The following is a 139,200-nucleotide window of genomic DNA, read 5'->3' on the forward strand; positions in this document are numbered from 1 at the left end:
TTCCCCGGGGCGGGAATCAGCCTGCACCTGCCACCTCTGTCTCCCCTCACAGCTGCGTGGGAACTCCCAGGTCCCGGCCCTTCAAGGCAGGTGTGCCCACAAGGTCTCCCAAACTCGGGATCCTAGGCAACCCCCGCTGGGTCCCTCCCTCCAGTTTCGATCCATTGGAAGCCCTTCCCCAAGGCAGAGGCGCCCTCGTCCCAAGGACCAAAGCCCCTCTAGAAGGGGCCGTCTTGGGTCTACATGTCCCTCGGAAGTGCTTTTGGGAGGTCATTTGCACATAATGAGAACACAGAGAAACTCTATGATTTCAGACACCACTAATGAGGGGAGTGCAAGCAGCGGTCTGGGCAGCACAAGTTGACATTTGCTTTCTCCATAGACAGTGCAAATGAACAAGCAGATGAGCTCGGGGGACCTTTCAAACGCCGGGAGCAGGTCCTGGCCAGCCAGCGGCATTGCCATGCACATTGGGAGCACCGATTACCAGTTTCTCTTTCCTTGCCAGTAGTAGAGGTCCCCAAGGGGCAGCCAGGGTCACCATGTGCAGCCTCCCACGAGATCTGGAGGCCCCAGAGTGGTCCTGGGAGGAGAGCGTTCACGGAGCAGGCTGAGTGTCCCAGGGGGAGGCTCCCTGGGTCACACAGTGGAGATGTGCAGAGACTGCCAGGCCCCAATACCGCAGGGGCTCCTCCATGATGTGTGCGGAGAAGGGACACGAGCCGGGAATCAGCACCACCAGGCAGGTCCCGGGCTCCCTTCTCTGCTTTGTCAAATCCCACCCTTTCTGGGAGACGAGGAGGACAAAGGGGCCCTTCTCCCTTATAAATTGTGGGGTCCGGGGGTCAACAGGGAGGCGGCGGGAGGGGGAGCACAGTGTTGTTGGAAGGTATCCTCGAGGGCTCACAGTGAGGCCATACAGTGGGAGGAACCATGAAAGGTTACGGAGCAGGAGCCTAAGGAGGAAAGAGGCAGAGTGGGGAGGGATGGAGACAGGGGTGGGCCCTGGGTGGGGACATGGGTCAGGCCTATGTGCAGGGGCCCAGAGCAAAATGAAAATGCAGGGTTCCAGCCCAACGAAGTGGGAAAATGGGCCATTAGAGGGGCCGAAATCCAGAGTTTTGTTTAGTTTCCACACAACGTGTTTTATTTGCTATTTAATGTCATTCTGAGAAAAATCCTAAATGTAAATTACTAGCATGAGTTTTGACCATTCTTCCTTCTTTCTTCTCCGATTGTTATATCCGAGCGTCTTACTCACATGTAAAACCACAGAAATGACCTGATTTATGTTTCTCGGCTTGCTCCTGAGCAATGCCTTCACCTCGTACTTGGGTGGAGACAAGGCAAGCCAGACCCAGGAAGGCTCCAAGGAGGAAGAGGTGTGGCCCCCAGGGGTGCTCCTTCCAACCCTGGGGGGGGGGGCCTGGGCCTGGTAGGGCGTCACAGCTGCTGGGTCCCCCTCCTGCCACTGCCACTGAGGGATGCACCACAACCACACCAGGCAAGTCCAGGGGTGGTGCAGCCTGCACCCCAGGACACACCAGGTGCTCCTCCAGGTGGCCCACCCAACTTGCCTGGGTGGGTGCTATGGCTCAGAGCATGCCACTTGAGACACGGGACACCACGGGACACGGGCGGTAGTGGTCACGGGGCCAGGATGCGTGGGGGAAAGTCAGCATGGGGGGAACCCGGTGGGGTGAGTGAAGAGAGAATCCTGGTCCTGTCAGTGTCCATATAGTGGGCTGGATGCTGGGAGGAGGGAGAAGGGAAGGGGGAGGATGGAGGGAGGGGAGGAGGGACAGAGAACACAGAGAGGAAGGAGGGGTGAACACCCACCTGCTCAGGCCTTCTCACCCAACCTGCCAGAGCTGGGATAGGCAGGAGCATGGGCCAGCAGGGCCGGGGACTGGATGGGCTCTGGCAGGTGCTCCCAGCTCTGGCTCCAGCCAGCGTCTCTGCCTCCCTGCGTCTCTGCTCCCTTTGGAGGCAAGAACATCACAGCGGCCGGCTCCAGTTCCGTGGATGTGCTCAGGGCCACAGGCCACACCCCAGGCAGGACTGGCCCAGACCACAGGGTGTTAGCTTCCCAGCCTGGCCCCACTGCACCCCTGGGAAGGCTGTTCCTCAGGGATGCAGGACACGTGCCTGTCTGGACCTCTGGGTGCCAGGTTCTGGCCCTGGTGTTGCCCCTCTCCTGCCACCCTGCCCCAGGTCTGTGGCCTGTCCTACCCAAGGGTGACCCTGGTGCTTTGTTTGACTCTGGCGGGAGTGTAACCAATCCTGGGTGGGTTCCTGGCCCTGGGCTCCTCCTCATTCCTAGGAACCCCTCAGCCTGCAGACCCCAGCCCATCCCGAGCAGCAGAGACAGACCCTCTTGTGCCTCTTGTAGGGAAGGCCGGGGCTGGCACACTGAGGCAGCCTTTTCACCCACGGGCTCCCTGGCGACAAGGCCTGGCTGACTGAGCTCCGCTGATGCAGGGCCCTGCGGACCTAGACACCCCACGCCCCCCACCCCACCTTCCCCTGAGACATCTGCCCGCACAGACCTGCTTCTGTCTCTACTGCTCCGTATCACCCGTACCGAGCAGCGTATCTCTCTGTATCTTTCTGGCTACAAAACAAATGCCCTGCGAGCAGGACCGCAGCTCTCCCACCCTGGTCTCCCCAGCATCCTGCAGGTGCTGGCGCCCAGGACACATACCCGCTAGTGGCAGGAGGGGGCAGGACGGGGGGACCTGAGTTGGGCAGCTCCTGGAGAAACCCAGGACGGTGAGCAGCATCGCCCACCAGTCAGGCAGGTATCTACCTGGGGCCACCGCATCTCTGCCAGGTGTGGCCGAGCTGACACAGGTCAGCCCTGTCTGACCGCAGAACTGCTTCCCTGGGAGCAGCTGGCCCCCCGCCGTCCCCAGTCCTCTCCTTTCAATAAGTCTTTCAGCCCATGTTGTGTAAATAAAATTATTCTTCCAAAAAAAAAAAAATCATTAGCAAGGCCCGACATTAATTCCCCTGCAATCTGTGTAATTAACTGCATGTAACACCGGGCATTACAGGGTCCGTGTGCTAATCACCACTCCTCAGCTCCTGGCACCTAATTAAATCCTCTTCCTGTTTATCCACTTCCAGGAGCCTCAGCGAAGACACAGGTTGCCAGGAAAGCCGTGATCGTAAATCATCTCCCCCCCGATTTTCAGAGGGCACAGTGCCACTGTGTATCTTTGCATCTGATTCCCATCACAGAGTCCCCGCCCCACGCAGTCCTGTCCTCCTGTGACTGTGACCCCTGGCTGCCACCACCAGTGTCCTTCTAACGGGGGGTGGGGGGAGAGCAGAGGGAGATGTGACACCAGAGAGGAGAAGCCATGAGAGGATGGAGCAGAGAGAGGCCAGGGGGTGCGGGGTTGCAGCCCCCAGCCAAGGGACACCCCAAGCCACCAGCAGCTGCAGGGGACAAGGAGGGACCCTTCCCTGGAGCCTCCAGCAGGGCACAGTCCCAGTGACGCCTTGAGTTCCGACTGGTGGCCTCACAACAGGGAGAATAAATCTCCAATTCCTAGTGTGCCAAGCTTACTGTGGCCCCAGGAAACCAACCCATCCCCTGAATCAGAATCTGAGTGTTAACAAGACCCCGGGTCCCAGGGTGCAGGCGAGGGTTGTCTGGTGCCCGGGCACCTCCAGGCAGAGCAGGATGCGGGCCTCAGTTCTGTGCTGACAGCAATAGCAGCTGACACCAGGACCTTGCACTCACCATGTGTCTCCCCCTTGCCCATATGACCCTCCTCATCCTCACCATTTAATCCCATATAATACCCCAGACTGGGAAACTGAGGCTGGAAGTGACATACCTGGGCCAGGAGCACACAACTGGTGCGTGGATGAGGTGGGACTTGAACCGGGACTCTGGCTTTAGGATCTGTGCACGTGCCAGGCCCTTGTGCACAGGGTATGGGGGTGGGGGAGGTGGGGGGGTCACAAGGCCACCCGTCTCGGCGTCGGCACTGTTGGTTCGGCTTCTGGGAGCTGGGATGGGGAAGCCGAAATCAGGCAGCCGTGCTGGGCTTATGAGGAGTGATGCAAGCTCATTCTGAGCACCAGGTGCCTAAGATGGGGCCCACGGAAACGAGCCACTCGACCTGGCCTGTTGTCAGAGGCTGAGATCAGGTAAGGCGGGCCCCTGCCAGGGTCTCCTGACCCCTACTCCCTCCGGCCATCCCCGAGCCTCTGCCCAGATACCGTTCCCACCGGGGCCCAGGATGGCTCCACTCCCCCGCCACAGGTCAGCTGCCCGGCCACTGTCTGTGAGTCAGAGGTGGGTGTGCAGGAGGGTCGGCAGGGGCGCCCAAGGATGAGCCCCTGGGGGGCAGGAGGCAGGATCGGGCAGAGAATGGAGCTGTGACACAATCTGGACCCAGGCAGCAGCTCACCCTGCAAGGGCTCAGAGCCATCCTAGGCCCGGGCGAGGGGCCCAGACTGTCCGCACCCCACGTCCACCAGGCTGGATGCTGGCTGCCCTCAGAAGAAGGCAGGTACTGGGCCAGGCTGTTCTCTTTAGCCAAGGGCGAGTCTGCAGGGGGACCCCCGAGGGCCGCTGTTGAGTACCGGCACTGCAGCAACAGGGGGACCCCAGGCGGCATGGCCCAGCATCTGCCAGCACCTGCAAGCACCCACCATTGCCCACCAGCGCCCACCTCCCACCTTCATCCAGGTACCCTCCCCGGAGATGCACGGCCTACCACTACGGTGACCCCCATTCCCGGTCAGCACAGAGGTCCTGGGTCCCCAGAATGGGAGCCGGGCAGAGCTCGAGGGACAGAGCTGCCGCTCCGCCCAGCCCAGCCTCGGGGGGGGGGGGGGGTCAGCCGTCCTCAGCGCCACCGGCCTCTCGCCTCCACGCGTACAATGAAACCGGGCGTCCTGCCAGGCCTGTCTCCGGCAATTTCCGCGCGTTAATAATGCTCCCATTAGCCCCATGCAGCAAATCTGTCACAAGCAGCCCCCTTCTGGGCCGTATTTTTTACTTTTAATTATGATCAGATGTGGAATATTGAGTACTTTGATGCATTTTAGGCGCCTTCAGAGAGTTCTTTTTAATAATGCAATTGTAAGGCTCTGAAGCCTCATAACCTGGGTCATTACTGAAATGTGCATCCAGTGGTGTCAAAGTTGGGTGCTCCCCCCACAACAGGGGAGTTGGTGGGTGAAGTCAGAGGCTGGAGATGACCTGGGGAGTCACCCTGGAGGCCTGGAGCATCTCAGGGCCCGGAATACAACCTCCCGCCTGCCAGCGTGGGTGACAGTAGCGAGCTCTCGATGGTCTGCACCAGGACATCAAGTCACCTGCTGCCAGTTCTCCAATTCATGGCACACGGACCTGTGCTTACCTCCATCAGAGCAGGACAGCTGGGGGTTAAGGGAGACTCTGGGTCAGGTAGGTCAGGGAGGGGATTCAGCGCCATAAACCCTGAAATCCACTTGCAGCCACACCTGCTGGCAGCCAGTTAGCTCCCCTCCTCGGAAGCCGGGAGGGGGAGCCTCGCTGTGACTGGGCAGCAGGCACAGTCCACATTAGGGTCAGGATGGTCAGTCTGGGATCTCAGCCTGGGTTTTTCTAGCTCAGGGAAAGATTGGAGGCACCTAGAGGAAGAAGCCGAGGGGGCCTCTAACTCCCCAAGCCTCCTTCCACCAGTCGCTGGTTTAGGAGGCTCTGGAGGACCGGACCACAGCCCACAGCACTGGAGCTGGTCTCAGGGTCTCCCCCTCCCCACCCTCTGTTCATCATCCCCTCACCCTCCACCACCCCTCTGCCAGCGATGTGACCCGGACCTCATCCCCGAGGGGCCATGAGTACCTGCCCACTCTACCTCCTTTGCTGTTAAACGGGCACCGGGTCAGACAGGACATTATGTGGAGTCCTGTGCCCGTGGGCCACCAACTCCAACATCCTCAGACAGCGATGCTGGCAGGGCCTTGTAGGTGGATAAGGCGACCCCAGGCCTGGAACAGGGCTCTGTTGCTATTGAGAAAGGAACTCCATCCCTTCCCTGTGACTCTCCAGGCCTGACCGCAGGTGACCACAGGGGCTGGACCAAGGACCACCACACCAGGTGATAGGCCAGACACCGCGGTTTCAGAGGGGGCTGCGAGCCAGGACTCCGCCGGCCAGCAAGGCCTGTTCCTGCACATTCCTGCCTCTGCCCACCTCCAATCAGGACGCTCCTCAGTGGGCCTCGGGCATGGGTCCTCCCAGGCCCCTGTGCCCAGATCTCCTCTGGGGGCCTGGAGGACACTGCCATCCACTGAGACTTGAGGCCTTCCCACCTCCCAGTTCTCCCCCCAAGGCCCGGCTTGAGCTTCCCTGGGTGCACCTGTCCACTGGGTGCTTTCTCTGGTTCAGCCCCTCCTTATACCCTGGCCAGGAGCCAGTAAGCTCGGGGCCACTTCCCTCCTTCTGGCTCCTCTCTCCGAACTCGTGACCCCGCAGCTCAGCTGAGCTCCCAAGAGTCAACTCGAGCCCTGTGGCTTGTCAGCCTCCCAGGGAGCAGGTGTCACCCCAGGGCTCCTCCCACCTTTATTGCAGGCTGGTTGGACATTCAGGGGTGGTGGCAGCTAAATATTTCCAGGGCCCATGGGTAGCCTCCCTCTCCACCATGGCGGCCACTGGTCCTCGCGCTCCCTGTGCTAATGCTGGAGTGGCTGATGACCAAAGCTGCGTGACATCCCCCAGCTGAGTCACATTGTCTTCCTGGATACTGAGGCTCCTCTGCTGGCTTCAACCTGTGACCGCGGGGCCGCTGCCAAATCTTCTCCCCCACATGCCCGTACCCCAGACTTCCTAGGACCCAGTCGTACTGGACAGGCTTCTCCAGAGAAACAGAACCAATAGGACAGGTGGAGAGATGGATGACAGAGAGACAGATGATTGATAGATTGATAGATAAGGATTGGCCCATAAGGTTATGGAGGCCGAGAAGTCCCACGAGCCTCGGAGAGCCAGTGGCATAAGTTCCAACCTGAGCGCAGGACCAGACCCATGTCCCGGCTCAAACAGTCAGACTGAGAGCAAGTTCTTCCTTACCCCACCTTCTGTTCTAGTCAGGTCTTCAACTGATTGGACGAGGCCCACCTGCACTGGGGAGGGTGATCCACTCAGTCTATATTCGAATTAGTTAATCCCATCCCGAAACCCCTCACAGACCTAGCATGGTGTTTAACCAAATACCTGGGTGCCAGCTGGCCCGCCAGGCTGACACATCACCCCCACCCCCCAGTCTTTTCCCTTAGGCCACAGGTAAACCAGCCAGGCCATTTGCCGCTGTCTGTAAGCCTCTTTGGGCCACTTGTCTTCCTACACAGAGGATGAGCAGATGCAGTGCCCAGTACCGCTCATGGAGGATCTGCCCTCACTCCTGCCTTTCGAAGCCCTCCTCTGGGTGAGCCACAGGGCGGCTAACCTGTGGGTGCCTCTCCCCATGAGACTTAGGGCCTGGCCCAGGCCGCGAGAGCAGGATGCCCCCAGGCCGGGTGGAGTTCGGGGCTTCCGAGAACCTTGCCTCTGAAGTCCCACAACCTGGCCTCCTCTGCCTTCTGGTGGCCAAGCAAGTCAGGGGGACCAACCCAGATTCCCAGGGGTTAGGGATTTGACACCACCTATGAATGGGAAGAGAGCAAAGAACTGGCAGCACAAGTAACTGACCCAAGCTACTTGGCCAGGTCGGGGGCCCCCCAACCCCATCGTGGCCCCCAGTGAGCCAGAAGGACCCCCAGGCCCTGGGCCTGCAGCCTGTGCCCCCTGGTCCTGGCTCCCCTGGGTCTCCACACCAGACTGTGTGCCTCTGCAGGTCTGCAGAGCAGCCAATCTAGGATGGAGGGCATCCCTGGGTGCTCCCCGTGTGGCTGTATATACATACCTGGGTCTGGGATCCCCACGCCCACCCCCCTGCCACGGTCACCCGAGGGCAGCGGCCCTGGTGTTCACCTTCGGCTCCACGTAGGACAGGAGGGTGTGCAGCCTCCACTCCTGCATAGGATCTCCATCTCCTGTTTGGCCCCTCCACCTCCTCCCCACCCGCAGCCGGCCCCCTGAATGGGCACATGTGCCTACCAGGGCAGGATTTAGACCCTAATAGCTCTAAACTACAGCCTCAAATTATGGCTCTTTCCTTGAAAAAAAAAATCTGGTGGGTTCCCTGAAGACCCTTAACTTCCCTTCTGCAGATTCATTTGTCATCCGGCTACTGAGCACAGCACAGAGTGGCCGTCTTCTTCCCCACCCGGGGCTGGCCGGGGAGCCTGCTGGAGCTCAGCCCCAGCCGCCCTGCGGCCCCGGCACACAGACTCTCCTCTGCTCACAAACACCCTGTGTGCCCAACAGCTAGTCCCACTCAGGCAAACAGCGCTAAAGGCAGAGTCTGAGCGGCCAGCGTCCCCAGTTAATCTCCTGACCCCAGGGCTTTTGCAGCCATGCCAGCCCTTTGCTGCTCCTGAAATACTCACCTGTTTCCCTGCGTGGTGACTACAGTGTGACCCTTGCTGTCTCCTGAACACAGCCTCCACTGCGACCCCCAGGAGTCCTACCCACTCTTGAGTGAGGCTCTCTCCAAGGCTGGCTAGTGCCATGACCCCATTCCTGGCTGGATGTGACCTCTCCACATGCACCTGGACATGGGAACCATCGCCTGAGCATTCATCTGAAACCCCTGTGTAACAGTTTCCAAGTGATCCACACATCTTCGAGCCAGGGGCCAACACCTGCCACCCTCCCGCACCTCCGACCCTGTAAGAGGACATCAGGAGCCTGCCAAGGGTTAGGAGAATAGGACGGGCATGTCCCTGCAGGAAACATCACCATGTGCTGTGTCCTGCACCCCCCACCTTAGGCAGGGAGGTAGGTGATCCTCCTGTCACTCTGAGTCAAGCTGGGGGACCCCCGGGCTGGGCATCCACACGCGAGCTATCCCAGGCCAGGGGCTGTGTCTGGAGCACCCCTGTGACAGAGAGCAAAGAGTCCTCACTGCTTGTGGCAGGACCGCATGGCCCTGTTTGGGGGCAAGGACTCAAATGGGCTTCTCCAGGAGGGGAGCTGGGCTTGGGTCATCTTGAAAGAGGCCCTTCCCATGAGGACCACTTGGAGTGGCCAGGTGACCTCAGGAGGAGGCTTCCCCATGTCAAGGAGAGATCCCCCACAGGTGAGAGACCCTCAGAGGTGGTCTCTCTAGCACCCACACGAGGGCCCCCGGCAACAGGTACATCCATCCAGGGCACCTTTCTGCCTCTTGCCTCTCTTGGACTCTGCTGGAGCTGGGTGCCGGGGAGACCAGGAAGGGCTTGGAGAATCAGCTGACAGCCCCCTGGAAGCAACTGCACCCCGCCCAGAGGGACCTCAGCCCAAAAAGTAAGGGCTTGACGTCAGATGAGTGTCTGGAGGTGTGTGACTATGGGGCCAGACAACACGAGAGACGTCAGGGCAGGGAGAGGAGTATCTGAGGAAGTAGGTTGGCCTGGAAAGGGTGGGAAGGCACAAGAGGCCCACCTCCCCTGTCCGGCTCTTCCAATAAGACTATTACAAGCCCAGGCATCCACCCCGGGGACGATGGATAAGCACAATGTGGCAGATCTGTATGGTGGAATGTGACGGAGCCTCTAAAAGGAAGGCCATCCCGGTACAGCATGGATGGACCTGAGGACGTCATGCTCAGTGAAGGAAGCCAGTCTCCAGAGGACAGATCCTGCAGGATTCCATTTATAGGAGTTATCCAAAGGAGTGGGATCCGCAGACGCAGGAGCAGGAGGGTGGGGGTGGGACTGGGGGTGGCGGGGGCCTCATGTCACGGGGACAGGGTTACACAACCATGTGAACGGGCCCAATGCCACAGAACTACACACTTAAAAATAGCTGGAGTGGTGTACTTCGTGTTATCTGCATTCTTCCACAATTTAAAAAATTATATAAACCCATTACACATGTACTTATTTTTGTCAAAACTTCCCTGGAAGCGTGTGTGCCGAATGAGGGCACGCTTATTTCTGGCCCGGTGCTGACAGCCGGCCACTATCACTTCTCCAACTCAATTGCCTGTTTCTTGGTTTTCCACATGAGCACACGTTCTCTAAGCTGGAAACGGACAAAGGCGCATGAGCGCACCCCCACCCCCGTGGAACGGGTGGGGTGCAGATGGACAGATGGTCTGGGGGGCTCAGACATGGACCCTGGGGCACTGAGTGCACCAAGGCCTGCAGGTGGGGGTCTGACCCATCCCGAGGGACCCGTTGTGTGACCAAGCACTGGGAGGAGAAGCAGAAAGGAGGAGCCAAGAGCAGGGTCTCCGACCTCCCCCCACCCCAGCCCTCCACCCACCTGGGGCCTACCCTGAGCCCAGAAGGGCCTTCGAGCAGAGCTGGCCCTCAGTGGAGCCTCCCAGAGGGAGGCAGCACCTGCAAATCGCCCTCCACCTTTGGAGCAAGTGCTTCCTTAGGTCATCAATAAGTGATGAGTGGTTGCCACGGCAACAGCCCGCCCCTACTTCATATCCTGGAGGTTCAGGAGAGCTGGGGCTCTGGCGGTGCCAGAGTGTGGGGCCCAGAGGGAAAGGGCCCAGCATCCTGCCTTTCCCTGGCCAGCCCCAAGGGGCTGTGAGCATGCTGGGGGATGGGGGGGACACTGCCCGAAATGGGGGGGGCCGGGGGACAGAAGGGACCAGACTGATGCAAGAGGAGCAGAGAACAGGGTGGCTGGGGGCCGGATTCATCCCTGGGCCGGTGCCTGTTCTGCTGGGCGTCCAGATCTCCTGACTGCTCCAGCCTGAGTTTCCTTAGCAGCAGGATGGAGACAGGAACTGCAACCTGCCCTGTCAGGGTTTTGTGGAAATTGGAATGTGAGGGGCTGGGCCCCTGGCAGCACTCTGCTGATCTGAACCATGAGGAAGGTATCCATACACACTGTGCGTTTTGTACATGTGGATGCTCACCCTCGCTGTCGCCGTCTCACGGTCCTGGCTCCTTGGGCTGGGCCCGCGGTCCCACCCGGCACCGGCCCTCTTCCTGACAGCCGCCTCAGGGCTCCCTGCGGTTGGCTTCTTGGTGACCAGCCCCCTCTGCACTGTGCTCCCAGATGGGCCTCCTCCCGCCTTCGTCTCTGATGGAGCCTCACTGGGTAGAGACTCCTGGCTATGAGCCTTCTGTCTCGCTTCCACGCCGCTTCTGCTGTCCCTCCTGGTTCCCACGACAGATCCCTTCTCGTCCCCGTACTTCCCGTGGACTACCTGTCAGACGTCCCCTGTGTCCCAGGGCTGAGGAGGGCTCGTGATTTGCCTCGCTGGGGCCCTTTCATGCTCCTGTGCCTGGGGCTCACCGAGCTCCCCGAATCTGTGAGGTCAAACGTGGACATTTGTGGGCCGTGATTTCTCCAAATGTGTCCTGCCCCCTCCCTCCCCTCTCCCCCCAGGACCCCGTGGAGTGTGTATTCTGCTACTTGACAAAAATCCCCTCAGGGGCTGTTCGTATTCAGACGGCTCTTCATTTGTCCGGATCAATGCTACCGATACATCTTCAAGTTCACTAATCTTTTCTCCGTGATGTTTCATTCCATCAGTGTGTTTTTCATCTCAGACACTGTACTTTGCAGGTTTTGTCTCTGGGAGTCTGATTCAGGCCTTTCATAGCTTCCATGACTCTACTTATGATGCTGCTGCTTCTCCTCTGGCTTTTCGGATGGCTGGAAAGCCATCCCGGCAGTGGATTTCACACCCACCCGCCAACTCTAACACTGGATGGGGAGGGGTTTCCATGATTGGGGTTCTCCTCCTTGGAGGTCACGTTTTCCTGCTTCCTGTGTGCCTGGTCATTTCCTGTTGAACCCCCAGCATCGTGTCGTTGACTTTTTTGGGTGCCAAATCCTTTTTATTCATATCCACACTCTCGAGCTTTGTTTCAGGATGCCTTTATTTTGAAACGCTTTGAACCCTTTGGTCGTCCTTTTAAGCTTTCGTATGCAGGACCAGAACGATGCTCCATCAGGTCTAATTATTCCCGGCAACGGAGGCGAGACCCTTCTGAGCGCGTGCCTGGCGACTCAGGAACTGCGAGGCTTTCCGTCTGGCTGGTGGGAAGGCGCGCTCCTTCCCTGCTCCTCTCTGGGTCGGCTCCCAAGGCTGTTTGCTCCCATCCTTCAGGTGGTGGACTTCTCCTCAGCCCCAGGAGCTGCCGTCACTCACACGCAGTGACTGGCACTAAGATGAAGGCCCCGAGACCCCGCAAACCTCCTCTGTGGACGTGCTCTCTCCTCCGGGGCTCTGCTTCATCTGCTCCAGCTACCCTGGTCTCCCTGGGCTTGCAGGGCCCCCTCCTCAGCTCAAGGCTTTGGGCAGGCTCCTCCTGTGTCACGGCCTGAAAACTCCATCCAGGATGCGAGTGGGCACCGTCAGGGGCTCCCCTGTTTGCTTCCACTCCCCAAAAATCACTGTCCTTTGTTGCCCAGCGTCCAGTGTCCTGAAAATTGTGCCTTCACACATGATGTCTGGCCCATCCTCACCTCTTGGTGCTCTTGAGAGGGTGAATGGCACAGGGCGAACCAGGGGACTGCTCCCATGTCTCTGAGGCCGCCCAGAGGAAGGAGCCGACTGCCAGGCAGGCTCAGAGCAAGGAAGTACACGGTCCCACCATGAAGACAGAGCCCCATGGCGGAGCTGAGCATCCATCCTATGCCCAGCACCTGCTAGACAGGGGCCAGGAGAAGGGTCTGAAAGCCCCAAAGAGAAGGGAGGGGGGCATCTGCCCTGGTGCAGGGAGGAACCCCAGGTCCCCACAGTGATATTCTCATCACAGGCATCATCATGAGTAGCTTGCTGCTGCCCCAGCCAGCCCTTCTGTGTGCCATCCACCCAACCTCCACCCCTCCCGGGTCTGCGGGGTGGGGCCCCCGGCGGCTGTCTCTGGACACAGAGCCAGCCACATCCCCCTGGCTCTGCCTTTCCCTGAGTCCCAGGAGAGACACACCGAGCCACTGACCTCCAGCCAATGGGTATCTCTAGTAAAATGTTACCACCAGCCTGTAAAATGTGTAAACCCCATATTTCACTACTAAAATGTGAGGCAGGAGCCAGCACCTTCTGGGAAGATTTTTCTGGGTACACACAGGCATTTTATAGATCAAAGCCTAGAATAAAATAAATATGACCATCGAGCCATGAGGAGCAGGAGGTCCTGTCCGGGGAAGAGCTCCTACGGAGCTGGGACCACAGAGGGAGCAGAGGCCGAGGGAGGGGCGGCCTGGAAGTCAGCCCCCTCCTCGTGCAGACTTGGCTCTGAACCTCTAGGGCTCCAGGGCTCTGACCCGACCTGGCTCCTGGGTCATCCTCAGCGCCTCCCAACACACAGGACCAGACCAGCTTCTGATTCCCTGATGAAAAGCCTGAGGTCCCAAGAGCCCCCATGACTTGCCCAAGGCCCCACTGCTCTCGGTGGCAGAGACAGGCTTGAATGTGTGTGAACTCAAACCCTGCTCCTGCCTCACATGTCTCAGCCCCTGTGTCAGCACAGCAGGGACCCCCAGCCTTGTGGGTGAGGCAGAGGAAATGTTGGCCCCGGCCCCACCCTTCTTCCCACCTGTGGGTCCACTGAGCATCACCCTAATGGCCGTTGGTCCAAACCCTTTGTGTGTGGTTTCAGGAGCAGTGGGGCCCATGCTGACTGCAGGATGGGTCCCATGCTGCCCTTCTACCCCTGGAAGAGGCCCCAGAGGCCGTCCTGGGGAGTGTGGGCAAGGGCCGGGCAGGTCCCAGGAGGCAGGCAGCCACGTGTCCCTGCACCCAGGGCCATGTGCTCTTGCATGCTGAACTCCTTCATAATTGTGAACAAAGGGCCCTGCTTTCCTTCTGCCTTGGACCCCCGTCCCGGCACCCAGCAAGGAAGGATATCCTTCCCAAGCCCCTGCACCACCCAGCAGCAAGCCAGGGCCTCTGGGAAGGTTTCGGCCTTCTTCCCAGCCATGAGGGCAGGCTCAGAAAAGGTGAGAGATGGGAGTGTTGAGAGGCAACCCATGCAGGGTCACAGAGTGGTCAGAGAGCAATGCGTGGTGCTTTAGGCAGGGGCTGGGGAAGGGGAGGCAGACTGCCTAACGCCTGGCGGGCAGCCGTGAAGGTGGAAACGGGGTGGCCGGCCCACAGCTCTGGCAGGGCCACTAGTGGAGGGCAGGGACTGTGGCAGAGCTGAGTTCAAATCCTGCTGAGGCCACTTGCCAGCAGGGGGGCCTTAGCAGGAGACCTGCCCTCTGGCCTGGGGGCTTGGGGGGCACAGTGCCCCACTCAGGGGTTGAATGCACACAGTGCTGGGCCCAGCTTGGGGGGCCCCAATCCTGAGCTCCTTCCAAGTGTAGGGGCCTCCCAAGGGACCCCAGACACCCGCCAGACACCAGCTCCCACCAAGGGAAGCCCTCCCCAGACCAAGCAGAGCGCCCCCTGCAGACGTGGCTCAGGCCGGTGTCTCCCTTCCCAAGCGAGCAGCCCTTCCTGGAGGCGCTGGGCCTGGCGGTGGTTTTCCCTCTGCTGCACACTCGCTGTGAGACCCAGGCAGCCCGTCTCGGCTAGAGTCACGCTCAAAGACTCACAGTCCAACAGCCAAAATTAATTAAGAGAAGAAATTCTGACTTTTATTTATACTTAGAAAAGATTGAACTGACCCAAATCAGTTTTCTGCCACAACTCCAGAGCCCGGTGCCACAAACCCGTCCCCTCTCAGAGGCCAGCCCCACCCCCACACCGACCCCTGGCACCTCGACCGCGCTGCCTCGCTGTCTGGTTGCTACACTGCCCACCTGTCCCTCTGCACGTAAGGACATGGGGCGTCTGAGACAGGCGCCCGACCCGTGTCCTGCCCTCATCTCCTTCCTCCCATGCTCCCCACCCAGGATCCAGGCCATGACCCCAGAGCAGCCCTCCTGTGCAAACCCTGTGTCCTCTCGGGAGGGAAGATGGGAGGCAGAATGAGGCGATCTGGTCCCCACTGCGGTGGATAACCCCAATGCTCGGTGTCCCCCAAAGTCCGCTGGCCCTGCCCTATCTCCACTGGACAGCCCTGAGGGATGGGACGGCAGCTCAGAAGGGCACATCACATCACCAGGACCAGGAGGGGCCCCTGGTCTCCACGACCTGCAGCCCAGCTTCCCCCTGGCTCCTTCTCAACTGGGGCCTGCCTTATACTTCTCTCCGCCCCCTCCACACCCCTCCAGGCTCCTCAGAGAAGCCTGAGGTGTTGAGATGCCCCTGAGGCCTGGTCGACCCCAGCCCAGCAGACCAGCCTGCCTGCTGCCCGCCCACTGTGGCAGTGGCCCTTATCCGGGGACCGGGCCGTGAGGCGGGAGGCTCATCACGCTCCCCAGGGAGGGCCTTTCTGCTGTGTGTCCTTTTTAATGAGGCTCTGGGTCTGAGCCTCTGATCACCACCTTCAGTGATCCCTGGGCAGTCGGCTGCCCCCCTCCACAGCCTCCCACCTGTGCAGACAGGGCAGGGGCATCCCAGAGCAGAGGTGACCTGGCAAGAGAGGGAAAAGGCGAGGCCCTGCACCCTGGACTCAGGAACCTCCACATGCAAGATACCGTGCACGACACCCTGGCACCTCCCCTGGCCTCCCCGGCTCAGCAGAGGCTCTGTTCTCCTCCAGACACCCCGACCCTGTATCCAGAGCTCCCTGCCCCACCACCTGCTAGCCCTCAGGCCCAACCACTGAGGGGCCCCCCTGCAGCTCGAGCTGAGTGTTCCCATATCCCCCATGGCCTGCGAGCTCCAGGAAGGCAGCCGGGGCTCTGTGGTATTCACCGCCATAGACCAGCAGTTTTCAACGGGGACCCTGCTCACCACCAGGGACACTCGGCCATGTCCTGGCATCTAGGGATACTGCCCACCCCCCTACAATACACAGGACCCACGACCAGGAAGGACCAGCCCCCAAGGGCAACAGAGCCGAGGGGGAGAAATCTGCTAGAGCCTGGCCACCCGGGACCAAGTACACAGCAGGAGCTCAAGTGGTGAATGACTGAGCCGACCCTCACTGAGTGCTGAGTGACGTCCTCCTGCTACAGGCAGGGCCCCTGTGACCACACACACACACACACACACACACACACACACACACGTGTGAGAAGCTCACCAGAGGGTAGGGCTCATCGCTCCTACCCCAGGTCACCCTCCCGCCGAAGCTCTGTGCCCCTTGCCCTCCCCCAAGCCCCACCCCCAGCCTGGGCTGCACAGATCACACATCCCATGGAGAAGAAGCCTCCGGCCTGTCCCTGGGGACTCTGTGCTGGCCGCAAGCCGCCAACCACCTAGATCCTCAGTTTCCACTTGCATCAGGCCGCCGTAGTCACTGCCTTGCCCTCTCCCCGGACTGTCACAAAAGCGAACCTCCTAAACTGTAAAGTGCGGTGCCCCCGGGAAGAGCAGCCCACTGGTACCGCTGGGCTCTGCAGGCCCAGCCCCGTCCCAACCGGGAAGAGAGGACCCCCTCCCTGCTCCGTGGGCTGGGATCCAGGGCCCACGTGAGCAGCTGGCGACTGTGCCAGGAGCCAGGCAGCCCACAGGCTCCAGCGCACTCACCCGGGAGAGGAAAGAGGCAGATGGCTTGTGGGCAGGCTGGTGGCGCCACCCGTGTGGGCAGGCGACACAGACGTCTCCTTGCTGCCTCCTCCACACATACTGGGAGACGCCGTGGGGAGAACCGGCGTGGCCCGGGAGACGGGCCTCCAGGATCTCCGTGAAGCTGTCTGTCCTCCGGGAAGCCCTCCAGTTCGTGGGCATGGCTCCTCAGCTCCGCCAGGCCCCTCCCCGACCCCTCCACCGGTGCAGCCAGTTGGCTCGCTGTCCACACCAGCCTCTGTCTCTGTGAGGGCAGGTACCTGGCTGTCCCCCCTGGGGTCCCTCCCTCCCTGCTCACGGCCCTGAAGTGGCATCATGACTGGCCCAAGGGAAACATTTATAGAACAAGGGGACAGAGGGACAGATGGATGGATGGGGGTGACGGAGGAGGGAGCGGTGGGCGGGCGAGTGGGTGGGTGCAGGGCCGGATGAGCACGTGGATGATGGATAGTGGGCAGACCAGCCGACAGACAGAAGTGTGGACAGAAGGATGGATGGATGGGTGGATCAACGGGCGGAAAGGTATATGGCTGCTTCGACTGGTGGCTGGAGACGACGGCACATCAGCCGAGGGATAATCCTAGGCCTGGAGCCAGGGCAAGAGGCCGGGGGCCCGCACACCCCGGGAGGCCAAGTGGGAGCCCGGAGTCATTAAGCCTGCGTGCGCGACCCCCAAGCCCCAGCATCCCTGTCTTCATTAAGGTGTGATGAGGAAAAGGAGGCGAGAGCCACTCCCAGCCCTGGCACCGAAGCCTCCTGACCAAGCACCTCGCACCGGAAGCGACACCACACCCAGGAGACCCGGGGCGAGGCCCTGCTCTGCACCCCGCCCTCCACTCCCCTTAAGTGCACGAGCAGAGGTGAAGCCCTGTCTGAGGCCTCTTCCAGGTCCCGGGGTAACAAGCTCCTGAGCTGCCCTACAGCTCCCCAAAGCCCATCCATTTCTAGAACTCTCTGAGCCCAGGACCAAGTATCCAGAGGGTCAGTCCCACAGGAGCCTTCTTTGTGATAAAAGGCACAAGGGCCATTTCATGGGGAAAAAATTGTGAGTTTGAGCCAGCTAAGGACTTCTTTGCTTGGTGACCCAATTTCTCAAGGTGGGGGTGGGGGTGGAAGTTGTGTCAAGTTGGAACAAATTAAAATGCATTTGTCTTCCATTCGGAAGGAATCCAGCCCAGTGGGGAAGGCAGGCGCTGTCTTATTCTAGCTTGCCCGGTGCCAAGTCAGTTTTTAGGGAGCGACACACTTCTGGCTCAAGCACAGAGCAGGGACACATGGGGCGGGGCCAGGGCCCATCCCAGGCAGGGGCCCTCAGCCCCTCCCAGGAGCTCTGTCCCCACTCTGCCCACAGCCACGACAGCTCACACTGTGGGATGGCCCTCCCCGCCTCCTAGAGGTGCCTCGTCCCCAGGACAGCCCAGCGAGTAGCTGGCGCGTGGTCAGCACTCCTAGCTCGGGCCATGGCGGGAGCCGGTGCTGGCGGTGGGAGAGGTCACGGTGGCAGCGGCACGCTGCTGAGCACTGAGGGTCAGGCGCTGCCATAAGCCTCCACCCAGATCACCATTCGGCCCTCACAACAAATGACATTCTCGTAGCTTCACAGGTGGGGACACTGAGGCTCAGAGAGCCGACCGCGCTGGGAGCTTCTCTGTTCATTCGTTCAACAGATCTTTCTGTGGGCCTACAGACCTCGTCCAGGGTTGGGACTGGGGCTGGGGCTGGGAGCCAGAGACTGGGGGCTGAGGGCTGGGGCTTGGGGCCTGGGGCCTGGGGGCTGGAGGCTGGGAGTCCTGGGGGCTGGGGTTGGGGGCTGGGGCTGGGGGTTGGGGGTTGGAGGCTGGGGCTGGGGGCTGGGGCTAGGGCTGGGTAGAGCAGATGGCCCCACCCCCATCCCGTAGACTGCATCGGGGGCAGGGGGGCAGCCAGCACGGGGAGCGCATGCACAGCTCTGTAATTACATGGAGGCCACAGGGAGAAACGCCAGGTACAGGCAAAGCAGATGGGCCTGGATCTAAGCCCATCCTGAGGCCGAGAAACTGCCCCCAGGAGAGTGACAGAGAGACAGCACGAGCCCCGAAGGCCGGAGAGGCCAGCAGGCACAGGGAGGGCCAAGGCACATGGACATGGTGCAGGGAGACGCTGGGCAGCGACAGCCAGGATGGGGTCTCGGAGTGGCCCGTGGCCAGGGGAGTGCAGCGACTGCTGCACCAGGAAGGGACCAGGAGTGGGGGGACGCAGACACCCTTGACCTAGACTAAGTGGCAGTGTGACCAGGGACAAGAGGACAGATGTGCTAGGGGCGCACCCTGGGGACAGGTTGGTGGTGGAGGACGAGGACCCATCCCTGCCCATCCCCCAGGTGGTGGCCCCTCCCGAGTGCTCAGCTTGACAGTATGCTGAGTGCTTCACCCGCCATCCACCTTGGGCCTTCTGCACCGTGGGGCCCTGAGCTGCCCCAGAGTCTGTGACCCCAGGCCCATCTCCTGGGTGCCCCCACATCCAGTGCCGGCTCCCGACCTGCCCCCGCACCTGCTTTCAGGACGACCCCACTGTCTGTCTCACCCACAGACTCGCTCCGACCCACACCCTGGGCCTCCTCTGCACCCTCATCCTCGGGTTTCCTTTGCTCCTGGAGGACTTTAGACTCAGCTTGGGAATGATGCCCCTGTGCCTCCTAGCCTCCTCCACCCCACCCACCACCAGCACCTCTCAGCGGCCCCTCCCTGGCCTGGACCACCTCCGGATGCCAGTCTCTGTGCCCCAGGTCAACCACCGCTAAACCTCGACCCTGCTCCCACTGCCTCCCCTGCCTGACACCGCATCCCCGGGGATCAGATGGCTGGGGGACCTGGTAGGACGTCCAGGAGTGGCCGCAAGTCTTCCCAGGAGAGCCCCAAACACAGATGCAGGGTCCCCAGGGCCCAGGAACTGGGGTTTCCATGGCAGCAGGGCCATGCCCCTGAGTGCTGGGGCTGAGGGATGCGGGGCAGAGGCAGAGCCCAGGGAGCACAGGCCCACGCACAGAGCACGGAGGCCGGTAGGGTCCCAGACTAAAGCCATGCAGAGGGCAGTGCCGAGGGGGCCGCCTGCCCCGGGCCCACCCCTATCCTGACCTGCGCCCATCATGGACCACCTTGGCTGCCCTGGCCCACCGCCCTCAGACCCCCATATCTGTGTAGACAAGCGCATACCTGCACATCCCGCTCAGGCCCCGAGAACCTGCTCAGGCTCCTCCCGCCCCTTCCCTGCGCCACCCAGCCTCCCAGCCTCCACGGGTGGGCTGTCAGCGCCCTCTCGTGGACAATGGCAAGCTCACCGGTCACCAGCCATCAGGGCAGTGGCCCGAGCAGCACTCCCCAGTGCCCCATACAGGGGCTGGGGGCCCAGCTGCAGATTCTGGAGGCAGGAGGGCAGAGGTCTGAAGGGGATGCCTGGGGCAAGGGCAAGGTGGAGCAGCCTCACGGGTGGTGGAGGTTGGGAGTCCCCCACCCACAGCAGCCATGAATCTGGCATTTTAGGGCCCGGGGGCCCCAGAGTCATCATTCACATACTCATTCAAGCCATTTTACCAAGTACCCAGGGTGCCAGGACTCCACCAGGGACCAGGCTAGGTGGCCTTGCTCACAGAGCACCAGTTTGGGGGAGATAGATGTGTGAACTGAGCTGTGTGGTCACCCTGGCCCACACACTCCTAGAGCCCCATGGGAGCCCCAAGGAGGAATGTATCCCTTCCAGGTCAGGTCTGTGGGGCGGGGGACACACTGGCTGGGTGGGCTGCACGAATCAGGGGCAGGACAAGTGGTCCAGCATCACAGGAGTAAGCAGAGAGCAGTCTGCAAGTCACTCCGGGGGGCTTAAGGGTGGGGAGCCTCGGGGTTCTCAGCAGAAGTGGACAAGGCCAGACTGATGAGCTAAGGAGAGGATTCTGGCTACCAGGGGAGGGGACTGTCACAGCATCCACGGCTAGTGGGGCACAACCTGGGGCCATAGGTGAGCACAGTGGACCTGGTGACTGGGCGAGTGTGGGATGAGGGGAGAGCAGAGGGGACGCCAGGTCAGGGCAGGAGCTGCAGGAGAGCTTTCTAGAGGAAGAAGGGGCCTGTGGGTGGGGCTGGGGCCATCAGGTGACTCTGTGGTCTCAGGTGGCCTGGGGGAGGCACTCAGAGGTGCAGGGTGACTGCGTGGGGCCACCATAGCCTCACAACCCTACCCCTTGCCGTTGTCATTCTCTCTGACTCGATAGAGACCCCAGGGTGAGGGCCCTGCTCCACTGTCCGTGCCGGAGCCCCGGCACCTACCTCCGCACACCCAGCAGGAAAGCAGAGGATGAGTCATGTATAGAAACCATGAAAGAAGCTGTGTTTGGCATGAGCCAGCCCACAGGAAGGTGCCTGGCGGAATGTGGGAGTGGGGTTCTGCTGGGACACCCTTGGGGAGGAGCCTGTGCACTGTTCCTGCGGGTCCACCAGCAGCAGTAGCAGAGACCCCCCCCAGTAGGTGCATCCCACTGGACCCTGCTGCCCAGTTTCCCTGTGTTCCCAGTGGAGGAGTATCAAGGCTCACTCACCTGGGAGGAGGAGATGGGGGCCTTCCTCCAGTCCCTGAGTAGGACCAGGAGTCACGCTGGGAAGCTGTGGGCGAAGCTGGGACCATGAGCAAGAAAGCCTGTGCTCCTGGGCAGCCATGGGGAAGGGGAACAGCCACGGGGAAGGGGAAGAGCCACAGGAAAGAGGAGCAGCCACAGGGAAGGATCCCAGGATTATTACCCAATAGCACCCCATGCCCAGATATGTGCTCACTCTCCCATGGTGGTTCTACGTGCTCTGGCCCCATGTGACCCCCCCCCCCCAGCCCTCTCAGGTACTAGATGGGATGACCCCTGCCATCAGGTCTGTTCAGCCCCAGGACTTGGCCCCAATATTGGGGCTGCCCTGACCTCTGAGCCATTTGCCAGCATCCAGCCATGGGCAAGCACCCCAGGCTGCTTTGGGCTGGATGCGGGGCACTGAGCCTCGGAGGGAGGCAACCTCACCAGAAGCAGGGCGGGCCAGGCACCCAGGGAGATGGCTCATACCACGTGAGAGCCCACCACACAACATGCAAGGCGCAGGACCCCTCACCCAACCCCTCAGCAGGACACTAGCAGGCCCCCAAACTCACAGCCCCACACTGCTGGGAAAGGGCCCTGACCCCAGCTGGGAGGAGTTACCCCAGCCACACTCCAGCCACCTCCAAAGCCACTGCCCAATAGGCAGCTACCCCAGAGACAGCTGAACAGTTTCCAGGGCCAGCTCAGAAGTACAGAGGCCACCAGGCATTGCGAGGATTCATGCAGGTGACAGCCTGCCCTGAGCCCAGGATGGGCCAATGCCCAGGCTGGGGCTTCCTGTTGCCAGAGGAGCCCCATCCAGCTACCAGCACTCCACACAGCCCTCCAGGGAGCGCCTCCATTGGACACACAGTTTTGCTAACTGGATCCTATTGAGTTCTCCTATTTGAGCACTAGATCCTATTCTGTGGGCCCCGGGGACCAGACCACCGAGCTCTGCAAACTGTGGCCTCATCACCAGCATTCAGCCTTGTGGCTCCCCCAGGCCCACAGCCATGTCCCTACACACTGGGAAGCATGTGACCCAAACAAGTCCCACTCTGGGGATCAGACTTGCATCATGTCAAGCTCCTGTTGGACTATAGGGAAAAAGTGTGCAGTTTGGAGCTGGATAGAACTGATCCCCTTCCGAGGCCACTCCCTGTGTGACTTCAACAGACTTCACTTGCCAGGCCTGGCCCCAGCCTAAGGGGACTGTCCCTTCTGAAGATGGGGGCTGTGAGGTTGCCCACCGCAGGGGTCGAGACCGGAGATCACATTCCCAGTGTGCGCTCAAAATCTGGTGGGAGAGGTGACCGAGGGGACAGTCCAGGGCAGGAGTGCTGGGCAGTAGACAGCCAGGACCCCTCTGAGAACACTGGCCGGTACTTAGGGTGGGCTGCCCACCCCCCTCCCCTGGGGGCAAATCCCCTTCCTTCTTCTAGGAGGCGGGTCCCATCCTGATGGGCAACTGTCTTCGAGAGACAGAGGGTGGGCAAGCCCCACCAGAGACGGCATTTTCAGAGTGGGCTCCCTCCCAGGCCTTCCCAGGAAACATCCCTTGGGGCAGACACACCAGAAAGTCCATGCTCGGCCCCCACAGCAACTCCCAAAGTGCAGAAATGTGCTGGCAGCCAGGAAGCACAGGGGACGTCGTGCAGAGTGACCCTCCCCAGATTGATGTGACTGGAGCTCTTTTCTCCAGGGCTTGCAGACTGGCCTCCCTGAGCAGGTGTTCTGAGTAGGACGCTCGGGACTGTCCGACAGAAGAGGGCTCACAGCTGGTCCGTCTGCGCCTGAGCTGTTCTGTGACATCCTCGTCCCCCAACCCCTGGCCACACTGAGCACAAGAAAGAGCCAAGTGTGGACCTGTCCGACTACAGGATCTCCGTTCTGTGCAGCCCACCCAGGGACAGGGAATCTAACGTAATGAAGCTGCTCACACCCATGTCCACGTATGGGTCAGAACCAGACGCTCCCCCAGATGGACTTTCCAGAAACAGAGATGGGCTGGTCGTCTTCCCACAGGTTGGGAGGGGGGACATGGAGCACGGTTGACAGACAGAAGACCCCCAGACCCCCCCAACCCCGACTTCCCTTCTCAGCTGAGGGACTCCCGTGAAGGCATGTCTGTCGTGTAAACGGGCATCTGGAGGGAGAAGGCACTGCCACCAGGTCATCCTGTGGCCTCAGGCCAGCCTCTCCCCTGCAGCCTGGTCCTCAGCCATGGACACCAAGCTAGACTGGGAAAAGCTGGAAAAGACACACAGCATGAGAGAGCAAGTGATGGGGCAGCCGGTGTTAACTTCTGTGCCACATTTTAACCCTAAGCATATATCAGGTTCCTGGCAGGTGACACTTGTGTCCATGTGCCATCTGGACTTGGGCTCAGATGCAATGGAGCACACTCTCCAGGGAGAACTTGGCAGGAGCCCAGAGCCGGAGGGGACAGCAGAGGAACTGTTCCCGGCAGAGGCAGGGGGCAGGGGGGTGCAGCTGAGGACTGACCTAGCCCACCACCAAGACTCGGGTGCCACCAGGCCCCCAGAAGCTGCCCACCTCCAGGACAAGCGCAAGGGCGATGTGGAAGGAGGAACCTTGATGTCTCCTGAGAGGGGCCAGGAAAAGTCCTGAAGGGACACAGTCACCGTGAACCAGCACGATTAAGATTCTCCCACGGGTGGGGATGGCGCCTTCAGAGCCAGTCTGCCCACTGGGCAATGGGGTTCCACCTACCCCCACGGACACGCGCACCTGCTCCTGCTTCGGGGCCCCACGGTCCTCCCCACTGTTATCACTGCTGTTGCTGCCCCTGCCCAGGGAGGAGCTTTGTGAGGACGCCAGGAGGGCTCCACTGGGTTTCAGGGGTCCGGCGTGCTGGGCATGCTGGGCGTCTGGCCTGCCATCCAGACTCTGGGCCCCCGTGGGGGACACACTCCCTCTGGGGCCCAGCTGCCCCCTCTGCAGCAGGAAGGGACCCCCTGAGTGATGCTGAGAGTACTCCCCACATGCAGCAGGGGCCGGGGTGGGGCTGGAGCCGCCAGGCTGGCAGCGGAGGAGCAGGCACACCGAGGCCTGGGCTGATCCTGGCAGGATGGAGGAGCCCGAGGACTCCATCCAACCCGCCACCCAGGGCCGCCCTCCCTAAGACCCACAGCGGCTTGGCTCTGCTGTTGAGACTCAACAGCCTTCTGCCCCACCCAGACTGGCAAAGTGCCACATTGCGGGGCCAGGGTCGGCTTCCAGGACTCGGGGCCAACCAGGAGGAGGGACGAGCTTTGACCAACCAGCCAAGGGACGGCGTCCCTCCCTCCGACGCCGACGGACAGCTCCAAAACTGGGCCTCCCTCTCCACACCTTGTGTGGCCACGGGGGACAGCTCCTGTTGGGCCAGCTCTGCCCACATGCCCCCTTCCGGGTCCCTCACCCCTGCTGGCCTGCAACCCACCTCCTGTTACAGGTCGACCTGAGCACCCCCCATTCATGTGGAAGTCCTGACCCCCAGCCTGTTAGGATGTCACTGTGTGGAGACAGGGTCTTGACAGAGGTGTTCAAGGTAAACTGAGGTCACTAGAGTGACGTCATCAACCTGATTGGTGTCCTTAGAGGAAGAGACCAAGACACAGAAGCGCAGAGGGATGCCTGTGTGTGGACACCGGGAGGACACAGCCATCTGCAAGCCCAGGAAGGAGGCCTCGGGAGGAACCAGCCCTGCCCATACCCTCCGTCTAGGACTCCAGCCTCCAGGATGTGAGGATACCCTCGTGTGGTCTGAGCTGCCACCAGGGGCAGACCAATAACTCTTCTAATCAGCCTTGCCTCTGGGGACCCCAGTGCCCTGAGAGGTCTCCACAAAGCCCCAGGGTTGTCTCCCCGTTGCTGAGAAAGTTCTGGAAATAGGCCTGGGGTCAGACAAGGCAGGTTCTTCGGGACTGGGTGCTCCTCTCCCGAGCAGAGCAGACGGCCAGGTGTTGCCAGAAGCATTTCAGCAGCAGGCTGCCTCTGACAGTGCCCTCCTGGGGAGCAGGGGGCAGGCGGCAAGTGCTCCATGCTCCCCTCCCCCCTCAGGGTCCCACCCCCAGAAAGCCACAAGGACAAGTTACAGGTCACCTGTCTCCAGCCCCTGCCTCTCCTCCTCCCCAGGATTTCTTTCCCCCAATCCTGCCCACGTGGGTCTCCCCGGGGTCTCCAGAGCTGAGAGGGAGGGAGCTTAATTTGTCAGCTCAGGTGCAGCTGCAGCGGGGGGCTCTGGGGGTCTTGCACAGAGTGTGAGTGGGGGCAAGGTGGCAGTACCCTGAGGGAGCAGCCAGCCAGCGCAGGGTCTGAGAGCCCCGTCCTGTCCACCTTGCTGTGGCACCTCCCTGTGGCTGAAAGGTCCTGCATGGGCACCTGCTGCCCACGGGACCTCCCTCCCTGGCTCCCCGTCCTCCCAGGAAGCTGGCCCCCCTCAGCACCCCACCCCAGGCCCCTGATGTTGAGCTGTAGTGCCAAGGCTGAGGATGGAAAGAGGTGCTGGCAGTGAGGGCTGCCCGGGTCTGGCACGTCCCACGTGGGCAGCAGGCGTTAGCCGAGATAGAAATCCTCACCAGCTTGCACCCCGACCCACCCACTCCCTCGACACTCTGGCCCAGCCCTCTGAGGTGGTAAGCCCTCCTCCCCGCACACCTGACCACCTGGAAGCCCTGCCTCCTGCCCTTCTGCCCCCTAAGAACTCCCTTTGGGCGGGTGTCCCCTCCCGCGTGTATGCGCTGGCTCTCTTGCTGGCCTCCAGGCTGGGGCAGGCGCCCCTGCTCTCCCCCCATGCAGTGCACCCCGGTACCGCCCAGTCATGGTTGCTGCGTCCTCCTGCCGTTCACCGGGTCCCCTGCTGGACTGGGAGCGTGCCCAGAGCCCCGCTGAGCCTCGGGCACCTGTGTGAGCCCGGAGCGAGCAGGGTCCCCGGAGTCAGCGGCTGCACCCAGGCTGCCTTGTAGCTCCCTCCCGGCCACTGGCTGCCGGCACCATCAAACCTGGAGGGAGGACTGCCTGGGGGCACAGGGCAAAGAGTGCCTCCTTCCTGGGCTTGCAGCTGGCTGTGTCCTCTCCGTGTCCACACGCGGCCATCCCTCTGCGCTTCTGTGTCCCGGCCTCTTCCTATAAGGACACGAATCAGGTTGAATGAGGTCACCCTGCATCCTGGGTCCTGCCTCCACCACAGGGGGTAGGGAGCACATCAAGGCATCCTGCCCTCTAGGGTGCTGCTCTGGGACCAGAGCCCCGAGGGAGGCAGAGAGTGGGGCAGAGCCACACCCACAGGGACTAGGGGTGCCAGCTCTGGGGGGATGGGGGCACCAGCACCCTGACTCTGGGAAGCACAGAGAACACAGTGTCCGCAGCACCCAGGTCTCCGTGCAGCACCGTCCTGCAGAGAGGGACTGGAACCACACTTAAATAGGTAAGACTCCTGGGTAGCTCAGCGGTTGAGCATCTGCCTTCAGCTCAGGGAGTGATCCCCGGTGCTGGGATCGAGTCCCGCATCAAGCTCCCCGTGGGGAGCCTGCTTCTCCCTCTGCCTGTGTCTCTGCCTCCCTCTCTGTATCTCTCACAAATAAACCAAAAAAAATCTTTAAAAATACAATCAATCAATAGGCAAGAAGAACAGGGAATGGGAATTCTGGGAATGGATTCTATTCAGCCAAAATATCTGAGTTGTCAATACCAGGTGTGATCTATCACGTTACTCATGAGCCACTTTGCATTTTCTTTACAAAAGTGGTCTTCGAGTCAGGGCGTATGCGACCCTTGGGTGGGGGGAGGGTGTTGCTGCGTTGGCTGCATGGAGCAGGAGGGGCCAAAGACCCTGCTGGCCCACCAGGGGCAAGGACACGAACAGGAAAGAATGCAAAGGCGCTTTTATGAAACGAGAAGCATCTGGTCCATCTGGAAGCGTGGGAAGGAGGTGTTTCTTGCTCCACTTACTTGGAGCTGGATTTTTCAAGCCCTGAAGCAACAGCCACCCCGCCCATTGCACCCACTCCAAGGAGGCGTGAATGCCCCCTGCTGAACGCGCACCCCCCCTGAGCATCCTGGGCGAGGTGAGGATGGAGCGGCACCCCTGCAAGAGGCGGCGAGGGTTCAGGTGGGGGGCTCGGAAAAACAGGGGCAGGGAGTCAGAGGTTCAAGCCAGGACAAACAGGTCCTGGGGCATCACAGCCACCGTGAATCAGACCCCACTGCAAATGTGAAAGCCACAAAGAGAATAAAACGTTGTGTAAGGATGTGAAGCGGCAGGTGGTAACGGGAGGTAGGGTCCTGGTCATTTTGCCATATGTACCCACATCGAATCATGACATGTGTCCACCTGAAGTTAGTATCATGTTGTTGGCTGATGCCCAGAGCTGCAGGACCGGGAGGGAACGTCAGAGGTGGGGCTGAATGAGGTCAGGCCAGTGAGGCTCTGGCCTTGAGCACAGAATCATTTAAAACACCAGAAAACTCAGTCATCAAGATTTTTAAAATATGTTTAATGTAATTTTAAATCAAAGGTAATGCAAAAGTATCCACTCTGGGCAAAATGTCAAATGTTAGGGGAGCCTGGGTGGCTCAGTGGTTGAGCATCTCCCTTTGGCTCAGGTCGTGATCCCGGGGTCCCAGGATCAAGTCCTGCATCAGGCTCCCCGCGGGGAGCCTGCTTCTCCCTCTGCCTGTGTCTCTGCCTCTCTCTGTGTGTGTCTTTCATGGATAAATAAGTAAAATCTTAAAAAAAATAAAATAAAATAAAAAAGAACATTAAATAAATATGGATGGGACCCTGGCCTCCCCCTTGCCCAGCTCCAGTCCCTCTCAGTCTCAGGGAAATCACCCTGGGTTCACCTGAGGGGCCCAGGGCTCTCTCAGCCACCAGTGGTGAAGGGGCCCATTAACTCATGTTGTACCATAAAAGACCCCACAGATGGGGCAGCTAAAACTACAGAACTTGATTTTCTCCATTCCAGACTCCAGAAAGTCCCAGATCAGGGGGCTGGTGAGTTTGTTTTCTGGTGAAGCCTCTCTTGCTGGTAGAGGGATGCCGCCCCCCCAGCCATGTCCCCACATGGCCCTTCCTCAGAGCTTCAACCCTGGGAATACAGGCCAGTAGACGGACCCCAGAGCCTGCCTGGCACCTAGCACCTTTGGCAAAGATGTGGGTGAAGCATGAGCCACCTGCCCCACTTGCCTACACGAGCCTTGACATCCCCACAGCACAGGACAGGCTCTCCTGCCTCTCTTCAGCAGCCAGGCCCTGGCACCACGGGCGTGACCACCTGCCAGCCCACAAGGCCTTCTGGGTTCAGGGCCAGCAGCAGGCCTATCCTCACAGGGGCTGTCTCTGTTCCCAAGAGGGTCCCAATGGTGGCCTCTGAGCTGCTGGACGTTTGATTTCTGTGATCTGCCACCCCCCCGATTACCCCCAGAGGGGCCTATGGTCACCCAGGAGCCAACCTGGGACAGCCCGGATCATGCAGACCCCAGCCCATGTCCATGCTGGGGCCAGCCCTGCCCCATGGGGCCAGCCCACTGCAGAGATGGGACAGCAGCCTTGGCTTCTCTGGGCACCTCCAGCCAAACAGAACTGATCCCTTGGAAGATGTTGCAAGAGGTTCCAGCTGCCTCTTCCCACAAATGTGGCCTGGTCCCAGGTGCAAGGAGCATTCAGCTTACAGTTTTCTCTCCAGGACACATGCTGGTCCCAACGTGGGGCTGCCTCAGAGAAACATTCTTGGTGCTGACCACAGAGAGACCTCTCTCTCTCTCTCAAGTGCTTTCCCAAAATAATTGAAAACAGACATTCGAACAAAAACCTCCACACAATCCTTCAGAGCAGCACAATTCACAATGGCCAAAATTTGAAAACAATCCAGATGTCCCTCCGCAGGCAGATGGATAAACACAACAGGACCTGCCCATCCAGCAGAGCATCACTCAGCCATGGACGAGCCTGGAAACACGATGCCAGGGCAGGAAAGCAGACACGGAGGCCACGTGCTCTATGATTCCTTGCACACGAAGTGTCCAGAACCAGCCAGTCCCTGGAGAGGAGAGGCCGAGGGGTGGTTCCCAGGGAGGGGAGGGAGTGATATGGCTGTTCCGGAGCCAGACACAGAAGGTAGTCCTGGAACATGGTGAATGTGTGAGATGCCACCAAATTGTGTCTTTTAGAAAGGTTTGTATTTATGTTTCATGACTTTTGCCTTGGTTTTTTTTGTTTTGTTTTGTTTTTCTTAGTGCTTTCACAGTTGGACGGCACTCTCTCTGGGTGGCAGCAGGGAGCCAGCTTGAAGGCTGGGCGGTGTAAAGATCTGGAGAGCTCCAGATTTCCTGGTGCATTCCAGAGGTCACCATGCACTCCTAGCACTGCAGAGCTGGTCCCCACTGTCCCCCGACACAAAGGACAGAAGTGTGCTCTTCCTTAGGAATTTTTGCACGAAGCTACATTCCTGGCTTGAAGAGGTCTTAGGGGCTCACGTGTGGCAGCAATAAAACATGACCCTGAAGTCTGGGACCCTCTTTCCTTGGGGTGGTGGGGTCTCTGTCCCTCTCCCCAGAGCGGGGTGGGCTCTGGCTGCTTCCTCCCTCAGCCGAGACCCGGGCAGCCCTCACCAGACGCTCCTGGAATGCCAGCTCCTCCTGGAAGCTCCCTCTCTGGACCCGGCCACAGCTGGGAGAGGCCCAAGCCCATGGAGAGGCGGATGGCAGGTGCTCCCTGCACTGCAACAGCGCAGCCTCAGGACGACCCCAGCACTGGCTTGCCCCCAGCAGGGACCCACACGTTATGGTGAAACCATCCAGCTAGGTGGCACCCTTCACAGAAGCAGTCACATCCAGGACTCATCGACCGATAGCTGTCCCACGGCTTCCTGTCTCGAACAACCTGAAATTGGTTCGCTTTCTATCTAAACACTCATGTCTTATAAATGTCTGAGCTCACCCATGTAAGGACTTGGTGAACGTCAAGATCTTCAGGAAGTACGGATCTGCTGGAAAGGTCTATTGGCCAGAACTTTCCATTACAAGAGGTGGAGACAAGGCAAAGCAGCTTACCCCAGGAAGGAAGTTTCCAGCAGCGGGGAGCTGGGGTCCAGAGACCAAGCAGAGGCTATGGGGCGTTTCTGTCTCCCTCCTTCTCTGTCCCTCCCTCTGCAAATGAGCCTTCGCCACATGGCCACAGGGTTCCAGGTTGGCACGATCCCATATCAGCCACCTAGAAGGGGAAGCTCTCCCCTTCACACGTGCACATGCATGAACACGCATGCACATTAACCACACCACCCATGTAGTGAACCTTTGGATCATAATTTGCATTTCTTTATGACCTGCATACACACACACATGCACAGGTGTGTACACATGTGTGCAGCATGCATGCACGCTCACGTGTGCATACATGTGCATGCACGCAGACACACACACACACTGGATTTTACGACCTGCCTGCATTCGCATCTTAGCCATCTGCCCTCCTCTCCCCACCAGAGCCCTGGATATCAGCTGGCCTGTGAGATTTTACAACCCCAGGCAGAGGGTCTAACTACCATGTCCTAAGAATACTTTCTATGAGGAAGGATGACACACTTTTGTAAAAGACACTTAACAGAGGGAAGCACTTGTGCTGAAATATATTAATAAAAAATTCCTACTCCAGAGAGCATTTTTTAATTATTGCTCTGAAGTTGGGAGCTGTGGAGCTCGGAGAGGGTTTTCCAGGCCTGCCGCATCCTCCCATGGGAGGGCTCGCACCCTGCTGTCCAGCTGTGGGAGCAGGGAGGGTTACTGGTCCCCCATTGGGAGTTGGATCTCACACTCCTGCCTTTTCCCCATGCCAGCCAGGATTGCACACCTTCATTTATCCTACAAATATTTATTAAGCGCCTTCTGTGTGGCAGATGTGCATCCATCAACCAAAACTCTCCTTCAGGTTGGAACATTTAAACCAATTAATTCTCCTGTTGCCTTAAATCATCACGGTAGACGAGCAACCATGATTTTTGAGTTCCAAGAGACTCTAAGAGGCGGTAGTTCAGTGGGGGAGGGGAGCTCTTTCCTTGATAATAAACATATTTTTACACAAAACTATAAAACCCTCTATATTTCTTCCTGCCAAAATTCACATTGCTACTCTGCTTTTCCTGAAAGATTCACTGAAAGCAGTGTCCCCAGCCACGGCCTTCCTCCCAGTGGGGCTGCATGACTTCCCATGCTGGGGTCCCCGGTCACTGGATGCCAAATGTGGGCAGCAACCCCAGTTGTGACGGCCAGCAGTGTCCCTGGATGTGACCACATGTCCCCAGGAGGTCCTACTACCTCCCATCGAGAACCTCTGGTTTAGAGGGAATACTTTTCCTAGACCCTGGATCTTTTTTGAGTCTGGTTAGAGGGATTCATGTACTCGCCGTCAGGCCGGTCTTCATAAATCACTTGGCAGAGCACATACCTGGCAGCAAGGAGTCCCATGGGACAGGTCATTTGCACGTGGCAGTGGTTCAAGGCAGGCGATCCCCACCCCATTCACGTCCTCATTTTCCTCATTGTCTCCATCAATATAGGAGAACTCTCTCAGGTTCCCTTTTTTTGGCTGAGCTTTATCATTCTTGACACATTTTCAACAGCCTCTTCCACTCACAAGGTTTGGATGAATTTGCTGGGAGGGAAATTTTAAGCTGGGCCTTTTACCTCGAATATAACCACAAAAGAGCATTCCTATCAGAGAGTCCCTGGAAACCCGACATGTAAGTCGTTTCCACAAGAGGAGGCCCTGGGGTTCGGGCTGGAGTGGATGGCTCACACCTCAGGATACTGGCCTGGCTTGAGATTTCTGGCTCCTGTGAGTCCTTCTGAAGTTCAGCCTCCTTGTCCTGGAGGAGCTTCCCTCCCGTCTCCATCTCTGTCTCCATCCTGGTACAATTTCTCGCCTCCAAGCTTCACAGGGTCCACCAGGGGGCACCCAGAGCCAGGAGTCCCCATCTGTCTGTAGACATAGATGATCTTTGAATCACTTTCCTTCTGTGAAGTGTCAGCAAGGAAAAATCATTTGTTTTCCCTCAAGGCTGTTATACAAACAAGCATAATACCAAGCAGCCAGAAAAGAGGAGACGTGCCCGGTTCTTTTTTTTTTCTTTAAAAATAAAAAACTAAAATAAATAAATAAAAATAAATTTTAAAAAATACATAAAAATCTAGTAAAATGTGTCCTTTTAGTTCACTCTTCTGGATGGGTTTGTTTAAATTATTTGTACTTAATAAATAACCTTAATAAGTTACTCAAAGTAAGTAACCTGGAATTATCACTGGGATGGGGTGGGAGGGTGGGAAATATACCCCTGACACAAGCATCTGGAAAGATTGAAGGTCCCAGGACAGATAAGATAGCATAAAATGCTAACCAAAGGAAAGCTGCTATAGTAACGTTAGAAAAAAAAAAAAAACTTTAAAACAAAAAGCATTACTAGAGATAAAGAGAACCACTTCATGCTGACAAAACAATCCATTTATCAGGAATATGTAACAAGTCTAAATTTTTATGCACCTAATAAAATAGTTGCAAAATACATAAAGCAAAAACTTTCAAATAAACAAAGAAAAATAGAGAAACCTATGATCATAATGGGAGATTGTAACATATTAGAACAATCAGACAGAAAATCAGTTCAGATATTGATCAACATAGGGAACGAAATTGACTGACATTTTATTACTTCTTATGACTATAGGGTACATGTACTTCTCAAATGCTCCCAAAACTTAATCTATAAAGTCTCAAAAAAATGTGAAAGGACTGTTATCATACAGGCTATATCGTCTGACTACAATGAATACAATAGATTGTATTTTCCAAAAATGGCTGCAACGCTAGTTCTTTTCTGGAATTTTTCAGAACCTTGGCATTTCCCATTGAGAGAGGAACCTAATTCGCTGTTTTTGAACCTGGTGGGTCTTTGTGGCCAGTGGAACTGATGCAAGGGGACACCTGAGGTAGAGTTTAAAAGGTGAAACCACTTTCACCTGGCTCTCTCTCAGAAAGATCTCACTGGTAAAACCAGCCATGATTCTATGAGGAAGCTCAGGGCACATGCAGGGGTCCTGTTCTGCCTGAGAGCCCCCAGTGGCAGACAGGATGGACCTCAGATGATTCAGCCCCAGCCTCTGAGTCCCGCCTACTAAGCTCCACCCAAACTTGGAGTCATGAGCAAAATCAATGCCATTTGCTGTTGTCATTTTAAGACACTGTTTGGGGGGTACTTTGTCAAAAGCAACACATAACCAAAATAACAAAACTAAGCTGGAAACATTTTTTAAATTAATTTCAGAAATGACCATGCTTGGAAATTACTATAAAATTACTAAAAAAATATTTTTAACTGATCATGAAAATTTAATATATCAAAACTTGAGATGCAGGGGCACCTGGGTGGCTCAGCAGGTGAAGCATCTGACTTTGGCTCAGGTCATGGTCCCAGAGTCCTGGGATGGAGCCCTGAGTCGGGCTCCCTCCTCAGTGGGGAGCCTGCTTCTGCCACTCCCCCTGCCTGTGCTCTCTCTTTCTGTCTCTCAAATAAATAAATAAATAAATAAATAAATAAATAAATAAATAAATCAATCATTAAAAAAAAACTTGATATGCAGCTTACTTAAGTCATGCCTAGAAATTTATAACCTTAGGAAGTATGTAGAAATAAATAAGAAATGCTAAAAATTGGGATGCCTGGGTGGCTCAGTGGTTGAGCATTTGCCTTTGGCTCAGGTCATGATCCCAGGGTTCTAGGATCAAGCCCCACATCAGGCTTGCCCACGGGGAGCCTGCTTCTCCCTCCGCCTGTGTCTATGCCTCTGTGTGTGTGTCTTTTATGAATAAATAAATCTTAAAAAAAGAAAAGAAAGAAATGCTAAAAATTGATGACTAAGCATTCATTCTAAAAAAAAAAAAAAAAAAAAAAAGACTTGAAAAAAAGAGTAAACTAAGCCCAAAGAAAGTGGAAGGCATAATGGAAATAATAGAAATGAATGCACTAGAAAAGCAGTTCATAGAAAGTGTTAACAAAGTCAAAACACTTGGGAAGAAGAAGAAGGAGGAGGAGGAGGAGGAGGAGGAGGAAACTGATAAACCCATGGTGAGAAGGTCAATACTGAAAACAGAGGGAAGGTAACCAAACACCAAAAATGGAAAGGGGCCATTGCTTCAAATCTCAGAGTGCCAAAGATCCACAGTGATATTACACCCAACTTTAGGCCAAAAGGCTTGAAAACTACATTAAATGGACACATTCTATGAAAAATGAAACTTGACAAAACTGATACAAATGTACATCCTGAATATTCCTAAAATTCCTCTAAAAAAGAAGTTTTTAAAAAAAAATCCACAAGCTGTTTCAAAGACAGACCAGGGAACACAAAGGTGAAGACTTCCTCCTACCTGGTGTCAGGACAGCAAATGAGACCACGTGGTACTGGTGGGAGGGTGAGCACATCCATCAGGGGAAGGCCATAGAGAACGCAGACGCAGACATAAAACACACATGACCAACTGCTCTTCAACAAAAGTGCCAGGGCAACTTCACAAAGAAAGGACAGCATAAAAAGAAAAGAAAGAAAAGAAAAGAAAAGAAAAGAAAAGAAAAGAAAAGAAAAGAAAAGAAAAGAAAAGAAAAGAAAAGAAAAGAAAAGAAAAGAAAAGAAAAGAAAGAAGAAAGAAAGAAAGAAAGAAAGAAAGAAAGAAAGAAAGAAAGAAAGAAAGGACAGCATTCTCAAAAAATGGGGCCGGGACTATTAGCTCTACCCATATGCCAAAAGAAAGAATCTTGACCTACATCTTGAACCACCTACAGGAGTTAACTTGGAGTGGGTCATAGACCCAACGTAAAATTTTAAACTCCAACCTCCTTAAGAAAACATAGGAGAGAATCTTAACGGCTCTGGCAAAGATTTCTCAGATCTGACATCAAAAGCATAAATCATAAAAGAAAAATATTGCAAAATACACTTCATCAAAAAATGAAAAATGTCAGCTCTTCTAAACGTACTGTTAAGAAAGTGAAAAGAGGAGCCATAGACCGGGGGAGAGGGGAAATACTGGCAAAACACATATCTGATAAGAGCACCGTATCCAGGATGTAAAAGAACTTCAAAGTACGAATGAAAACAAAACAAAAAAAAATTGTTAACTTCAGAAGTGGGGGAAGATTCACTAAGGAAGATACAGGGGCTTCAGATAAGCGCACAAAACGAGACTCAGCACCTCTCGTCCTTAGGAGACACAGCCTGGAACCACGCTGCGATGCTGCTGCACACAGCTCAGAATCATTGAAACCCCCCGCACGTGTGCGCCGACCATCCGGAGAGCAGAGGAGAGCATGGAGAGACTAGAACTCTCACTGCTGGTCGGAGCGCAGCTACCATAGCAAACAATTTGGCAATTTCGTAAAAATGTACCCAACGACCCAATGGTTTCACTCTTTGATATCTACCCGAGAGAGGGAAACACCGGTGCATACCATGTTCTGTACAGTTTATGGCAACATTGTTTGTAGCAGCCTGAAACTGAAAACCACCCAAATGTCCATCAGCTGGTGAATGACAAACCTACCGTGGTACATCAGCAATTGCCTATCCAAAACTTAAAAGGAAAAAATCAGTAGGAAATGTAGAATTGTGGATGGATTTCTAATGCATTACGCTAAGCGAAAGAAGCCATACTCAAATGGCTGCGTAATTGCCCCAAATTAGACTGTCCGTCAGCTGCTGAATGAATAATTAAGACAGTAATTAAGTAACTGAGACAACGTGGTTTGGCAATATAAGATGGAGCTTAGAAACAAGTCTTTGCCTAAGTGGGTACTTGATTTATGACAAAGGTGGCATTGCAGAACATTGGAGAGGAAATATTTCTTCAGTTAGTGGTTCTGGACAAAGAAATATTCATAGTTTTAAAAATGTATGTCATCCGTAATTCACACAGTGTACACAAAAACCAGTCCCACATGGCCTGTAGCACTAAACACGAAAGGCAAAAATATAAAGATTTTAAAGGATGATAGGAAAAGGGATGCCTGGTTGGCTCAGTGGTTGAGCATCTGGCTTTGGCTCAAGTCATGATCCCAGGGTTTGGGATCAAGTTCCACATTGAGCTCTATACGAGAAGCCTGCTTCTCCCTCTGCCTATGGCTGTGCCTCTCTCTCTCTGTGTGTGTCTCTCATGAATAAATAAATAAAATCTAAAAAAAATTTTTTTAAATAAATCAGTGAGAAAAAGATCATCAACACAGTGTACACATGGACAAGAGACTCAAATGGGGTCTTTACCCAAGAGCGCTTCTGACAACCACAGACCCACTTGAGAAAGCGCTGGACATTTCTAGGAATCGCAGAGGGGAATGTTTCAGGGGCGGAAACACATCGCGTCCCCTGGGGGCACTGAAGACAAAGAGACAGCAGTAACAAGTGTCAGTAAGGATGCAGGTCTGCTGGGACCCCCCCGCCCTGCCTGGCCAGTGGGAGTGTGAGTGGTGTGAGCCCTTTGGAAAGCTGGCAGTGGCTACTCGCAGTAAGGAAGTGCCTGCTGTGCTCCCCCAAAGTGTGCAAGCATGGGGACGTGTGCTGGAACATTCATAATCTGTCCGGTAGAAGAATAATGGATGAATTGTGACGTTTATGAAATGGAATTGGACAGAACTCAACAACTAATCCTTTAAAAAATGTGATTAGGGCAGCCCCGGTGGCTCAGCGGTTTAGCACCACCTTCAGCCCGGGGTGGGATCCTGGAGACCCGGGATCGAGTCCCATGTCGGGCTCCCTGCATGGAGCCTGCTTCTCCCTCTGCCTGTGTCTGCCTTTCTCTCTCTAAGTCTCTCATGCATGAATAAATAAAATTTCTTTAAATAAATAAATAAATAAATAAATAAATAAATAAATAAATAAATAAATAAGATTAAAAATAGTGAAATGTTCTGCATGTATCTTCCAGCATCATACTTTTTCTTACAGAGAGCAGACTCAGATTTAAATCTGGTAATGGCAGGTCGGTTGGCCAGTGGCCAGACGATTGAGGTGTCCTCGGCTGGGACAGCTCCTTCCTGCTCTGGGGTCAGTAACACGTCATTCTGCCAGCCTGGGGGGTCTTCTTCCCACAGGGGTCTCAGAGCTCCGAGACCAGCAAGATCAGCAAGCTCCAACGTGCATGGACACTCAAGCCTCTGACCACATCTCATTTGCTGACACCCATCAGCCCAGGCAAGCCACATGGCCAAGCCCAGAGTCAAGGGGTGGAAAGAGACCCCAGTTCTGGGTGGGAGGAGCAGCAAAGTCACCTTGAAAGGAGCAGGTATATGGGGTAGAAGCAATCACCATCCTCATTTGTAATCTCCCCCACCCCCACCTTGGGGTTTGGTTTAGGTGACAGTATGGATGGGTGTGGATAGGTGACAATGGGAATGGTGAGTGATGATGGACAAGGAGCTGGTCTGGTCTGCTCAGGGTCATTTTCAGTCCCAGATACCTGCTGGGCACCTAATGCTCGACTCCATTTCCCAAGTGGCTAACCTTTTATTACCCAGCATTCCTTCTGGATGTTGGCCTCTCCCTACAAGGCCATCCACCCTCTAAGCTAGTTGATTGGAGTAGACACCTGACCCAAGCACAGCCAGCCAGCCCCAGAGCCGTCTCTGACCTGTGACCTGTGACTGGGAGTCTGGGTTGGAAAAACAACCCCTGCCAGCCAGACTCCTTCCCCAGGAGCTGAGTTGGAGCAGTGGGGACAGAGCTGCTGGTTGTGGGGGAGCCCAGGGGACCTAGCCTCTGGGGTGCAGCAAAGGCTGGTGGCAGCTTTTTGAGAGAAGCTCGTCAAAGTGAGCAACGACCTGGGACAGTGGCCCAGAGAGGCCACAGAGCTGTTGTAGGATAAAGCCTGATGCATCTGCACAGCCAGCCCTGGGGCTCCATCCAGGAGAGAGCATTGCACCCTACAGAAACAAACACCCTGCGACTGGAGCCCATTTGAACAACGTTGTGCTCCCTCGTCCTCCGGAGTGACGGTGGTGGTCTCCCAACTGTCCTGGACCTCGCTCCCATCACCCGGATTTATTATCCAAGCAGCCAGCTGACCTTTCTAAAACACAAACAAGAACCTGCCATTCTCCTTCCCAAAATGCTCTTACAACCATAGACCTCATCAGAAGTCTGACACTCGACCACTGAGCCGGATGCTTCCCCTCCACCTCTGTGTCCACCATCCTCTCTCCCTGCCCTTGGATTCTGGGCTCCCCTCCCCCTGGTTGGGATCATCCAATGGGGGCCAGAGGGAGGAGGTGGGTTACACATCGCTCCTCTTCCTTCCCTGCACCCTTGTCACTGATCGAAAGTTTACTACTAATCATGATGTCACATAGGAACAGTGGCCCCTGCCCATGGCCATCGCCCATGGCCCTGGTGCCACCAGACCAGCCGGTTGGGGAGCCCTGGCCAGTCCCGGGGTCACTCTTGCTCCAGATCCCCACAGCCCAGCCCTGTCCTGGGTGCTTCTCTCCCTGCTTCCAGCTGAACTCTTTCACTACAGAAAAGTTCGGGCCTCCAAGGGAGTACAAGGAGGTTAGAAACGGTTGCCCATCCTCAGTGCTTTTAGGTCTCTTTTGTACACATCCACTACCTTTTAGATCTTCCACAAGAAGACCATATTACTTTTATAAGTTGGGGAATAAAATTCAAATATTTTAGCAGACTAGAGATCAAATCCTTCCCCCCACCCTACCCCTGAGAAAGATGCCCACTCTGGAGGGTGGCCCTCTGGGCCCTGTGAGTTGGCACACGGCGGTGCTGTCCAGGAGGATTTCACTTCTGCAGACATGAAAAGTAATCCAGGGAGAATTTGGAAGAAAGATTTGAGTCACCAGGCAGGTTTGGGTGTCAGGTGCAATGCGGGGCTTGATGAAATCACCCCAGGACTCATTTCCCAGAGTGGGCCATGATGGCTGTCCTGTGTCATGGGAGTGGGAACGAGGGTAGGGGGTGCTTGCAGCACAGCCTGCTGCTGAGTGGGGTCTGGTCTACAGGAAGCAGCAGGAGCACGGACTCACAACAGGTTACCATCGACGTGGAGTCGGTTCACGGAGCTGGGGAGGGGGCTGAGCGTGCGGGAGGCCGGCTGCACCATGCAGCTGGTCCGTACACCATGGGTGTCCTGGCGCTAGGAGGGAGGCTGCACCGTACGTGTCCACTGCCCCTCTAATGAGTGTGCAAAAGAAAGGAATGACTAGAACAGCTGTCTGGGAGGGCAGGTGGCTCTGTCCCTGCTTCTGAGCCCTGGGGCCCTTCTGCAGGACCGCCTGCGGGCAAAGCTCCTTCCTCACCTGGTTGCTTAGCTTCCACATAAAAAATCAAACCCAGCCTGTCTCCCCGCCACAGAAAGGGTACCAACTTCACCTGGATGGTAACCGCCTCTGTGCTCTCTTCTTCCTGGAGCCTCAACCAGCCCAGAAGCTAAATTCCCAGTAGGGCCGGCCCCTTGCTCTCCCAGGGATCCCCAGCACTCCGCAACAGCAGAGGCTGAGTGGGCAGTGCCCGCAGGCGGGGCAGCCTCTTGGGTTGTGGCCCAGGGAGGCCGGGTACCCTGGGGCCAGCTCGAGGGGGCAGCCCCACGGCTGGTGGGTGTCTACCTATCTGGGCATTAGGACCACCGGGAGCCCCGAGGCCCACCCCCAGGGCTTCCGATCTGATTGACCTGTCAAGGGTGAGACTGGCTGGGGGCAGAACCGACCCTGGGGCAGATTCTGTGCACACAGGAGCCCCGGGGGACAGCTGTGAAGGCTGGAAGTCACGTCCCCACCCCCCACCAGGCCCACTGCACCTGCCCCTCTAGGGCGGCACCAGCCCACCTGGGCGGGGGTCCCAGTGCAGCTGCTGAATCAGAGCTCAAGGGAAAGAGGGGCTTTAGAACTTCCTAAGTGTGTTCAGGTCTCCAGCCTCCGCCACTCTGCTGCCCTGTGTGGGTGGCAAGTCCTTCATAACCGGGGCCTCTTTTCTTTAGCGGCCCGAACGCCACTCTGCAGCCCCGAAGAGGGCCCAGGGGGAAGGACCCCATGTGTTTCCCCGAAGGGTCTGTCCAGCACACTGGAGGGGGCAGGGAGGACCCTTCGGCCCGCCCCAGCCTGAGGTCACAGGGCTGGTGTGCCACCCCCAGGGCCACTTTGCACAACAGGAGGGCAGTTTTATAAAAGCTAAACCTGCAGCAATCATGTGACCAGCAATTCCACCCCCGAGTGTGAACCCAGGAGAAGTTACTGTGACCTGTCATGGCAGAGCTCACAGCGACCATGTTCATAAGAACCCCAAGTGGGAAGCAGCCTGCGTGTGGGCAGCCAAGCGCGTTCAAGAACTCTGGTCTTTCCGGCACTGCCAGACACACAAGAAGGAGCCCGCTTCTGACACACCTGATGAGGGTGCGACGTCTCAAAAATAGCACCGCAGGTACAAGAAGCCAGGCACAAGAGAAGAGCCCCGCGCCGTCCTATGGACAAGCTTCTAGAACCCGCGAAGTGACAGAGGGCCTCGATGGCACCTGCTCTCCAGACAGCTGCACCAACACCGTGTGTTCCCACCGGTGACGTCCGAGGGTTGCAGCTGCTCCACGTCTGTGCCGGCCCCTGCCCTCACCCCTGGTCCCAGCTGTCGCCGCCGCGGGATGTGCCCAGCAGCGGCTGTCTGGGGCTCACAGGGGTCTTCTTAAGACCGGAATCGAATTGTGATCCTCCCTCGTCAAGACTCTCCAAAATCCTCCTGGCCAAAGCCGTGACAATTCCAAAAACAACAACAACAGAAGTGTTAGTAACTAAGTACAACACATTAAATCAGTCATGAGTCCGGGTTTGCACAGACACATGGAAGGGAAAACGGAAAGCCTGTCTCTGCAGAATGACAACTGATAAAGACAGATGATGGAATTGGGAAAACCACCATCTGACAATCATCGGGGTCCTTTTTTTTTGGGGGGGGGGGCAAGAATTGTCAGCAGGTGGCGACAGCAGTGGGCAGAACTGTGACCAGAAGCAGGATGTTGACATCGCCCCCGAGTACCCGTGTCCCTACCCAGATACTTACTCAGGCCCGGAGGGGAAAGCATTTTCAGGCTGCAGGATCCCCCTGACACTGCCCTGGACAGACGGCCATGCCTGCTGGAGGGACCAGGACACAAACCTGCTGACACATCAGAAAGAAAACCCATCGGGGCTTGCCCCACCTGAGCTCTTCAACACCGCCAGGGTCATGAGGACAAAAAACCAGAAAAGGAGTGGAATCAAAGTGGGCTGGGGCCGGGGGCAGGGGGATTGAGGGCACCCACAGCCTCTGAGCCTCCTGGGGCACACACCTGCTTGTGTTTGCCCCAAAGGATGAGGCCGCGACAGCTGGTGCCAGCTGAGTGCGGTGTGCAGGGCAGATAAAGGGGCTGCACGGGCATGAACGTGTTCCCGTCCACCACTGCGAACGTCCTGTCCCCCGACCCAGGGGACGGTCCCATGCACAGGGAAGGCAGGGTCTCAACTCTCCCGGGAACAGCAGTGTGGGGGTGGGAGGAAGACGCAGGTGCACCAAGAGGCTCGTATCTGGGAAGGTCCGGGTTACGGTCTAAGCGACAGGTCCTCCTTTCACAGCTTCTCTCTTAATCTAATATTATTTCAAAATCAAAATTTATTAAAATAAAACCTCCAAATGGCATCACATGGCTCTTAGAAACCAATCAAGGCCTGCTCTTTCCTGGCCCTGGCCATCTTTCCTGCCCCCAGCCTCCTCCCTCCAGCCTCCTGCCTTCACCCTCCTGCCTCCAGCCTCCTCCCTCCAGCCTCCTGCTTCTACCCTCCTGCCTCCTACCTCCAGCCTCCAGGCTCCTGCCTCCAGCCTTAAGCCTCCTGCCTCCAGCCTTCAGCCTCCTGCCTCCAGCCTCCTGCCTTCAGCCTCCTGCATCCTGCCTGCAGCCTCCTGCCTCTAGCCTCCTGCCTTCAGCCTCCTGCCTCCAGCCTCCTGCCTTCACCCTCCTGCCTCCAGCCTTCAGCCTCCTGCCTCCAGCCTCCTGCCTTCAGCCTCCTGCTTCCAGCTTCCTGCCTGCAATCTTCTGCCTTCACCCTCCTGCTTCCTGCCTCCAGCCTCCTACCTCCTGCCTTCAGCCTCCTGCCTCCAGTCTCCAGCCTCCTGCCTGAAGTCTGCTACCTCCAGCCTTCAGTCTCCTGCCTCCAGCCTCCTGCCCTCAACCTCCTGCCTCCAGCCTCCTGCCTTCAGCCTATCTTCAGTCTCCTGCCTTTACCCTCCTGCCTCCAGACTCCTGCCTTCTGCCTCCAGCCTCGTCACTTACTCCTTACACACAACTTGCCCCAGGCTCCTTCTGTGTCCCAAAGCCACCAAACCTATTCCTGCCTCAGTGCCTTTGCACTTGCTGTTCCCTGCAGGGAAACCCTTCCCTCACATGCCAGAATCGCTTACTCCCAGGGATCATTCTGGTCTCCGTTCTGATGTCACCTTCCCTAAGCAGCTCTGTCCCGCCTTGTTGCCTGGCTGTACTTCATAGTGCCTTCCCCTTCAGCCCTCAGCACGTGGGCACGATGTCTCCTTTAGGCTGTATTTATTAACTCGTTGTCACCCCCCACACACACACCGGTCACACTGTGCACTGCCCTCCCCCTGCACTTCCCCTCTGGGACCCCCCCACCCCACCAGTATCTGACGAGAGGCCACCCTCTCTGCTAGCCATTCCTCCCCCTCTCTTCTTCCCAGGAGAGCCTCCATTTGTCCATATAGAACCTTTGTGTGAATTAGCCTTCCTTGTTCAGTGAGCAATCTACACACCTGCACATGGCCACCCTGCCCAATTCAGCAGCCCAGGAGGGGAGAAGAACTCTGATCCTGCCACCCTCCTGCTTGCAGCTCACCTGTGACTCCTTGGCACATTCCAGTCCAAACCTGGATGTGCCTGACTCTGAGCTCCCCCGGCCTTACTCACACTGTACTGGCTGATTCTCACCGTCCACTGTGGCTCTTGGGGGACAGGGCTGGACTCTAACTTCCTCCGCACTGCCAGGCTCTGGCACCCAGAAGGCACTAAGCAAATGCATCCTGAGCCCATTTTCACCTTCTGCCGGTTCTTACTCCATCAAGTCCATGCCGGGCTCAGAGGATGCCCCGCACATTCTCAAGCCTCCCCTGGGGGGCCACGGGGGGGGGGGGTCACACACATAGCCTGTTGTTGCAGCGTGCGCCAGGAAGAAAAGTGGCAGGCTGCGGGAAGCCTCTGCCTGGGATGAACCATTGAACCAAGTTGACACTGGAGCACCTGGAACTGCCTCGCAGGCCTCCCCACCATCCCCGCTCCCCAGGGCTTTGTGCCACAGGCCAGGGACCCTGGGTCCCCAGGTCTGAAGAATGAGCCCACGTTCTCGTGACACTCAGGCAGGTAGAAAGATGCCCACCTGGAAGGGATTCCCGGGGAATCCCACAGGAGGAGCCCCGCCCCACACTGCACCTGGCTCCAGCCCACCCAGCTCCTTCCTCACCCTCCACTTCACACGGTCTACATGCTTGGCTGCCCTGAGAGCGTCCCGGAGCGGGTGTGCACCACCAGCAGCTGAGTTACAGGCATCACATGGCGGGGAAGACGGGGCCGGGGCCAGGCAGCCGACCCTAACACGGAGCTTCGTCTACACCTGCAGACAGACACCTCACACTAAGGCAGCCCGACAGAGATCTCTCATCCCCATGTCTCCATGTTAATGACCCTTCCCCGAGTCAGGCACTGGAGGGGACATTCCCACATGTTCCCAAACTGTACTGCCGGGGTATATCTCTGGAGGTGGCATTAGTTTGACGTTAGGGCCCTCCGGGATCAGGAGGGCCTTGGGCTCTCGCTTCTCCCTCCCAGATGGTTCACCTTTCCATCAGCTTTGGGTCCCAGACAGGCCCCAGTGGGCGTGGAGGGCACCGCTCCCCATGCACCCCTTCCTACACCGCAGCAGCCCCCGAGGGTCACCACAGAGGACCCCAAGCCCTTTACCAAGCTTGCAGGATACTTCTCACCATCTCACATCTCAGAAAGGGACTGCGTGATTCGGGATACACATAGGCATCTTTACAGACCTAAGATTTTAAAAGCAGATTTAAAATATATATATATATATATATATATATATATATATATATATATATTTTTTTTTTTTTTAATCGAACATTTTCGGTGTTGCCTTTACAAACCTCAGAGAGTGCGTGGCAGATTACCTCTCCTTTCTGCCAAAGGAGAGCTGAAATAGAATATTTTCTGTGGATGTGGGGAACTTTTTTGAGCCCGAAGTGCTGACTGTCTCGTGCACAGAGCCCCCACGGGACCAGTTTTGCCAGAATTTGTTTTCTTGCCTCACGTTTGCCATCAGGTTAATTCTGATGGTTAAAATTCTGCTTCAGGCCTTTATACCTAAGCTACCTCTACATAAATCTTATAATTTCTTGGCCCATTTTTAGCAGCCTCTTCCACCAAGGGTGGTTTGGATAAAATGTCTGAGGGGGACAGAGCGAGGGGCCCAGCCCTCTGCCTGGGCCATGGAGACAGAGCTGCTGGAAGTCCTACAAGATCCAGTATCTGTGATGAAGGGATGAGGTCCTGGACGGGTCGCAAGGGGACACAGGGCAGCTGCCTGGATGCCTGTGGGCTGAGCCCCAGCTGAAAGGACACTCTTGGGCCGCGGTCACCCCCTGCCTGGGGGCAGCTCACATGCAGCAGGGGTGCAGAAGCCAGGCCCCTCGCCCCCACTGAGCTGATCCCCATTGCATCCACAGCACAGCTCCCCACCTAGCCCTATACTTCAGGGGTCCCCCTGCACCGAGCCCCAGAGCACACTTCTCGTGTGGCCCGAGGGGCAGTTCCTGCCCAGAGTTCCTCAGGTCGGGGGCGTCTAATTACTGCTGGCCTTTGTCCCTTTTGCCTTTTTCTCAGAATGTTTTTCCCACCTTGGAAGGGGTCTCCCCATCCTGGCCCTGCGCCCCCAGTCCCACCACCTCCCAACGCCGCCCCCAGGTGCCAGTGGGCCTAGCAGGCAGAGGACAGGAACAAACTTCCCAACATTGCCTGCTCAGGGGCTTCATCTACCCCATTTTCTGCCAAGAATCAGAGCAAGAAAATCATTTTTTCTCTCAAATCTTGAATTGGAAACTCTCCTGCTCCCTCTTGAATAAATCTGGGGTGACATGTCCTCATTCCTCATATACGATGCAGTGGGCCCTCCAGAATAATTTCGTCTCAGGAGACTTATTTTGTGTTCTCATTTGGGATGCCATCTTATAAACAAGCAATCGTAAAAGTCACGTTAGCCCCTGCAACGGTAAGTAATAAATTGGCTAAAATCCATGCCAGGGTGATTCTACGAACCTGATGCTCAAGAAATAAAACTGAGCAAAGCCATTAAAAGCCATTTCTGAGGTGAAAGATGTTTATAGTGGTTTGGAAGGAAAAGAATTTCCAACAATGGAATGGCACGGGCTGAGCCCCATCCCTGGCTCTGGGAGGAGCACCTGTATGACCCCACCTGCAGATAGGAGCATGCAAGCATGCATCCATGTACATTAAACATCTCGCCTAAGTTTTGTATGCATAGAAGCAAAGATGCCCACGACTTCAAAAGGAAACGAGCATGAAAGCAGTCGGCAGGAACACGCAGCAGCTGGGCATCGCTCCCACTGCAGGCCACTCCCCACAGCCTGAGATTGGGGGTCTGTCCTGCCACCGCCACCACCTGGGGTGGGGGGTTTCACCTCCACCTGTCCTAGGGGCACAAGGGCAGACCCCACTCTTTCCCAGCGAGGTCCATGCCCATACTTACCTGACTGACCCTGCTGCTGGTCCCTGGGGGTCTTCTGCTTTAAAGAGCCAAGAACAGTCTTCGTAGGGACCCCCTGTATGAACGGTGTGAGTGTGGCCTCAGGCCAGCTTACAAGTAGAGCCAGTGCATTTCTCATTTCACAAAGACAGGGATGAGGAGGAGCAGGACCCGCCTGCCCCTGGTCTTTGGGGAGCCGCCTTCAAGTTGGAGGCGCCTTCTTTCATTTGAGTTTATGAGAGCATCATTATCTCTGTGAAGGGAAACAATCCGAAGGGCCCCAGCTTCTCTACTAGCACCACTATGGTCCCCAGTGTCCCTGGCCATTTCCTTGCAGATGTAGACAGTAAGTTCCCTAGGGATCCACTGTTCCCATGACAAAAGGGCAAACGGAGGGCCAGAGGCATCTCTGGGGAGAGTGGCCTGACCAGAAGCCCTGCCACTGTTGCCTCTGCTCCCACAGTGGCCCAGCCAGCCAAAAGCACAGCCACAGACTCTCCTTCCTCAAAGCAGTGGGCCTGGGCTGACTGGAGGCCCCCTGTGGGAGGGGCGGACCGGAGTCCCCACCACCAAAGCCGACACCTCTCATGATAAGAGAGATTTGTCGTGTATTTGTTTTTAAAGATTTATTTTATTTATTTTAGAGGCAGGAGCAAGGGGAAGAGGGGCAGAGGGAGAGGAAGAGAGAATTTCAAGCAGACTCCACGCTGAATGTAGAGCCCAATGTGAGGCCCAATCCCACCACCCCGAGATCAGGACATCAGGACCTGAGCCGAAACCAAGAGTCAGACACTTGACCAACAGAGCCATCCAGGAGTCTTGACAGGAGAGTTTTGATGAAAAACTGATGCTGCTTCTTGTTCTTCCCATGAAGATCCTACAATGTGCAAGAGATAAGGTTTCCAAAAGTTAAAAATATGTGTGGGTGTGCATGCATGTGTGTGTGTGTGCCTGTAAGTGCGTGTATGTGCATGTGTGTGCATTTGTACGTGTATGCGTGCATGTGCATGTATGTGGGGGTACATGCGTGCATGCCTCTGTTGTGTGCATGTGTGTGTTTGTGGGTGCATGCATGTGTGTGCATGTATGCGTCTGTGAGTGCGTGTGTGTGAGGGAGGGGCTCATATATATCTATCTGAAGGCCGTGCCTTTGGACAGAAGTGGAGAAAGCACCCTTCCTTGGAAGAGACTGTTTCCTCCGCACCACACGCTTTGGCCTCTCATTTCCTCAGCTGAACTCTTGTCCCCCTCGTGTCTTATCTAGTAATCTAGCCACTGAACTGGGGAAGGCTTATGAAATCTTGGCGTGGTGAAAGCTACCCTAGACTTTTTCCCAAAGCCAGAATCCATATCAGGAAACCTGACAGATTTAAAATCTATGCATCACAAACAAAAGGTGAATTCCAAAGTTAAAAAGACGAGCTGAAAAATTGATGTGATACACGAGTTCATGGTAGAGAGGGGCTAAAGCCCTTAATGAGTAGAGCTCTAGAGTACAAAAAGGAGAGGAAAACAAAAAAAAATGTGTAAGAACTCATACAGGCAACCTTCCAAACAGCTGCCAGCAAAATCAAAAGATGTCCAACATCACCAATAGTCAAAGGCATGAAAATCAAAGCAAAGAAAGGCCCATTCCCCGAGTCAGCCTGAACCGGAATGCACAGTGTGGCCTGTAGGAGACAGGGGGACGTGGGGACAGGGCGGGGGACACCGCATCAATCAGCGCCTCCAGAGGGCCCCATGGCAAAATGTGTGGTAGTCTTTGGCTCAGTAGTGCCTGTTTGAGGAATTTACCTGGACGACACACTAAGGTCACTTCCAAGGACACTTCCAAGCAGCCCCCCACCTCTGTTCCTGCCGTGGCCACGGTCCAGAGGCAGGCGCTTCTGCCAGACGCTCAGGCCAGCAGCAGCCCCCCAACGCATCCCATGCCTGTACCCCTCGGCATCCTAGAGGGGTGAGCACAGGGCGACAGGAGAGCAAGACCACAGCCACGTAACCACAGCACAGCATGCCGTTACTACCAGGCTATTTTATTATGTTATCGTCACTCTCGACCTCGGCCTAGTTTACCAGCCAAGCTTAATCACAGGTGTGTATGTACCGGAGTGAACAGCCTGTGTATGGGTCCGCAATGCCCATGGTTTCAGGAGGCCAATAGGGGTCTTGGAGCGTGTCCCCTGCGGATAAGGGGTGGGGGGTGGCTATCATATCATCAGAAATGTTCATCAAGCACTATTTAAAAACTGGGAAGAAACACGCCAAGACAGTTATAGTCCACATCTCCACGTAGTTAGGTTATTAATTAGATTCACTTTCTCAAACTCTAATGAACGAGTATTACTCTTACAGTGAAAAGATGTGATTTATTAAAACAACTCACTAAGGCATTACAACGATGCTTTAACGGGTTTCCTGACACTTGGCCCCCAAATTCCCCAGACTGGCAAGATTAGAAATTCTCCCCCCGCTGCCCCCCTGCCCGCTTCTTATTCCCTGTGGGGAAAAAGCCTCTGGCTTTCATCCTGTCAAACCTCTGGAACATACTAGATGGGAAACGAACCCCAGTTCCCCCCAGAGGCATCTGGGTGGAGGCCAATGAGGCCAATGGGGATGTACAGACAGATGGCCACTGTGTCTTCTTTCCATCTGCCTCTGCCACCAGGCAGGCTCTGGCCACATGGGCCCAGGGACCCCGAGCAGCACCTGCGACACCCAGACTGTGAGCAGGGACGTCTGAAACATAAAACTGCAAAGATGAACGAAGAGAGGGAAACAGAACTTCCTCGTGGTGGGGGGCGAGGGGGGACGTCAAAAGACTGGCTCCCCTCCTCCCCTCCGCTCCCCTTCCCGAACAGAACAGGCCGCGGGGATGGGATGTCTGTTTAATATGTATCTGCTCATGTTAGAACCAGCTGCAGGTCTGCACAGGAAGCCAGCCATGCAACCCCTTCCACTCCACCCCGCTGCCCACCTTCCCCCCAGAACCCCAGCCCCAGGCCAGGCCCACGGACCACATGCCCAGGTGCTCGCCCAGGTGCTCGGAGACCCCATCCTCAGCGACTGAGCCTTGTTGCCTCCTACCTGCCTCGCCTCCCTGGGAGGGGGACTGGCCTGTCCTCCCCTCCTGGGTTCCCGATGTCTTACTCTGGGGCGAGGGAGCGCTGCAGGCCGGGAAGCAATGGCCGCAACTAAAGGCCCAGGAGGCTGGCGGCCTGGTCAGCTTCCCCGGAGCAGAGCAGCGGCCCGGGGCATGCGGGGCTGGGAGCGGCGCGGCTGCGGCCCGGCCGGCCGGCCCGGCCAGGCCCGCGGGCAGGCTCCGCGCGGAGCTCGGCGCACACCCGGGCCGGAGGACCGCGCCGCGGGCTCGGGGCCACGCACAGGCGGGACCCTCAGGGGGCACTTCTAGGAGCGCTGCAGCCTGGCGGGCGCGGCACCCGGGCCAGGTCCGCCAGCCCCTCGGGCTCCCCACCTTCCCGCGCTCCCCGGGCGCGCCCCCCACCCCGCGCCGGCGCCCCGCGGACAGGGCGGGGCCCCCAGGGTCGGCCCCGCCTCGGGCAGGGCGGGCGGGCGGGGGCCCCACGCCAGCCACCCCGAACTCCCAGGCGCGGGGACACCCCGGGCCGAGCCAGCCTGGGCGCGCGGGGGCGGGGGCCGCGGGGGACCGAGGGGCGCGCGGGGGGCGCGGGGCGCGCGGGGCGCGCGGGGGGCGCGGGGGGCGGGGGGCCGCGGGCGGGGGCGGGGGCGGGGGCGCCCCGCAGGGGCCGGCAGGTGGGCGCGCGCTCGCGGGCGGGGGTCCGGCGGGCCGCGCGCCTCCCCCGGAACTCGGCCGTGCCATTCCCATGATGCCCAGCCACCGGGCACGGCTTCCGGAGCGCGGCCGCCGGTAGGTCCGGGAGGGGGCGCCGCCGCCGCCCGCGCCCGCCCGCCCGCCCCGCCCGCCCGCGCCCGCGCCCGCCCGCCGCCTCCCCGGCCGCGCCCGCCCCTGGCCTCCCCGCCCTCCCCTCTCTTCCCCGGGGCGCGCGCGCGGGCGGCGGGCCGGGGGCGGCGGCGGGCGGGGCGAGCGCGGCCGGGCCAGGCGCGGGGGGAGCGCCGGGGCCGCCGCCCGGCCGGGGCTGGGGCTGGGGCGGGGTGGGGTGGGGGTGCGCCCCCGAGGCGGCCCCGCGTCCCTCGGAGCCCGCGGCGCGGGCGGGCCCAGGTGCGCGCAGGTGAGGCCCCGCGGCGGGCGCTTCCGGCCTGGCGTCCCCCCCCCCCCGCGCCCCGAGCGCGGCCGCCGGCCCTGCCCTCCGGCGGAAAGGCCGCCCCGCCCCGCCCCGGCCGCGGCTTCCGGGAGGGTCGCGGGCCCGGCCGGCCCCGTCGGCCCCCACCCCCACCCCCACCCCCGGCGCCCCGGGCCCCGCGCAATCCCGGCGCAGACCCGGGCGCAGGCCGGCCCCGCCCCGCGAGAGGTGCTCGCGCTTACCTGGCCGGGCGCCCCGGGGCTGGGGGCTGGGGCTGGGTGCCAGGGGTCAGAGGGCCGGTCGGGGGGGGGGGGGGGGGCTCGCCCGCCGCGCCCCCAGGCGCAGACGCAGGCCGGGCGACTTCGCCCCGTGAGAGGTCGCGGCGACCCCGCAGAGCTCCCCTCCCGCAGGCCCACGCCCACTCCGGGCTCCCCGGCTCTCCATCGGGCCTGGCACCCTGACCCTCACCTCCCTCACCCAGGGGCGAAGCTGCCGCAAGAGGGAAGAACGGGAGCTGAACCGCCTTTTGGTGAGCTGAGAGATGTGTTTGGGGGTGTTTGCTGCCGGGAGCCAGAGTGTTCAGGTGACTAAGCATGAGCAAGGTTCTCTCCTCCCTGGGGTTTGCTGTCCAGACCGAGAAGATGTCCCTGTGCCCTCTGCCGCTTTCTCTGTGTTGGCACCACCTGGCTTCGGTGCAGGGCTGGCTGTCCTTGCAGGCACCCTCCACACCTGGTCCGGGCTCTGGGGCTAAGGGCCGCCGTTTCACAAAGCCAGAGCCCCTGGCTGCAAGCTCACGGTTCTCTCCAAGTACAGTTTTGGGGAGTTTTTCAGAATGATTCATCTTACGTAGTTGATTGTTTTAAAGCCACAAGCGGTCGCTGGAGATTCCCTCTGAAATTTTAACCTCATTCTTGCACTAGGTGATTTGACAATTCAGAAAATCACTCACTGGGAGTCCCTTGGGGAACACAGGGAACGTTGCTGGTAGAGACCAGAGTTCTTCCTCCCGCAGCTTTGCTCTAGAGTAGAATTTACTGCCGCCCAGCACCTTTGGGTTCATCCCTGGGCCTGTTTTTAAACACCGTATTGCTGCTTAAGGAGTTAACATTCTTGATTTAGACTCTTTGCAGCCCAAGGCCGATGTGAACATCTCACGATCTGTCATTTTGCCCAGGCAGCTCAGATAATGAGCTCAACAAGGTGGGCATGGGCCCCTGACCCATGCAGGAGCCCCCCCGCCCACCCTCGTCATACCCACTGCTCTGTGACTGGGAACCTCTTCAGAGGGTGATGTCTCAGGAGAGGCTGTGGCCGGCAGCAGCGAGATATACACACGCTGCCCCTGGCATCAGAGCTGTGGCCCAGGACAGTTGTGAATTAGCCGTGTTCCAAATGTTAATTTCAAGTCCTTAAATTCATGCTCTTTCTCCCCCCACCCCCCCCAAAAAAAAAATTAAAAAATCTTTACTAGCTGAAGCTTCAGTCTCTGAACTAGGTGTTTCTGATTTTCCTTACCCTGGCAGCCAAAAGTCTATTTCAGAAGTGAACAAAGGATGCAGGGGGGTGGGGGGTGGGGTGAAGAGATAATCCCTGAAATGCTTTGCAAACATTGACTGCTGTATCTTCCCACTAAAACTGGTCTTGAGAATTTCAAGGAATTACAATAAATGTGTTTACATTACAGTTTCACTCTTTGGGCACGGATCTGTCATAGCAAGCGGCTTCCTTCTGAATTTGTTGTGCCCTCTGGTTAATTGCTGGTTTCAACTGCCTGGGCATGTCTATACCTAGGTGGCTGGCCACCCTTTCTTAGAAAGGACTATGGTAGGGATCCCTGGGTGGCGCAGCGGTTTGGCGCCTGCCTTTGGCCTAGGGCGCGATCCTGGAGACCCGGGATCCAGTCCCACGTCGGGCTCCCGATGCATGGAGCCTGCTTCTCCCTCTGCCTGTGTCTCTGCCTCTCTCTCTCTCTGTGTGTGTGTGTGTGACTATCATAAATAAATTTAAAAAAAAATAAAAAAAAAAAAAGAAAGGACTATGGTACGTAGATACAAGATTACGTGCTTGTCGGGACCAAAGCTCCTGATAGAAGAGGATCCAAGTTGAAAGCAAAGCAGAGAAGCAGGCTAGCTCCAGCCTACCCACTGGGGTTGTATGGGTGCCTTACATGGTGCTCTTTTGGGGTGGAAATTCACTTCCCCTGTTCCTATAAATGCTGCGGAGCTCTTCTCTTGCATCTCAGCTATTTTGCATTCCAGTGTGAGGGTGCATGGGCAGGCAGGTGGTCAGGAGAGATCAGAAGAGCAGGTTAGGAATGAATAGTTCTGTGACTCTTTCCAGTGTAGGCCGTGCTCCCCTCTGCAGGAGTGGTCCTAACCTTTACTGGAAAGGCTGTGTGCGAGCATGGCTTCAAAGTGTCCCCAAGACAGGCCTAGTAGCTCTGCTGGTGCAGCCACCTTTGCTCTGAGATGCGGGAGCCCGAGTAACCGCACTGGATAAAAAAGGGCTCAACGGCAGCGTTTGGGGCAGCTTCTCTACTAATTAGCTAGATAGTGCAATACGCGCCCGTAAGACTACCTGACAGATACACGTTTGATGTTTTTAAATAAAAAGGCTTTAGTATAAGTGACTCCTTCAAGATGTTCGAGGAAGTAATTTTTTAATTGTTCATATCATATCACTTTTTATTTCAGGAGCTTGTTTTTCGCATCAAGAGTGAAATGACCCACGAAGTCTCACTAAGCTTAGATTCACATAGTCATTCTGTTTAACCCATGAAGAAGCACGTCTGGACTTGATCTCTCGCTGGCACCTCTTGACAGCCTTCACTGTAGATAAAACCTCGATTCTCTTACCAAGAAGATGGAAGGCCAGAGTAGGGACACAGGACAGGAAGGGACCATGGCATGTGCTTCTGTGTAAGTGCGGTGCCTGTGGCTCAGAGCGGTTCCCTCCTCGGTCTCCACAGCCGGCGCTTCCCCTGCAGCTGAGCACACCGAAGCCTAGGAAGCATGAGTGACCTGCCCGGCACCCCCAGCTTACCCGGCATCGGCCTCTGACCTGGCCCTCTGGACTCTAGCCCGGTGCACTGTTCCTCGGTGGCCGTGTGTGCCAACAGGGTAGCATCCTACCAACATCCTCTCTTTCCTCCCAGGATGTGAAACAGGCAGAAAAATAAAGAATCACCTCTCTGCACATCCCTCCCTGTCTGCTAGAATGTTTCTAATGAACGCTTCTCCTGTGGTTGCTCTCCAGTCAAAATGGGAGGCCTTTGGCACACCTGGGAGCTTTAGGTTTCCCGGGTGCTTCTCGGAGCCGAAAGAGGGTGTCTCGAGAGCTTCTGTGAGTGCCAAAGTGCAGATGGTCATCAGCACGCTCCAGAGCGACAAGGCTGCTCTGGGCATGAGCGATGAGCTTGCCCTACAGAGGAGCCAGAGGGCAGAGAAAGGCCGGGACACCAGGCTGGCCGCCAACCCTGCATTTGCCGCCTGTGGTCTTGCTGCTGATTTTGTGCCCTCGAGGGAGGAACAAGGAGCAGATTTTGGCCCCTTGGTGCTGGATTCAGACAGCGATGACTCCGTGGACCGGGACATCGAAGAAGCGATCCAGGAGTACCTAAAGGCCAAGAGTGGGGCCACCCAGCCGCCTGGGGCCACAGACGGGGGCAGGCGGTCCAAACTCGAGGTTCGTCTGAGTAGCACCCCGACTGCCCCGTGTCCTCTGAAGCTCCCACCCAGCTCAGGAGGCGCCCCTGGCAGCCGCGTGGGAGCTGGCCAGGACCGGGGCTCCGCCTCCCCAGTTAGTGTTAGCAGTGACGACTCCTTCGACCAGAGCATCCAGGCAGAGATCGAACAGTTTCTGAACGAGAAAAGACAGCATGAGACCCCAAGATGTGATGTTTCCATGGACATGAAACCTGATCCCAGCAATAATGCGGCCAGATTGGCATTTAGATCCAGCAAAGAGCCGACGGCCAAGGCACATCGGCAGGATGTGATGGGAGCCTACAAGGACTTTGTCTTCCGGAAACCTCCTAGGCTAGCAAAGGTGACCACACGGCCCCGAGGCCTCAGGTCCAGGGCCACCGTTGAGCCAGAGAGTGTGGATGGCGCGAAGCCAGCCGCCACTGCCAGCCACCCTGCAGAAGCAGCCCAGAGTAAAGGTGTGGTCAGGAGGAGTGTGGGCCCCGGGCGGAGGGCAAAGCGAGCCAAGAGCACAGCCCTGGTATGTAAGGCATCCGGCTCCAGCAGTGACGATGGCATTGAGGAGGCCATCCAGCTGTACCAGCTGGAGAAAAGGAAGGAGGCGGGTGGAGACCTGCCACAGAGGACGCCCCTCGGGGAGGGGAAGGGGCCCGAGCCTCCTGCACACAGCACAGGCCACTCCACAAAAAGTGCCTTCCCAGAAACCCACAGGAAAACACCAGGCAGGAAGAAGCCAGTGGCCCCGAAGGCTGTGGACCTCAGCCCAGGTGGCCCCGACCCTGACCACCCCTCCAAGCCACCCAAGGATCCCAGAGCCACTGAAAACGAGCTGCTGGAACGGCCACCATGCCGGGCAGACACGTCCGCCGAGCTGATGTGCGCTGAAGCTATCCTGGACATTTCTAAGACGATCCTGCCGGCCCCTGTGGGGGGCAGCGAGAGACCCCCACCTGCCAGCTCACTCTCCTACCCCCTGATCGTGCCTTCCCGCTGCGACGGGGACAGCAGCTCTGTGGACAGCAGCGACAGCATAGAGCAGGAGATCCGGACGTTCCTGGCTCTGAAGGCTCAGTCGGGGGCTTGGCTGGCCCGGACGGAGAGCTGCCCACCATCCACACAAAGCCCCACGCCACAACCAGGCCCCAGGGTCCCCGGCTCTAAAACGCTAGGCCTGTCACTGAGCTGCAAGAGGAAACGCAGAGGAGGCAGCCACACTGTGCCGCCATCCACACCTAAGAAAGCGAGAGAGGCAGTGCAGGAGGCCGCCCGGGATGTGGACCACGGCCCAGCCAGCACACAGCCTGGCCAGGCCCCTAGGGTGGAAGGCCAGAGCAGGGGCCAGCCCATCCCCTGCAGGCCACTTGAGCTGAGTGACCAGCAAGGTGCCCCCGATGCCAGGGGCAACACATGGCCCAGCCGCGGGAAGGCAGCCCCAGCCAGGAGCACTGGTGAGCGGGGAAGCTCCGAGGACAAGAGCAGCTCACTGGACAGCGACGAGGACCTGGACACTGCCATCAAGGACCTGCTGCGGTCCAGGCGGAGGCTCAAGAAGAGGTGGAAGGACCCCAGGGCTGCATGTAAGAGGAAGGTCAGATTCAGCACCACTGAGCCCCAGTTCTTGGATAAACTAGGCAGCTTCCGGAAGGACTGGAAGGACAGAAGCCCCCATCTTTTGAAAAGCTGCCTCTCAAAGCCCAAAAGAGATGGCAGGGAGAACCTGGGAAAAAAGCCTTTGAGTGTCTCCTGCAGAGACACGGAGAGAAGCAGGGTGGACAGCCCCAGGGATGCAGCCCCGGCCCTCCAGCTCAGGAGAAAAGTCTCTGAAGGGAATCTGTTCTGCCCTGAAGTGGACACTTGTGAACCTCAGGCCACCGCCCCCAGCTCCCAGCCCCCACCCGACGACAGCAGCTCTGTGGACAGTGATGACAGCATCGAGCTGGAGATCAGGAAGTTCTTGGCTGAAAAGGCCAAGGAGTCCGGAAGCGGTTCAGAAGCCCCAGGAGGGGGCCCTGCCGCCCTGGGGATGGGGAGCGTGCCCAGGCCAGAGCTGTCCTGTCGGAAGGTGCCGGCACCTGCCCTGGCCCTTCAGCCCGGTGTGTGCACACGGAGCCAGCGGGGCAGGGGCAGCCTGCAGCCAGCCAGAGGTCTGGGGGGCACGAGGAGAGCCTTCCTTCCGGGCGGGAGGAGCGGCCCCCGAGCAGAGCAGGCCTGCCTCCCTGTAGCTGTGGCCAGGCACACGAGCGGGGCAGGGGCCCTGTCTGCCAAAGGGTCAGCTGCTGGTCGGAGACTAGTTTGCACTCACAAAGATCAAAGCTCAAGAGGGACCGAGTGTGCCAGGGAACGTGCTCTCGGCCCCCTGCCCACTCAAATTGAAGCGGGTGCCCAGGCAGAAAGCCCTGGTGTGGCCTTTGCTGCGACCACACAGGGCCAGGGCCCACGGACTCGGAAGCTGGGAGCAGATGGGCCAGGGAGCCCCCAGGCCAGCCTCGCCCTCCCGTGGGCCGACTTCGCCCACCAGAGTCGGCTGCAGAGCACATGGGCGCTGAGCCCAGAAGGCAGAGAGGCCACATGGAGGGGGTGCCTCGGGGGCCAGAGAGACCACGGGCCAGAGGGCCAGGACCCCAAGAAAAGCCTGCCCTTCACAGGTTTTTCCTCGCTGCTGTCCACACAGCTATTCCACTTTGGAAAGAGTGTCTCCTGGGGGGGCAGGCAGGCCAGTGTCTTCAGCCCGCCCCTGAGTCTGCCCCTGCAGGGCCCGTCCTTCTCAGCCTTCAGAGAGACCCCTGCTGGCCACAGCCCCGTGTTTGGAAGCTCGCACCTGCTTACGAAAAAGGAGGGTGGACACTGGCCAGGCCGCAAGTCCCAGGTGGCATGCGCTCTGCCCACCAGGAGGAACTCAGGCTCTGAGGAGGACGTTCTAGACTTGAGGTATAGGCGGAGGGTTATCAGTGGAGGCGATGAGGCCCGGGAGGCCTTGGGCAGTGACTCCAGCGAGCTCAGTGACACCTCCATGGAAGAGGGTGGTGGCCCGGGGACCCAGGGCAAAGCCCTCCAGCCGTAAGGACACTCGCAGGCTCCATCTTTATGGGAAGCAGATAGACACACATGTATCCGTGTGTGTGCGCATGACGCTCGCCGTCCCAGGAGAGAAACCAGAAATCCCTCTGTGCCGCCCTGTACATATTATATCCGCTGGGAGTGATGGTGTTATTTAACAGATGTGTCCTGGAAAATATGATTTTTGTAGCTTTTTTGTAAATTATTTAAAGTGCTGTAAAAAGTATTTTTGGAAAATACAGTTGTTGGATTTCGTAGGGCGTGCCTACCTGCAGCTTTGCGTGGTGTCCATGTGAGTGTTAGACGAGTGGACACTTGACCATCGCAGCCAGGGTTAAAGTGACCCTGACTGATAGTTTGGGCCGATCGCTGCTGGAAAGTATCTGGGAAGCAGGAGTCGCCACCCACCCACCCGCCCCTAGGTTCACGAAAGCGCCTGCAGAGGTCTCCTCTGGGAAGCTGCTGGACAGCACTTGCAACATGAAGGCCCCAGCCCCACAAGGCCAGAGTGAGCCTTCTGGACACAGCACTTGTGGCCTCGATAGGAGAACATCTCAAAGCACAAAGACCAGCGAGCGCACAGGCCGACCATCTCCAGTTGCATGTGGAAATGCCGAGTGAGGCTCAGTGGCACGTCTGGTCCATGCCCCGGCCCATGGGGTTTAACGTCCAGCCCTGTGCAACCCCTGCGTGATTCTAACAGCTTAATAAAGCTCTTTTTCTTTTGGAGCCACTGTTCTCCATTTTCAGTCACGGTTCCAAAATTTAACAAACAATGCGTATGTTTTAAACGTCCCAGTCCTGATCCGTGTGCAGGAATACACGAGGTGAGAACTGCTGGACGAGTTCTGGTGCCCAGACGCCTCTAGAGCCCAGGATGAGGCCCAGCACCCTCCAGGGACCAGGGCCTCTTCAGGGCAAGTTCACACTGCACAGCACAAGGTTGTGGGCAGGGCACGGGGCCTCATGTTGCATCAGAGCCAAGCCAGGGCCTTGCAGGGTAGAGAAGAGCGTGGCTTCCAGTGCCTTCTGCCCAGAGGCTCTGTGCTTGTGGCCGCTGTGAAGACAGGAGGGGCCCTGTCCCATGGGGTGGGCACTCAGCAGTCATAGTGTTGGCATGCCATTGTGTGGCAGATGTTCATTAGTGACCCCGACTTTTACCACTCATCTTAGCAATTTAGCATGATGGGCTTGGAGCCAGGCTGACTTCCCAGCCGAGGTTAGTTGGTCTTCTAACATACGAGTGAATTTCCCAGGGTTTAGCCGCGATCCCTGTACCCGCATGCCGGCGAGCACCTGTGTGCCCTCAGCCTGCCTGGCTCTCGAGGGGTGCATTTTCCAGCTCACTTGGCTTCTAGGGAAAATAATTCAATTCCTGTAATCCATGCTTTAAATTTTATTTAATTTTTTAAGAAGTGCTTTTAACACTTGAAAATCAAAATCAGCCTGTTTTGTACATAAGAAATGGGTTTTTAAAATGCTAATAAATGAAGCACTGCTCATGAATCAGCTGACCCAGCCTGTCTTCCCTGGGGTGGCCTTTGTGGGATGGTGATAGGGTCCACTCGTGCATTTAGCTCTGAGCACCCCTTGCCCTGGTGGGTCTCCCCCAGACCCAGTACCCTCTGCACATGCCCCCTCCCTGCCTCCTGGGTACCTGCGGCCTCTGCGACACCCAGCTCCATTCTGCGTGGTTACTGGGCAGCGCAGGCCAAGCTGTTCACACGCGCCTTGTGTTCACACACGCTGGGCATGAGCCCTGTCTCTGGAACTGCCAACAAGCTCTTGCTTCTGCACCCACACCCTAAGTCAACTCTGGCGCACGCTGGGCCCCTGCAACCTGTCTGGAAAGGGGACTGTGGTAGGGTGAGCGAGGAGGGCCTGGCGCTGCAGCTGCAAAGGGCAGTGTCCTGGGAGCTCCCGCGTGGGATGCCAGATAGGCACCCACCTGGGCCGTCGGAGGGATGATGTGTTACCAAGTCAAGCTGTAATCATTAGGAGCTTCCATGAGTCACATCCAAGCTACGCCCTCATTTCCCAGGGAAGGAGGGGTTTGTGGGGGGAGAGGGCCAGAGGTTCATTCATTTCATGCAAAGAAGGGGAGAAGCCTGATTTTCAAGTCATCCTGGGACTCACTGCATCTTTCTGGAAAGAATGGGCACAGGTGGAATAGAAGGGAGGTGGGAGGGGAGGGAGGGCCCTGCTGGCTAATGTGTGATGCCCACCACCCACATCTAGAGAAGAAGGGTCTTTCTCCCACAGGCAAGGGTCACTAGTTCTTCCTGTTGCTCAGAATCTGAATTGTCAGGTTTTCCCAAGCTGAGACACACATGCATCAGGAAACCAGGCCCTAAATCTAAGTAACTAGCACCTGCTCCTAGCATGTAAGTATTGCCACCTCGATTCCCAACCCCCCCCCCAAATTAATTTAAGGGCCTACTTAAGGGACCCACCATCCCTGTCTGCAAACCACAGCCAGGTCTGCTCCAGGCGAGGCTGACCAGCAGTGGGGAGCAGTTATTTCCAGAATCTTTGGTACTTCTGCTCTTCTGTGTTCTGGACAGAGGGATACTCCTCCCCCCACCTCTCCGCCGTGTTGACGAACCTCCTATCTGTTTGAAACTGTTTCTTCTAAGTGACTATAACTGAAAGGTGAAAAGCTACTGGAGAGAAGTCTACAGACGGATGTGAAAACCCCTGTCCAGTGAGGAGGTCGCTGCTCTCCGCCCCACCCACAGCCACACCGAGTGACGAAGTAGCAAAGTCTTCTGAAGCCCTACCTCTCGGGGTTTAGTCTTCTGGTGGGAGAAATTGTCCCCACGGGGCCAGGCCTCCTGGGGGGTGAAGACAGGCCTCCCCGGCCACATAGTCTGGAGATGTTGCACTCGCCTCTTGGCTAACTGTTGTAACTGCAGCAAGCACTTCAAGAGAAGTCAGGACCCAGGTCAGAGAGTGGAGAGGTCCTTCCCGCCCCTCAGCACCCCCACCCCGACCCTGGTCGCAGGCTGACTTGGGGTGTGCTCCTGTAGCCCCCATAGGACCACCCACCCACAGACTCTTCTCCTCACTCCATGCGTAGAGATTCCAGGCAGAAAACGTACCAAAAAAGAGACATTCATCATCACCAGAGTTTCTGTATGACTTGTGTGCAGAGTCGAGGCCAGGCCCATAGGCCCTGATGCCCGATGCCCAGACCCTCTCCTCCCTGGGCCACCCGAGGTGGGCTTCAATCCAGGAGCTGCAGGGCTGGGACTTGCCCCAGGAGATGATGTCACCTTCGTCCAGAACCCCAGTGGACGGACAGGAGCAGGAGTACAGCCACCCCATGCTCCAGAACCCCGACCCCAGGATGTGGCCATGGGGATCTCGAGCCAGAGTCACTCCCGGTCTTTCCACAAGATGGGCACATATGTTCTATCAAAGTTACTTCTGTTTTCCATCTTCCCAGACATTTGTTCTATTTAGAGGATTCTATTTAGAATACATGCAGAGTCTAAGCTTTACCTCGTTCGCAGCTCTGACACAGAGAGCAGTTTGTTGGCTAGGACGCGTGAAAGCACCCACACTCCCTAGGAGGCACAGGTCACGCTGGGAAGCCCACTGGCCAGCTGGCACTTCGTCCTTCCCTGGAGTCGCTAACCCGCCTTTCATAACCACCGAGGAAGGAATTCATTCTTTTTGGTGAGTTTAGAAACTTGGTTTAAAAGGCACTCTATTTCTTGTTTTGGTTTCAACAGAAGCTAAACACAGAAGTATCCTCAGTATTTTGGTATTTTTAGCAAAGGACTGTACAAATTCCCTTCCAGTCTGATGCCTGGAGAGCCCACTGGTTGTTTTTTTTTTTTTAATTTTTTTTTATTTATTTATGATAGTCACACAGAGAGAGAGGCAGAGACACAGGCAGAGGGAGAAGCAGGCTCCATGCACCGGGAGCCTGACGTGGGATTCGATCCCGGGACTCCAGGATCGCGCCCTGGGCCAAAGGCAGGCGCCAAACCGCTGCGCCACCCAGGGATCCCGAGCCCACTGGTTTTGCAGCTAAGAAAGGTGCCGCACCAGTCCTGGCATCAGGCTCCGCTTCGTGTCTTTTCATCAACGGTATCGATTTTCTCTAGAAACCATTTCCATCCCAAACTGGACACCAGGAATGTTGCCAACGTGTTTACTTTTGTGTATTAAAAATAAAAAGGTTTTAATAAAGACGTAACCAGGCAGGGTGTTTTATTTCTTGCCATTTTCATGGGACTAGAATTTTTGTAAGCAAGTTACCATCAGTGGTCGGTAACGATGATGCTGCCCATGGACAGTGCTTTCCAGGCTTCCTACGGTGAACCTGCCCTGCTCTCAGGAAGGGAGAAGGGACACTGAGGCCCAAGAGGAAGATTCCGGTACAGGAAAACTTTTCTCACTGAGGACCCCCTAGAGCATAGCAAACATCAATCGAGAGCTACAGAGATAAGAGTGTGTCATTCCCTGCCTGCTGCTTTTTGAACTTTTTATTGAAAACTGAAAGTGCACACAATGGGAGAAGTCCCTTCCCACCCACCCCCACCCCCACTCGTCCCTCCCCCCCCCCCCAACAACAAGAGGCACTTGCCAACCCCGCACCGCTGACCAGGGCTCCCAGCCCAGCCCCCTCGGTGCCTGCAGGACATTCCCGGGGACTCTCCAGGCTGGCCAGCATGGGAAAGGAACAGTCTTCCCTCCCCAAGCAACCCCCGTTCTCGCCCCAGGCAGGGCACCCAAGCCTCCCACCACACCATGGCCTTGCCAAGTTTGTGCGGATTTCCGCCAGGGTGCGTTAGAATTCCATAACCTGTCACGAGTATAAACCGGCTCCCAATAAGGACACAGGGTAGGGGACCCAGGCATTCCTAGCATCAGGCCAAGATTTGGGTCCCCGGATGGCCCTGCTCCAATTGCCAATGAGTCAGGAATTCAGGATGTGGCAACGTTTTTAATGGAAAGTCAAGCCATGAGGATCTTTTCCATCTTAGACTTAAAACAGAGCAAATAGGACATTACAGCCCCATCTGCATATTTTTCTAATCTAGAGAGAAAAAAAATGTTTCCAGAGAAAGCAGTGAAGTCTGTACTTTTACAATCGGGCAAATGATGAGAGATTAGGGGTCACACTTGAGGTCACCCCTACTGGCATCCCGAGGCCCCTCAATCACAGATAGATGGTCTATTGACGTTGTAACTGGGGTGGAAGTTAAACCGGTCATAGGAGGTGATGTAGTTGTCAGGACCTGTCACGATGCTCTTCTCCATGTAGACATTGAAAGTGTTGTTCCGGAACATTCCACCTGCTGCAAGTTGTCTGGAAAACTTACTTGAATTTGGATAAAATACTTTCTGGAAGCGAAAAGGGACACTGGAATTAATAGGGCGTGGGAACGCCTCTGAGCAGTCAGCCATCAGGCATTTCTGGAAGAAAGATAAGAATTTGTAAGAAAATGTCATCTCTGTTCCTAGGAAGCAGAGAAGCCAGGGTGGGCAGGATGGCCTGGTTTGCCCCAGACCATCCCCGTTTATACCTGATGTCTGGGAATAACCACTAACAGTGCCTCCATTCACCCTACACGGACAGGAGGATTATACACAGGCATAGACAACCCTGCCACACCTGACCCCAAGCAGACCTGGTTCTGCTCCTGCCAGTGGTGCCACCGGGCAAGTTGCTGGACCTCTCTGAACTACACTTTTCTCTTCTGTAAAGAAGAGACGAACTCCACATCTGTGGGTTTCAACCCCGACTGCACGCTCAAATCCCTTGTAGAGCTTTAAGATGCCTCTGATGCCCACACCCCACCAGCCCAGGGGCGTGGGGAGGTGCTGCCCTAGTGAGGTGAGGGCCCGGTGGGGAGCACAGTCGAGTCCACGCGCATGTGCACAGGCACCCAGGGTGGTGATTGGACCAGCAGCACAGCGTCATTGGGGAGACCCTGAGATTTCTGACGTACAGGGCCAGGGCTAGGTGTTTTACCCCGGACAGGTGACCCGCTCTTCAGCTCTCCTCGTGTCAAGACCACCTGATACTCTTTTTGCTTGGCAGGAGGCAGGGGCAAAAATAAATGTCTTCAGTGCATTTCTTTCTTTTCTTTCTTTCTTTCTTTTTTTTTTTAAAGATTGTAGGTCAGAAGGAGGTTCTTCCTGCTGCTTACTGACCAGCTTTAGCTGCAGTCCGCTTTTCCGTATCCTCACCTGAGTCTGCAGGTAAAGCCCGTCAATTAGCAGCAGGAAGAACCTCCTTCCGACCCTGCCTGCAGAGCACCTAGTGCTTCAAGGCCCATCGCCTACTTAGACCAGCGAGGGGCAAACCCCCACAATTTAAAAAAAATAGGAACTTTTTTTTTCAATGGTCTTGTTTCTAAAAGTAAAACATTTGGACCCATGTTAGTGAGTTGAGTGTGCTGGTATTTTTCATGTTAATACCTGATCCTGGGAAAAATGTGGAATCATTTTGATTCTGGGTGAGTGACCCTTAAATGCTTTAGAAACTTTCTAGATAAATAATCTCCTCACAAGGGCTGTATCTCCCATGTGAAACAAGCAAATGAGCAACTTGGCCAGATCTCTTTAAATGGTGAGTATTTCAGAAGAAACAACAGCATCATCAGCCCAAAGTGGGTGGCCCTGCTGTCCTGAGTTATCCAGGGAATGCTTACGCTGGTCAGCCTGGCCCTTCACCTGGGCCCAAGAGAGACACCAGGGGGCTTCAGAAGGGGGTTCTAGAGTTCCAGACTGTGACATCAACCTCCAGAAGGGGGTGAGGATTCCCCAAAGGTGCACAGATCCTCAGCCACGTGGGGATGGATGCTTTGTCAAGAGGATGCCTTGTCCTCCTGCCACCTGTGATTTTGGCCCATCCTGTCTCTTTAGGCCACAAGTTCATTAAAATCAAGTATTATTCCAGAAAGAAAGCAGCTGTTCACTTGTCTGCCTCAAAACTCATGGCCTTAAGATGACAGAGGGGGTGGGACGTCTCAAGCCAGTCTACACACACCTTTTCCATCTTTGACACATTCCATCGCTAAGTTTGCTCTCTCACTCATTTCCGCTCTGCTCTGTCTGGAAAGGACTTGATGTGCCACCTCCAGTTTTGTGAGGTTGGAAATCTGGGCCCTTCCCCACTGCCCCCTCATGAGAAATCCAGGGTCACAGCCTCCTCCTGGAGACGTTCCAACGACACACAGGTGCTTCCAGCTTGGCTTACCGGCATCTCATGCACGGTGGGGGCCCTGCTCCCATAAGCTTGGTTACTGGTCCTGTACATGGAGACAGGCTCCTTGGTCCTGGCAGATGAGAAACAGTTACTCCAATTCTGCCCAAGCCTGTAGTCTTAGAATATTCACTTGGTGGCGCTCTGTTGGGAATGCCACAGGTTGGTGATGAGGCTCTGAAGGTGGGGTCCCGCGGGAGGCACAATGAGCCTCCCTGCCTCCTCGGCTCACTTCCACCCTGGCTCTTCCCCAAGGGAGGCCAAAGCCCTAAAGAACTCCTGGAGGGCAAATGCAGACCTCAACCCTGGTGGAGACTTGGCACATACCGTCATTTCCCGGGTAGATGGGTAGGTCAGGACCCAGGGCTCAGCCTCCACACCCTGCCACCCCAGGGTGGGAGTGTCCCTTCACTTTCAGAGCCCTGGGCAGAAAACATGCCTACAGTCTCTAAAGCCCAGGCTGTGGTTGGGATGTCAGCTGTGCCTTATGCCACCAGATCTGGGGCAGGATGCTATGCTTCCACCCTCAGCAGTCTCTCCTGGAAAGCAAGAACACTAACAGATCTGGTCTACCGGCCTGCAGAGGAGACTAGGTGAGGGAGGGCGGGGCAGGTGTGGTGGAGGGTGTTCTACTACTTGGGTCTAAGGCTGCAAGAACTGCTGCGGGGGGGGGGGGGTTGCGGGATTCCGATTCTGCAGAGACTGCGCTCAGCTGGAGAGGCGTGCGGCTGGGTGGGGCAGGGTGCGGCGGGGTGCGGCGGGGTGCGGCTGCCTGGCCACCCCGCCCCTCCTGCAGTGACCCGAGGACCCCCGCAGGCGGGTCTGCAGCTTCGGGCAGCACTTCCTCGCTCCCTGGGTGCTAACCGCGGGCAAGTCCGTTGACCTGGGCTGCAGGGCAGGCTGGGGACTGGGGAGCCCCGCCGCCCCCTCCAGGCCCTGCGCTGGCCCGGTGGCCCCTGACCCGATCCGTCCTCACCCGTAGCCCCGGAACCACGCCGGGTTGTTGAACCTGACGGGCAGGTTCTCGTCCACGCAGTAGTAGTCGCTGGTCCTCGGCGGGGGCCCCGCGGGGGCGGGGGGCTCCTCGGCCGCCGCGCACTCTCGGGGGCTCGCCTCGGACATGCGCCTGGGCTCCCGCGCCGCGGCGGGTGGGAGGCCGCGAGAGGCGGCGCGGCGTCCCGTTGCCAGGCGACGGCCGGGTCAGCTGACCGGGCGGCCCCGCCCCGAAGGCGCCGCGCTCGGGGAGGCGGGAGGCCGTGGCCGCTCCTGCGCGGTGGGGGGCGAGCGCGGATTTGCCCCCGGGCCGGCTCAGGCGGGGGGTGCGGGAAGCCCACGCCCAGCTCCGCACGGCCGCCCGGCGCCCGGAGGCGCAGGGCAGACTCCACCTGCGCCCGGTCCTCCGGGATGCTCCTGGGGAGAGCGGCAGGTTGTGCTAGGAGGGCGCCCCGGGACCGGGACTCGTGCGGGCTGCAGGGCCGAGCCGGGGGCAGGGCGGGGGGCGCGCCCCGGTGACTCCCGGCCCGCGGCGGGCCGAAGTGGGGCTCGCGGCGCGCGCGGACGTGGGCGGGGCGGGGGCGGCCCCGAGCAGTGGGGGCGGGGCGGGGGCGGGGGCGGGGCCGCGCTGTGGGGGGCGGGGCGGGGCGCGCAGGGGCGCGCAGGGGCACCTCCGGGCCGGCAGGCGGCGCTGCGGCGGGGGCGCCGGCGGGGGCGGAAGCAGCGCGGCCCCGAGAGCGTGTCCCCGCCGGGTCGTCCTCCGCGCCATGGCTCCCGCCGCGACCGCGCCCCGGCTGCTCGGCGCGGGTGAGTGCGCGCGGAGGGGCCCCGGGGACCGCGGCGGGCGTGGGGGGTGCGGGCGGGAGCTGCCCCGAGGCCTGCGGGGAGCGGGGTGGGGGCCCGCAGGGACCGCCGCAGGGACCGCCGCTAGGACAGCCGGCTCTCCCCGCAGGTGTCTGGCCCCGGGCGCTGCGGCCGCCTCTGCTCGGGACGGCGACCCCGGGGCGGGCCCGGCCCGGCGGCAGGACCTTGGCAGGCGCCGCGATCCCCGCCGTCGGCGAGCCGGAGGGCAGCACGGGTAAGGCAGGGTAAGGCAGGCTCCCCTCCGCGCCGGGGGGGGGGGGGGGGGGGAGGGACCTGGCCCTCCCACGGGGCTGAGCCTGCCACGAGGAGTCCCGAGTGCGAAGCTGCGGGGTGGTGGGGAGGAGAGGGGTGCGCGCCCCGGCAGGCAGGCAGGGAGGGAGGCAGGCAGGGAGGCAGCAGACCCGCGGGCTGGGGCAGGGGGCAGGGGTCACCTGCACCTGCAGCGGCTGCCCCGCCGTCCCTCAGCCTTCAGCTGAGGACCGGGCTAAGGCCGGCACTGCGGGGAGTGCAGCGGCGGGTGGGTGGGGTAGACATGTGGCCTGGCTCCTTGGAAGGGCCCTCCCTGGACTCCTGATGGATGGCACCTTCCTTCCTCTGGGGGCTGGGCCGTCCAGAAGGACCTCAGAAGCCAGCTGGGCCCCTCCTTTCTGGGTGAAGACTTGACAGGGACTGCCCAGGAGCAAAGCCGGGGTCAAACCTGGCTCCAGCCCCAGTGTGTTGGGGAGGACCCGGTGGCTCGGTCACCCTCTGCTGCTGGGCCTTCCCGCCCCCATATAGCTCCCCTCCACAGTGGGAGCCAAGGGGTCACAGAGCACAGCATCCTCTCCTTGCCCCAGATATCAGCCACAGTATCCTCAGTGAGCCTCTCAAGCACTCAGATTTCTTCAACGTCAAGGAGTTGTTTTCTGTGAGAAGTCTCTTCAACGCCCGGGTGCACCTGGGGCACAAAGCCGGCTGTCGGCACAGGTAGCGGACACCCTGGGCCCAGTGTGGGGGTACCTGCGGGACCTGGGGCACTCCTGCTTGGGATCCTTGTAGTCCAAGGCATCTATCAGTATGCGTGCAGCCCCATCCTGTTCCACATGAGGCCCTGAAGCTCAGGGAGAAGCAGGGCTTTATCCTCAGACTCCGCTTCAGCCCCCACCCCAGATTTCCTCCTCTGTGTCTCAGGGTCCTACCAGGGGCAGACCCATCACCAGCAAGTCGTGTGAGCTGGGGCCAGGGGTCTCCAGGGTTACTGAGATAGGGCTCAACTGCCTTGACGATGTTTTGGAGGGACATTTGGGAAGCCAGGGAGGGAGGTGGTGGAAGACATCTAGGGGAATAGCAATGGGGCCCAGCTCCCAGGGGCAGAAGAGCTGGGGCACCCTCACCCTATCCTCACTGCCACTTGACTGTCTCTGGACACTGCTGTCACAGTGGCAGGGTCGCAAATTGTGCCCAGGATTGGGGAGCCCCAGGAGGCACGTGCCTCGCAGCCCCCAAGGCTGTGGCTGGTGGGTGGGGGGTTGGCCACATGCCCTTTGCCCACTCTAGCCTTGGTGGGGTCTATGGCAGGTTTATGGAGCCATATATTTTTGGGAGCCGCCTGGGCCAGGACATCATCGACTTGGAACAGACGGCCGTGCACCTGCAGCTGGCATTGAATTTCACGGCCCATGTGGCCTATCGCAAGGGCATCATCTTGTTCGTGAGCCGCAACCGGCAGTTCTCACACCTGATCGAGACCACGGCCCAGGACTGCGGCGAGTATGCCCACACCCGCTACTTCAAGGGTGGCCTGCTGACCAACAGCTCTCTCCTCTTGGGCTCCATGGTCCGCCTGCCGGACCTCATCATCTTCTTGCATACACTCAACAATGTCTTCGAGCCCCATGTCGCTGTGAGAGATGCGGCCAAGATGCACATTCCCACGGTGGGCATCGTGGACACCAACTGCAACCCATCCCTCATCACATACCCCATCCCTGGCAATGATGACTCGCCCCCGGCTGTGCACCTCTTCTGCAGGCTCTTCCGGACCACCATCAACCGGGCCAAGCAGAAGCGGAGGCAGATCGAGGCCCTGTATGAACTGCAGGGCAAGGAGGGGCCGGGGGCCAGGGGCCAGGGGCCAGCTGCCCCTCCTTCCCTGAAGGCTTAGACCAGACTGCGCCTGGGACACTCCTGGGGACCTACCTGCTCTGGTCCTGAAGTAGAGTGGCAGCCAACCCTGACCCTGAGCAGGAAGCCTCTTCCTGTGTCTGGCCGGGTCCTTAGCAGGTTCCCCATTGCTCTAGGCATGGATTGGGTCCCTGCTCCTGGTCACCATTTGGCAGCTGCCCCCTTCCCCCCCCACCCCCCAGGGCTCCACTTGAGACCTTTGGGGCCCAGCAGGCCCACGGAGGTCACGCAGCCTTTCCAGAGAGGACCCGGCAGGAAACACGCTTGTCTTGGACTCTGAAAAGCCTCACTCATGCCTTGAATCGGGTCCTTGTGCATCGGATGCTCCCATGCCAGGTGACTTTTCGTTCCCTACCAAACTATGCCAGGGCCGGGCTGCTTCCTCCACTTCACTGTTTCTGGAGCTGCTTTGTAACCTAAGGCTGCAGGGCAAGTCCCCCAGAGGAGCACACCAAGGTTGGAACGAACCAGCAAAGCAAACCCCAGGATTCCCGCAGAATAAAGCTTAGGTTTGAACAAATGAGCGTTTGGGGCGTGTGAGTTCCACGTTGTGGTTTATATGCTTTTGCTTGTGGATATGGCATTTGTGCGACACCCACAGGGCCCACAGAGCGCACGGTGCTCTCAAGCCACCTGTGGGTCAGACCCAAAGAGTCTGACCACCAAGGGGTCAGGCCGCCACACAGCCCACACTCTCGAGTGCTCGAGCAACGCAGCACTTGGTGACACCTGCTCATTTGGGAGGCCTCTGCAGGGGGCATCCAGGAGTGGAATCTGGGACCAGGCAGCCCTCCTGTACGTGGGCACCTGCCCACCCGTGCTAGTCCATGTCCCGTGCAAACGGGCACAGGGAGACGGGTTCCGGCGTCCACCTGGCCTCTTCCTGGGGGAGGTGAGGGTGCATGGCAGGGCGTCCCTGCTGTCGTCTGCGGGTGCCATGTGCCCATGAGATTTACAAAGGTGCGGGGAAGGGAGCACCGGCTGACCAGCACCGCTTTAACTTGCACACTTCAGGATGAAAATCCAGATTTCAGGAAGGTGACCTGAGGGTCCCTCTGTGGCTTTCACCAGACGGTACTTCCCACTGCAGGAAGGACATGGCCCTGAGGTCTCAGGGAGGTGTTGGCCCCCCACCGCTCGGAGCTGCAGAGAGGCCAGCGGTGAGGAGCCAGGAGACCTCAAAATGCAAACACAGTATACAACCCAGTTGTGAACAGCGGTTCCTGGGGGTGGCGTGGGGGGAAAGAGAGGCATGCCAGGCTGCAGAAGCAGGCCCTGTGGGGAGGGGCGGCCCAGGCTGCCCCCCGGGACTACTCAGGTCTGGGCAGCATAGTCAGCGACACGAGGAGGCCCCCGTCCTGTCCTGGATGTAGGAACTGGGTCAGGGCAGCGGCCCCCACCCACACCACCGAGGATACTGCGCTGGTGGCCCACCTGGCCCCTATCATCCCCTGTCCCCGGAGGGTCCCTTGGAACGCTGCAGGGTGAAGGCTGGTGAAAACCCACAGGGGTAATCGGACTTGTTACTGTTCACCGCTATGCTCCTGGTACTGGGGGTGCTGGGGACACAGCAGGACGGGGGAGGGGGGGAGCCCCTGCCAATTGAATAGCAACCTGGACGCGCAGCCACACTGAGCAAGACACTTTCAGGGCACTAAGGACCCAATGGCATGGGCGGGCTTCTGGGACAGGCAGGTGGGGTTGGGGTGCTCCCAAGATCATCTAGGGGGCCCTGGGGGCTACTTGTAAACCGACATAGAAGGATGACCCTGGCAGGAGGGGACCTGCAAGGTTGCCACCCTGGAGATGAACCCCAGAGAGCCCAGGCAGCCAAAGAAGGTGAGTGTGCTTAAGGCCAGAGAGAGGCAGGGGCCGGCCTCCCGGTGAGGAGAGGAGGGTCGCCCCCAGCCCTCCCCCTGCTGCTGCAGTGCTTGCTGAGCCTGCTCTATCTGACCTCTGGGCCCCGAGGGGGTGCACCCTGACCACCTGGTGACTTGACGGTGCTGGGGGCGGCCACCAGGGCACTGACCCGGGGGGGCTGGGCTCGGGATTCAGGACCACGGTGAGATGAGTGCCATGCCACCAACCAGGGGCCGGGGAGCTCAGGGGGCTGTGATGTGGAGAGGTCCCCAGAGCCCGGCTTGGGGAGGGCCAAGGGAGGGCCTCCTGCCCCAGGTCATCCAGGAGACTGACTCCCCAGGGTTCCCCAAGGGCTTTGCCCCTCATGTGGCCATGGCCTCAACCCAAGGAGTCTGGGCCGCTCCCTCCGTCCACCCCACCCTCCCCACCCCGGTCCAGCCCCAGCCCTGACCAGGGACAAACCACTCTTCACACACGTGTAAGATGATCCGAATCAACCGTTCACAAAGAGTTGCCCTTCAGGAGGCGACAGGAATATTTTTGCACGGTTTATATTGTGAAGTGTCCCTCCGTTGTCCACAGCTCAGCCCCGTTGTGAAAATGAGTCAGCCCTGCAGGTGGTGAGAGCCCGAGGGTGTGGAGGTCAGTGCTGCCACCCTGGGAGCTGCTGGAGCCAGGGCAGCGCCCTCTCCTATGTCACCTGTCCTGTGGCCGCCCATGGAGGGCCCTGGGGCTGAGGTGGGTCCTCTCTGCCCCGGAGAAGCTCTCTGCCTCAGGCCCCGCATCCTGTGTCGGGGCAAAGCCCCTGTCCTCACAGTCTGGCTGTGAGGAGGTCGCAGATTCCATCCGGGGCCCCATCCTGGGTGTCGCCAGAGCAGGGAGGCCTGGGGGCTGGCAGGGGGCCCCAGACCCACTCAGCCACCTGGAAGCTGCTGGGTGGGCTTCATTCAGTCGCCAAATGGACACGAAGCCCCTTCAGGACATTGTGCATGATTCAGCGTCCGCGGCAGACACAACTCCCTGGGCTCCGGGCTCCCGCTCTAGTCGGGGAGTCACCGGGAGCCCTGGACCTGGGCCTGGTGGCCTCCTCTCCACAGGGATTCCTCTACCTCGTTGTCAGAAGGATGAGGGACCCGAGGACGAAGAGACCCCGTCTCCGAGGAGGGGGACATGCGGGGCTTTGGGGGGTGGGGCAGGACAGAGCCCGGCCCCCCACATCCTATGATTCCTGTGGCAGGGCTGAGGTGTGGGGGCCCCTCGTGCAGGAGCACGGGAGTCAGAGAGGTGTGGCCGGGGTCCCGCAGCCAAGGAGCAGCGGGGAGGCTGGGGGCTGAGGTTGTGCCTTGAGGGGAGTGGCCCCTCCACTGCCCACCCCAGCCCAACCTGTCCTGACCCGACCCTGGGGCCCCCCACTCACATCCAGGCCTCACACCTCAGTCCCCCAGCCCCGCGGCATGTGGGAGGTGGACGGGGTGGGGGCTGCCGTCACCCAGAGCAGCTTCAGGGAGAGGAGGAGACCCCATGTGCCCTGAAGGGAGTGGGACAGATGTCAGTGCAGGGGCGGGGCATCGAGGGGCCCTGACAGGGACACTGGGCAGGCTGCGCAGGGGATTCGCCTGGGCCTCCCCCTCACATACAGAAGTAGCAGCACCTACTGTGTGCGGCCAGGGCAGGGACAGGTCAGACCCGGTGCCCCATGCCCACCCTCCTGGCATCTCCAGTGCAGAAGGGGGACCCAGACAGACAAGGGAGGAGGGAGGGGGGTCAACTCCCCTGAGGCAGGCAGGGGCGCTCACACCATGGATGGAGGGCTCCCCCCTGTGGGGCCATCCAGCCCCGCCTGCTGCCCAGACCTGCCCCTGCCTGGGTGGCCTTGGGGGTGGCTGGGGTGAGCCAGGGGTCGGGCTGGACCATCCCCAGGGGCTCAGGGGTCTGTGTGGGAGGGAGGGCCAGGCCCCTGAGCTGCTGTCTGCCCTCCTGCCTCCAGGGCACCTGACAGGACCGGTCCTCGGAGACCCTCTGTCAGCCCTCAGACACGTGTGTGTCCGACCTGGGAGCAGGAGGTCGGGGCACAGGACAGTGGAGAGGGCCAGGCGGGGCTGCGATGCCTCCAGGGGGGCTGCCGGGCACTGTCTCTGCAGAGCGCCACACAGGAGATGGGCAGGGGGCTGGGCAGCGGACACCTGCTCCAGCTTTGGAGGGAGGGCAGGGGCACCACCCCGCCAGTGCAGGCCAGTAGAGGCTCAGGATGAGTGTCGCCAAGGAAGGGTTTCCAGATCCAGGGCCCGGAGAAGGCCGGGGAAGTCCTCCTGGCCAGATGCTGCCCGGGTCACTGCCCGTGCTGGTCCTGAACCTGACTCCCCTCCTAGAGGCGGAGCCCACGAGGCCAAGCCTGAGGCTGAGCCCAGGGGTGGGGGGGCTGTGTGGGTGAGACTGTGTGGACGGGGCGGGGGTGGATGGTGAGCAAAGAGCCCCTCGGGTGGAGGGCGGTCGGAGGGCACCTGTGTGAGGAGAAGTTGGGTGAGGAGGCCATGTTGACCTCACCTCCCTGACCAGACCCCCCTGTTTTGGAACCGGGTAACCAGGCACCCGCATTCCAGAGACAGGCCTCTACATGCTCACTTGGTTGGAGATCATCTATCCAAGAGCATGTTTTCCTGCTGCTTCCACATGTCTGGATGTTGCAGAGGGAGGACTGCACGCCCTGCCAGCAGTGCCCACCGCGGGGAGTGTCCTGTCAGGGCTCCCCGACGCCTCTGGCCATTTAGAAGGAAGAGTCGAGGGATCCCTGGGTGGCGCAGCGGTTTGGCGCCTGCCTTTGGCCCAGGGCCCGATCCTGGAGACACGGGATCGAATCCCACGTCGGGCTCCCAGTGCATGGAGCTTGCTTCTCCCTCTGCCTGTGTCTCTGCCTCTCTCTCTCTCTCTATCTGTGTGATTATCATAAATCAATAAAAATTTTTTAAAAAATTAAAAAAAAATTAAAAAAAAATTTAAAAAAATTAAAAAAAAATAGAAGAAAGGGTAGAAAGAAAACACGGGACCCAGGGCCGTCCCGCCAGCCCCACACCCCTCTGACCAGACCTTTGCAGCCCCGGGTCCCCTCCCTGAGGGTGCATGTGGGAGGCGGCAGGGGTCATGTGGCATGCGAACAGGAGAAGGCTGATGAGGGGTCAGAACCTGGTGGGCAGGTGGTGCTCACTCCCCAGGTCCAGGCTCTCTGGTTGGATGGGGTGGGGAGGCTGTGCCCTTCTGCCCAGGGCTGACCCCGGCCCTGCAGGGATGGGTCGCTGCGTCCTGGGTACAGGGCTGTGCACACCCAGGTCTGTGTGTGATCTGGGAGCACAGGGGGAGTGTGCAGGAGCACAGGGAGGAGGGCCTGGGAGCACAGGAAGGTGGGGCTGTGAGGTCTCCGGGCGGCTGCCCATCCCCCTTTTTGCAGAACATCAAAAATGAAGTGGGAAGGAGGCTGGCAGACCCCGCTTCATCCCCTTTCTGAGGGGCAGTTGTGCCCGGCTGCCCAGCAAGGCCAGCATGGAGTCCGACCCAGAGGAGCCGCACATGGCTCCCCTCACAAGGGACCGGGGCTTGTCTGGGAAGGCCTGTGACACTGCCCAAGCCACTGTACCTGGTCCAGGTCCTACACCGGACTCTGGTCCTAGAGGAGGAGGTAACAGAGGCCCAGCCTGAGGGTGATAAGCCTGGGGCTGGGGAATTGAGGTGTCTGGGCAGGGGTGGGTGCTGGGACCCACAGGGAGGAGCCCCCAGAGGCTGGGGTGGGGCCAGGAGCCACAGTTGGGCTCAGAGTACCCAGCTGGGGGATGGCAGTCAGGGAGACATTCCATGGTGGGATCTTGGTGGCAGCTTCTAGAAAATGCAGTGGGATATTCCTACTCTGGAAAGGCCCTTCTGGAAGGCAGACATGTTGATCTCCTCTTGCAGCTTCATGGTCCCCTCAGCAGCTCGTGGTGGCTGCAGCCACAGATCCTCTACAATCTGAAGATCTCGATCCAGCTGCAGAAGCAGCAGCAGAAGCAACACCAGCTCGGGATCTACAGGCATTTCCATCAGTCCCCGTCATGCTTCCTCCAGCAGCAGCTCCAGCTCTAGTGCCCGCCTCCTGGGGAGGCCTGGAGCCAGCTCTGCACCTCCCTTTGCAGAAGAGATGGAGCCAGCTTGGGACCCAGCAGCCCTCAGGGAGCGCCAGCCCTGGAGCTACCCTCACTGCCAGCTCCCAATGCACAGTTTCAGCCCGATGCCCCACTCAACACTCTATGGAGTGTTCCTCTCCCCTATTGTGGTTTCTGTTTGCTTTTGTGTTTCTTTTTGTTTTGTCTCTTTTTGTTTTTGTTTTTTCACATTCTTTCTGCTGTTCTCTACTTTGGATTTTAAATAGATTTAGTTATTTTCAATTGAGCAATTCATGAGCATTAAGTACATTTCCAACGCTATGACACAACGTCACAGAACTTAGGTGCGGAAAGGACATCCCGAACCAGAAGCCCTCATCGCTCCCCAATGGACCACCTGAAACAGAAGCGCCCCCTGCCCATTTCTACCCAAACCAGCCCCTGGAACCCCTAAGCTGCTTTCTCTCTCTCTGTTCCCTTACCTGTTCTGGAACCTACCTACATTCCCCTAACAGGTACCTTTGTGTCTCTGCCCATGTATTTTCAAAGTGTGTGTTTATTTGACCAGGTTTCCCCTTATTCAATATTGAAATCTGGTCCCAGAACTGGCAGGAGAACTGAGACTGGAGCTGCCCCAATTTCTGGAGCTGCTGCAGGCATCAGCGTTGGACCTGGCTCTAGCTCCGGGGCAGGTGTTAGAGCTGTGAGAATGCTGAGTCCACCTCCATAGAAGATCTAGAGCTGGTTCTGCATTTGGATATGGTTCTAGAGCTGACGCTACCTCTGGTGCTGAAGCTAGAGCCTCCGCTGTGGCTCTGGCTCTGGAGCTGACACTGAAGCTGGCTCCGACTTCCGAGTGGGCGCTGGAGGGGCTTTAGCTGTGGATCTTGTACTGAAGCTGGCCGCTGCTCTGGGGCTAGTGATATAGCTGGCACTAGAGTTACAGACGGCTCTAATCATGGAACTGGTGCACGAGCTGCCCCAGTGTGAGGTAGTGTTAGAGCTGACTCTGGCTTTGCATGCTGGATCTGGTGCTTGTGGCTCTAGTGTATAGCCAGTCCTAGGTCTAGCTCTGTAGCCAGTGGTAAAATGGGTGGTAGAGCTGGTTGTAGCTCTGTGCAGTCTCCACCGATGAAGTTGGCATCAGGGCAGAGGCTAACACGAGAGCAGGGACAGGATCTGGCCCAGGAGTTGGTGTATAGCTAGTGCCAGAGCATGATCTAGCTTTGATGTGGGTGCTGAAGCCGGTTCTTTTCTCTTGAGGGGACACTGGATCTAAGCCTGCTACTGGTTGGTGTCCGCGCCAGCTTTCACTCTGGAGCTGGTGCAGGAGTTGGCACTTGTGAGAACTCCAGCTCCGGACCTGGTACAAGAACAGTTGCTGGTGTAGCCTCTAGCTCCGATCTTGGTGCTGACTCTAGTTCTGGAGCCAGTGCTAGAACAGGTGCTGGAGCGAGCTCTTCCTTGAAACCTGGCACTGCCTCTGAATGTGCTTTATGCTGATTCTCACTCTCAAGTGGGCACTAGAACTATCACTGGGCTGGCACTAGAGTTGGAAAAAAAAAAAAGCTGCGTCTAACTCCGGAGTTGATGCAAGTGTCAGAGCAGGAGTTAACTCTAGCTGTGGAGCTGGCCTGAACTCTGTTGCTAGAGCTGAATATGGAACCGGCTATAGCAGGGGATCAGGTGCAGAAGCTGGTGGTAGCATTGACTGAGTCTGGAGCTTTGGCTGGAGCTGGCTCGGGAGCTCCTGCAAGCTCTTGAGCTGGTGCTGAAGCTAGTTCTGTTGCTGGCACTAGCTCTAGAGATGGCTCTAGCTCTACAGCTGCCTGTAGCTCTAGCTGTGTTGCCAGCGCTAATACTGGAGCAGGCCCCAGTTCGTTTCTGTCATCTGTTAATCTGGAATTTATGTGGGGTCTGATCCAAACTCTAGAGCTGGCTGGCACTGGAGCTGGCAAGGATGTTGACAGAGCTGCCTCCATCTCTGCAGTTGTGTGACAAAGCTGGTGCTGGACCCGGTTCTAGCCCTGAAGCTGGCTGGAACTTGTTCTGGAGCTGGCTACAGTTCTAGGGCTTTTACAGGAGCTTAGGTTAGAACACCGGCTCTGGATTTGATACCATATCTGGTGATCGAGCTGGCTCTATGTCTGCAATTGGCACTGGCTCTGAATCTGGAAGTGGCACTGGAGCTGGTACTGGCTCCAGCTCTGGAACTGTCGCATGCACTAGTGCTGGACTTGGCTCTAGCTCTACACCTGGCACCACATCTAGCTGTTGGGCTGGTGCCAAAAATGACTCTAACTCCAGATTTGGTACGGGTGCTGGACAGGAGCTGGCAATGCAAGTGGTGCTAGCTCTGGAGCTGGGGTGGAGCAGGCACCAGAGTTGGTACTGGTGCTGCAAGAGGACAGAGGTTTGCCAACATGATCCCCTTCCCACGTGCCTGTCCGGAAACAGACTACTTTCCAGTGCCTTGCAGAGAAGCCACAACCCAGGAACCCACCCCAGGACGTCTTCCTCCCCTGTAGACTGCGTGTATGTATATCAAATAAATTTCTTTTCTTCCCTTCCTTATCTTCTCATCTCATCTAATCTCATTTCGTCACGTGGCAAAATATAGATGCATTAAGAATAGTTAACTTCACATCATACTATGCAAGTTACAGGATATCAAAGAAAAGAGTGGACTTCACCCAAGAACCTTGAATCCTCGTTGGGAGAGTTTTTGTGTGGTTTGAATTGTACACTGGAGAGATGTGCCAAGCTAGGAGGAAAATGACTTAGGTATTCTCTTCATTTGGAGATTACATATGGCTAAAGGAGAGGTGTGGGTGCCAAGTTAAGGCTGGGTGGGCTGTGACACTCAGTCTTCCATGTCAACTTGACCAGGCCGTGGCGTGATGTGACCCCATGTTATTGGATGTTTAATCTCCTTGCCGGGAAAAGTGTTTTGTAAGCACAGACAGCGTGCACAATTAGTTGACTTTAAGGGGAGTGCCGTCACCAGTATGGCTGAACCTCATCAAGTGAGGGCCTTATGAGCAACACCTGATGCTTCCCCAAGAAGGAAATCTGCCCTGGGACTTGCAACAACTGGAAACCCGCCGGACTTTCAAGTCTGCAAACCTTCACATTTTGGACTTGTCAGCCCACACGATCACTCAAACCAACATATTAAATACAAGCAATCTCAACTCTTTCTGCACACACACACACACACACACACACAGTGTACACATGTGCATGCATGTGTCCTATTGGTTGTTTCTCTAGAGAGCCCCAACTAACACAATGATAAAATATCTTTGTCCTTCTCATTCCCACCTTAGAATCACTGTTATTTATGAGCCTTAGAGACTGAGTGCCAGGAAGTGTGCCGACAAAGTGTCTCCCCAGTCCAGACCTCATATCTCATAAAGGGCTCTGCACCCTCTTTCTGGGAATTCTGAGAAAAGCCTGGTTTTCCCGGCCACAGACATACAAATGACGCTCCAAGCTCTCTCTCTTTTTTTTTATTTATTTATGACAGTCACAGAGAGAGAGAGAGAGAGAGAGAGGCAGAGACACAGGCAGAGGGAGAAGCTGGCTCCATGCACCGGGAGCCTGAAGTGGGATTCGATCCCGGGTCTCTAGGATCGCGCCCCAGGCCAAAGACAGGTGCCAAACCACTGCGCCACCCAGGGATCCCCAAGCTCTCTTAACTGTAACGGGCCAAACTGGGGGGCTCTCACTCCTGAGGCCAGCTGGCAACACCAGCAGCATCCAAACTCCTGGAATAGAACAGAGGAGACGTGCAACCTCTGAAAATAAACCTAAAACAGTATTTTCACACCGTGGATGTCCACAACAGGAGGTCAGTACGGAATATGCTATCCTCCCTCTAAGGATGCATGCTGGGTACGCAGGGGAGGTGGCCTATTGGTTATTACCTGTGAGGACACACACTTGATACTCTCTGTGTCCTGTACAGTCCTCTCCTTTCATGCTAAAGATTTGCACATCAGTAAGGAGAAGAGGGAACCAAGGCCTGGATATTACCATTAATAATTCAGTTTCTAGTCTTCACTCACTTGGGGTGTCAACTAAAGCAGCCCACGCCCAGGTACACAGCAGCCCGAACAGGGACAGCCAAGGCCGGGAGATCCAGAACTTTTATTTAACCATCCTGCAGCAAGGATTTAATATTTAGATTTGGATTGGCTTCCAGAGAGTTCTCCTTCTCTCTCTCTCTCTCTCTGTGTGTGTGTGTGTGTGTGTGTGTGTGAGAGAGAGAGAGAGAGAGAGAGAGAGAGAGAGAGACAGAAGAAGAGATAATGAGAGATGACTTGGTGCAGAAAATCCTTTACAAAAATCCAAAACTATTTCACGATAAATACACTCAAGAAAACTAGAACCAGAAGGGAATTTCCTGAGCCTGATAAAGGGCATCTGTGAACCATGCGCAACTCATATCACACTTAATGTAGAAAAGCCTGGAAGCTTTGTCCTTGAGGTCAGGAACAAGATGATCAATGCACACTTTCCCCAATTCTAAGTCTACACTCTACTGGAGGTTTCATTCATGTCAATTGAGCAAAAGAATTGAAAAAATTTCATTTTAGATTGGAGGGGATAATAACATTATCTCTATTTGCAAACCACGTGACCATGTATATAGGAAATCATAGAGAATACCCAGTAAAGCTACTGGAAGCAATAAAGTAGCTCAGCAAGGCTGCAGGATACAGAAGAGCACAAAAGAGCAATTGTGTGAGACCATAACTTGGGGCAGCCACAGTGGAAAACGACATGGAAGTTCCTCAAAACATTAACCATAGAAATACCATATGATCCAGCAATCCCACTCGGGTATTTATCTACCGGAAACAAAAACACGAACTCAAAAAGATATCTCCCCCAACATGTTCATGGCAGCATTCCTTACAAGGGTCTAGACACGGAAACCACCACGGTGTGCATGATGGGTGGAGAGATAAAGATGGGGGGCTTGTGTGTCCATACATATGGGTGTGTGTGTGTGTGTGTGTGTGTGTGTGTGTAAATACATAATAGAATACTACCCAGGAAATCTTACCATTTGTGACAACCCGGATGAAACTGGGTGATGAAACAAAGATATTGAGATGCCTGGGTGGCTCAGTGGTTGAGCGTCTGCCTTCGGCTCAGATCATGACCCCAGGGTCCTGAGATGGAGTCCCACATCGGGCTCCCATAGGGAGCCTGCTTCTCCATCTGCCTGTGTCTCTGCCTCTCCCGCTGAGTTTCTCATGAATAAATCAACACCTTAGAAAAAATAAAGGAAACTTGGGGATATTATGCTAAATGAAGTAAGTCAGAGAAAAACAAATATCATATTATCTCACTTATATGTGGAAACTTAAAGAAAAAAATTAGAGCTCACAGATACAGAGAACACAGGCGGTTGCCAGAGGCAGGGACTGGGGATGACTGAATTGGGTGAAAGTGGTCAAAAGGTACAAACTGCTGGTTTCAAACAAGTAAGTTACAGGGATGGAATACACAGCATGGTAACTATAGTTAATACTGTGTTGCACATTTGGAAATTGCAGAGAGGTAAATTGTGAACGTTCTCATCACATGAAAACAATGTGCAACTATGTGAGGCGATAGATGTTAGCTGGACCTATTGTGTGATCATTCCGCAAAATGCACAGCCATGGAGCCATCACGTATACATGGAACTAAAAGAACAGCACATATCAATGAAAAGTCAATTTCTATACACTCCATGAAGAAAGCGAGTTGCTTTATAATAGCACCTGAAACAATGTGACATTTAGAATAAAAAGCCCAAGACTTGTGCCTCGAAAGCTACAAAAGATTATTAAATGCAACTCAAGAAGACCATAATAAATGGAAAGTCATCCCATATTCACGGACCAGAAGACCTTATAGTATTAAGGTGGCAACGCTCCACAAAGAGAACTGCAGGTTCAGTGCAATCCCAGCAAATATCAGGTGCCTTTCTTTTCTTTTTCCTTTTTTGCATAAATTGACGAGCCAATGATAAAATGCATATGGAAATTCCAGGGAGCCGGAACAGCCAAAACAATATCGAAAAAGAACAAAGAGGGAAGACTCACTCTTCCTGATTTCAAAACTCATTACAAAACCACAGCAAGGAAGACCCTGTGGTAGTTGCATAAACATAGACCTACAGATTGGTGGAATGGAATTAAGAGTACAGAAATAAACTTTCGCATTTACAGTCACCTGATTTTTGGTGATGATGAGACCAAGGGAGAAAGAAATTTTTCCACAAATGGCACGCGGAAAACCGAATATCCACAGCAAAGAAGGAAGTCGGATCCCTTCCTTACAGCCCGACAAACAAAACAGATTACAGCTAATCATAAGAGAAGACTCTTAGAAGAAAATAAAAGGAAATAAAAAAGTTTTAGACCATGAATTAGGCAGTGGCTCTTCTGATACGACATCAAAACCACAGATCTAAAAACTAAATTTCAAAACTAAATACATACATACATGGGACTTCATTATGGTTAAAAATAGCTCGATTGAAAGACAGTATCAAAAAGGTAAGAAGACAACCTACTAGACAGGACAACCTACCAGCCAATTACACATAACATGAGAGACTCATGTGTAGAAAACAGATGGAATCTTACAACTCAGTAATGGGAAACTAATAAACCAATTTAAAAATGGGTAATGCGGGGGCACCTGAGTGGCTGGCTCATCAGCTAAGCATTCGACTCAGGTCATGATTCTGGGGTCCTGTGATGGAGCCCTGCTTCGCGGGGAGCCTGCTTCTCCTTCTCCATCTGCCTCTCCCCCGCTTATGCTCACTCTTGCGCACGCTCTCGAGCTCTCTCTCAAATAAATTAAATCTTTTTACAAACTTTAAAAATTAAAGTGGATTAATACAGCTGTATAGATTTTTTTCTCCAATGAAGACATACCAGTGGCCAGCAAGCCCTTGAGAAATGCTCAACACCACTCTTTGGGATGCAAAGTCGAAGCCACAATTAACTAATGAGATATGATCTCACATCCACTAGGATAGTTGTAATCGAAAAGATAGCTATTAAGAGGGGTTGTCAAAGATACGTAGAAACTGGCGTCCTCCTACTCTGCTGGTAGAAATGTAGAATAACGTGGCCCTTTGGGAAACAGTCTGGCAATTTTTCAACATGTAAACACAGGTTCCACACCTAGGTATATACCCACACCTAGGTATATATACCCAATATTCCACACCTAGGTGTATACCCAAGGGAAACGAACACATATGAAAATCCTGACCAAGAATATTGCCAGCATGGTTATTCACACTTGCCCAAAGGTAGAAACAAGCCAAATGTCCACCAGCTGATGAATGCATAACCAAAATGTGGTGTATCTATCCAATAAAGCTTATTTGGCATAAGGCTGACCAAATTATTGACACTGCTCCAAACAGGGGTGGACTTTGAGACCATCAGGCTATGTTACAGGAACCTTGACAAAACAGCAGGTCTTGTATATTCTGTATATACAAAAGGTCCGAAATACACAGCCTAGCTACAGCTATGCACCTGCTACCAGGCCACCACAGGGAAGTGACCCCAGGTGTGCCCCTGCCCACAGGCCCACCTCTCTCCCTACAGGCGCCCAGGTGGTGGGGGAGGGCAGTGTTGGAAGAGGGTACTCTCTTTGGTGACATAGATCAGTCTTCTCACCTGCAGGCTGACTGGAGTCGGGGTCCCCCGGCGGTCACAGAGGGATGGAGATCTCCAGCTCGTCCCTCCTCACCCGAACAAGGGCAGTCCCAGACAGAGGATAGAGGCCCCCCAGTGCGGCACGGCTAGCGAATGGCACCCATCCTTGCCCCAGCATGAGAAACTCCTCAGGGACTCTGGGCACTGGGTGACCCAGACCAGGGACTGTGCATGCCCCCGGCAGGCAAGGGCCACCCTGCACCCCGCCTCTGACCCACACACAGCATGCAGGACGACACCCCATAGGGGCTGGAGGAAACCGACCAACGCCCCAAGGGACAGTGACCTCCCAGCACCAGGATAGGGGAAGCGGGCGCTCAGGCAGGTCCCGGGCTTCAGCGGCTGTGAACAGAGGCTGCGCCCCCAGCAGCCCACCGCCTCAGCGTGCCCCTGCCCACGCACACACACCCCCGCCCCCCCCACCTCCCGGGTCGTGGCCAGCGCCCCCCTCCACCCACCTCAGGCTAACCCCCCCCCCACCATGCGGAGAGCGGGTTCATGGCAATGCTGAGTGAGGGATGCGGTTCGATCCAGGCCTCAGGGACAGTTGGGAAAGAGACCAGAGGACGCAGGACCCCCAGGCCCGGCTTATAGGAAAACCTGGCTGTGCACTCCTGTGTCCCCGCTGTTACAGCGATGGGAAATATTGTGTAAAAGATGGGGCCAGTTTCCCGTGGAATAATTAATATGGACACGTTGCAGGGAGGGGTGAGACTTGCTAAACACGAGGCTCCAGGAGAGTCAAGCGTCCCCACAACCCTGCACCTGCCCGCAGCCCCTCGACCCTGCGCATCTGACCCCGAGTCTCCTGCCACGGTGCTCGCCGGGCCCTCAGTGCTCCTGGGCCCTCGCAGCTGCCCTGCCTCTGACTGTAGAGTCTCTTGTTTAGAAAACACAGAAGGAGGTTGTTACGGAGAGATGGCGTGTGGTAGTTTGCGCGACTCCCTGGTGTAGACTGAACTGTGTCTGAAAGTAGGAAAAGGTCCAAGATGGGCAGAGAAACCCAAAATCCCCCCCCCCCGCTGTATCCCGCCCCCCAACTCAGGTCATGCTGGGCATTGGAGTTGGGATCAAAATGGGAACAGCCTGCCTGGCTCTCACCGTCCTACACCCAGTGTGGTAGCTAGAGGGACTGACCACCTAGAGGTCAGCTGGTCACCTCGCCCTGGATTTACAGGCGGGCAGGAGGCTGGGATGGGGAGTGGCCGAGGCCCGGGCTCTTCTCCATGCCCTTCACCTGGAGGACACGTGGACTCCATCCCCGTCATGCTCCTCCCTCTGTCACAAGCCACCGTCTCCCACCTCCCTGCCTGACAGGGATGGACGGCAGGACCCACCCAGACCCCAGTTATGGATCCCTGCCCAGCCCAGCAGGACTCAGTCCTCTCACTGAGGGAGACAGGGCACCGCACCTGACCATGAAACCACCGAGTCCCCGAGCTGACCATGGGCCAGGGTCTCCAGAGAGGAAGAGTGGGATCCGGGCTATGAACCCGTCCCCCACATGCCAGTCAGAGCCCCCACGGTGCGGTCTGGCCTCGGGACTGACCCGCAAAGCCTTGACCATCATGCGACTGGGCTTGAGGTGGGAGCACAGCACACGCACCAAGGGTCTGAGCTCAGACTCGCAGCGCTGCACAGGACTGACCAACGGGAGCGCAGCGGGGACACAGGGCCCACGAGACACCACACTGTTGACCCGCCGGTCACCCCCTTGTGCGCGCACCCCAGGTCCCTTCCTCTGTCCCCCGAGGGGACGCCACAGTGTAACTTCCAAATTGGTTTGTCTTGTGTCTGACCCTCAAGAAATGGAATCAGAGTGTCTCTGTCACGTCCAGCTTCTCTCATTCTGCTTCTGGGACTCATTCCTAGTCTCAGGGGGGCTCTGGTGGTTTGTATTCCCCTATAGATTCCCCTATAAGACGTGTCACTCCCTCTATCCCCCACGCCGCTGCTGAGACACTCCCGGGTGGTGGCCCTGTGCTGACAGGAGAGGAACGCTGCTCTGAGCCCTGTCTGCACACCAGGGCACCTCTGAGTTGGGGTGGGGGTGGGGCGAGAGGAATGGGATGGTCCCAGAGTAAGTGTGTGGCACTCTTGGGAGATTGGATCCCAGAGATTTCCAGGTCTACCCTCAGAGCCAGTGTGAGAGCCCCAGTGTACTCTATCCTCACCCACACGGGGCGGCTCAGGTGTGTGTGTCCCCAGTGCGGCCCACGTGTCGAGGTGTCTCACTGTGGAGTCCGCCTGCACCTGCCTGAGGAGGAGTGAGGCGGACACCTTTCCGTGCACTTGTTCCCATTTGGTTATCTTTCCTGGGAAACGCCTCTCAGATCTTATGCCCGTGTGTTCTGGTGGATTGTCTATGTTTCGATGAATGTACGGTAGGTACGAATCCTGGGTACCAGTCCTCTGCCCAAGTAGTAGATGGCACATGTTTATTCCCTCTCTGTACCTGCCTTCCTTCCTCTCTGAAAGGCATCTTTTTTGAAAATAGTCATTCATTTCAGTAATTCCCAATGAACCCATTATTTCGTAATGGTTAGTATACTGCACATTGTAATACATCTTTGCTGCTCCCAAGATCTTGCAATTATCTCTTAAGGTGTCTTTTACGAAGACTGTTGTCCAAAAATTCCATATTGATATTTAATATCTGCTTGGTATTGATTTGTTTATGGTATGAGGGTAGAGTAAGCTCCGTTAGGTACCCTGTTCAGTGCAGAGCTGATCAAGTTTCTCTTCCCTTTCCTGGCCCTCTTTCCTCTTGTGCCATGTGCTCTCTCTTTTTCTCTTTCTCTCTCACCAATAAATAAAGGAAATTGTTATAAATATTGGAATCTTACAGGTTGTACTCTTTCCTTAATTGTAAAAAAATCATAACATTGAGCTTCCCCTTTTAAACATTTTAAAAGTTCAGTAGTGTTGAGTATATTGACACTGCTGTGAAACCAACCTCCAGAAAGTTCCATCTTGCAAATATGAAATTTTATACACAGGATTGTAATTTTTTTAATATAGAAAACTGCTTTATTTATTTTTTAATTTAAATTTTAGTTAGCATACAGTGCGATATTGGATTCTGGATTAGAGTTCAGTGATTCATCACTTCCATACAAGACCCAGAGTCCATCCCAACAAGTCCCCTCCAGAGCGCTCATCACCTCCCACCCCTTCCCCCACCTCCCTCCAGGGACTCTCAGTTTATTCTCTATCATTAGAGTCTCTTATGCTTTGTTTCTTCTCTTCTTTCTCTTTCCTAACTTCCACATATGAGTGAGACCATATGGTATTTATCTTTCTCTCACTGACCTATGATGTTCTATGCTCATTAGCCCACAACTTCGGCTTTTCCCCTCCCTTGAATCTCCTGGTTACAACCATTCCAGTGTCTACTTCCTTGAATATGGCTACTTTGGAGAATGCCCAGGTGTTGATTTATTTTTTTAAAGATTTGATTTATTCATTTGAGAAAGAGTGTGGTGGCTGAGAAAGAGGGTGGGAGGGGGAGAGACAAGCAGACTCCCTACTGAGCAGGGAGCCCCATGTGGGACTCCATCCTGGAACCCCGGGATCATGACCTGAGCCAAAGGCAGACACTTCACTGAGCCACCAGGTGCCCCACACTGTAGATTCATGCAGTGCTTGTCTTTCTGTGACGGCTTCATTCACTGAGCCTCGTGTCCTTAGGACTCATGCATGCTGGAGCAGATGTCAGGATTTCCTTCCGTTTTAGGCTGAATACTATTTCATTGGTGGAGAGACCACATTTGGTTTCTCCCTTCATCCATTAGTGGACATCTGAGTTGCTTCTACCCTTTGGCTACTGTGAAGAGTGCTGCTGTGCACGTGGGTGTGCAACTATCTCTTGCAGACCCTGCTTTCAATTCTTTTGAACATATACCCAGAGGAGGGGTTGCTGGATCATACTGTAGTTGCATTTGTAATTTTCTGAGATGCTTCAATCCTGTTTTCCATAGTGGTTCACCAATTCACAATCACACCAGAGGGTCACAGGGCTTCCACTTTTTCTGAAACTTTGCCAGCGTTTGGTTTTCTGTTTCTGGTTGTCTTTTTTTCCCAAGTAGTCATCACATTGAGTACGAGATTTTATGTCTGTGATTTTCATTTAATCTCTGATTTTTAGTCATATTGAGCATATTTTCATACGCTTGATGGCCATTCACATGTCATCTTTGGGGAAATGTCAGTTCCAGTCCTTTGGCCATTGTTAAATCAGGTCATTTGATTGTTTGGTTATTGTGTTGTAGGAGTACTGTATTTAAACTGGATAAGAAGTCATCATCAGATCCATGATCTGCAAATATTTTCTCCTCTTCTGTAGGATGCCTTTCACCTCTTGTGTCCTGTGTTTCACAACAGTTTTTAACTTGGATGTAGTCCTATTTGGCCATTTTATTATTGTTGTGTTTTGGTGTCCTATCTAAAAAACATCATTGTCATATCCTGTGTCATGGAGCTTTTCCTCTATGTTTTCTTATGGGAGATTGACCATTTTAGGACTTTCAATGAGGTCTTTGATCCATGGCTGACTCATTTCTGTAAATGTTGAAATGGAAGGTTCTGTCTTTGTATATTTGCATGGGTATATCTAGTTTCCCGACACCATTTGTTGAAGAGACAGTCCTTTCCCTGTTGTGTGGTCTTGGCAATGTTGCCTAAGATGATTTAGCCATGGATACAAGCCATCATCTCATCTCTCTGTTGTACTTCCACACTATAGATGTGTCTTTAAGCCAGCACCACACTGTTTTGATGAACGTTGCTGTGTAATATGTTTTGAAACCATGAAGTGTGAGTCACCCACTGTTGTTTTTTCTTTTTTCTTTGAAATTAAGTAATTATATACCATGTGTTATTAGTTTCAGAGGTAGAGTTCAGTGATTCCTCAGTCTTACATAACATCCAGTGCTCATTACATCATGTGCCCTCCTTAATGATTTCGTCAGAAAAAAAATGTTTTGTTTTTTTCCTTCTCTCCCCGTATGATCCTCTGTTTTATTTCTTAAATTACACATGAGAGAAATCATATGATAATTGTCTTTCTCTAGTTGCTTATTTTGCTTAGCATAAAACCCTCTAGTTGCATTCATGTCCTTGCCAAAGGTAAGATTTCATTCTTTTTGACGGCTTAGTTGTATTCCATTGTGTATATATATATATATATATATATATATATATATATATATAATGTTCACTTCTTTGTTCATTCATTTGTTGGTGGGCATCTGGGCTCTTTCCATACTTTGGCTATTGTGAACATTGCTGGTATAAACATTGTGGTGCAGGTACCCTTTGGGATCACTACATCACTACATCACTTGGATCACTTAGGGTAAATCCCTAGTAGTGCAATTACGAGGCCATAGGGTAGCTCTATTTTTAACTTCTTTTTTTTTTTTAGATTTTATTTATTTATTCATGAGAGACACACAGAGAGAGGCAGAGACACAGGCAGAGGGAGAAGCAGGCTCCATGCAGGGAGCCTGATGCGAGATTTGATCCCAGGTCTCCAGGATGACCCCCTGGACTGAAGGTGGTGCTAAACTGCTGAGCCACCCGGACTGCCCCTATTTTTAACTTCTTGAGAAAACTCCACACTGCTTTCCAGAGTGCATGCAGCAGCTTGCATTTCCATCAACAGTATTAGAGGGTTCTCCTTTCTCCACATCCTCACCAACATCTGTCATTTCCTGGCTTATTCATTTTAGCCATTCTGCGAGATGTGAATTGGTATCTCATTGTGACTTTCATTCATATTTCCCTGATGCTGAGCCATGTTGAGCATTTTTCCAGGTGTCTGTTGGCCATCTGTATGTCTTCTTTGGTAAAATATCTATTCGTACCTTCTGACTATTGGATGATCTGTTCTTTGGGTGTTGAGTTTGATAACTTCCTTACAGATTTTGGACACTAGCCCTTTTTCTGATAAGACATTTACAAGTATCTTCTCCCATTCTGTCAGTTGTCTTTTGGTTTGGTCGACTGTTTCCTTTGCTGTGCAAAAGCTTTTTATTTTATGAAGTCCCAATAATTCATTTGCCTTTGAAGATGTGTCTAGCAAGAAGTTGCTACTTGTGTTCTCCTCTATGATTTTGATGCATTCCTATTTACATTTAGGTCTTTTCTTCCATTTTGAGTCTACTTTTGCATATGGTATAAGAAAATGGTCCTGTATCATCTTCTGCACGTGGCTGTCCAATTTTCACAACACCATTTATTGAAAAGACTGACAATTTTCCATTGGATAGTCTTGCCTGCTTTGTTGAAGATGAGTTGACCATAGAGTGGAGGGTCCATTTCTGGGTTTCTCTTCTGGTCCATCGATCTATGTGTCTGTTTTTGTGCTGGGACCATACTGTCTTGATACTCAGCTTTGTAACAGAACTTGAGGTCCAGGATTGTGTTGAAAGCCATTTTGGTTTTCATTTTTGACATTCCTGTGGCTATTCCAGGTCTTTTCTGGTTCCATACAAATTTTAGGAGTCTTTGTTACATCTCTGTGAAATAAGTTGATGGTATTTTTGTAAGATTTTATTTATTTATTCATGAGAGGCACAGAGAAAGAGAGAGAGAGAGAGAGAGAGACAAAGACAGAGAGGCAGAGACACAGGCAGAGGCAGAAGCAGGCTCCCTGTGGGAGTCCAATGTAGGACTCAATTCTGGGACCACGGGATCCCACCCTGAACCAAAGGCAGATGCTCGACCGCTGAGCCACCCAAGCATCCCAAGTTGATGGTATTTTGATAGAGATTGCATTGAATGTATAGATTGCTCTAGGGAGCACAGACATCTTCACAATATTTTTTCTTCCAATTCATGAGCATGGAGTATTTTTCCATTCATTGTGTTCCTCAATTTCTTTCATGAGTGTTCTATTGTTTTCAGAGTACAGATCCTTTGCCTCTCTGATTAGGTTTATCCATAGATATCTTGTTGTTTTTGGTGCAATAAATGGGATTGACTTCTTAATTTGTTTTTCTTCTGTCTCATTCTTAGTGTAGAGATGTGCAACTGGTTTCTGCGCATTGATTTTGGATCCTGCCACTTTGCTGAATTCGTATATGAGTTCTAGCAGTTTTGGGGTGGAATCCTTTGGGTTTTCCACACAGAGTATCAAGTCATCTGTGAAGAGTGAGAATTGACTTCTTCTTTGCCAATTCAGATGACTTTTATTTCTTTTGTTGTCTGATAGCTAAGGCTAACTTCTAGTACTATGTTAAACAGCAGTGTTGTTAGTGGGCATCCCTGTCATGTTCCTGACCTCGGTCGAAAAGCTCTCTGTTTGTCCCCATTGAGAATGAGATTCGCTGTAGGCTTTTTGTGTATGGCTTTTATGATACTGAGGTATGTTCCCTCTATCCCTATACTGTGGAGAGTTTTAATCAGGAAAGGGTGCTATAGGGGATCCCTGGGTGGCTCAGTGGCTTAGCGCCTGCCTTCGGTCCAGGGCTTTATCCTGGAGTGGCTTCCTGTGTGGAGCCTGCTTCTCCCTCTGCCTGTGTCTCTGCCTCTCTCTCTTTCTCTCTCTCTCTCTCTGTGTCTCATGAATAAATATATAAAATCTTAAAAAAAAAAGAAAGGGTGCTGTAGTTTGCCAAATGGTTTTCTTGCATCAATTGAGAGGATCATATGGTTCTTGCCCTTTCTTTATTCATGTGATATATAACACTGATTGATTTGTGGATATTGAACAATCCTTGCAGCCCAGGAATAAATCCCATTTATTCGTGGTGAATACTGCACTGTGGATCCTATTGGCTAGTATCTTGGTGAGAGTTTTTTCATTCATATTCAACAGAGATATTTTCTGTAATTCTCCTTTTTGGTGGGACATTTGTCTGATTTGGGGATCAGGGTAATGCTTGGCTCTTAGAAAGAGTTTGGAAGTTTTCCTTCCATTTCTATTTTTTAAAATTTTTACTTTTTTATTTTATTTTTTTTAAAGATTTTATCCATTTATTCATGAGAGACACAGAGAGAGAGAGAGGCAGAGACACAGGCAGAGAGAGAAGCAGGCTCCATGCAGGGAGCCCGGGGTGGGACCTGACCTCAGGACCCCAGGATCACACCCTCGGCTGAAGGCAGCGCTAAACCACTGAGCCACCCGGGCTGCCATCTTTTTTTTTTTTTTTAAACAGATTCAGTTAATAAGTATTAATTCTTCTGTAACTATTTGGTACAATTCCCCTGGGAAGCCATCTGGCCCTGGACTCTTGTTTGCTGGGAGATTTTTTATTACTTGTTCAATTTCCTTCCTGGTTATAGGTCTGTTCAGGTTTTCTATGTTCTCCTCTTTCAGTTATGGTAGTTTCTATGTTTCTAGGAATGCATCTATTTTTTCCAGATCACCTAATTTGTTGGCATGTGTTTGCTCACAATATATTGATTCTTATAATTGCTTGTATATCTTTGGTGTTGGTTGTGACCTCTTCTCTTTCATTCATAATTTCGTTTAATTGGGTCCTTTCTCTTTTCTTTTTCATAAGTGTGGCTAACGGTTTATCAGTCTTACTAATTATTCCAAAGTACCAGATCCTAAAAGCTTTGATGTGTTCTGTTTTATTGTTTTCTAATTCATTGACTTCTATCTAATCTTTATTCATTCTCTTCTCCTGCGGGGTTTAGGCTTTATTTGCTCTTCTTCCTCCAGCCTCTTTAGGTGTAAGGTTAGATTGTGTATTTGAGATCTTTCTTGTAACTTGAGAAAGGCTTGTATTGTTATGTATTTCCATCTAGGACCATCTTTGCTGCATCCCAACAGTTTTGAGCAGGTTTTTTTTTTCATTTTCATTTGTTTCCATGAATTTTTAAAATTCTTTAAGTTCCTGGTTAACCCAAGGATGCTCTTTAGTCTCCATGTATATTAGGTCTTTTGAAATTTCCTTTGATTGAGTCCAGTTTCAAAGCATTATCATCTGATATTATGCAGGGAAGGATCCCAATCCTTAAGTACTGGTTGAGACCTGGCTTGTGATGCAGTATGCAATGGCAAATGTTCATGTGCACTTGAAAAGAATGTGTATTCTGTGTCTTTAGGGTGGAATGTCTGAATATACCTGTGAGGTCTATCTGGTCCAGTGTGTCATTCAAAGGCCTTGTTTCCCTATTCATCTTCTGTTTAGATCCGTTTATTGCAGTGACTGGGGTGTTAATATCCCCTACTATTACTGTATTATTATCAATGTGTTTCTTTTTTATTATTTGATTTAATAATTGGCTGCTCCCATGTTAGGGGCATAAATATTTACAATTTTTAGAACTTCTTGTTGGATAAAGCCTTTAATTATAATCTAATATAATTTCCCATCTTTTATTTCAGTCTTTAGTTTAAAATCTAATTTCTCTGATATAAGGATTGCTACCCTAGCTTCCTTCTGATTTTTATTAGTATGACAAATGGTTCTCCTCCCCCTCACTTTCAATTTGGAGGGGTATTTGTGTCTAAGATGAGTATTCTATAAACAGCATATTGATGTGCCTTGCTTTTTTAAAAAATATTTTACATATTTACTTGAGAGAGAGAGGGAGGGAGGGCACAGACAGAGAGTGAAAGGTAGAAACAGACTCCCCATGGAGCAGGGAGCCCAACATGGGGCTTGATCCCAAGACATGGGGATCATAACCTGAGCTGAAGGCAGACGCCCAAACAACTGAGCCCCAGAGGCACCCAGGGTCTTCTTTTTCCTCCAATCTGATGCCTTGTGTCTTTTGATTGGGACATTGAGCCCACGTTTATTCAGAGCAATTATTGAAAGATATGAACTTAGTGTCACTTAAAGTCACTGTTTCTGTATATTTTCTGTGTTCCTTTCTGGTCTATGTTACTTTTGGGAACTCTGTTTCTCTGTTCACTTAAAGGATCCCTCTTAATAGTTCTTGCAGGGCTGATTTAGTCATCACAAATCCTTATAGTTTCTGTTTGTCCTGGAAGCATTTTCTCTCTCCTATTCTGAATGATGTCCTAGCTAGATAAATCACCTTTTCTCATTTAGCACCCTAAATGTATGATGCCAGTGTTTTCTGCCCTGCCAGGTCTCCATGGATAGGTCTGCTGCCAGTCTAAGGCTGCTACCCTTGTAGGTTACAGACCTCTTGTTCTGAGGTGCTTTGAAGACTGTTTCTTTGTCTCTGAGATTTGCAAGTTGCACTATTATATTTCATGGTATTAACCTATTTTTACTTAATTTGAGGGAGGTTCTTTTTGCCTCCTGGTCTTGAATAACTGTTTCCTTCCCCAGATTAGGGAAGTTCTCAACACTAATTTGCTCCAATATACTTTCTGACACCCCACCCCCCGCCAATCTTTCCTCCTCTTCTGGGATCCCAATTATTCTAATATTGTTTTACATTTTGTTATCACTTATCTCGAATTCTCCCCATCGTGATCCAGTAGTTGTTTATTTCTCCTTTTCTCCTTTTCTTTTTCAGAATGATTTGACAGCTGTCAAGCTGAATTCCTGGGACCAAGGTGACTCAGGTTTCCTATTGCTCCACCATCTTGGACCCATACCACCTTTCTTCCAAATTGTTTTGGTTATTTGAGGTCCTTCAAGATTCCGTACACATTTAGGATGACTTATTCTATTTCTGCAATAAATGGCATTGAGGCTGACAGAGATTGAATCTGGAGATTGTTGCAGGTAGTATGGAACTTTGACAATAGAAGTCTTTAAGTCTGAGAGCCCAAGAAGCCTTTATTTGCATCTTCTTTCACTTCTGTCTGCAGGGTTTTATAATTCTCTATGTGTAAGCCTTTCACCTCCTTGGTTAGGTTTATTCCTAAGTATTTTATTATACTATTGTAAGTTGAGTTTTCTTAAATTTCTTTCTTTTTTGTTTTTTTTTTTTTTGATTCTTCGTGTAAATTGACTCCAATGATTTTTTTCTTAGTTGAATTTATAGCCCGCACCACTGCTGAAGTCCTCTGCTGCTTCTAAAAGTGTTTGGTTGGACAACCCGGGAGGCTCAGCGGTTTAGTGCCGCCTTCAGCTGCTTATATTGACCAAGAAACTCCACTTTCTGGAATCTGTTGCAAATAAAGAGAGGTTTATGGACAGGGGTGTTCCCCTCAGTAAGATGGAAGTGAGACCTGGGGCACAGTCCATGTTCCAGAGCCGGGGCTCCTTGGAAATCCTCATGTGGAGAGAGACAATGGGAGGAGGGAGAGGATGGAGGGGCTGGTGTCCTTCCTTCAAGAAAGCAAGTTCGGGAAGATCACACACCTGGCATGTGCCATGATGCACAGTAACAGGTGCACACACTGTGCCAGAGTTTATGGGGTGATCCCAGCACAAGGATGGCTAGCTGATGCCAGTGGGATGGGTGCTGATCCTTGTTTTGCAGACAGGGGTGTGTCACCCTTGTCTCCAGGGCACCTGCAGGGTCTCCCCTTCCTCAGGCCCCTGAGGGCCACCCGGGCCAGGCATTAACCTTTTTTTTTTTTTAAGATTTTATTTATTTATTCATGGTGGGGGGGTGCAGAGACACAGGCAGAGGGAGAAGCGGGTTCCATGCCGGGAGCCCGATGCAGGACTCGATCCCGGGACTCCAGGATCGTGCCCTGGGGCAAAGGCAGGCGCTGAGCCACCCAGGGATCCCCAAGCATTCACCTTCTGCAGGAGAGGACAGATGGGGCATTTCTGTGCCCAAGAATATGAACCCTGACCCAGCCAGGAGAGCTCTCCTGGGACTCCTCACCCAGCCAGGCGGCCAGGGCCACCAAGCAGGTGACAGCCAGAGGGGCTGGGCCTTGGAGGGAACATGTGCCTTAACCAGGCTGCTCCGGGTGGTGAGAGAGCACAGCTCCTGCTTCTCGGGGAGCAGTGATGTGTGTGGAGGAAGGAGGCTAGTGGAGCCTTCAGGGCCTCACCACAGTCTCTCCCTTGGTCCTGAAAGCCACAGATGAGGAGCTCTGAGGGGCAAGACGAGGCTCCAGGAGGATTCCCATCCAGGGAAAGGGGAGGCTGCTGACCCCTGGAAGGCACTGAAGCCGCCATAGGCCATGGCACAGCATCACCTCCGGCTCTTCCTTTGCCCACCTTCCACGATCGTGTGTGTACAGCGAGTGGTCCACTCCCTGCTGGGGCACTTCCAGGTTCAGACTGGAGTCCTTCCAGTGCCTGATAGGGGGTCACATGCCAGTGGCCCAGAGAGCAGAGGATGACCCTCTTCCTCAGGAGCTGTGGAAGGAGCCACCGTCCTGGGGCAGGACCAGGTCGAGTGAGCCTTCCCTGCCTGCCCAGCACCCACTGGGCCTGAGCTGGAGGATGGCCTGTGCTCCTGGGCTGAGGGTGTGGCTGGCCAAAGAGGAGGGGAAGTCCGGCCAGCAGGATTATCTTAGAGCAATAGGAGAGCGTGACCCCTGTGAGTGAGCAGGACCCACATCTGGTCTCCTTCTCAGAGCCCACCCAAGACCTGGAGTCGGGGTGCCCATGGGCTCAGCTGGCAGCAGGGTCTGTGCTGACCAGGGGACCATGACCCCAGGAGAGTCCACGCTGCCCTCTCCCCACACCTGCCTGGCCTCACCTCTCCTTACCCCAGGACCCCAGACTCGGAACCTGGCCCCACAGGGCTGCAGGGCTCCAGCTTGTGATGCTTGTGCATCCTCTGGGGCAGCTGGATTGGCTGGGCTGGAGGGAGGCCTGGCTGCAGACAAGGTCGGGGTGGGAAGGGCTGGTCCAGGCCAATGAGGCACGCAGGGTCCCCGGAGCAGGGCTGTTCTCCAGTCCTTTCCAGCCTCACCCCCCATGAGTTTCGCCTGGGGAGGAGAGCCCCCAGGTCCTCAGGGACAGCCTCCCACCCCATCCCATGGAGGACATGACCCCAGGCTCCCCAGGCAGGCAGAGAAGCACACCTGCGCGCGCGCACACACACACACACACCACTTTGGGTGACCAGCTGAGGGGTCAGGAGGGGTGCATGTCCTGGGAGGGGAGAATGACAAGGGGGAGAAGGAAGAGGAGGGGCAGGGGCATAGGGACTCCTGACAATAACTCAGATCCACAGCAGGGGAGGAGGGGTATCTTCCAGGTGAGTGTCCAGGGGCCCCAAGGTGCCCAGGGGCGTTGCCAGGGCACTGGGAGGGGACAGGGTCTGGGGTCCACTGTCCACCACCACCCTGGGCACCTGGAAATAGGAAGAGACACCCCCCCTAGTGGGGTGGGGGCTACTGCCCAGGAGACCTCTGCTGAAGCCCAAGTAATTGGGCTGCCTAAGTGGGGTCAATGGGGTCCCAGAGGCTCTGTGACAACAGGGACAGGACAGAGCCATAGGTCCTACCCCTGACCGCATTCCTAGAAGGAGAAGCCTGAACCCCACTGTGCAGATGGGGAGCCTGAGGGACCCTGAGAGGCACAGGGTCTGTCCGGGGTCACAGCCCTGGGCAGGAGAAGGCAAGTCTGAAACCAGCTGTGTCCTCCATACGACTCAGGTTGCACCCAGGCCTCCCCGTGGGGAGTGGGTGGGCTGTGTTGGTGTATCTGTATGGACGGGGCGTAGGGTAGACGGTGAGTACAGAGCTCCTCGGAGGAGCCCTCAGGGGCCTCCTGTGTGAGGAGGAAGTCTGGTAATGGGACCCCAGGCTGTGGTGACCTCACTTCCCTGATGACACAGTTGCCTGGAATTTGGAACCCGGGACACCAGGCAACTGCATTTCCATACACAGCCTCCTTACTTGCTCATTCACTAGGAGATCCTGTGAGGAGCAGGATGCTCTCATGCTGTTTTCGAACCTCTGGGGGCCCCAGGCTGAGGACAGCGCGCCCTACTAGCAGTGCCCCTCGTGGGGGGTGTCCTGTCAGGGCTCTCCGGCGCCTCTGGCCATTTGGCAGAAAGGGTCGAAAGGTAACACCCCAGGGCTGTCCCACCCAGCCCCACACCACTCTGCTGACCTGTGCAGCCTCAGTTCCCCGGAACATGCATGAGGGAGAGAAAGGAGACATTTAGGGTGGGCCCACCCTGAACAGGCGCAGGCTGATGAGGGGTCAGAACCTGGTAGGCAGTGGTAGTCACTCCCCAGGTCCAGTCTGGCTGGTGGGATGGGGTGTAGGGATGGTACCCTTCTGCCCAGGGCTGACCCTGGGCCCTGCAGGGATGGGTCACTGCATCCCGGGTGCAGGGCTGTGCACACCCAGGTCTGTGCGTGATCTGGGAGCAGCAGGGGGAGTGGGCAGGAGCACAGGGAGGAGGGCCGGGCGGGGCTGTGAGGTCTCTGGGCGGCTGCATGTCCCCCTCTTTGCAGAGTACCTCAGAGGATGTTGGAAGGAGGCTCGCGGACACCAGGTCCCACCTCCCTACAGTGGTACAGTTGTGCCCTGCTGCTCAGCAGGGCCAGCATGGACGCAGGGATGGAGTATCAACAGAACCATCTCCAGGGGCAGGTACCCAGGACTGCCTGGGAAGGCCCCTGACCTCGCCCAGGCCACAGTTCCTGTACCTCCTACATTTCACAGGTGGGCCCAGGAGCCAAGACTGGGCTCAGAGCACCCAGCTGGGGGATGGCCATTGGGAAGACGTTCCGGGGGCGGGGGTGTTCCTTCCTGGCTGTGGCCACTCTAGGATGCCCTGGGTGGCTCTGTCCCTGCAGGGTTCACAGAGAGGTAGGCATGCGGTGGGGGGGGGGCTCTCTCTCCTCTCATGGGGACTCCATCTGACCCCTCAGAGCCCTCTCCCACAGTCCCTCTCAGAGGTGGAGCAGCCAGGTGCAGGGGTGGGAGTCCTGATCCCTCCAGAGCCCGAGGAAGGTTCCCCTGCATCTGGAGGGCCCCTTCAGAGGCTGCTCCTGCATCAGCAGGTCTAGGGTGAGAAGGGGTGTCTGTAGAGACTCCTGCAGGGGCCCCACAGCCAGCAGATGACCTGACAGGGGTGCTTGGAGAGCTGCTACTCGAGGAAAAGGAGCTGGATCCCAAGCAAGAGGGTTGGCCTCTGTTCCTGCCTCAGGCCCTGCTCTAGCTCCTGACCCTGACCCTGCCCCTGCTCCAGCCCCTCACCCTGCCCCTGCCCCAGACCCTGCTCCAGCTCTTTTTTTTTTTTTTTAATTTTTATTTATTTATTTATGATAGTCACAGAGAGAGAGAGAGAGAGGCAGAGACACAGGTAGAGGGAGAAGCAGGCTCCATGCACCGGGAGCCCGATGTGGGATTCGATCCCGGGTCTCCAGGATCGTGCCCTGGGCCAAAGGCAGGCGCCAAACCGCTGCGCCACCCAGGGATCCCTTTTTTTTTTTAATTTTTACAGCTCTTGACTCTGATCCTCTGTTCCAGATCCAGAACCTGTCCCTGTTACAGTTGATGCCAGTGCTCCTGACCGAGAGACTGACCCATATTCTGATGGAGACCTTTGCCTTGACCCCTCTCCTGACCCTGCTGTTGCCTCTGCAACAGCTCCTGCCACTGATGCTGCCCCTCTACTTGTTCCTGCTCTTGACCCTGACCCTGCACCAGCTCCTGACCCTGAACCTGACCATGACCCTGCTCCTGCCCCTGACCCTGATCCTGAAAGTGACCAGGACTCTGCTCCTGACCCTATCCCTCCTTCTGATCTGGACCCTGGCTTTGCTTCTGCTCCTGACCCTGCTCCTGCTCCTGTCCTTACCCCTTCCCTTGCTCCTGATCCTGCCCCTTCCCCTGCTCCTGACTCTGACCCTGACCATGCTCCTGTTTATGACACTGACCCTGACCCTGCTACTGACCCCGCCCCTTACGCTGACCCTTCTCCTTCCCCACCTCTGCCACTGCTCCTGCCCCTGCCCCTGCCCCTCCTCCTGCTCAGCTCCCAGAGGGCTCCCAGGAGCCCATAGCTCTTTGAAGATAATTGCTTGTACAATTACCCTTCATTCCATCACCTGACCCCAATCTCCCACCCACATGTGTCATCCCATCACCTTATATTCTTTCTAGTATCTATTCACTGTGTTTGTATCTTTACACATTCTGTATGGCATATACTATTTCTTTTAAATAAATTGACTTCTTTTCAATTGAACAAATTATGAGCATGAAGTGTGTTCCTGCAGCTGTGCCGTCACATCACAGGACTTTGCTGCAGAATATCTCAGGCCCCAAAGGACACCCTATCCCCGATGTCCTCCTTGAAGGCGATAAAGGAGAAACAAGGGAACACAATGACATGAGACATATAGAAAACAGATAGTGAGAGGGCAGACAAATCCCACCACTGGGTGTTACATGAAACTGATGAATCACTGACCTCTACCTCTGAAACTAAAAATACACTATATGTTAATTCATTGAATTTCAATAGACTAAAATAAAATTATCAGCTAATATAACAGCAAAAAAAAATAATTCCATTAAATGTGAATGGATTAAACTCTTCAATCAAAAGAAATATACTGTCAGATTGGACGGAAAACACCAGCTCCACGGTCTACAAGAGAAATGCTTCAAATTCAAGATACAAGTATACTAAAATAACATAATGGAAGAAGAGACGCCATGTGAACAGCAACTGTGGGAGCTGGAGAAGTCATATTAAAATCAGAAAAATAGGGTTTAAGGCAACAGAAATATTAAAAGAGGCAAAGAAAGATAATCCATAACCAATGAAGCCTGGATTCATCGGGAAGATAAAATATATAAATGTCTATGCATTCAACACAGAGTCTTCCAAATTCATGAAGGTTCTCTCCTGTACACTATGACCAAAAAGATAGAAAGAGAGAGAGAGGCAGAAACTAGGGAGCAAAGTCAAAACCAAAAATGAGAAACAGATCAAAGCTCCCAGTTGGAAAGGAAGAACTGAAGTGGTCTCTCTTCACATACAGCGTGATTCTGTGCAGAAGATCCCAGGGAATTGACAGAAACCATAAAAACCAATAAATGACTTTGCACAGTCTCAGGACACAAGATCAACATGTATGTTTCCACTGTATTTCTATACACTAACAATGAACAATCTGTAAATGAAAGCAAGAAGACAATTCCAGTTGCAATATGCCCCAAAGAATAATATTCTTAGAAATAACTTTTTTTAAATGTTTTTTTTTTTTTTACTTATGATAGTCACAGAGAGAGAGAGAGAGGCAGAGACACAGGCGGAGGGAGAAGCAGGCTCCATGCACCGGGAGCCTGACGTGGGATTCGATCCCGGGTCTCCAGGATCACGCCCTGGGCCAAAGGCAGGCGCCAAACCGCTGCGCCACCCAGGGATTCCCAGAAATAACTTTAATAAAAGATGGGCAAGACCTGGGTGTTGACCCATAAAACATTGCCGAGGGCTCCGATGTTACAAGGAGATGAGGTGTCCCATGCATGTGGATCAGGTGACTCAGTGTTGTCAGGATGATAAATCTCCCCAAATCTCCCCAAATCAATATGTAGATTCAATTCAACTGCTGACAAAACCCAAGTGGGATTTTGGGTTGATTCTTGTTTCGTTTTGTTTTAGAAATATACAAACTGACTTTGAAATTTATATGGGATTGCAAGGGACCCAAACTGCCAAAAAAAAATCTTCAGAAAGAACGATGTTGGAGATCCAGTAAGAAGCCCAAATACTTATGGCTCATTGATTTTGACATGGTGCCAGAGCAATTCAATAGAGAAAAAGAAAAATTCTTACTAATTCTTCTGGGATAATTGTGTAACCACTTGCAAAAAGATTACTTCAGGCTTGACCTCACAGCATATGAAGAAACAACTCAAGAGAGCATAAATAAGAGATAAAGTTATAAAACTCAAAGAAAAAAATAACACAGAAGAAAATCCTCATGACCTTGGGTGGGCCAGGGTATATATTACATATATACCAAAAGCATGATCCATTTAAAATAAGACAAATTGGACTTCATCAAAATTAAAAACTTTTGTGTTTCAAAAAAGACCATTGTACCCGCAATATCTAAAGAATTCTTTAAAAAATTAAATAAACAAAGAGTTAAGAACTCTAGAGAAAACACAAAAATAGTGAAGGAGGAGGAAGAGGCAGCGGGAGGGGTTGGAGGAGCAGGGGAAGCTATAAAAATGAACAACTCATCTAACTTTTTCGCAACAGGTTTGCCACCAGAACACAGGTGTCATGAAAAACACTGCTAAACCTAAACCAAAATGGGAAGGGAAAAGACTCACATCAACATCATCATCACTGGACATGTAGATTCGGGCAAGGCTACCACTACTGGCCATCTGATCTACGAATGTGGTGGAATCGACAAAATAACTATCGAAAAATTTGAGGAGGCTGCTGAGATGGGAAAAGGCTCCTTCAAGTATGCCTGGGTATTGGATAAACTGAAAAATGAGCATGCCCTTCTGGCTTACACACTGGGTATAAAACAACTAATTGTTGGTGTTAACAAAATGGATTCCACTGAACCACCCTACAGCCAGAAGAGATAAGAGGAAATCGTTAGGATGTCACCACCTATGTTAAGAAAATTGGCTACAACCCTGAAACAGCAGCATTTGTGCCAATTTCTGGTTGGAATGGTGACTACATGCTGGAGCCAAGTTCTAACATGCCTTGGTTCGAGGAATGGAAAGTCACCTGTAAAGATGGGAATGCCAGTGGAACACACTGCTTGGAGCTCTGGATTGCAGTCTGCCACTGACTCGTCCAACGGATAAGCCCTTGCATCTGCCTCTCCAGGACGTCTACAAAATTGGTGGTATTGGTACTGTCCCAGGGGGTCGAGTGGAGACTGGTGTTCTTAAGCCTGGCATGGTGGTCACCTTTGCTCCAGTCAATGTTACAACTGAAGTAAAGTCTGTTGAAATGCACCATGAAGCTTTGAGTGAGGCTCTTCCTGGGGATAAAGTGGGCTTCAATGTCAAGAACGTATCTGTCAAAGATGTTCGTCGAGGCAATGTGCCTGGTGACAGCAAAAATGACACACCAATGGAAGCAGCTGGCTTCACGGCTCAAGTGATTAGCCTGAACCATCCAGGCCAAATCAGTGCTGGATATGCACCTGTGCTGGATTGTCACACAGCTCATTGCTTGCAAGTTTGAGAGCTGAAAGAGAAGATTGAACGTTGTTCTGGAAAAAAGCTGGAAGATGGCCCCAAGTTCTTGAAATCTGGGGATGCTGCCATTGTTGATATGGTTCCTGGCAAATCTATGTGTGTTGAGAGCTTCTCTGACTATCTTCCTCTGGGCTGTTTTGCTGTTCGTGACATGAGACAGACAGTTGCCGTGGGTGTCATCAAAGCAGTGGACAAGAAGGCACCTGGAGCTGGCAAAGTCACCAAGTCTGCCCAGAAAGCTCAGAAGGCTAAATGAATATATATATATATTTTTTCTAAATGAATATTATCCCGAATACCTGCCACCCCAGTCTTAATCAGTGGCAGAAGAACGGTCTCAGACAGTTTGTGTCAATTGGCTATTTAAGTTTAATAGTAGGGGGATCCCTGGGTGGTGCAGCGGTTTGGCGTCTGCCTTTGGCCCAGGGCGAGATCCTGGAGACCTGGGATCGACCCCATGTCGGGCTGCCGGTGCATGGAGCCTGCTTCTCTCTCTGCCTCTCTCTCTCTCTGTATGACTATCATAAATAAATAAAAATTTTAAAAAATCTTAAAAAAAAATAAGTTTAATAGTAAAAGACTGGTTAATGATAACAACGCCTCATAAAACCTTCAGAAGGAAAGGAGAATGTTTTGTGGCCCATTTGTGTTTTTTTATGCGTGTGTGGCATTTTAAGTTATTAGTTTTTAAAACCAGTACTTTTTAATGGAAATAACTTGACCAAAAATCTGTCACAGACTTTTGAGACTCATTAAAACAAAAGTTTAATGAGAAAAAAAAAAAAGAAAAAAAACATGTGCCATCTACTTCTTGGGCAGAGGACTGGTACCCAGGATTCGTACCTACCGTACATTCATCGAAACATAGACAATCCACCAGAACACACGGGCATAAGATCTGAGAGGCATTTCCCAGGAAAGATAACCAAATGGGAACAAGTGCACGGAAAGGTGTCCGCCTCACTCCTCCTCAGGCAGGTGCAGGCGGACGGACTCCACAGTGAGACACCTCGACACGTGGGCCGCACTGGGGACACACACACCTGAGCCGCCCCGTGTGGGTGAGGATAGAGTACACTGGGGCTCTCACACTGGCTCTGAGGGTAGACCTGGAAATCTCTGGGGTCCAATCTCCCAAGAGTGCCACACACTTACTCTGGGACCCTCCCATTCCTCTCGCCCCACCCCCACCCCAACTCAGAGGTGCCCTGGTGTGCAGACAGGGCTCAGAGCAGCGTTCCTCTCCTGTCAGCACAGGGCCACCACCCGGGAGTGTCTCAGCAGCGGCGTGGGGGATAGAGGGAGTGACACGTCTTTAGGGAATCTATAGGGGAATCTATAGGGGAATACAAACCACCAGAGCCCCCCTGAGACTAGGAATGAGTCCCAGAAGCAGAATGAGAGAAGCTGGACGTGACAGAGACACTCTGATTCCAGTTCTTGAGGGTCAGACACAAGACAAACCAATTTGGAAGTTACACTGTGGCGATCCCCTCGGGGGACAGAGGAAGGGACCTGGGGTGCGCGCACAAGGGGGTGACCGGCGGGTCAACAGTGTGGTGTCTCGTGGGCCCTGTGTCCCCGCTGCGCTCCCGTTGGTCAGTCCGTGCAGCGCTGCGAGTCTGAGCTCAGACCCTTGGTGCGTGTGCTGTGCTCCCACCTCAAGCCCAGTCGCATGATGGTCAAGCTCTTTGCGGGTCAGTCCCGAGGCCAGACCGCACCGTGGGGGCTCTGACTGGCATGTGGGGGACGGGTTCATAGCCCGGATCCCACTCTTCCTCTCTGGAGACCCTGGCCCATGGTCAGCTCGGGGACTCGGTGGTTTCATGGTCAGGTGCGGTGCCCTGTCTCCCTCAGTGAGAGGACTGAGTCCTGCTGGGCTGGGCAGGGATCCATAACTGGGGTCTGGGTGGGTCCTGCCGTCCATCCCTGTCAGGCAGGGAGGTGGGAGACGGTGGCTTGTGACAGAGGGAGGAGCATGACGGGGATGGAGTCCACGTGTCCTCCAGGTGAAGGGCATGGAGAAGAGCCCGGGCCTCGGCCACTCCCCATCCCAGCCTCCTGCCCGCCTGTAAATCCAGGGCGAGGTGACCAGCTGACCTCTAGGTGGTCAGTCCCTCTAGCTACCACACTGGGTGTAGGACGGTGAGAGCCAGGCAGGCTGTTCCCATTTTGATCCCAACTGCAATGCCCAGCATGACCTGAGTTGGGGGGCGGGATACAGCGGGGGGGGGGGGATGTTGGGTTTCTCTGCCCATCTTGGACCTTTTCCTACTTTCAGACACAGTTCAGTCTACACCAGGGAGTCGCGCAAACTACCACACGCCATCTCTCCGTAACAACCTCCTTCTGTGTTTTCTAAACAAGAGACTCTACAGTCAGAGGCAGGGCAGCTGCGAGGGCCCAGGAGCACTGAGGGCCCGGCGAGCACCGTGGCAGGAGACTCGGGGTCAGATGCGCAGGGTCGAGGGGCTGCGGGCAGGTGCAGGGTTGTGGGGACGCTTGACTCTCCTGGAGCCTCGTGTTTAGCAAGTCTCACCCCTCCCTGCAACGTGTCCATATTAATTATTCCACGGGAAACTGGCCCCATCTTTTACACAATATTTCCCATCGCTGTAACAGCGGGGACACAGGAGTGCACAGCCAGGTTTTCCTATAAGCCGGGCCTGGGGGTCCTGCGTCCTCTGGTCTCTTTCCCAACTGTCCCTGAGGCCTGGATCGAACCGCATCCCTCACTCAGCATTGCCATGAACCCGCTCTCCGCATGGTGGGGGGGGGGTTAGCCTGAGGTGGGTGGAGGGGGGCGCTGGCCACGACCCGGGAGGTGGGGGGGGCGGGGGTGTGTGTGCGTGGGCAGGGGCACGCTGAGGCGGTGGGCTGCTGGGGGCGCAGCCTCTGTTCACAGCCGCTGAAGCCCGGGACCTGCCTGAGCGCCCGCTTCCCCTATCCTGGTGCTGGGAGGTCACTGTCCCTTGGGGCGTTGGTCGGTTTCCTCCAGCCCCTATGGGGTGTCGTCCTGCATGCTGTGTGTGGGTCAGAGGCGGGGTGCAGGGTGGCCCTTGCCTGCCGGGGGCATGCACAGTCCCTGGTCTGGGTCACCCAGTGCCCAGAGTCCCTGAGGAGTTTCTCATGCTGGGGCAAGGATGGGTGCCATTTGCTAGCCGTGCCGCACTGGGGGGCCTCTATCCTCTGTCTGGGACTGCCCTTGTTCGGGTGAGGAGGGACGAGCTGGAGATCTCCATCCCTCTGTGACCGCCGGGGGACCCCGACTCCAGTCAGCCTGCAGGTGAGAAGACTGATCTATGTCACCAAAGAGAGTACCCTCTTCCAACACTGCCCTCCCCCACCACCTGGGCGCCTGTAGGGAGAGAGGTGGGCCTGTGGGCAGGGGCACACCTGGGGTCACTTCCCTGTGGTGGCCTGGTAGCAGGTGCATAGCTGTAGCTAGGCTGTGTATTTCGGACCTTTTGTATATACAGAATATACAAGACCTGCTGTTTTGTCAAGGTTCCTGTAACATAGCCTGATGGTCTCAAAGTCCACCCCTGTTTGGAGCAGTGTCAATAATTTGGTCAGCCTTATGCCAAATAAGCTTTATTGGATAGATACACCACATTTTGGTTATGCATTCATCAGCTGGTGGACATTTGGCTTGTTTCTACCTTTGGGCAAGTGTGAATAACCATGCTGGCAATATTCTTGGTCAGGATTTTCATATGTGTTCGTTTCCCTTGGGTATACACCTAGGTGTGGAATATTGGGTATATATACCTAGGTGTGGGTATATACCTAGGTGTGGAACCTGTGTTTACATGTTGAAAAATTGCCAGACTGTTTCCCAAAGGGCCACGTTATTCTACATTTCTACCAGCAGAGTAGGAGGACGCCAGTTTCTACGTATCTTTGACAACCCCTCTTAATAGCTATCTTTTCGATTACAACTATCCTAGTGGATGTGAGATCATATCTCATTAGTTAATTGTGGCTTCGACTTTGCATCCCAAAGAGTGGTGTTGAGCATTTCTCAAGGGCTTGCTGGCCACTCGTATGTCTTCATTGGAGAAAAAAATCTATACAGCTGTATTAATCCACTTTAATTTTTAAAGTTTGTAAAAAGATTTAATTTATTTGAGAGAGAGCTCGAGAGCGTGCGCAAGAGTGAGCATAAGCGGGGGAGAGGCAGATGGAGAAGGAGAAGCAGGCTCGCCGCGAAGCAGGGCTCCATCACAGGACCCCAGAATCATGACCTGAGTCGAATGCTTAGCTGATGAGCCAGCCACTCAGGTGCCCCCGCATTACCCATTTTTAAATTGGTTTATTAGTTTCCCATTACTGAGTTGTAAGATTCCATCTGTTTTCTACACATGAGTCTCTCATGTTATGTGTAATTGGCTGGTAGGTTGTCCTGTCTAGTAGGTTGTCTTCTTACCTTTTTGATACTGTCTTTCAATCGAGCTATTTTTAACCATAATGAAGTCCCATGTATGTATGTATTTAGTTTTGAAATTTAGTTTTTAGATCTGTGGTTTTGATGTCGTATCAGAAGAGCCACTGCCTAATTCATGGTCTAAAACTTTTTTATTTCCTTATATTTTCTTCTAAGAGTCTTCTCTTATGATTAGCTGTAATCTGTTTTGTTTGTCGGGCTGTAAGGAAGGGATCCGACTTCCTTCTTTGCTGTGGATATTCGGTTTTCCGCGTGCCATTTGTGGAAAAATTTCTTTCTCCCTTGGTCTCATCATCACCAAAAATCAGGTGACTGTAAATGCGAAAGTTTATTTCTGTACTCTTAATTCCATTCCACCAATCTGTAGGTCTATGTTTATGCAACTACCACAGGGTCTTCCTTGCTGTGGTTTTGTAATGAGTTTTGAAATCAGGAAGAGTGAGTCTTCCCTCTTTGTTCTTTTTCGATATTGTTTTGGCTGTTCCGGCTCCCTGGAATTTCCATATGCATTTTATCATTGGCTCGTCAATTTATGCAAAAAAGGAAAAAGAAAAGAAAGGCACCTGATATTTGCTGGGGATTGCACTGAACCTGCAGTTCTGTTTGTGGAGCGTTGCCACCTTAATACTATAAGGTCTTCTGGTCCGTGAATATGGGATGACTTTCCATTTATTTTGGTCTTCTTGAGTTGCATTTAATAATCTTTTGTAGCTTTCGAGGCACAAGTCTTGGGCTTTTTATTCTAAATGTCACATTGTTTCAGGTGCTATTATAAAGCAACTCGCTTTCTTCATGGAGTGTATAGAAATTGACTTTTCATTGATATGTGCTGTTCTTTTAGTTCCATGTATACGTGATGGCTCCATGGCTGTGCATATTGCGGAATGATCACACAATAGGTCCAGCTAACATCTATCGCCTCACATAGTTGCACATTGTTTTCATGTGATGAGAACGTTCACAATTTACCTCTCTGCAATTTCCAAATGTGCAACACAGTATTAACTATAGTTACCATGCTGTGTATTCCATCCCTGTAACTTATTTGTTTGAAACCAGCAGTTTGTACCTTTTGACCACTTTCACCCAATTCAGTCATCCCCAGTCCCTGCCTCTGGCAACCGCCTGTGTTCTCTGTATCTGTGAGCTCTAATTTTTTTCTTTAAGTTTCCACATATAAGTGAGATAATATGATATTTGTTTTTCTCTGACTTACTTCATTTAGCATAATATCCCCAAGTTTCCTTTCTTTTTTCTAAGGTGTTGATTTATTCATGAGAAACTCAGCGGGAGAGGCAGAGACACAGGCAGATGGAGAAGCAGGCTCCCTATGGGAGCCCGATGTGGGACTCCATCTCAGGACCCTGGGGTCATGATCTGAGCCGAAGGCAGACGCTCAACCACTGAGCCACCCAGGCATCTCAATATCTTTGTTTCATCACCCAGTTTCATCCGGGTTGTCACAAATGGTAAGATTTCCTGGGTAGTATTCTATTATGTATTTACACACACACACACACACACACACACACACACACCCATATGTATGGACACACAAGCCCCCCATCTTTATCTCTCCACCCATCATGCACACTGTGGTGGTTTCCGTGTCTAGACCCTTGTAAGGAATGCTGCCATGAACATGTTGGGGGAGATATCTTTTTGAGTTCGTGTTTTTGTTTCCGGTAGATAAATACCCAGAGTGGGATTGCTGGATCATATGGTATTTCTATGGTTAATGTTTTGAGGAACTTCCATGTCGTTTTCCACTGTGGCTGCCCCAAGTTACGGTCTCACACAATTGCTCTTTTGTGCTCTTCTGTATCCTGCAGCCTTGCTGAGCTACTTTATTGCTTCCAGTAGCTTTACTGGGTATTCTCTATGATTTCCTATATACATGGTCACGTGGTTTGCAAATAGAGATAATGTTATTATCCCCTCCAATCTAAAATGAAATTTTTTCAATTCTTTTGCTCAATTGACATGAATGAAACCTCCAGTAGAGTGTAGACTTAGAATTGGGGAAAGTGTGCATTGATCATCTTGTTCCTGACCTCAAGGACAAAGCTTCCAGGCTTTTCTACATTAAGTGTGATATGAGTTGCGCATGGTTCACAGATGCCCTTTATCAGGCTCAGGAAATTCCCTTCTGGTTCTAGTTTTCTTGAGTGTATTTATCGTGAAATAGTTTTGGATTTTTGTAAAGGATTTTCTGCACCAAGTCATCTCTCGTTATCTCTTCTTCTGTTTCTCTCTCTCTCTCTCTCTCTCTCTCTCTCTCACACACACACACACACAGAGAGAGAGAGAGAGAGAGAGAGAGAGAGAGAGGAGAACTCTCTGGAAGCCAATCCAAATCTAAATATTAAATCCTTGCTGGCAGGATGGTTAAATAAAAGTTCTGGATCTCCCGGCCTTGGCTGTCCCTGTTCGGGCTGCTGTGTACCTGGGCGTGGGCTGCTTTAGTTGACACCCCAAGTGAGTGAAGACTAGAAACTGAATTATTAATGGTAATATCCAGGCCTTGGTTCCCTCTTCTCCTTACTGATGTGCAAATCTTTAGCATGAAAGGAGAGGACTGTACAGGACACAGAGAGTATCAAGTGTGTGTCCTCACAGGTAAAAACCAATAGGCCACCTCCCCTGCGTACCCAGCATGCATCCTTAGAGGGAGGATAGCATATTCCGTACTGACCTCCTGTTGTGGACATCCACGGTGTGAAAATACTGTTTTAGGTTTATTTTCAGAGGTTGCACGTCTCCTCTGTTCTATTCCAGGAGTTTGGATGCTGCTGGTGTTGCCAGCTGGCCTCAGGAGTGAGAGCCCCCCAGTTTGGCCCGTTACAGTTAAGAGAGCTTGGGGATCCCTGGGTGGCGCAGTGGTTTGGCACCTGTCTTTGGCCTGGGGCGCGATCCTAGAGACCCGGGATCGAATCCCACGTCAGGCTCCCGGTGCATGGAGCCAGCTTCTCCCTCTGCCTGTGTCTCTGCCTCTCTCTCTCTCTCTCTGTGACTGTCATAAATAAATAAAAAAAAGAGAGAGAGCTTGGAGCGTCATTTGTATGTCTGTGGCCGGGAAAACCAGGCTTTTCTCAGAATTCCCAGAAAGAGGGTGCAGAGCCCTTTATGAGATATGAGGTCTGGACTGGGGAGACACTTTGTCGGCACACTTCCTGGCACTCAGTCTCTAAGGCTCATAAATAACAGTGATTCTAAAGTGGGATTGAGAAGGACAAAGATATTTTATCATTGTGTTAGTTGGGGCTCTCTAGAGAAACAACCAATAGGACACATGCATGCACATGTGTACACTGTGTGTGTGTGTGTGTGTGTGTGCAGAAAGAGTTGAGATTGCTTGTATTTAATATGTTGGTTTGAGTGATCGTGTGGGCTGACAAGTCCAAAATGTGAAGGTTTGCAGACTTGAAAGTCCGGCGAGTTTCCAGTTGTTGCAAGTCCCAGGGCAGATTTCCTTCTTGGGGAAGCATCAGGTGTTGCTCATAAGGCCCTCACTTGATGAGGTTCAGCCATACTGGTGACGGCACTCCCCTTAAAGTCAACTAATTGTGCACGCTGTCTGTGCTTACAAAACACTTTTCCCGGCAAGGAGATTAAACATCCAATAACATGGGGTCACTTCACGCCACGGCCTGGTCAGGTTGACATGGAAGACTGAGTGTCACAGCCCACCCAGCCTTAACGTGGCACCCACACCTCTCCTTTAGCCATATGTAATCTCCAAATGAAGAGAATACCTAAGTCATTTTCCTCCTAGCTTGGCACATCTCTCCAGTGTACAATTCAAACCACACAAAAACTCTCCCAACGAGGATTCAAGGTTCTTGGGTGAAGTCCACTCTTTTCTTTGATATCCTGTAACTTGCATAGTATGATGTGAAGTTAACTATTCTTAATGCATCTATATTTTGCCACGTGACGAAATGAGATTAGATGAGATGAGAAGATAAGGAAGGGAAGAAAAGAAATTTATTTGATATACATACACGCAGTCTACAGGGGAGGAAGACGTCCTGGGGTGGGTTCCTGGGTTGTGGCTTCTCTGCAAGGCACTGGAAAGTAGTCTGTTTCCGGACAGGCACGTGGGAAGGGGATCATGTTGGCAAACCTCTGTCCTCTTGCAGCACCAGTACCAACTCTGGTGCCTGCTCCACCCCAGCTCCAGAGCTAGCACCACTTGCATTGCCAGCTCCTGTCCAGCACCCGTACCAAATCTGGAGTTAGAGTCATTTTTGGCACCAGCCCAACAGCTAGATGTGGTGCCAGGTGTAGAGCTAGAGCCAAGTCCAGCACTAGTGCATGCGACAGTTCCAGAGCTGGAGCCAGTACCAGCTCCAGTGCCACTTCCAGATTCAGAGCCAGTGCCAATTGCAGACATAGAGCCAGCTCGATCACCAGATATGGTATCAAATCCAGAGCTGGTGTTCTAACCTAAGCTCCTGTAAAAGCCCTAGAACTGTAGCCAGCTCCAGAACAAGTTCCAGCCAGCTTCAGGGCTAGAACCGGGTCCAGCACCAGCTTTGTCACACAACTGCAGAGATGGAGGCAGCTCTGTCAACATCCTTGCCAGCTCCAGTGCCAGCCAGCTCTAGAGTTTGGATCAGACCCCACATAAATTCCAGATTAACAGATGACAGAAACGAACTGGGGCCTGCTCCAGTATTAGCGCTGGCAACACAGCTAGAGCTACAGGCAGCTGTAGAGCTAGAGCCATCTCTAGAGCTAGTGCCAGCAACAGAACTAGCTTCAGCACCAGTTCAAGAGCTTGCAGGAGCTCCCGAGCCAGCTCCAGCCAAAGCTCCAGACTCAGTCAATGCTACCACCAGCTTCTGCACCTGATCCCCTGCTATAGCCGGTTCCATATTCAGCTCTAGCAACAGAGTTCAGGCCAGCTCCACAGCTAGAGTTAACTCCTGCTCTGACACTTGCATCAACTCCGGAGTTAGACGCAGCTTTTTTTTTTTTCCAACTCTAGTGCCAGCCCAGTGATAGTTCTAGTGCCCACTTGAGAGTGAGAATCAGCATAAAGCACATTCAGAGGCAGTGCCAGGTTTCAAGGAAGAGCTCGCTCCAGCACCTGTTCTAGCACTGGCTCCAGAACTAGAGTCAGCACCAAGATCGGAGCTAGAGGCTACACCAGCAACTGTTCTTGTACCAGGTCCGGAGCTGGAGTTCTCACAAGTGCCAACTCCTGCACCAGCTCCAGAGTGAAAGCTGGCGCGGACACCAACCAGTAGCAGGCTTAGATCCAGTGTCCCCTCAAGAGAAAAGATACCGGCTTCAGCACCCACATCAAAGCTAGATCATGCTCTGGCACTAGCTATACACCAACTCCTGGGCCAGATCCTGTCCCTGCTCTCGTGTTAGCCTCTGCCCTGATGCCAACTTCATCGGTGGAGACTGCACAGAGCTACAACCAGCTCTACCACCCATTTTACCACTGGCTACAGAGCTAGACCTAGGACTGGCTATACACTAGAGCCACAAGCACCAGATCCAGCATGCAAAGCCAGAGTCAGCTCTAACACTACCTCACACTGGGGCAGCTCGTGCACCAGTTCCATGATTAGAGCCGTCTGTAACTCTAGTGCCAGCTATATCACTAGCCCCAGAGCAGCGGCCAGCTTCAGTACAAGATCCACAGCTAAAGCCCCTCCAGCGCCCACTCGGAAGTCGGAGCCAGCTTCAGTGTCAGCTCCAGAGCCAGAGCCACAGCGGAGGCTCTAGCTTCAGCACCAGAGGTAGCGTCAGCTCTAGAACCATATCCAAATGCAGAACCAGCTCTAGATCTTCTATGGAGGTGGACTCAGCATTCTCACAGTTCTAACACCTGCCCCGGAGCTAGAGCCAGGTCCAACGCTGATGCCTGCACCAGCTCCAGAAATTGGGGCAGCTCCAGTCTCAGTTCTCCTGCCAGTTCTGGGACCAGATTTCAATATTGAATAAGGGGAAACCTGGTCAAATAAACACACACATCTTTGAAAATACATGGGCAGAGACACAAAGGTACCTGTTAGGGGAATGTAGGTACGGATTCCAGAACAGGTAACGGAACAGAGAGAGAGAAAGCAGCTTAGGGGTTCCAGGGGCTGGTTTGGGTAGAAATGGGCAGGGGGCGCTTCTGTTTCAGGTGGTCCTTTGGGGAGCGATGAGGGCTTCTGGTTCGGGATGTCCTTTCCGCACCTAAGTTCTGTGACGTTGTGTCATAGCGTTGGAAATGTACTTAATGCTCATGAATTGCTCAATTGAAAATAACTAAATCTATTTAAAATCCAAAGTAGAGAACAGCAGAAAGAATGTGAAAAAAAACAAAAACAAAAAGAGACAAAACAAAAAGATAACACAAAAGCAAACAGAAACCACAATAGGGGAGAGGAACACTCATAGAGTGTTGAGTGGGGCATCGGGCTGAAACTGTGCATTGGGAGCTGGCAGTGAGGGTAGCTCCAGGGCTGGCGCTCCCTGAGGGCTGCTGGGTCCCAAGCTGGCTCCATCTCTTCTGCAAAGGGAGGTGCAGAGCGGGCTCCAGGTCCCAGGGGGGCCTGGCCCCGGAGCCGCGGAGGCGGGCACTAGAGGCGGAGCTGCTGCTGGAGGAAGCATGACGGGGACTGATGGAAATGCCAGTAGATCCCGAGCTGGTGTTGCTTCTGCTGCTGCTTCTGCAGCTGGATCGAGATCTTCAGATTGTAGAGGATCTGTGGCTGCAGCCACCACGAGCTGCTGAGGGGACCATGAAGCTGCAAGAGGAGATCAACATGTCTGCCTTCCAGAAGGGCCTTTCCAGAGTAGGAATATCCCACTGCATTTTCTAGAAGCTGCCACCAAGATCCCACCATGGAATGTCTCCCTGACTGCCATCCCCCAGCTGGGTACTCTGAGCCCAACTGTGGCTCCTGGCCCCACCCCAGCCTCTGGGGGCTCCTCCTGTGGGTCCCAGCACCCACCCCTGCCCAGACACCTCAATTCCCCAGCCCCAGGCTTATCACCCTCAGGCTGGGCCTCTGTTAGCTCCTCCTCTAGGACCAGAGTCCGGTGTAGGACCTGGACCAGGTACAGTGGCTTGGGCAGTGTCACAGGCCTTCCCAGACAAGCCCCGGTCCCTTGTGAGGGGAGCCATGTGCGGCTCCTCTGGGTCGGACTCCATGCTGGCCTTGCTGGGCAGCCGGGCACAACTGCCCCTCAGAAAGGGGATGAAGCGGGGTCTGCCAGCCTCCTTCCCACTTCATTTTTGATGTTCTGCAAAAAGGGGGATGGGCAGCCGCCCGGAGACCTCACAGCCCCACCCGGCCCTCCTCCCTGTGCTCCTGCCCACTCCCCCTGTGCTCCCAGATCACACACAGACCTGGGTGTGCACAGCCCTGCACCCAGGACGCAGCGACCCATCCCTGCAGGGCCGGGGTCAGCCCTGGGCAGAAGGGCACGGCCTCCCCACCCCATCCAACCAGGCAGCCTGGACCTGGGGAGTGAGCACCACCTGCCCACCAGGTTCTGACCCCTCATCAGCCTTCTCCTGTTCGCATGCCACATGACCCCTGCCGCCTCCCACATGCACCCTCAGGGAGGGGACCCGGGGCTGCAAAGGTCTGGTCAGAGGGGTGTGGGGCTGGCGGGACGGCCCTGGGGTCCCGTGTTTTCTTTCGACCCTTTCTTCTATTTTTTTTAAAATTTTTTAAATTTTTTTTTAATTTTTTAAAAATTTTTATTTATTTATGATAATCACACAGATAGAGAGAGAGAGAGAGGCAGAGACACAGGCAGAGGGAGAAGCAAGCTCCATGCACTGGGAGCCCGAAGTGGGATTCGATCCCGTGTCTCCAGGATCGGGCCCTGGGCCAAAGGCAGGCGCCAAACCGCTGCGCCACCCAGGGATCCCTCGACTCTTCCTTCTAAATGGCCAGAGGCGTCGGGGAGCCCTGACAGGACACTCCCCGCGGTGGGCACTGCTGGCAGGGCGTGCAGTCCTCCCTCTGCAACATCCAAACATGTGGAAGCAGCAGGAAAACATGCTCTTGGATAGATGATCTCCAACCAAGTGAGCATGTAGAGGCCTGTCTCTGGAATGCGGGTGCCTGGTTACCCGGTTTCAAAACGGGGGTGTCTGGTCAGGGAGGTGAGGTCAACATGGCCTCCTCACCCAACTTCTCCTCACACAGGTGCCCTCCGACCGCCCTCCACCCGAGGGGCTCTTTGCTCACCATCCACCCCCGCCCCATCCACAGAGTCTCACCCACACAGCCCCCCCACCCCTGGGCTCAGCCTCAGGCTTGGCCTCGTGGGCTCCGCCTCTAGGAGGGGAGTCAGGTTCAGGACCAGCACGGGCAGTGACCCGGGCAGCATCTGGCCAGGAGGACTTCCCCGGCCTTCTCCAGGCCCTGGATCTGGAAACCCTTCCTTGGCGGCACTCATCCTGAGCCTCTACTGGCCTGCACTGGCGGGGTGGTGCCCCCGCCCTCCCTCCAAAGCTGGAGCAGGTGTCCGCTGCCCAGCCCCCTGCCCATCTCCTGTGTGGCGCTCTGCAGAGACAGTGCCCGGCAGCCCCCCTGGAGGCATCGCAGCCCCGCCTGGCCCTCTCCACTGTCCTGCGCCCCGACCTCCTGCTCCCAGGTCGGACACACACGTGTCTGAGGGCTGATAGAGGGTCTCCGAGGACCGGTCCCGCCAAGTGCCCTGGAGGCAGGAGGGCAGACAGCAGCTCAGGGGCCTGGCCCTCCCTCCCACACTGACCCCTGAGCCCCTGGGGATGGTCCAGCCCAACCCCTGGCTCACCCCAGCCACCCCCAAGGCCACCCAGGCAGGGGCAGGTCTGGGCAGCAGGAGGGGCTGGATGTCCCCACAGGGGGGAGCCCTCCATCCATGGTGTGAGCGCCCCTGCCTGCATCAGGGGAGTTGACCCCCCTCCCTCCTCCCTTGTCTGTCTGGGTCCCCCTTCTGCACTGGAGATGCCAGGAGGGTGGGCAGGGGGCACCGGGTCTGACCTGTCCCTGCCCTGGCCGCACACAGTAGGTGCTGCTACTTCTGTATGTGAGGGGGAGGCCCAGGCGCATCCCCTGCGCAGCCTGCCCAGTGTCCCTGTCAGGGCCCCTCGATGCCCCGCCCCTGCACTGACAGCTGTCCCACTCCCTTCAGGGCACATGGGGTCTCCTCCTCTCCCTGAAGCTGCTCTGGGTGACGGCAGCCCCCACCCCGTCCACCTCCCACATGCCGCGGGGCTGGGGGACTGAGGTGTGAGGCCTGGATGTGAGTGGGGGGCCCCAGGGTCGGGTCAGGACAGGCCGGGCGGGGGTGGGCAGTGGAGGGGCCACTCCCCTCAAGGCACAACCTCAGCCCCCAGCCTCCCCGCTGCTCCTTGGCTGCGGGACCCCGGCCACACCTCTCTGACTCCCGTGCTCCTGCACGAGGGGCCCCCACACCTCAGCCCTGCCACAGGAATCATAGGATGTGGGGGGCCGGGCTCTGTCCTCCCCCACCCCCCAAAGCCCCGCATGTCCCCCTCCTCGGAGACGGGGTCTCTTCGTCCTCGGGTCCCTCATCCTTCTGACAACGAGGCAGAGGAATCCCTGTGGAGAGGAGGCCACCAGGCCCAGGTCCAGGGCTCCCGGTGACTCCCCGACTAGAGCGGGAGCCCGGAGCCCAGGGAGTTGTGTCTGCCGCGGACGCTGAATCATGCACAATGTCCTGAAGGGGCTTTGTGTCCATTTGGCGACTGAATGAAGCCCACCCAGCAGCTTCCAGGTGGCTGAGTGGGTCTGGGGCCCCCTGCCAGCCCCCAGGCCTCCCTGCTCTGGCGACACCCAGGATGGGGCCCCGGATGGAATCTGCGACCTCCTCACAGCCAGACTGTGAGGACAGGGGCTTTGCCCCGACACAGGATGCGGGGCCTGAGGCAGAGAGCTTCTCCGGGGCGGAGAGGACCCACCTCAGCCCCAGGGCCCTCCATGGGCGGCCACAGGACAGGTGACATAGGAGAGGGCGCTGCCCTGGCTCCAGCAGCTCCCAGGGTGGCAGCACTGACCTCCACACCCTCGGGCTCTCACCACCTGCAGGGCTGACTCATTTTCACAACGGGGCTGAGCTGTGGACAACGGAGGGACACTTCACAATATAAACCGTGCAAAAATATTCCTGTCGCCTCCTGAAGGGCAACTCTTTGTGAACAGTTGATTCGGATCATCTTACACGTGTGTGAAGAGTGGTTTGTCCCTGGTCAGGGCTGCGGCTGGACCGGGGTGGGGAGGGTGGGGTGGACGGAGGGAGCGGCCCAGACTCCTTGGGTTGAGGCCATGGCCACATGAGGGGCAAAGCCCTTGGGGAACCCTGGGGAGTCAGTCTCCTGGATGACCTGGGGCAGGAGGCCCTCCCTTGGCCCTCCCCAAGCCGGGCTCTGGGGACCTCTCCACATCACAGCCCCCTGAGCTCCCTGGCCCCTGGTTGGTGGCATGGCACTCATCTCACCGTGGTCCTGAATCCCGAGCCCAGCCCTCCCGGGTCGTTGCCCTGGTGGCCGCCCCCAGCACCGTCAAGTCACCAGGTGGTCAGGGTGCGCCCCCTCGGGGCCCAGAGGTCAGATAGAGCAGGCTCAGCAAGCACTGCAGCAGCAGGGGGAGGGCTGGGGGCGACCCTCCTCTCCTCACCTGGAGGCCGGTCCCTGCCTCTCTCTGGCCTTAAGCACACTCACCTTCTCCTTTGGCTGCCTGGGCTTTCTGGGGTTCATCTCAAGGGTGGCAACATTGCAGGTCCCCTCCTGCCAGGGTCATCCTTCTATATCGGTTTACAAGCAGTCCCCAGGGCCCTCTAGATGTTCTTGGAGCACCCCAACACCACCTGCCTGTCCCAGAAGCCCGCCCGTGCCATTGGGTCCTTAGTGCCCTGAAAGTGTCTTGCTCAGTGTGGCTGCACGTCCAGGTGGCAGGGGCTCCCCCTTCCCCCGTCCTGCTGTGTCCCCAGCATCCCCAGTACCAGGAGCATAGCGGTCACCAGTAACAAGTCCCATTACCCCTGTGGGTTTTCACCAGCCTTCACCCTGCAGCGTTCCAAGGGACCCTCCGGGGACAGGGGATGATAGGGGCCAGGTGGGCCACCAGCGCAGTAGGGTGGGGGCCGCTGCCCTGCACCCAGTCCCTACATCCAGGGCATGACGGGGGCCTCCTCGTGTCGCTGACTATGCTGCCCAGACCTGAGTAGTCCCGGGGGCCAGCCTGGGCCGCCCCTCCCCACAGGGCCTGCTTCTGCAGCCTGGCATGCCTCTCTGTCCCCCCACCCCACCCCCAGGAGCTGCTGTTCACAACTGGGTTGTATACTGTGTTTGCATTTTGAGGTCTCCTGGCTCCTCACCGCTGGCCTCTCTGCAGCTCTGAGCAGTGGGGGGCCAACACCTCCCTGAGACCTCAGGGCCATGTCCTTCCCGCAGCGGGAAGTACCGTCTGGTGAAAGCCACAGAGGGACCCTCAGGTCACCTTCCTAAAATCTGGATTTTCATCCTGAAGTGTGCAAGTTAAAGCGCTGCTGGTCAGCCGGTGCTCCCTTCCCTGCACCTTGTAAATCTCATGGGCACATGGCACCCGCAGACGACAGCAGGGACGCCCTGCCTTGCACCCTCACCTCCCCCAGGAAGAGGCCAGGTGGACGCCGGAACCCGTCTCCCTGTGCCTGTGTTTGCACGGGACGTGGACTAGCACGGATGGGCACGTGTCCACGTACAGGAGGGCTGCCTGGTCCCAGTATTCACCCTGGATTCCCCCCTGCAGAGGCCCCCAAAATGAGTGGGCATCACTGGAGTGACATAGACCACCCAGGTAATTTTACCTCAACCTGCCAGGTCAGACCACCCCAGGAATAATATCAGGCTGGGTCTGTCCAGCCGCTGGGCATGATGCCTTGCTCTCAGCTGAGTGACCTGGATTTCCGAGGACCACACACAGGTGACTTCTGATCTGCGATTGAAGGAGTGCCTGTTCTTGCCCAAGAGCCCTGCTCACGGGCACAGAGCCCTGCCAGCTCCACTTACTGCTGACTCCACACTTCTCTCCTACCTTCCTGGTATGGGTCCCACAATCTCTGGCTGTGGGCACTCCAGAACACCTCTCCCCCACCTGGCCTGGACACTGCAGAATTCACCTTCCCTGTAGGCACCAGGCCCCTGCAAACATCCTGGGCCAGGGACAGGCCAGCTCCCACTCACAAGGCCTGGAGTAGCTCAGATGGGGCCCAGACCCACTGCCACTCCATGACCTCCCGTAACTCCAACATGGAGATTGGCATGAGCTGTGACCCAGAGTTCCCAGATGGCCAGGAAAAGTGGCTGACTGTCCAATCCCTTCTCCCGACAGCTCTTCCAATTACTAGGGATCCCCACTCCACCTGCACAGAAGGGGCCAGGAAACCCCAGCTCCTAAATGGAGCTTCTAGAAGCCCTGGAGCTGGACCCCAGCCTGGAGTGCCCTGCAGGATCCAAAGAATCTACTGATCATACCGATCCCCCACCCCAGTGTCTGCTTCCTCATCATCCCTGTGATTTCTGGCACAACTGTGCCAACACAGCTCCTCCTCCTCTTGGTCCTCCTCTCTGAGAGCAGGCCTCTTTTGAAAGGCTCCTTGTAAAGGATCCCAGTAGAACTTCCTGGAAAGGGGGACGTCACAGCACCCTGCTCTGCATAGGAGGAAAGTGCAGCAGGACTCATCTGGAGACAGAAGAAAGTCCAAACCAATTGCGGACTTACAGACGAAGCCGGGTTCAGAGGAGGAGCCAGCTGCAGCACTGATCTAGCTTGAGCTCCAAAGTTCCATCCTTTGCCCATGTTAGAGCACTTCTTACAGCAGCTTCTGTGGACAGGTATCTCGAGGACAAGCTCCTGAGGTAGATGAAGCTCTAGCAGCAGCTCTCACATTGAAACTGGACCAGAAAACACTAGACCCAGTTCAAATTCGAATGCCAGAAAGGAAATTTGATCACCAATTCCTGTGAAAGCGCCAGAGATACTTCTCTAGCACCAGATCTAGAGCTAGAACCAGCTCAAGTCACTCTCATGTCCAGTACTAGCTTTGCCTCCAGTTCCCAGTTGGAGCCTGGCAAGCTCCAGAGCCAACACCAGCTGCAAGATTTATTTCTTTATTTGAGAGAAAGGGTGTGTGCACATGAATGGGGGTAGGTGCCGAGGGTTAGAATCTCCAATCAAACTCCCCTCTGAGGGCAGAGACCAATGGGTCCTAGATCTCAACACCCATGCGATCATGACCTGAGCCCAAACTAAGAGTCAGATACTCAACCAAGAGCCCCAGGTGTTCCTCCTTCCCTGTAATTGAAAATCCTTTTTCTATTTTCTTGAGAGCATGTATCATGAAAGGGTTTGGATTTTGTCAAAGCTTATCCTACAACAACCAAGAGGATGTGTCTTACTGATGTAGCATAGGACATTGATTAGTATAGAGAACAGCCTTTGTCTCCCCGGCCTAAGTCATACTTGGTCATGATGTAGAGTCCTGTCAATGTGCTGCTAGAATCTTGTTTGCTAGGATTTTTCTATCTCTCTTCATAATGGATTCTGGGCTGCAGTTGCCTTTTCTCAAAGATGTTTGTCAGTCTTTAGAATCAGGACAATGCTGGCATTCTAGGGTGAGTTGGGAAGTGTGCCCTCCTCTTGTACTTTTTGCAGAATTTCAGAAGCATGAGTATTATGTCTTCTTCAAATGTGTGGGACACATCAGCATGGAAAGCATCAGGTTCTGGGCTTTACTTTGTTGGGAAGTTCTCATGACTGCTTCCATCAATGTACTAATTATAGGTCTACTCAGGTTTTCCATTTCTTCTGAGTCAGTTTTGGTAGTTTGTGTGCTTCTAGAATTATCTACGTCACTTCAGTAGGCAACTGCCAGTATAAAATGCTTCCATTTTTGTCTCCTTGTGAATTTTGGCAAAATCTGCAAAAGAGAGAACTGTTCTTGTCACTGATTTCTTCAAGTGTTCTTCTCTTCCATTTATCTCCATTCCAATCTTCATAATTTCTTTTGCTGTAGTAACTTTGATCTTCCACTGAATCAGAGGAAACTTCTTTTTTTTAAAAAAAAGATTTTATTTATTTATTCATAGACACAGAGACACAGGCAAAGGGAGAAGCAGGGTCCACGCAGGGAGCCCGATGTGGGACTGGATCCCAGGTCCCCAGGATCACACCCCAGGCTGCAGGCGGCGCCAAACCTCTGCGCCACGGGGGCTGCCCTCAGAGGAATCTTCTAACCATTCCTGCGGCACCAACCAGAGGGCAACTTTCCAGGTCTGGGATGTTGGGTAGAGAAGCAATTACAGACTGGACTGGGTCAGGCTACCTGGGCAATTACTACCTTAACAGGCATTCCAGGCCAGCAACAGACTGACCTGGATTCTGAGGAACCACTCACTCAGGCACCTTCTGTGCTGTGGGAACAGGAAGACTAGCTGGATTTTGCCAGGAAGCACTGCCCACGGGCAGGAAATGCTGCATGGCTGCGGGCACTGTCTCTGGGCGCTTCCTTCACACCTTCCCCTATGTGTTCCAGGTCCATCTGTGGCCACGGACACCCGAGAGCACCCATTCACACATGGTGTCCAATCCATGCAAAGTCAGCCAGCCCTTCAGTTCTGCCACCAGACCCCCAAAACAGCACCCAAGACCCAAAGGAACCCTCACTCCAAGTCCTGTGGCCAGCTCAGATGCAGCCCCTCCTTAGTTGCAGGGACATTGCCTGCCCGCTCTGCATGTACTCAGCCAGCTCCCTCAGCCCCTTGTAGAGGATGAGATCCACATGGGCTTTGTCCCAGAGTCCCCTGGTGGCCAAGACAAGAAGGTGACTGTCCTGCCCTTTCTCCCTGACAGACAGCCCTTCCTGGGGCCTGGGGCCCCAATCCACACCCACAAGGGGCCAAGAAGACACAGTCTCTAGAAGCCTCTGAGCTAGATGCTCGCAGGGGGTGCCCTGCACAATCCAGAGTTTCCACTGACCCTTCCTTTCCTCAGTTTCCAGAGTTGACCTCCCAGTTACCTCTGGAAAACCGCAGGCACCAGCTAAGCTTCACGCAGCACCTCGTCCTCCTCAGCTTCCACACACTCCTGGCAGCTTCAGGCTCACACGAGCTCTGTGTCTTGGGATCTGCATCCATGGCTCCTCACTGCAGCTCTGCATGCAGCAGGTGGGCGATGATGCCTGAACCGTGTCAGCCCAACTGTGAAGATCGGCAAAAGGTACAAGCGCATCCTGGTGAACTGGCAGATGGGGAGTCCCTCTGGTAGCCTCACTCAGGCCTCTTTGAGTACTGGCCTCACTGGAGCTGCTACCCTGACCAGAAACCATCTCTGGATCTTCCAGGCAGCATGTCCAGGGCTGGGCAGAGGCAGAAGACCACATGGACACCACTCTGCACAGGAGAACACTGAGGCAGCCGCCTCATCCCTGGCTGGGGCTTGGTGATCCATGCTTGAGTGGGGGCAATAACATGCCCACCAAGCTCCCTCCACATCTAGGAGGGGTGGCTCTGGTAAGACTGTTCAGACTGTGTCCCCTGGGCCTCCAAACCTACAGTGACCCCTGACTTCTTGCCCAACCTCCAGAGATCCCTGCGTAATCTGGTCCAAACAACCCTCCACAGTGTGCACCCCTCACCCCTTCCAGCCTCCTAGGACTTACTACCCAGGGATGCCAAAGTCTTTGTTCCTCAGAGCCCCCTGCCACCACTGCCTGTCCCCATGGCCCCCTCCAGGTTGGCCTCGCCTTCAAGCCTGGCCTCAGAGGCCACGTCCTCAGACCTGTGTGCAAGCTCAGGCTTTAGGCCAGATTGCCCTGGGTTCACACCCCCAGCAGGGCCATGTCACAGCCCTGTGACCGGGAAGCTCCTGTGGTAGCTCCTGGGACCTCCGTTTCCTAGTTTGAGAATGCTGTCAGTGACTCCTGCTTGAGGAGGGTGTGTTGGGGACTAAAGCAGGGAGATGAAGGTGTCCGAAGTATTGGACTGTGGGGCGCTTGGGGGCTGCCAGGAACAGAGGGAGGGATGTAGAGGAGGAAAAGACAGCCTGACCTTCTCCCCGCCCAGACTGGAGGCCACCTCCACCTCCACCTCCCCTGACCCAATCATGAACCCACGTGGCACGTGGGGGCCAGGATGGCAGGTTGGAGATATTTCCTATCTCTCTGTCCCCAGGTCTCCATATCCACTCAGGCCAGCGGCCCTGCCTGGCAGGACTGGAGGTGGCCCCAACCTAAGAGGATGTGTCAGGTCACTGAGCAGACCCTGGAGACAAGGACTCATGGGACTATCCCCTCAGCGACCCCTTGGCAGTGTGTGCCTGCTGCAAGGTGGGGTCCCATGCACATGCTTTCTGCTGGTCTGCGTGCACCTGTGCAGTATCCACCGGCCTCCAACTGTTGGTGAGACAACAGCGCCCAACCAGAGTGCTCTGCGTCAAACCCTCTCAAACGGTAGGTGCCACCTAGACATGCTGAGCGACATGATGATGTTCCTCCTCCAACCCCTCCTGGGGCAATTGGGAACCTAAGTCAGGAGAGACAGGGACTGGCCTGGGACCCACCGGGTGAGCAGAGGCTGACAGGGACTGGCCTGGGACCCACCAGGTGAGCAGAGGCTGGAGGAGAAGAAGGGTCCTCTTCCTAGGCCCAGACTTCACCTTCCTGGGGAGGGGGGATTTCCTTTGGGGATGAGAGCCCCTAAGGTCCTGGGTGACCCCTGCGCACCGCTCCCATACGGGGCCCTTTCCTCTGAGCGTCCTCGTGTGGGCCCAGGTACAAGGTTGTGCTTGCACGCACACACACGAACTAGCTCCTCAGGTGGGGTCAAAGGAGGAGTGGACCCTGGGGGTGATAAGGGGGAAAGAAGGAAGAGGTAGGAGGCAGCTGGACCATGGGATGAGGGCATTGACTCCTGGGAACTGCCCAGGACCGTGGCATGAGGAGGGGAGATGCCAGGCTGAAGGTCAGTGGGTGCCCAGGGTGCCTCGCCACGGGCACCCACGCTCTAGAGCAGCCCAGCCCTTCCAGTTCACTTGGCTGGAGATGCTCAAATAAGCAGCCTACTGTCCTGCTGTGTCCTCGTGACCCGGGATGTGTTCTCAGGAAGCCCGCAGGGAGAGCCTTTTCCATGCTACAGACTGTAGGTGACCTGTCACCCTGATCGCTCTGCCATGTGTCTGGAGAGGCCCACAAGGAACACAGAGAGGCCCAGTCCGGCCAGACACTGCTGTGATCCCACCGAGCAGCCCCATCGCCCTCCTCCTTTGTGTGTGTGTGTGTGTGTGTGTGTGTGTGTGTGTGTGTGTGTATGTGTAAAGAGGGGTCATGTGGGGTGTGCCCACCCTGAGCAGGAGAAGGCTGATGAGGGCACAGATGCCTGGTGGGCAGGTGCTGTTCACTCCCCAGGTCCAGGCTGCCTAGTGGGATAGGGTGGGGGGGCCGTGCCCTTCTGCCCAGGGCTGACCCTGTGCCCTGCAGGGATGGGTCACTGCATCCCGGGTGCAAGGCTGTGCATACCCAGCTCTGTGTGTGATCTGGGAGCACAGAGGGAGTGGGCAGGAGCACAGGGAGGAGGGCCGGGCGGGGCTGTGAGGCCTCCGGGTGGCTGCCCATCCCCGTCTTTGCAGAGCACCACAGAGGCTGGAGGTGAGAGGTGGGGGACACCAGGTCCCACCTCCCTCCAGTGGTACAGTTGTGCCCCGCCACCCAGCAGGGCCAGTGTGGACGCAGGGACAGAGTCTCCACAGAGTGGTCTCCAGGCCACGGTCCCTGGTCATCCTACACTGAACTCTGGTCCTAGAGCCGGAACTCACGGAAACTGACTTCCAGAGTGAGAAGCTGGGGCGGGGTATCTGTGGGTGTCTGGGCAGGGGTAGGTGCTGGGCCCCACGGGGAGGAGCCTCAGAGGCTGGGGTGGGGCAAGGAGCCAAGACTGGGCTCAGAGCACCCAGATGGGGTACAGCTGTAGGGAAGACATCCTGGGGGTGAGGTTCCTTCTTGGCTGTGGCCCCTCTGGGAGGCCCTGGACTGGGTCTGTCCCTACAGGGGCTCACAGAGAGGCAGGCATGTGGGGGGTCTCTCTCCTCTCACACAGGGTCCCCATCTAACCCCTCAAAGCCCCTCTCACGACCCCTCTCACAGAGGTGGAGCAGCCAGGACCAGGGGTGGGAGCCCGCACCCCTCCAGAACCTGAGGACTGTCCTCCTATAGCCAGAGGGCCCCCTGCAGAGGCTGCTCCTGCATCTGCAGCTCTGGGGGGAGAGGGGGTGTCCACAGAGACTCCTGCAGGGGCCCTGGAGCCAGCAGGTGTCCTGACAGGGGTGCAGGGACAGGTGCCACCTGTACAGGGAGAGCTCCTGGCTCCTGGTCCCCCTCCTCCTGCAGGAAACCAGGCCCTGCTCTGGATGGGGTAGACCCGCAGGGGGCGCCAGCTGCCACCACCCTGAATGTACCTCCTGCTCCACAAAGTCACCCTGATGTCCCCCTAGGAATGTTTCTGTGACCCCTGGGTGCCTCAGCGGTTAAGTGTCTGCCTTCAACTCAGAGCAGGGGTCCCGGGATCGAGTCCTGCATCGGGCTTCCTATGAGGAGCCTGCTTCTCCATCTTCCTGTGTCTCTGCCTCTCTCTGTGTGTCTCTCATGAATAAATAAATAAAACCTCTAAAAAAAAAAGAAGAAGAGAGGAGGAGGAGGAGGAGGAGGAGGAGAAATGTTCTTCTTTATCATGGTTTCTCTTAGGGGCAGGATTTTTTCTGTTATTTTTCTATTTCACTTTTTTTTTAGAATCATACATTTTAGGCTTTAAATAAAGTACATTTTATTTAACTTCACTATTTACTAGCATGAATAAAATTTAGAATGCCCCGCATCTACTGTGTAGTCATAGAATATCTCAGTCCCCAAAGGACACCCTGACCCAGAAGCCCTCCCTGCCCAATTTTCACCCCGCCCAGCCCCTGGAAGCCCTAAGCTGCTTTCTCTCTCTGTTCCTTTAAGTGTTCTGGATGTTTCCTGAAGTGGAATCACCCAGGAGGTACCTTTGACTGCCCACAGATTTTCAAACAGGACCCCGTATGTGTGTGTGTATTTGACCCAGAATTCCCCTATTTCGGTACTGAAATCCCTGAAGGATGAAAGAGGAGATCATAACAGAGGCCCCTTGAATAAATATGGGCACACTCTAGTGGTCGAGACCCTGATCCTTCTGGGACCCCACAGCCAGACCCCAGGCAGGAACCCAGACAGTGGGTTCCTCCTGTGGCCAACACAGAAACAGGGGAAATGCAGAAAGCTGGAAGACACCCCTCGGAGGGCAGAAGCATTGTCACAACCCAAGGCCAGAGAAAGGTTTCACAAGCCTCTGGTGCAAACACTGCTCCATGTCCATGGGGTCCACAGGGACAGAGACCAACACACCCACGTGCAAGGGGAGGGGAGGAAGCGGGGAGTATGTGTCAGAGACGGGAGCTCCCGGGAGGGACTCTGGCAAAGGAAACCCTATGGGGCAGTGCTGGTCACCCTCTGACCGGCAGGTACATGGTGCGGGGACCAGCGGCCCTGGTGAGGAATTGAGGAAACAGAGGCCCCCGCAGGTCACTGGAGAGAAGGGTGACGGCACCCGTGTCTGGGAGAACAGGGAGCAGCACCCATCCCAGCCAGCAGGTGCACACATCACCTGCCGTTCTCGGCCTCAGACTCACGCCCCGGAAACCCTGGCACGGTTTTTCAAAGGTGTATTTTCAGGAGCCTTCATCACGACGGTCGGGGAGATGGCAGGGAAGGGACAACACTAGTGTCTGAGGAGGTGGGTGGCATCCCCGGTCCCAGTCCCCCTGACAGGAGGCCCTGTAGCTACAGTCACCTCACCCCTCAGGGCACGGATCTGGGAAGGCCCTTCTGAGTCCCCTCCTGCCACCCGGCCCCTGGGCACATTCAGAGCTGTTGGAGGAGGCGGTGGAGAGGATCCAGGATGACGGCAGGTCCAAGAGAAGGAAGGTCAGTACGGGGAGGACCGCTGCTCAGGGCCTGTGCCACCATCCAGGGCCGGGACTGTGATGCCCTGGGACCTCACCCCAAATACTAGCTCCTGGTGTATGGACCCCACTTCTGTGGTTTCCCTTCCCCCATCCACCCTCCTTCCCTTTCATCCCTCATGCCCTCCCTCATTCATTCACTCCCTCTCTAGCTCTCATCCTTCCTCCCCTCCCTTCCTCTCCATCCTCCCTCCCTCTCTCCCATCCTCCCTTTCTCCTTCCCTCCCTCAGTAGACCCAGAGGATCTGGGTCCCTGCTGTGCACCAAACACTGAGGTTTCAACAGTGTGCACCCCCGCCCCCGTGCCCCCCCACACACACATGACACTCAGGTCCACTGTGGGAGGTGACAGGGGCAGGCCTCAGGGTTAGCAGCGGTGATGAACACCAGGAATCTGCTCCTGAAAACAGAGGCCCTTGCACAAACAAAAGAATGAAGACACTCAAGCTGGGCACTTCCTCTAGAAGAATCTAGTCTAATGAGGACAAGTAAGTATATCCTAGACTCCATGCAATGTGTGTTACAATGGCTCATACACACTGATTCCTGGAACCAACAAAGAGTCCCTCATCCAGTGTTGAGTGGGGTTTTGTGACACAACTTTTCTGACCAAATGACAGCGTTTCTGCCAATATCTCCAGGGCCTTTTGCTCTCCCAAGGGTCCCTGTGATCCTCTGACCCGGACGTCATCCCCCTTGGGAAGCTCTGTCCTGCTGTCTTCCTTGTGTCCTGCCTCTTCTGGGCCCCCTCAGGGACCTCCCCAGCCAGGGACACCCTGGCCAGGACTCCCCATGTCCCTCCCTGGACCTCATGAGCCCCGTGCTTTGTGCGAGGCCTGTGCAGTCCCGCAGTGGCCACTTGGCATCTCCCCTTGCAGCGCCTGCATCTTCCTGTGCTGGCCTCCTCTGAGGACTCTGGGGGGTCCAGCCTCTGACATGTCAAGGGCATGGGCACACGAGTCTGGAGGGTCCAGAAGGTCTGCTCCCAGTCCCAGAATGTGGAGTGTGGGCAGAGAGAGGTCCCCCAGCAGCGGGGAATTTGGGTCAGGGAGCCCGAGGGAGGAGAGGGAGCAGCAGGGGCCTGGCCCTCGGGCCCAGTGGGAGCCCACTTCCCACCCACACGGGCTCTGTCCCCAGGGCTGGAGGCCATGTCTGCCCTTCCAGGCTGCAGGCTGGCAGCTGCTGGCAGGAGCGCAGGCCCCCTGGTGCAGGAGGGAGCCCTCAGGCAGGGAGGGGGCCTACTCTGTGTGTAGCAAGGTTGTAAACAAGGAACTGAGAGGGTTAGGGGCATCCACAAAGTGCTCAGCGGGCGAGTGACCCAGCGTCCACTGTGGTGGAGCCTGGAGCCATGCCCCGGGTGCTTGATAACAAGGAACCCCCCGCACCACGAGCGTCTGCCTCCCCTTGCCACGTGGGGGTCTCGACCCGGGTCCCCCTCTCCTGCCCACCCTGCATATCACATGTGTGGTAGGACCCCCAATGGCCACAGCGGGTGAGCCACGGGGTGTAGTCACCCCAGCTGCCTCTACATGAGCCGGAGCCCGAGGGCAGAACTGGATTCATCTGTGTGGGAACCTCTCCCATGGGGACTGGAGTTCCCCCGGCTCTGAGCAGAAACTGAGGTGCCAAGGATTCTCCTGGGTTGTAAGTAACAGCCAGGTGTCCCTGCTCTGAGGGCACAAGGCCGCTCCTTCCCTGCATGTCCTCCCTTTTGGCTGGTTCACCTTCTCCTGAGCAGGGATGTCAGAGGCCCTGGGATATCTCAGTCCCCTCCCCACACACACCACACACACCGTGGCCGATGCCACGTCCAGAACACACTTCACATCCAACACCAAGTACACACATGCGCACACACACTCCATGAGACCCTGACTCTTCCCGGGAGAGCGGCTCTCTGACATTCTCTATCTGCATTAGAAACCTCGGTCTATTCCTCTAAGTGGGTTTGTGGCCCACCAAGCGGTGGTATCGGCCAGGGACCCCAGAGCCCCCTGCTGTGCCCTGGAGGCACCTCCTGCGGGGCTCTCAGTGACAGGCAGACGCGCCCATGTGTGCAGGGGACACGTGGGCACATGTCTTTAGGCCCTTCCTCTGGTTCCTGGAAGGAGACAAAGTGGCTCAACCAGGAGGGCATCTCATGCCAGGAGTCACATGCCAGGAAGAGAGCAGACCTCTCCCTGCGCTGGGGAGGGAGTGTCCACCCCCTTGGCCGCCTCGAGGGCTCCAAGTTTCAGGGTTTGGGGAGGAAACCGTGTGGGCTCGGTAGTTGGGAGATGACATTGAATTACTTATATTGTGTTCACATGACGAAGGAGGCTGGACCTTTGTCGCTCTTGGCCATTTCCAAAGCGCCAGCCCTTCTCTCTAGCCTGGGGTGAGCCTGCTGCGCTCACAGGCCTCTCAGAACATGCCCTGGGTCCTGTCTGGGTCCGGGTTCTATGCCCGTGCCCGGCCGGGCAGCTCCTCTCCTGGATGCAGGGCTGGGGCTCAGATCTGTGCCTGTGGGGTGCTGTCCTGTCCTCTCCCCGGGTCTGCTCCAGGGTACAAGCATGCTGACCTCAGAAGAGCTTGGTGGATCTGCTCCCCGTGACCAGACTGGTGCCAAACAGGGGAGCAATGGGTTCTGCCTGGGGCCAGGCCAGGCCTTAGCTAGTGTGGCATGATGGGACTTTGATTAACGAATGACCCTCAAAATTCAATAAAAAAAGAGGGGGGGAGGGGTTGCCTGAGTGGCTCAGTTGGTTAAGCATCTGCCATCAGCTTGGGTCATGATCCTAGGGTCCTGGCATGATCCTGGGGTCCTGGGATGGAGTCCTGCACAGGGCTCCCTACTCAGCAGGGAGTCTGCTTCTCCCTCTGCCTCTGTGGCTCTCCCTGCTCATGCAATCGCTGGCTATCTCTCTCTCTCTCTCTCTCTCTCTCTCTCTATGTCTCAAATAAACAAATAAAATCTTTAAAAAATTTAGAACAAGAATGCCCCTCAGATTCAGCTGGCTTCCAGGCAGACTGAGTACCAGGCTGCACCCCCCCTTGTTCTTCTGAACACAAAGGACAACAAGGAACAGAAGAGCAGGGTCCCTGGGGGTCAGGACTGGCCCAGTGCTCACCAGCCCACACATTTCCTAAAAACCCCACTCTCGGAGCACCTGGGTGGCTCAGTGGTTAACCATCTACCTTCCGCTCAGGTGGTGATCCCAGGGTCCTGGGATCAAGTCCCACATCGGGCGCCCCGCAGGGAGCCTACATCTCCCTCTGCTGTGTCTCTGCCTCTCTCTGTGTGTCTCTTATGAATAGATAAATAAAATCTTTTTTAAGAAATAAATATAAATAAACCCCACTCTTTTGGGGCGTCAGGTGTATGTTGTTCTGATGATACTGAACGCAGAAGCCCAGTGTCACAAACACAGGACAGAGCTGCTCAGGGTGATGCTGGGATGAGGCCTGGAATCCCCCACCTGCCATATACACCCCAGGGCCCCATCCCTCCGGGGCTCTGAGAGGAAGAATGGGAGGAATCCATTGCCTCTTTTTATACCAGGAGAAGCAGGTTTCATCCAAGGTCTCCCAGAAAATTGAGGTCAGAACCCTGGGCAGGTGGGCTGAGACTTGGGGTCTGTCCTCAGGCACCTGTCACCTGTCGCTGTCCACCCTGCGGCACCGAGACCCCACAGGGCTAAGATGGATGTCTGGGTCTAACCTGGGCTTTCTGCGGCCTTCTGCTGGGCTCCCAGGGAAATGGCTGGCCCTTGCTCCAGACAAAAGGTTCTTCCTTAAGGTCAAAAAAGAGAGGTCCATGCACTGGAGGCTCTGCACACCTCCCCACCTATCCTTAGAGATTGAGGTCCAGGGACCTGCTGTCTCCTGCTATTCCTGATCATTCCGAGGCTCCAAGGCATGTTCCACCATGGAGCCCCTTCTTTCTGGGAAACACTCTGAGGCATCCTCCAGGATCCCAGAGGAAGGTCACAGCAGGGGGTCAACTGTGAAACTCTGTGGGTCGTGGGGAGCCTGCGGATCAGCTTTTGAGGCCTGGACTCTCAGCCCGGCTTGGCCACTAACTGGAAGAGGAACCACTCCCTGGGATGTTGCCCAATCCCCTTGGTGAATTCACTCCCATTTTACAGATGGGAAGCCCGAGGACAGGTGAGGGTAATGGTCCCTTGGTTATCGAGGGTAGCACGGGCATAGCCCCTCCACCACAGGCCTCACTTGGGATGGTCCAAAGCTGCTGGACAAGGAGGCTGATCCCAGCAATAAGACCACTGGTCTGTGGCCTGTGATCAGAATTTCTCATTTAACCCCTTCTTGGGTCAGCTCCTTGCAAGTAGGAACTGTGTCGCTTCATTGCTGTAAGCCCGAACCCTCAGAACAGTGCCGACATGTAGCACACACAGTTTCTTGGATAAAGAGACAAATGAATTTATGTAAGGTCCTGTTCTATTACAGATGAGAAAACGCTTGTGTTAACTGTCCATGTGTGAACGCGTTCACGTATGCATTTGGCGCCCTGTCCATCCCTCCATCCATCTGCCCGTCCACTACCTGTGTGCTGACATCTAGAACCAGATAGTGAACCAGATGCCCCCCACTCACACTCACAGCCAGGAAGGGAGCATGAAACCCCCATGGCCCTCCACATCCTAAAAAGATATTTAAGTAATATTTAATAATAGGGTTTTTTTTAAAAATCCATATATATATATGGACAGAGCAAGCGAGAGGGTGGGGGCAGGTGGAAATCCAGTGTACAAATTTCTCTGGCCGCTCCCTCTGCCTCTGCTTTCATTGTTTGGCTCTTGTTCTTTCAGATTCTCCTCCTGGCTCCCTTGAGTGCTTCGGGTATCTCTGCCTGGGTTCCTAGGTTAGCCACCTACATGCTCCCTTTAGGAAGGCGTCCAAATGCACAAATGCACGCCCTGCACTCCCTCCCATCTTCCACCCCCTCCCCAGTTTTTGGTGCCACATGCTTTAAGTCATGAACATCCCTTCCCGTGTTCCTTCACCTTTCTTTCCGCCCAGCCCTGAGGCTGTCCTAGGTTGAATCTCTCTTCTCCTGGGAGTTGAGGGAGTAGGGCTGGTTGGGTCAGGAGAGGGCCATGGTCCTGGCAGAGTGCCGGCCTGCCTGCCATGGCCATAGGGCTGGGTGAGTCAGACAGGGCTCACCTCTTAATTACCAGGGAGGAATCATTGTCCAGAAGGCACAGCGGGGAATTTGGTGAAGAAAACTGCTCAGGTTGGAAGCCAGCTTGCACCTGGCTTTCCAGAGGTGGAAATGTGTCCAGGTGACTCCGGTGGTGCTAACCATGATTCCTGAGTCTCAGCCTGCAGGCCCTTAGAGCATCTCCCCGCTATGTCCCTTGGTTATACAGCTGCAACTAGAATCAGCAAAAAAGTCAAGAGTTGGTAAAGCCTGTAACTCTCCATCTCGGGGTCTTGAGTTCAAGTCCTATGTTGAGGGTAGAGCTTACTTCAGAAAAAAATAGTTCCAGACTGCTCCCAGAGAACCAGTGTTTGCAGCTAAAAATGGAAACGGAGCCTTTCAGCCAGCACTCACAGTTCCCCCACACTCTGGAGACACAAGCCCTGCCTTATAGGGCGACACCCCTGAAGAATGTGGGCAGCTATGCCCAGGGGCCAGGAAGACCTGGGCCTATGAGCTGCAAGCTGCATCCTTGTGACCCTGAGCAAACCTGTGACCTCTGGGAGCCTGGATGGTCCTCCCTTCTTTCTCATGGGGTTCGCTGTATCCACTCAGCGTCCTCCTTACCGCTCCCTCATTCACTGTCTGGGCGCCTCGCTCTTCGTCCCTGTGTCTGTCCCTCAACGGTGCCCAAGCAAAGGCCTCTGCCCCCAAGCCCCGGGCCCTCAGTGAGCTGTCAGAGGGCCGCCCCCCCCCCCCCCGCCCCGGGGGCGAGGGTCGGTGCTAAATGCTACCCAACAAGCCCTAGGAGGAGAGTATGGCAGTTCCCTTGGGGCGGGGCGGGCGGGAACAGGGCAGGCTCAGGGAGATTCCAAAACCAAACCGCATGGCTGTGCCCTAGGCCAGCCCGCCAGCCCTGAGGCCGGGAGCAAGGGGAAAGCCTAAACCGCAAAGGAAGCGAAACGTTCAGCTGGGTTTTCCTTCTGAGTGTTCCGTTCTTCTAAAAACATGAACGTTTTTCTGATTTCTCCAGCCCTCACGCTCACCCTGAGCTCCCGGATGGGCTCTTCTCCCTGCGGGCCTTGGCCCCGGCTGGAGAGGCGGCAGGACCCCAGCAGAGGGAGGAGCCCAGGGCCCATCTGCTCCCCTGGACCGGGGCGGGGCGCGTGGAGCCGGGGGCGGGGCGGGCGCCTCCCCGCCCCGCCGCCCGCCGGCCCCGCCCCCGCCCCGCGGCCCGCCCCACCGTCGGGTCAGCCCGGGGCGCGGCTGTGGGCGCGGCGTGGCCCCCGGGGATCGCGCGGCGCCGGCGAGCGGAGCCCCTGGCCTGCGAGTGGAGGTGCGCCCCTCCCTCCGTCCTGAAGCCCGTCCGGCCGCAGGGGTGAGTCGCGCTCCCCCCGCCCCGCGCTGCGGCGCCCGCGAGCGCCCTGAGCCCCGGCCCGCAGCGGCGGGCGGAGGTCGCCTGCGGGTCCCGGCCGGGACAGCGGGAGCGGCGCCCCCTGGCCGAGGGGCACGGGAGCTGGGGGGAGGGGGAGGGCAGTGACCTGCCCAAGGTTACCGAGCGAGTGAGCGCTGGAGCGCGTTCCCGCCGTCCCCCGGAGAGCCCAGGCCCGGCGCCCCGGAGCAAGGGTCCCCTGCCACCGAGGCCCCCACCCGCAGCCCGCCGCGGGGGCATCACGGCCGCCCTCTCGGCGCAGCCCCCGCCCCGGCCGGCCGGTCCCCGCGGGGCCCACTCGGGCTGCATTTCCGGTGTCCCCTCTTCGCCCCAGGAATCCTTCCCCAAGCCCCGCCCTGCGCTGCTGCCCGAGTCCCCAGGCTGGCCTGGCCTGCTGGCCGGGCCTCGCTCTGCTCCCCGCCGAGGGCGGGCGGGGCCGGGGAGGGAGACCTGAGAGCCCGGACTAGCGGGGCGGGCGGCCCCTCCCGAGGCACAGCCGTAGGCTTGGCTGAGCCCTGAGCCTCTGTGCCCATGTCCACCTCCTGGAGGTGCCTCCGCTGGGGCTCCCCAGGGGAGGGCAGGGCAGCAAGGATGGGGAGCATTCCTTTGCAGGTGTTCCTCCACCCCGGAGCCCGCGGCTCAGAGCCTGACAGCCCTGGGAGAGGGGGCCCCACTCACCAAGCCGGTCAGGCTCTCCAGGTGCCCGGGTCAGAGGCTTCACCCAGCAATGCGCTGCCGCAGACTGGCCCTGGGCCTCGGATTCAGCCTGCTGTCGGGCATTGCCCTCTGGTCCCTGTGGTGAGCATACCCCTGTGGGGCCCCCCCTTCACCCCAGACTCCTCCCTTTCTAGGCATCTCAACCCCCAAACCTTGGCCCCTTTACAGATTCCTAGGTCCCACCCTCCTCCCTTGGCACACCTGTCCCCCAACCCCAGCCCCAGAAAGACCAAATTAGTTCTGGTTTCTGGATTTTGCTTTGTACTGGCCTCCTGGCCTGTGCACTTGCTCATTCCTCTGCCTGGACCATCCTTCTAGCACCATTAATGAAGACCACCTGTTCACACACCAAAATTCACCCCACGTGTTCCTTCTGTGCAGTCCTCCCACCACCACACCCTACTCCCCCATGTGTAGGGCCTGGCACCAAGAACATTCCTGTCCCGGGAATGAATGGGTGAATAGTGGCCACACTGCAGAAGACCCAGAGGGCTTTGACCTCTGAGGTCAGCCAGACCCAGAGTAGTGGGGGATCCCCAAATGGACCCCACTGGGGGCCTTTGAGCCCATTAACGTGCACCAAGTGGGTTTTCAGCCTCGTGACAATCAGCAAGTGTTTTTCCTCTCCAGGATGTATATGGAGACCTGGCTGCCCTTCTCCTATGTCCCCTATTATCTCCCCTGCCCAGAGATCTTGTAAGTATGGGGCAGGGAGAATTTGGGCCCTTTGGGCTGCTTGCAGTGGGAACACTGGGAGAGTTTTCAGGTCCCTCCGCAGGTTATTTTGATAAGTGTTGGGTCATTTATGGGCTGCCACAAATGTGGAGTAAAATGCCCATGTCAGTCTTCCAGCGTCCTGGCAAGCCCTTGCTCCCTGCCCCCCGGCACCAGGTTTTGAGTTTGAGGTGCTGCAGGGCTCTGAGCCTCACTGGCTTCATCTGTAAAATGGGATAGTTCTCCCCCCAACCCAGGCCACCTGGAACATAGAGTATGACAACACCTGTAAACAGTCTGCTGTAGCACGTGCCACTTAGGAGGTACTTGGGACACAGTGCTCTTAGGACTTTGTTGCTAAATTTTGTGTGCAATGTGTATTTGAGGAGCAGATTAACATGTAGCCAGTCTTCCGCCACATAACGAACCTGACTTTTTTTTTTAAGATTTATTTATTTATTCATTCAGAGAGAGCGAGAGAGAGAGAGAGAGAGAGAGAGGTAGAGACACAGGCAGAGGGAGAAACAGGCTCCATGCAGGAAGCCCGATGTGGGACTCGATCCCAGATCTCCAGGATCACACCCCGGGCTGCAGGCGGTGCTAAATCGCTGCGCCACCGGGGCTGCCCCGAACCTGACTTTTTGATAGTTAAGAATGAAAAAGTGGGCTGGGTCAGTCTCAAGTGGGTATCTTCATGGTAGCTAAAGTCAAGTTTAAAATCTGGATAATAGCGACTCCTGGGTGGCTTAGCAGTTGAGTATCTGCCTTTAGTTCAGGTCGTGATCCCGGAGGGTTCTGGGATGGAGTTCTACATCAGGCTACCTGCAGGGAGCCTGCTTCCCCCTCTGCCTGTGTCTCTGCCTCTCTGTGTGTCTCTCATGAATAAATAAAATCTTTTAAAAATAAAATCTAGATCATGGACTGCTAATTAACCACAAGGCATGTTTCACTGTTAAAAACACAGAGTATATGGGACGCCTGGGTGGCTCAGCCATTGAGCATCTGCCTTTGGCGCAGGGTGTGATCCCAGGATCCAGGGTCGAGTCCCACATCGGGCTGCTTGCTGGGAGCCTGCTTCTCCCTCGGCCTGTCTCAGCCTCTCTGTGTGTGTGTGTGTGGTGTGTGTGTGTGTGTGTGTGTGTCTCATGAATACATAAATAAAATCTTAAACACACACACACACACACACACACACACACAGAGTATAGTCAATTTGGAAGCTGGAAAGCAGAAAAGACAAAAGACACATCTTGTGTCCAGCCAGTCTGAGTTATACTTTGCTTCCAAAGTTCATGGTCGACTCCCTGGTTGCTGTACTTTGTAACTGAACAGACTGCGCATCTTACTTGGTTCTAAAACCAAAAAGGCTGCTTGCTATTGAAAATAGTTACGATCATATGTTTTTGAGATTTTTATCCTGTGTTCCCAAAACTGGCTATATTCATCAGCGTGTGTTCATACTCTTTTGTGGTCACCATCCTTTTATCACCCCAAGAGCTGTGTCATAATTCTTGAATGCCTACCTTTTTCCCACCAATGACCAGGGAGCATTTCGGTTGTTTCCAATTCCCCAGGATTTTTTTTTTTTTTTTTTAGTTTTACTTATTTATTTGAAAGAGAGAGCATGAGCAAGGGAGAGGGGCTGAAAGGGAGAAGCAGACTCCCCGCTGAGCAGGGAGCCTGACATGAGACTCCATCCCAGGACCCCAAGATCATGACTATGCTGTGAAGTCAGATGCTTAACCAACTGAACCACCCAGGCGCCCCCTCCAATTTCCCCAGTTTTCTTTTTTTTCCCCCCCAGTTTTCTAAATGAGTTTGTAATGAGCAGCTTTAGATATAAAGCTTTTTCCATGTTAAAAATCCTTTCATTTAATAGTTCCCACCCTGGGCCAGATGATATGGAGAGATTCTTGATCCATCTTGATAGATTGCTTTCCACATGCTCACACTCTCTTGTTCACACAGATGCCACTCCCAGGCCAGTCCTCGAAGCAGCACTGGGTGTTGGGAAAAGCAAAAACCAAACCACCTTGCTGATTGGAGAGATGGGGAAATGCTATCCCTTGGGGTTTGATTTCATTTCTTTAATTCCTACTGAGGCCCTCATTTCTCCCACATCCTTCCCAAGAACTAAATTTCCTCTTCCCTGATGCACCTGCTCCACGGCCTTCTCTCCCAGGCCTGTTTTGGGTTGTTTAGCACCACCTTTGGCCAAAAGTATTTGCTACTTTTTTTTTCTTTCTCCAGCTTGTCTGCCTTCTGGTTCTACTCAGCTCTTTTTCTAATAGATTGAAGTTGGATAATTTGTGTGTGTGTTAAATGGTCATCGCATCTTCCCATCTTTTCACCTAGATTTCTTTACTTTTAGTTTCCCTACCTATGAGTGTGAAGTCGGGTTTGTTTGGGGTATTTTTTGGGGGGAGGGGGTTGTCTGTTTGGTGTTTGTTTTTGGCTCCAGCTCATCTGTGGCTTCAGTATTCTTATGATTGACAAGCTGTTTAATGAGGCTAGAGTGTGGCTGGGCTTGGGGGGAGGCGGAGGCCAATTGCCAGGGCTGTGGTAGGGCTCTTCCTCCTCACCTGCTGCCTTTGCAGAGTGCCCTCACTTCCTGAGCGGGAACCTGACGTGTTTGTGTGGAAACTAGGGCAGACGGCCAATTTGATGGACTCATTTTTAAAAATTGTTGATTCAACGGCTGCCTGGGTGGCTCAGTCAGTGAAGCACCTGCCTTCGGCTCAGGTCATGATCATGGGGTCCTGGGATCAAGCCCCACATGGGGCTCCCAGCTCAGTGGGGAGCCTCCCTCTCCCTCTGTTGCTCCCACTGCTTGTTCTCTCTCCCTATGTCAGATAAATAAATTTTTTGAATCTTAAATAGATAAAAATTGTTGATTCAAGAGTTTAATCACAGGACAAACAAGTGTTACAGGATTCTGCTTATATGAAATCACTAGAATAATCAAATTCATAGAAACTGAAGTAGAATAATGGTTACTGGGGCTGAGGGGAGTCAGTGTTTCATGGGGACAGAGGTTCAGTTTGGGAAGATAAGAAAGTTCTGGAGAGGGATGGTGGGGATGGTTGCATGACAGTGTGAATGTGCTTCATGCCTCTGAACTGTGCACTTAAAAGTGGTTAAAATGCAGGCACCTGGGTAGCTGTGTCGGTTGATCGTCTGGCGCCTGGCTTCAGCTCAGTTCATGATCTCAGGGTCGTGAGATCGAGCCCTGCATCAGGCCCCATGTTCAGTGGGGAGTCTGCTTGAGATTTTACTCTCTGTCCCTCTCCCCCTACTCATGTGCACATGTTCTCTCTTTCTCTCCCTCTAAAATGAATAATAAATCTTTCTTTAAAAATGGTTAAAATTGTAAATCTTTGTTTTGTACATTTTGCCACCAAAAGAGAGATAGAGAGAAACAAGGACTAAAAATTGGTAGGAAAACTTAAGAAGGCCAAAGGTAACATCAAAGATGCCATACTGAAAGTCCCTCAGTGAATGGCAGGTGCCATGTCCTCAGGTGGTCTGGCCTCACAGCCAGCCCCAGGCCTCTTCTGCAGCTGCTCCAACTGCGTGGGTAGCCTTGAGCGGGAAGGCCTTTGCCTTCTCTAGGCCTCACTTCCACCCTCTGGGGAAGGACTTTATCGGAGGGAGTCACAGGTCTGGCCCCAGGTCCTTCCAACCAGTTTGTGACTGAGCCAGAGGCTCTGTGCAACCTGCTTCCTGAGGACCCTCCTTCTCACAGTTCCACCCAGGTTGACGCTAGTGGAGGCTGGCCACAGGGGCTGCCTGCCAAGAAGGGAACAAGATGCCTGGACTGGACAAGTGTTTGCTCTGTGCTGGGCACAGGCACATACCTTGACTCTCAGGGCAGCTCTGAGGGTGAAAGAAGTTTACCCATTTTATGCAGATGAGGAAGAGTGGGGGCTCAGTCAGGGTTTCCACTGTAGACCCAGAATGGAGGAGGGGGGCAGGCACCAGCAAGGGCAGGCTGGAGCTCGGGCAGGTGTTGACACAGTTTCTCCATGGAAACCTTAGCTCTGTTCTTCAGGCCTTCCCACCTGATTCCAGAGGGCCCACCCAGGCCATGCAGGATTATCTTTACCTAAGGGCAGCTGGGGTAGATGGTAATCACACCCACAAAATACCATCGAAGCTATGCCTTGATGGGTGTTTGTGTGCTCAGTGCTACAAGTGACCATCACCGTGGGCTCAGGGGACTCACCCAAGGTCCCCAAGCAGGAAGGTGGCAGGCAGAACAGGACTTACCAGGTCTTTGCAGCTTCTCGAAACTTCAACCCACTGCCAGGCCCCTACAGAGTGACATGTCTGAGAAAACGTCAGTCTTGGGGATGGACGGCACGAGGTCCAGCACACTGCCCTGCCCCTCAGTGACCCGGACAGACTGCTTCTGGGGGAGTACCACCCTCGTGGAGCGGGCAAAGCAGTGGGGAAGCTTTCAGGGAGTGGGCCTGGAACCTGGATGGGTTCCTGCCCCATGGGTGTGTTTGGGTACCCTCCATTCTGTCCTTCCTGCTCCGAGCATCTCAGTCCCCAGCCCTGGCACTAACAGCTCTCTCTCTCTCTCTCTCTTTCTCTCTCTCTCTCTCTCTCTCTCGCCTCTGCCACCAGCAACATGAAACTGCAGTATAAGGGGGAGAAGCCATTCCAGCCTGTGACACGGTAAGCAGACCACCATTTCCCCCTTTGTGACCCTGGGGGCTGCCCACCCTCACCACTGGCCCTTCATGTTGCAGGTCACCGCACCCTCAGCCCAAGCTCCTGGAGCAGAGGTAGGTGTTGGGTAGGGCCTAGGTGCAGAATGGAGAGATCTGGCAGGAGGAAGGGTGTGGGGACATGAAGAGGGAGGCAGAGCTCTAATTTAGAAGCTGGGGTGGTGGGGGTGTCAGGTGGCCTTGGGGTCCAGGTAGTCTGTCACTAGCTACGTGACCTTGAGCAGGTTACCCAACTGCTCTGAGTTTTTTCTGTACAAGTGGATAATCATACCTACCCCATAGCAGGTTGAATAGAGGACTAGATGAGATGGGGTTTGCAAAAGGCACAGCTCGGGGCACCCAGTTCATTTGAGTGTCCGACTCTTGATCTCAGGGTTGTGAGTTCAAGTGCCACATTGGGCTCCACACTGGGCATGGAGCCTACTTAAAAAAAAAAAAAAGGTACACCTACATAGTAGGTGCTCACTCTACTTTCCCAGCTAATAGGGCCACCTCTCACCTGTTAGGCACTTAGCAGGCATGGAGTGCCAGGCTCCCTTAGACACTTGATGTGCATTAACTCCTCCTCCTCTCAACCAAGCCGGGAAGGAGCTATGATCATCCCCACTTCCCACATGAGGATATGGAGGCCCAGAGACAGGGATGAAGCTGCCCAGGGTCACACAGCATGGGAGGCAGGGCCAGGATGAGGCTGAGGCTTTCCCAAGGGAAGGGCCTCAGTCCCCATGGCCTCCCCTGCTGCCAGGCCTACTGAGCTGCTGACGCTCACACCCTGGTTGGCGCCCATTGTCTCCGAGGGAACCTTCAACCCTGAGCTTCTGCAGCACATCTACCAGCCGCTGAACCTGACCATCGGGCTCACGGTGTTTGCCGTGGGGAAGTGAGTAGTGGGCTGGGTGGGTGCTTGTCATAGAGCCCTAGGAGCTTACAGTCCGGGAAGAGA

The 139,200-nt window shown here is 55.2% G+C and overlaps 4 protein-coding genes and 2 long non-coding RNA genes across 11 annotated transcripts in view; 3 read left to right on the forward strand and 3 right to left on the reverse strand.

Moving 5' to 3' along the window:
• Window positions 1-31,478: 31,478 nt before the first annotated feature.
• On the reverse strand, window positions 31,479-41,776 carry LOC129512608 (uncharacterized). Its single transcript, XR_008665063.1, has 3 exons — window positions 41,579-41,776; window positions 41,311-41,406; window positions 31,479-32,197 (listed from the first exon to the last, which is right to left on the reverse strand). It is a non-coding gene; the product is annotated as an uncharacterized LOC129512608 (long non-coding RNA).
• A 4,885-nt stretch (window positions 41,777-46,661) lies between these two features.
• LOC129510396 (uncharacterized) lies at window positions 46,662-49,669 on the reverse strand. The gene is made up of 2 exons (XR_008664585.1): window positions 47,856-49,669; window positions 46,662-46,938 (listed from the first exon to the last, which is right to left on the reverse strand). It is a non-coding gene; the product is annotated as an uncharacterized LOC129510396 (long non-coding RNA).
• A 772-nt stretch (window positions 49,670-50,441) lies between these two features.
• Window positions 50,442-58,548, forward strand: PPP1R26 (protein phosphatase 1 regulatory subunit 26). 2 transcript variants are annotated; one of them, XM_055335077.1, is made up of 2 exons: window positions 50,442-50,864; window positions 52,975-58,548. In XM_055335077.1, exon 2 carries the CDS (start codon window positions 53,498-53,500, stop codon window positions 57,044-57,046), a length of 3,549 nt encoding a protein of 1,182 aa, XP_055191052.1. In that variant the 5' UTR covers window positions 50,442-50,864; window positions 52,975-53,497; the 3' UTR covers window positions 57,047-58,548. The 2 variants fall into 2 exon arrangements, with proteins under 2 accessions (XP_055191052.1, XP_055191041.1); XM_055335066.1 differs by having other exon boundaries at window positions 50,442-50,810.
• A 3,483-nt stretch (window positions 58,549-62,031) lies between these two features.
• On the reverse strand, window positions 62,032-65,389 carry PIERCE1 (piercer of microtubule wall 1). Of its 2 annotated transcripts, none has more exons than XM_055315432.1 (3): window positions 65,244-65,389; window positions 64,262-64,340; window positions 62,032-62,400 (listed from the first exon to the last, which is right to left on the reverse strand). In XM_055315432.1, the coding sequence occupies exons 1-3, from the start codon at window positions 65,387-65,389 to the stop codon at window positions 62,212-62,214; spliced, it is 414 nt and encodes a 137-aa protein (XP_055171407.1). In that variant the 3' UTR covers window positions 62,032-62,211. The 2 variants fall into 2 exon arrangements, with proteins under 2 accessions (XP_055171407.1, XP_055171416.1); XM_055315441.1 differs by having other exon boundaries at window positions 62,298-62,354.
• On the forward strand, window positions 65,373-68,811 carry MRPS2 (mitochondrial ribosomal protein S2). 3 transcript variants are annotated; one of them, XM_055324921.1, is made up of 4 exons: window positions 65,373-65,693; window positions 66,213-66,348; window positions 66,961-67,090; window positions 67,682-68,811. In XM_055324921.1, the coding sequence occupies exons 1-4, from the start codon at window positions 65,388-65,390 to the stop codon at window positions 68,265-68,267; spliced, it is 1,158 nt and encodes a 385-aa protein (XP_055180896.1). In that variant the 5' UTR covers window positions 65,373-65,387; the 3' UTR covers window positions 68,268-68,811. The 3 variants fall into 3 exon arrangements, with proteins under 3 accessions (XP_055180896.1, XP_055180886.1, XP_055180905.1); XM_055324911.1 differs by having other exon boundaries at window positions 65,575-65,693; window positions 66,213-66,338; XM_055324930.1 differs by lacking the exon at window positions 65,373-65,693 and adding an exon at window positions 65,963-66,067 and having other exon boundaries at window positions 66,213-66,338.
• A 63,085-nt stretch (window positions 68,812-131,896) lies between these two features.
• The window catches only part of GBGT1 (globoside alpha-1,3-N-acetylgalactosaminyltransferase 1 (FORS blood group)), a 10,037-nt gene continuing 2,733 nt past the window's right edge, over window positions 131,897-139,200 (forward strand). Inside the window, exons 1-6 of one of the 2 annotated variants that reach the window (XM_055335839.1) lie at window positions 131,897-132,036; window positions 132,703-132,888; window positions 133,438-133,503; window positions 138,154-138,204; window positions 138,279-138,314; window positions 139,003-139,137. In XM_055335839.1, coding sequence (XP_055191814.1) covers window positions 132,818-132,888; window positions 133,438-133,503; window positions 138,154-138,204; window positions 138,279-138,314; window positions 139,003-139,137 — 359 coding nt within the window. In that variant the 5' untranslated portion in view covers window positions 131,897-132,036; window positions 132,703-132,817. The remainder of the gene's footprint in view (window positions 132,037-132,702; window positions 132,889-133,437; window positions 133,504-138,153; window positions 138,205-138,278; window positions 138,315-139,002; window positions 139,138-139,200) is intronic. The other variant, XM_055335849.1, reaches the window with a different exon arrangement.

This window comes from Nyctereutes procyonoides, unplaced genomic scaffold (genome assembly GCF_905146905.1).
Source record: "Nyctereutes procyonoides isolate TBG_1078 unplaced genomic scaffold, NYPRO_anot_genome, whole genome shotgun sequence".
Classification (NCBI taxonomy): Eukaryota; Metazoa; Chordata; class Mammalia; order Carnivora; family Canidae; genus Nyctereutes; species Nyctereutes procyonoides.

What these genes read in the sequence shown, in the direction of transcription:
- PIERCE1 (XM_055315432.1), bottom strand. Translation starts at nt 65,389, where the DNA reads ATGTCCGAGGCGAGCCCCCGAGAGTGCGCGGCGGCCGAGGAGCCCCCC. An exon ending in GCGTGGTTCCGGGGCTACGG is followed by an intron (nt 64,341 to 65,243) that starts GTGAGGACGGAT and finishes CTCATCTGCCAG; the next exon opens with GACCAAGGAGCCTGTCTCCA. An exon ending in CCACCGTGCATGAGATGCCG is followed by an intron (nt 62,401 to 64,261) that starts GTAAGCCAAGCT and finishes TTTCGCTTCCAG; the next exon opens with AAAGTATTTTATCCAAATTC.
- PPP1R26 (XM_055335077.1), top strand. Translation starts at nt 53,498, where the DNA reads ATGTTTCTAATGAACGCTTCTCCTGTGGTTGCTCTCCAGTCAAAATGG.
- MRPS2 (XM_055324921.1), top strand. Translation starts at nt 65,388, where the DNA reads ATGCGCCTGGGCTCCCGCGCCGCGGCGGGTGGGAGGCCGCGAGAGGCG. An exon ending in GCTCCTGGGGAGAGCGGCAG is followed by an intron (nt 65,694 to 66,212) that starts GTTGTGCTAGGA and finishes CTCTCCCCGCAG; the next exon opens with GTGTCTGGCCCCGGGCGCTG. An exon ending in GGCAGCACGGGTAAGGCAGG is followed by an intron (nt 66,349 to 66,960) that starts GTAAGGCAGGCT and finishes TCCTTGCCCCAG; the next exon opens with ATATCAGCCACAGTATCCTC.